This window comes from Homo sapiens, chromosome 14 (assembly GCF_000001405.40).
Source record: "Homo sapiens chromosome 14, GRCh38.p14 Primary Assembly".
Taxonomy (NCBI): Eukaryota; Metazoa; Chordata; class Mammalia; order Primates; family Hominidae; genus Homo; species Homo sapiens.
Window position 1 is genome coordinate 60,406,873 of NC_000014.9, and position 144,179 is coordinate 60,551,051.

The 144,179-nt window shown below is 37.5% G+C and overlaps 2 protein-coding genes and 2 pseudogenes across 16 annotated transcripts, besides 3 other annotated features; 2 read left to right on the forward strand and 2 right to left on the reverse strand.

Moving 5' to 3' along the window:
* Window positions 1-29,083: 29,083 nt before the first annotated feature.
* Window positions 29,084-108,672, reverse strand: C14orf39 (chromosome 14 open reading frame 39). Of its 15 annotated transcripts, none has more exons than XM_047431324.1 (19): window positions 108,523-108,672; window positions 92,424-92,558; window positions 78,158-78,214; window positions 78,009-78,065; window positions 76,819-76,945; window positions 71,428-71,517; window positions 64,680-64,867; window positions 64,545-64,587; window positions 62,661-62,781; window positions 61,573-61,664; window positions 60,045-60,172; window positions 59,107-59,183; window positions 54,636-54,721; window positions 54,482-54,540; window positions 51,806-51,867; window positions 50,045-50,223; window positions 48,129-48,273; window positions 35,202-35,259; window positions 29,084-30,175 (listed from the first exon to the last, which is right to left on the reverse strand). In XM_047431324.1, the coding sequence occupies exons 3-19, from the start codon at window positions 78,204-78,206 to the stop codon at window positions 29,973-29,975; spliced, it is 1,764 nt and encodes a 587-aa protein (XP_047287280.1). In that variant the 5' UTR covers window positions 78,207-78,214; window positions 92,424-92,558; window positions 108,523-108,672; the 3' UTR covers window positions 29,084-29,972. The 15 variants fall into 15 exon arrangements, 14 of the variants coding, with proteins under 14 accessions (XP_047287280.1, XP_016876736.1, XP_011534992.1 ...); XM_017021247.2 differs by lacking the exons at window positions 92,424-92,558; window positions 108,523-108,672 and adding exons at window positions 77,035-77,142; window positions 79,073-79,191 and having other exon boundaries at window positions 61,573-61,661; XM_011536690.4 differs by lacking the exons at window positions 92,424-92,558; window positions 108,523-108,672 and adding exons at window positions 77,035-77,142; window positions 79,073-79,191.
* Window positions 88,122-90,120, reverse strand: SALL4P7 (spalt like transcription factor 4 pseudogene 7; annotated as a pseudogene).
* SIX6 (SIX homeobox 6) lies at window positions 102,274-105,978 on the forward strand. The gene is made up of 2 exons (NM_007374.3): window positions 102,274-103,098; window positions 104,212-105,978. Exons 1-2 carry the CDS (start codon window positions 102,527-102,529, stop codon window positions 104,378-104,380), a joined length of 741 nt encoding a protein of 246 aa, NP_031400.2. The 5' UTR covers window positions 102,274-102,526; the 3' UTR covers window positions 104,381-105,978.
* Window positions 104,142-104,913: an enhancer, noted in NCBI's record as "H3K27ac-H3K4me1 hESC enhancer chr14:60977732-60978503 (GRCh37/hg19 assembly coordinates)". NCBI's record gives its function as "activates a minimal SCP1, AML or CMV promoter by ChIP-STARR-seq in naive H9 embryonic stem cells {active_cell/tissue: H9 hESC(naive)}" and the evidence as "EXISTENCE:reporter gene assay evidence [ECO:0000049][PMID:30033119]".
* Window positions 107,987-108,488: an enhancer, noted in NCBI's record as "H3K4me1 hESC enhancer chr14:60981577-60982078 (GRCh37/hg19 assembly coordinates)". NCBI's record gives its function as "activates a minimal SCP1, AML or CMV promoter by ChIP-STARR-seq in primed H9 embryonic stem cells {active_cell/tissue: H9 hESC(primed)}" and the evidence as "EXISTENCE:reporter gene assay evidence [ECO:0000049][PMID:30033119]".
* Window positions 108,210-108,379: a silencer, noted in NCBI's record as "silent region_5812". NCBI's record gives its function as "represses an Ori minimal core promoter by ATAC-STARR-seq in GM12878 lymphoblastoid cells {active_cell/tissue: GM12878}" and the evidence as "EXISTENCE:reporter gene assay evidence [ECO:0000049][PMID:35858748]".
* Window positions 137,522-137,884, forward strand: VN1R59P (vomeronasal 1 receptor 59 pseudogene; annotated as a pseudogene).

Genomic DNA, 144,179 nt, shown 5'->3' on the forward strand with positions numbered 1-144,179 from the left:
TGTTCATCAGGGATATTGCCCTGAAGTTTCATCTTTTTGTTACATCTCTGCCAGGTTTTGGTATCAGGATGATGCTGGCTTCATAAAATGAGTTAGGGAGGAGTCTGTCCTTTCAGTTGTTTGGAATAGTTTCAGAAGAAGCAGTACCTGCTCCTCTTTCTACCTCTGGTAGAATTCAGCTGTAAATCATCTGATCCTGGGCTTTTTTTAGTTAGTAGGCTATTAATTATTGCCTCAATTTCAAACCCTGTTATTGTTCTATTCAGGGATTCAACTTCTTCCTGATTCAGTCTTGGGAAGGTGTAGGTGTCCAGGAATTTATCCATTTCTTCTAGATTTTCTAGTTTATTTGCATAGAGGTATTTGTAGTATTCTCTGACGGTTATTTGTACTTCTGTGAGGTCAGTGGTGATATCCCCTTTATCATTTTTTATTGTGTCTATTTGATTATTTGCTCTTTTCTTCTTTATTAATCTAGCTAGAAATAAATCTATTTTATTGATTTTTTCAGAAAAACAGCTCCTGGATTTGTAAATTTTTTCAAGGGTTTTTCATGTCTCTATTTCCTTCAGTTCTGCTCTGATCTTGGTTATTTATTGTCTTCTGCTAGCTTTGGGGTTTCTTTGCCCTTGGTTCTCTAGTTCTTTTAGTTGTGATGTTAGTATGTCGATTTGAGATCTTTCTAGCTTTTTGATGTGGGCACTTAGTGCTGTAAACTTCTCTCTTAACACTGCATTAGCTGTGTCCCAGATTTTCCCTGTTAACCCTCCATTAGCTATGTTGTCTCTTTGTTCTCTTTAGTTTCAAATAACTTCTTGATTTCTGCCTTAATTTCATTATTTACCCAGGAGTCCTTCAGGAGCAGGTTGTTCAATTTCCATGCAGTTGTGTGCTTTTGAGTTAATTTCTTAATCTTCAGTTCTAGTTTAATTGTGCTGTGGTCTGAGAGACTGTTTGTTATGATTTCAGTTCTTTTGCTTTTGCTGTGGAGTGTTTTACTTCCAATTATGTGATCAATTTAGAGTTAAGTGCCATGTGGCACCAAGAAGAATGTATATTCTGTTGTTTTGGGGTGGAGAGTTCTGTAGATATCTATCAGGTCCACTTGATCCAGAGCTGAGTTCAAGTCCTGAATATCTTTCTTAATTTTCTATCTTGATGGTCTAATATTTACAGTGAGTTTTAAGTCTCCCACTATTATTGTGTGGGAGTCTAAGTATCTTTGTAGGTCTCTAAGAACTTGTTTTATGAATCTGGATGCTCCTGTATAGGGTGCATATATATTTAGGATAGTTAGCTCTTCTTGCTGAATTGGACCCTGTACCATTATGTAATACCCTTCTTTGTCCTATTAGATCTTCATTGGTTTAAAGTCTGTTTTGTCAGAAACTAGGATTGCAACCTCTGCTTTTTTCTGCTTTCTATTTGCTTGGTTAATTTTCCTCCATCCCTTTATTTTGAGCCTATGTGTGTCTGTGCACATGAGACGGGTCTTAACTTTTTATCCAGCTTGCCATTCTGTGTCTTTTAATTGGGGCATCTTGCCCATTTACATTTAAGGTTAATATTGTTATGTGTGAATTTGATCCTGTCATCATGACGCTAGCTGGTTATTTTGCAGACTTGTTTATCTAATTGCTTCATAGTGCCATTGGCCTGTGTACTTCAGTGTGTTTTAGTAGTGCCTGGTAATGATTTTTCCTTTATAGCAGCATGAAATGGACTAATATAGGAGGAGTCTGTCCTCCTTGATTTTTTGAAATAGTTTCAGTAAAATTGGTACCAACTCTTTGGTGTATGTCTGGTAGAATTTGTCTGTGAATCCATCTGGTCTGGGGCTTTTTCTTGTTGGGAGGTTTTTTATTACTGATTCAATTGCAGAACTTGATATTGGTCAGTTCATGGTATAAATTTCTTCCTGATTCAATCTTAGGAGGTTGTGTGTTTTCATAAATTTATCCATTTCCTCTAGATTTTCTAGTTTGCATGTGTAGAGGTATTCATAATAGTCTCTGAGGATCTTTTGTATTTCCGTAGGATCTGTCGCCTTTGTTGTTTCTGATTGTGCTTTATTTATATCTTCTCTCTTTTTTATTGTTAATCTAGCTAGCAGTCTATCAATCTTGTTTATTCTTTTAAAAAACAAACTTTTGCTTTTGTTGATTCTTTGTATGGATTTTTGGGTCTCAGTTTTATTCAATTCTACTCTGATTTTAGTTATTTCCTTTCTTCTTTTAACTGTCGAATTAGGTTGTTATTGTTTTTCTAGTTCCTCTAGGTGTCATGTTAGATAATTAATTTTAGATCTTTCTAACTTTTTGAGGCAGGCATTTAGTATTATAAATTGTCCTCTTAATACAGCTTTTGCTGCATCCCAGAAATTTTGGTATGTTGTGTCTCTATTTTCATTTATTTCAAAGAATTTTTAAGTTTCTGCCTTGATTTTGTTATTTATCCAAAATCACTCAGGATCAAGTTGTTTAATTTTCATGTAATTGTGTAGTTTTGAGAGATCTTCTTGGCATCAATTCTATTTTTATTCCACTGTGGTCTGAGAGTATGGTTGGTATAATTTCCAACATTTTGAATATATTGAGACTTGCTTTATGGCTGAACATGTGGTTAATCATAAAGTATGTTCCATGTGCAGAGGAGAAGAATGTATAGTCTGTGGTTGATGGACGGAGTATTCTGTAGATGTCTATTAGGCCGAATTGGTCAAGTGTCAAGTTTAAGTCCAGGATATCTTTGTTAGTTTTCTGCCTTGATGATCTGTCTAATGCTGTCAGGGGTGTTGAAGTCCCCCACCATTATTGTGTGGCTAAGTCTTTTCGTAAGTTTAAAAGTACATTGTTTTGTGAATCTGAGTGCTCAAATGTTGGATGCATATATATATTTAGGATAATTAAATATTCCTTTTGAATTGGACTCATTATCATTATGTAATACATGGTAGTTTTTGTCCATTTTTACGGTTGTTGGTTTAAAATCTGTTTTATCTGATAAAAGAATAGCAACCCCTGCTTTTTTTTTTTTTGTTTTCCATTTGCATGGTAGATCTTTCTCCAATCCTCTGCTTTGAGCCTATGAGTGTCATTGTGTGAGGTGGGTCTCTTGAAGACAGAAGACTAGATGGGTCATTTTAAAAAATCCAATTTACCACTCTGCTCTTTTTAAGTGGGAGTGTGTAGACCATTTATATTCAAGGTTAATATTGATAGGTGAGGTTTGATCTTATTGTGAAGTTTTTAGCTGTTTGCTTTAGAGTTTCAATTATTTGGTTGCTTTATAGGGTCTGTAGGCTATGTACTTAAGTGTATTTTTGTGGTAGCAAATATCATTCTTTTTTTTCCATGTTTAGAACTCCCTTAAAGATCTCTTGAAAGGCTGGTCTAGTAGTAATAAATTTTTAGTGCTTGCTTGTCTGGAAAAGATTCCATTTCTCCTTTGCTTATGAAGCTTAGTTTGGCAGGATGTGAAATTCTTGGTTGGAATTTCTTTTCTAAGAATGCAGAAAATAGGGCCCCAAGATCCCTGGCTTGTAAAGTTTCTGCTTAGAAGTGCACTGTGAACCTGATAAGATTCCCTTTGTATGTGATCTGCCCTTTTTCTCTAGTGGCCTTTAAGATTTTTTCTTTAGCATTGACCTTGGACAGTCTGGTGACTATATGCCTGGTGAGGATCATTTTGTATAATATCTCGCAAGTGTTCTCTGGATTTCTTGTATCTTGATATCTACCTCTCTAGCAAAATTGGGCAAGATTTCTTGGGTTGTTCTCTTAAATATATTTTCCAGATTATTTGCTTTTTCTCCTCTCTCAGAATGCCAATAATTCATATGTTTGGTTGCTTTAAATAATTCCATATTTCTCAAAGACTGCTCATTTACAAAAATTCTTTATTCTTTATTTTTGCCAAATGTAGTTCAAAAGATGGTCTTCAAGCTCTAAAATTGTTTCTTCTGCTTGGTCCAGTCTATTGATAAAGCTTTCAGTTGTATTTTGAAATTCCTCAAGTGAGTTTTTCAATTCCAGAAGCTCGATTGATGTCTTTTTAAGATATTAATCTCTTCCTTCATTCCCTGGATTACTTTATAAGTTTCTTTGTGTTGACGTTTTAAATTTTTTTAATTTTATTTCAATAGATTTGCGGAACAGGTGGTTTTTGTTACATGGATACGTTATTTAGTGATGATTTCTGAAATGTTGGTGCACCCATCACCTGAGCAGTGTACACTATACCCAATGTGTAGTCTTTTATCCATTACCCTCTGCCTAACCTTCCCCCCAAGTACCCAAAGTCCATTCTGTCATTCTTATGCCTTTGTGTCCTCATAGCTTAGCTCCCACTTATAAGTAAGAACATACAATATTTGGTTTTCCATTCCTGAATTACTTCACTTAAAATAATGGTCTCTAACTCCATCCAGGTTGCCACAAATGCCATTATTTCATTCCTTTTTATGGCTGAATAGTACTCCGTGGCATATACATACCACATTTTCTTTATCCACTTTTTGGTGAATGGACATTTAGGTTGGTACCATATTTTTGCAATTGAGAATTGTGCTGCTATAAACACGTGTGTGCAAGTGTCTTTTTTACATAACAATTTCTTTTCCTCTGGATAAATACTCAGTAGTGGGATTGCTGGATCAAATGGTAGTTCTGCTTTTAGTTCTTTAAGAAATCTCCATACTGTTTTCCATAGTGGTTGTACTAGTTTACATTCCCACCAGTAGTGTAAAAGTGTTCCCTTTTCACCACATCCATGCCAACATCTATTATTTTTTATTTTTTAAATTATGGCCATTCTTTCAGGAGTAAGATGATATTGCATCGTGGTTTTAATTTGCATTTTCCTGATAATTAGTGATGTTGAGCATATTTTCATGTTTTTTGGCCATTTTTATGTCTTCTTTTGAGAACTGTCAATTCATGTCCTTAGCTCACCATTTGACAAGATTATTTGTTTATTTCTTTCTAATTTGTTTGAGTTCCTTGTAGATTCTGGCAATTAGGACTTTGTTGGATGCATAGTTTGTGAAGATTTTCTCCCACTCTTTGGGTTGTCTGTTTACTCTGCTAATTATTTATTTTGCTGTGCAGAAGCTTTTTAGTTTAATTAAATCCCATCTGTTTATCTTTATTTTTGTTGCATTTGCACTGGGGTTCTTGATCATGAACTCTTTGCCTAATCCAATGTCTAGAAGAATTTTCCGATGCTATCTTCTAGAATTTTTATGGTTTCAAGTCTCAGATTTAAGTCTTTGATCCCTCTTGAGTTGATTTTTGTGTAAGGTGAGAGATGAGGATCCATTTCATTTTTCTACATGTGGGTTGCCAATTATCCCAGCACCATTTGTTGAATAAGGTGTCCTTTCTCCACTTTGTGTTTTTGTTTGCTTTCTCAAAGATCATTTGGCTGTAAGTATTTGGCTTTATTTCTGGGTTCTCTATTCTGTTCCATTGGTCTGTGTGCCTATTTTTTTACCAGTACCAAGCTGTTTTGGTAACTATAGCCTTGTTGTATAGTTTGAAGTCAGGTAATGCGATGCCCCTAGATTTGTTCTTGTTGCTTAGTCTTGCTTTGGCTATGCAGACTCCTTTATGGTTCTATATGAATTTTAGGATTGTTTTTTCTAGTTCTGTGAAGAATGATGATGGTATTTTGATGAGAATTGCATTTTAACCAATGGATAAAAAAATTACAAATGAAATTAGATATAGACACAAATTAGACAAATTATAATTAAAGACAAATGAAAATGAAAACACAATGTACCAAAACTTATGAGACACAAAGAAAAAAATGCAAGGGATTTATACCAATAAATGCTTGCATTAAAAAACAAGAAAGAGCTCAAGTCAACAACATAGCTTTCAACTTGAATAACTGGAAAAATAAGAAGAAAACAAACCCAAAACCAACAGAAGGAAGGAAATAATAAAAATTGGAGCACAGATCAATGAAATAAAGAAAAGAAAAATGATTGAGAAAAATCAAACTAAAAGTTGGTTCTTTAAAAAAATCAAGAAAGTTGACAAACCTTTAGTTAGACATACTGAGAAAAAAAGAAAGACTCAAATGACTTAAATAAATGAAAGTGGGGAAATTATTGATTCTATAGAAATAAAAAGGATTATAAGACAGTATTATTATGAACAATTATACACCAACAAATTGTTTGATGTAGATGAAAGGAAAATTTTCCTAAAAACAGAAAACCTACTAAGACTAAATCATGAAGAAATAAAAAATCTGAATAGACCTATAACTAGTAGGGCAATTGAATCAGTAATCAAAAAATCTCCCAACAATAACAGCCCTAGACCTGATGACTTCACTGGTTAATTCTACCAAATATTTAAGGAAGACCTAATGCCAACCCTTTTCAAACTTTCCCCCCAAAATTGAAGAGGATGGAACACTCCCTAACTCATTTTACTTTTTTGTTTTTTAGTTTTCATCAACTTTTATTTTCAGTTCTAGGGTACATGTTCAGGGTGTGTAGGTTTGTTACATAGGTAAATGTGTGCCCTGGTAGTTTGCTGTACAGATCAACCCATCACCTAAGTATTAAGCCCAGCATCCATTAGCTATTTTTCCTGATGCTCTCCCTTCCCCTGCCCCCATGACAGGCCCCAGTGTGTGTTGTTCACCCTGATGTGTCCATGTGTTCTCATAGTTCAGCTCCCACTTATAAGTGAGAACATGCAGTGCTTGGTTTTCTGTTCCTGCATTAGTTTGCTAAGGATAACAGCTTACAGCTCCATCCATGTCCCTGCAAAGGACATGATCTCGTTCCTTTTAATGGCATAGTATTCCATGGTGTACAGGTGCCACATTTTCTTTATCCAATCTATCATTGATAGCCATTGGGGTTGATTTCATGTCTTTGCTATTGTGAATAGTGCTGTGATGAACATACATGTGCATGTATCTTTATAATAGAATGATTTCTATTCCTTTGGGTATATATCCAGTAATGGCATTGCTGGGTCAAATTATATTTCCACTTCTAGATCTTTGAGGAATCACCACACTGTCTTACAATGATTTAACTAACTTACATTCCCCCAAACACTGTGAAAGCACTTACCTCATTTTATAAGGCCAGAATTACCCTGATACCAAAGCCAGACAAAGACAATACAAGAAAACTATAGACCAATATCCGTTATGAACATTGATGGAAATATCCTCAACAAAATAGAATTCAGCAGCATATTAAAAGGATTATACACTATGACCAAGTGGGATTTATTCCTGGAATGCTAGGATAGTTCAACATGTAAGAATCAGCCAGTTGTAACACACCACATTCACAGAAGGAAGCACAAAAACCACATGATCATCTCAAATAATGTAGAAAAAGCATTTGACAAGATTTTACATCTTTTTATGATTAAAAATAATACTCAACAAAGTAGGAATAAAATGAAAATACCTCAACATAATAAAAGGCATATATAAAAGGCCCACAAGGATCATTATGCACTTAGTGGTAAAATACTAAAAGCTTCTCCTCTACAATCAGAAATAAAGGCAAGGATACATGCTTTTCACCACTTCTATTCAACATAGTACTGAAAATTCTAGCCATAGCAATTAAACAAGGAAAAGAAACAAAAGGCATCCAAATTGAAAAGGAAAAAATAATATTACCTCTGTTCACAGATGATATGATCTTATATGTAGAAAACCCTGAAGATTCTACCAGAAATACTGTTAGGACCAATATATAATTTAGCAAAGGAGCAGGACACAAAGACAACATGCAAAAATCAGTTGCATTTCTTTTTTTTTTTTTTTGAGACAGAGTCTCGCTCTGTCGCCCAGGCTGGAGTGCAGTGGCACGATCTCGGCTCACTGCAAGCTCCACCTCCTGGGTTCATGCCATTCTCCTGCCTCAGCCTCCCAAGTAGCTGGGACTACAGGTGCCCGCCACCACGCCTGGCTAATTTTTTTTTTTTTATTTTTTAGTAGAGACAGGGTTTCACCTTGTTAGCCAGGATGGTCTCGATCTCCTGACCTCGTGATCTGCCCGCCTCGGCCTCCCAAAGTGCTGGGATTACAGGCGTGAGCCACCGCGCCCGGCCAATCAGTTGCATTTCTATACACTACAATGAACAATCCGAAAAGGAAATTAAGACAACAATTCCATTTGCAGCAAAAAGGATAAAACACTTAGAAATAAACCTAACCAAGGAGGTTACACTTAATACACTGAAAACTATAAAATATTGCTGAAAGGAATTGTAGAAGATATAATAAATTGGAAACATCCCATATTCTTGGAAGACTTACTATTAAGATGTCAGTACTATTCAAAATGATCTACAGATTCAATGCAATCCTTATTAAAATCCCAATTATTATTTTTTTGGGCAGAAATAGAGAAAGCTGTCTTAAAATTCATACAAAATCTCAAGGGACTCCCAAATAGCCAAAACAATCTTTAAAAAGGTGAACAAACCTGGAAAACTCACACTTCCTGATTTCAAAATTTAATACAAAGCTACAGTAATCAAGCTACAGTAGACAAGAGATAGAAACAGCCCAAACATCCATCAGTAATTAAATGGATCAGCAAAATGTGGTATATGCTACAATAGAATATTATTGATCTCTAAAAGTGAATGAATTTCTGACATATGCTACAATATAGATGAACCTTGAGAACATTATGAGTAAAATAAGCTAGTCACAAAAAGATAAATAATGTATCATTCCACTTATATGAGGTACTTAGCATGGTTAAAATCAGAAAGATAGAAAGTAGAATGGTGGTTGCCAGAGGCTGGGGAGAGCAAGGAATGGAGAGTTATTGTTTAATGGGCATAGAGTTTCAGTATTACAAGATGAAGAATTAAGAAGATGGATGATGGTGATGATTGCACATTATGAATATATTTAATACCATTAAACTATGCACTTAAATTGGCTAAGATGGTAAATTTTTCTATGTGTATTTTACCACAATTTTTAAAATGAAGGAAAAGATTAAAGTTAGTAACAAAAAAGCCATTTGAAAGTAAGTTGCAGACATGTATTTTCTAATAAAAACATTCTCTCTTATTTAAACACAATACCATTATCACATGTAAAAAATCTAACACTGATACAAGAATATTATCTAGTATATAGTTTATATTCCAAAAAATATATATATAAACAGTAATTTTTACACAGAAAAAAATTAGTTAACATTTTGGCATTTCATTTCAATCTTTTTATATATTTATATTTTGACACAGTTGAATGAATACACATTATATATAACAACGTACTACTAGCTTTTTAATTTTTTCAACTACCAATGTATATTACAAATTCTATGATGGCATTATTTTAAAATGCTTTATAAAAATAAAAAGTGATGTGTCTTGAAGCAGAACTGCCGAGCTGCAAACAACCTGGGTGTGAGTCACAGGATATTAGGATAAGCCTGTCCACCAGGGATATAAATTTGATTGCATGTGACTTGTGTCAACTTTGGAGAAAACAAGAGCAAACGTAAAGCAAGGCAATGGAAATTGTTTTTAAATGAGCCATTCAGCCTCTAAGGCAAGTTACAGGGCAGCAATTGAAATTCAAAGGGAAAGCATCAACATGTCAGGTTTACCATCTTTAAATTACACATCCCTTTTTCATTCATTCCTTCAAAATAGCAGAAAAACTTTATTTTATTTTATTTTATTTTTGAGACGGAGTCTCGCTCTGTCACCCAGACTGGAGTGCAGCGGCGCGATCTTGGCTTGCTGCAAGCTCCGCCTCCCGGGTTCACGCCATTCTCCTGCCTCAGCCTCCCCAGCAGCTGGGACTACAGGCGCAGGCCGCCACGCCCGGCTAATTTTTTGTATTTTTTGTAGAGACAGGGTTTCACTGTGTTAGCCAGGATGGTCTCGATCTCCTGACCTTGTGATCCGCCCGCCTCGGCCTCCCAAAGTGCTGGGATTACAGGCGTGAGCCACTGCGCCCGGCCAGAAAAACTTTACTTTTAAAATTTTAATATCATGTCAAAATTACTGGCACTATCTGGTCATTTAGCAGTTATGCAAGCTCTAATCAGTCACACATTCAGGCCCTTGAAATTCTAATACCTACACAGTTGGAATAAATAAAAAGTTAATCTTTATATTTTCCATCCACCAAAAATAATTTATAACCTTGAATCAGCAGGGTAGTAGAGAGATCACTGCTTTTTATAATATAAATCTACATATTCCAATCTGCTCTAGTCAGTAGCATTTACATCTTATTGTCTGACTATGCTTAAGTACCTTAAAGCTATGATGTTCAAGTAGAGGGTTATTTCATTCCGAGTTTAAATTTAATATAAATTACACTGTTAAAAATGTAACAGAACTATGAATAAAAGTAAAGTCAATTAAATAGTGAATTGCCTTAATACCTAATACTAAGGTACCTAATATCTTAATACTGAATAAAACGTAAACTATAACCAAGTCAAGTGATTTCTGCATAGTGACAGTATGGTTTCGAACTGTTAAGAAAGTAAAACCAATTTAAATAAGCTTTCTTCAGTCTAAGAGTTTCAAAATGCTGCCTAAATTTCAGTGTCAAAGATAAGTATTTCCAGCAAGATGGCAGCACAGGAGTTTCCAATGCTTATCCCCTTGCAGAATCATCAATTTGAACAACTATCTACATAAGAAAATAGATTCACAAGAGCTCAGGAATCTGGGTGAGAGATGACAGCACCTGGGTAAACCACAGAAATGAAAAAAAGATGCATTAAAGGAGGTAGGAAGGACAGTTTTACTTTGCCCATGCCACCTCTCTCCCAGCCCAAGTTTCACAGCACAGAGGGAGATCCTTCTGCGTGAGAGAAGAGTGTATGAGCACCCAACTTTACTGAAAACCCCAGCACCAAGCTCACTCCAGTGAACCCCAGTGCCAGGCTGGTCCCTGCAAACCTAGGTTCCTGGCCCACCCCATACTCTGACCAGCTTGTGCAGCTTCTGGTTTGAGAACCAACCTTGCAGATCCAGGCTCTAAGTCTGTCCCAGCACTCACAACCCCAGGTTCAAGGCAGGTCAGGCCTGCTTCGGCATGTCCATTATCAAAAAGACAAAAAATAATAAATATTGGCAAGCATGCAGAGAAAAAGGAATTTGTATACACTGTTGATGGCAATGTTACTTGGTACAGTGATTATAAAAAACAGTATGGAGGTTCCTTAAAAAGTTACAAGTAGAACTACCATATAAACTAACAAACCCACTTCTGGGTATATGTCCAAAAGAAACAAAATCAGTATGTCAAAGAGGTATCTGTTCTTTGCAGCATTATTCATGTTCATTGCAGCATTATTCACAATAGTCAAGATATGGAATCAACCTAGATGTCCATTAACAGATGAACAAATAAAGAAAATATGATACATACACACACACAATGGACATTATTCAGCACTTAAAAAGGAGAAAATTGGCCAGGCACAGTGGCTCACGCCTGTAATCCCAGTACTTTGGGAGAAGAAGGTGAGAGGACCACCTGAGGCTCAGAGTTTGAGACCAGCCTGGGCAACATAGCAAGACCCTGTCTGTACAAAGAAATAAAAATTAGGCAGGCATGATGGCACCCACCTGTAGTCCTAGCTACTTGGGAAGCTGAGGTGGGAGGATTGCTTGAGCCCAAGAGTTTGAGGTTACAGTGAGCTACAATTGTACCACTGCACTTCAGCCTAGGCAACAGAACAAGATCTTGTCTCTTTTTTTAAAAAAGGAGGAATTTCTGTCATTTGTGCATTTTTGACAACATAGATAAACCCAGTGGACATTATGTTAAGTGAAATAAGCTAGGCACAGAAAGACAAATACTGCATGATCTCACATATATGTGGAATCTAAAAAAGCCAAATTCATAGGACAGAGTAAATGATGATTGCCAGGGACTGGGGCATGGGGGAATGGGAGATGTTGGTCAAAGGGTAAAAAGTTTCAGTTAGGCAGGATTAATATATTCTGGAGACCTAATATACAGCATGGTGACTATAGTTAATAATATTGTATTGTATACTTGAAATATGCTAAAAGTGTAGACCTTAAAGATTTTCACCATTTAAAAAAGGCAAATATGTGAGGTGATGGAGATGTTAGCTTGATTGTGGTAATCATTTCACAATGCATATGTATATCAACACATCACATTGTGTATCAAAAATATATATAATTTTTGTAAATTTTGGCTCAATAAAGCTGAAAAAAATAAAAATTATTTTAAAAAATATATTTCTTGTTTTATAGAGCATCTTATTCAGCCCTGGTCCACATTTCTTTAAGTTTTATGTTTGTGTTTCCCTTAAAATTTGTATTTAGGCTGGGCATGGTGGCTCAGGCCTATAATCCCAGCACTTCGGGAGGCCGAGATGGGAGGATCACCTGAGGTCAGGAGTTCAAAACAAGCCTGGCCGACATAGTGAAAACCCATCTCTACTAAAAATACAAAAATTAGCTGGGTGTGATGGCAGGCGCCTGTAATCCCAGCCACTCAAGAGGCTGAAGCAGGAGAATTGCTGGAACCCGGGAGGTGGAGGTTGCAGTGAGCCAAGATTGTGCCACTGCACTCCAGCCAGGGAGACAAGAGCAAAACCCCTTCTCCAAAAAAGAAAAAAAAAATTGTATTTAACCTTGTTCAACAAATTAATATGTAGAATTATGAGATTAGTTCTTTTGGAAAGAAGGCAAATATTCCCTAACTCTTTCCCAAATATTTTATTCTCTAAGTCTAAAAGAAAATTATCTTGTTGAATAGATAATTCAAGTGTGCTGACTATATAAGAAAATAATGGTTAGAAAGTGGATGCCAGGAATGCAGCATATATAATTATCCCAGATTTTATGAAATTTCCAATAATTTTCAAAGGTTATCTCTAAAAAAATACAAAAACTGAGTAACAGCATAAAACAAAGAGAGCACAAGCATGGAGTATTGTCTTTCTCCTCAAACCCAAATCTAAAGACATCACAAAAGCTAGAAAAAGTTTGAAGTATCTGTCAAACTAATATAAATACTGTGAGAAACCATCACAGCTGAACAACTCTGTCAGGGTTCTCCAGAGAAATAGAACCAATTGGAAATAGATATAGATGATATAGATATATAAAGAGATTTATTATAAGGAAATGGCTCAGGAGACATAGTGGTACAGATTCTGTTTGAATCCAAAGGCCTAAGAACTAGGAGGGCCAATGGTGTAAGTTCCAGTTCAACTCCACGCCCGAAAGCAGAAGACCAGTGTCTCATCTTGAAGACAGTCAGGCAGAGAGAGGGAATTCGCCTTTATTCAGCCTTTTTGTTCTATCTAGGCCTTCAATGAATTGCATGAGTTCCAGTCACATTGGAGAGGGCAATCTGTTTTCCTCAGTCTCCCAATTCAAATGTTAATCTCATTCAGAAACACACACTTAGAATAATGAGTACCCCAAGGCCCAGTCAAGTTGACATAAAATTAACTATCACGGCACTGTTCTGGGGAGCCAGCATTGGGATAAGTTTTTAGGCGTGTCCTTTTATCTTACCCTGGCAGTGGCAGCAGCATGTGTTTGGTGTGAAATGGCAGGGAAATATTAGGATCTGGAGAGCAACTGAGAAGTACAAGAAGGTTAGCCAGCCCCTGAATATATCCTCTACCTTGACTCCCTTATATACCCACTTTTCAAAAACAACTGTTAAAAATGTGTATACCTGTTTAACTTAAAAAAATATGAACAAAGGGGCTTGAATAGATGTTTCTCAAAAGAAGATATACAAATAGCCAACAGGTATATGAAAAAATGCTCAACATCCCTATTCGTCAGGAAAATGCAAATTAAAAACAAAATGAGAGATCAGCTCATACCTGTTAGAATGGCTATTATGAAAAAAGACGAAAGATAAGTGTTTTGGGGGATATGACGAAAAGGGAACTGTAGGTGGGAATGTTAATTAGTATAGCCATTATGAAAAACAGTATGAAGATTTCTCAGAAAATTAAAAATAGAACTACCATATCACCCAGCAATCACACTACTGGGTATATATCCAAAACACAAGAAATGAGTATGTAGAAGAGATAATGGCCACTTCCACGTTCATTGTAGCATTATTCACAAAAGCCAAGATATGGAATCAACCTAACTGTCCTTTAGGAGATGAATAAAGAATATGTGATATATGTATTATATATAATTATATATATTTATATATACATTTAAATTTATATATACAATAAATATTATTCAGCCTTAGAAGAGAATTCTGTCATTTGCAACAACATGAATGAATCTGGAGGATATTCTCTTTTTTTATTATTATACTTTAAGTTTTAGGGTACATGTGCACAATGTGCAGGTTTGTTACATATGTATACATGTGCCATGTTGGTATGCTGCACCCATTAACTCGTCACTTAGCATTAGGTATATCTCCTAATGCTATCCCTCCCCTATCCACGCACCCCACAACAGGCTCCGGTGTGTGATATTCCCCATCCTGTGTCCATGTGTTCTCATTGTTCAATTCCCACCTATGAGTGAGAACATGCAGTGTTTGGTTTTTTGTCCTTGCAATAGTTTGCTGAGAATGATGGTTTCCAGCTTCATCCATGTCCCTACAAAGGACATGAACTCATCCTTTTTTATGGCTGCATAGTACTCCATGATGTATATGTGCCACATTTTCTTAATCCAGTCTATCATTGTTGGACATTTGGGTTGGTTCCAAGTCTTTGCTATTGTGAATAGTGCCGCAATAAACATATGTGTGCATGTGTCTTTATAGGAGCATGATTTATAATCCTTTGGGTATATACCCAGTAATGGGATTGCTGGGTCAAATGGTATTTCTAGTTCTAGATCCCTGAGGAATCATCACACTGACTTCCACAATGGTTGAACTAGTTTACAGTCCCACCAACAGTGTAAAAGTGTTCATATTTCTCCACATCCTCTCCAGCACCTGTTGTTTCCTGACATTTTAATGATCGCCATTCTAACTGGTGTGAGATGGTATCTCACTATGGTTTTGATTTGCATTTCTCTGATGGCCAGTGATGATGAGCATTTTTTCATGTGTTTTTTGGCTGCATAAATGTCTTCTTTTGGGAAGTGTCTGTTCATATCCTTCATCCACTTGTTGATGGGGTTTTTTGTTTTTTTCTTGTAAATTTGTTTGAGTTCATTGTAGATTCTGGATATTAGCCCTTTGTCAGAGGAGTAGATTGCAAAAATTTTCTCCCATTCTGTAGGTTGCCTGTTCACTCTGATGGTAGTTTCTTTTGCTGTGCACAAGCTCTTTACTTTAATTAGATCCCAATTGTCAATTTTTGCTTTTGTTGCCATGGCTTTTGGTGTTTTAGACATGAAGTCCTTGCCCATGCCTATGTCCTGAATGGTATTGCCTAGGTTTTCTTCTAGGGTTTTTATGGTTTTAGGTCTAACATTTAAATCTTTAATCCATCTTGAATTAATTTTAGTATAAAGTGTAAGGAAGGGATCCAGTTTCAGCTTTCTACCTATGGTTAGCCAGTTTTCCCAGTAGCATTTATTAAATAGGGAATCCTTTCCCCATTGCTTGTTTTTGTCAGGGTTGTCAAAGATCAGATAGTTGTAGATACGTGGCATTATTTCTGAGGGCTCTGTTCTGTTCCATTGGTCTATATCTCTGTTTTGGTACCAGTACCATGCTGTTTTGGTTACTGTAGCCTTGTAGTATAGTTTGAAGTCAGGTAGTGGGATGCCTCCAGCTTTGTTCTTTTGGCTTAGGATTGACTTGGCAATGTGGGCTCTTTTGTGGTTCCATATGAACTTTAAAGTAGTTTTTTCCAATTCTGTGACGAAAGTCTTTGGTAGCTTGATGGGGATGGCATTGAATCTATAAATTACCTTGGGCAGTATGGCCATTTTCACGATATTGATTCTTCCTACCCATGAGCATGGAATGTTCTTCCATTTGTTTGTATCCTCTCTTATTTCATTGAGCAGTGGTTTGTAGTTCTCATTGAAGAGGTCCTTCACATCCCTTCTAAGTTGGATTCCTAGGTATTTTATTCTCTTTGAAGCAATTGTGAATGGGAGATCATTCATGATTTGGCTCTCTGTCTGTTATTAGTGTATAAGAATGCTTGTGATTTTTGTACATTGATTTTGTATTCTGAGACTTTGCTGAAGTTGCTTATCAGCTTAAGGAGATTTTGGGCTGAGACAATGGGGTTTTCTGATATACAATCATGTCATCTGCAAACAGGGACAATTTGACTTCCTCTTTTCCTAATTGAATACCCTTTATTTCCTTCTCCTGCCTGATTGCCCTGGCCAGAACTTCCAACACTATGTTGAATAGGAGTGGTGAGAGAGGGCATCCCTGTCTTGTGCCAGTTTTCAAAGGGAATGCTTCCAGTTTTTGCCCATTCAGTATTATATTGGCTGTGGGTTTGTCATAAATAGCTCTTATTATTTTGAGATATGTCCCATCAATACTTAATTTATTGAGAGTTTTTAGCATGAAGGGCTGTTGAATTTTGTCAAAGGCCTTTTCTGCATCTATTGAGATAATCATGTGGTTTTTGTCGTTGGTTCTGTTGAGATGCTGGATTACATTTATTGATTTGCGTATATTGAACCAGCCTTGCATCCCACGGATGAAGTCCACTTGATCATGGTGGATAAGCTTTTTGATGTGCTGCTGGATTCGGTTTGCCAGTATTTTATTGAGGATTTTTGCATGGATGTTCATTAGGGATATTGGTCTAAAATTCTCTTTTTTTGTTGTGTCTCTGCCCGGCTTTGGTATCAGGATGATGCTGGCCTCATAAAATGAGTTAAGGAGGATTCCTTCTTTTTCTATTGATTGGAATAGTTTCAGAAGGAATGGTACCAGCTCCTCCTTGTACCTCTGGTAGAATTCGGCTGTGAATCCATCTGGTCCCAGACTTTTTTTTGGTTGGTAAGCTATTAATTATTGCCTCAATTTCAGAGCCTGTTATTGGTCCATTCAGAGATTCAACTTCTTCCTGGTTTAGTCTTGGGAGGGTGTATGTGTCCAGGAATTTATCCATTTCTTCCAGATTTTCTAGTTTATTTGTGTAGAGGTGTTTATAGTATGCTCCGATGGTAGTTTGTATTTCTGTGGGATTTGTGGTGATATCCCCTTTATCATTTTTTATTGCATCTATTTGATTCTTCTCTCTTTTCTTCTTTATTAGTCTTGCTAGTGGTCTATCAATTTTGTTTATCTTTTCGAAGAACCAGCTCCTGGATTCATTGATTTTTTGAAGGGTTTTTTTGTGTCTCTATTTCCTTCAGTTCTGCTCTGATCTTAGTTGTTTCTTGCCTTCTGCTAGCTTTTGAATGTGTTTGCTCTTGCTTCTCTAGTTCTTTTAATTCTGTTGTTAGGGTGTCAATTTTATATCTTTCCTGCTTTCTCTTGTGGGCACTTAGTGCTATAAATTTCCCTCTACACACTGCTTTGAATGTGTCCCAGAGATTCTGGTATGTTGTCTCTTTGTTCTCGTTGGTTTCAAAGAACATATTTATTTCTGCCTTCATTTCATTATGTACCCAGTAGTCATTCAGGAGCAGGCTGTTCAGTTTCCATGTAGTTGAGAGGTTTTGAGTGAGTTTCTTAATCCTGAGTTCTAGTTTGATTGCACTGTGGTCTGAGAGACAGTTTGTTATAATTTCTGTTCTTTTACATTTGCTGCGGAGTACTTTACTTCCAACTGTGTGGTCAATTTTGGAATAGGTGTGGTGTGGTGCTGAAAAGAATGAATATTCTGTTGATTTGGGGTGGAGAGATCTGTAGATGTCTATTAGGTCCGCTTGGTGCAGAGCTGAGTTCAATTCCTGGATATCCTTGTTAACTTTCTGTCTCATTGATCTGTCTAATGTTGACAGTGGGGTGTTAAAGTCTCCCATTATTATTGTGTGGGAGTCTAAGTCTGTTTCTAGGTCTCTAAGCACTTAGTTTATGAATCTGGGTGCTCCTGTATTGGGTGCATATATATGTAAGATAGTTAGCTCTTCTTGTTGAATTGATCCCTTTACCATTATGTAATGGCCTTCTTTGTCTCTTTTGATTTTTGTTGGTTTAAAGTCTGTTTTATCAGAGACTAGGATTGCAACCCCTGCCTTTTTTGTTTTCCGTTTGCTTGGTAGATCTTCCCCCCCTCCTTTATTTTGAGCCTATGTGTGCCTTTGCATGTGAGATGGGTTTCTTGAATACAGCACACTGATGGGTCTTGACTCTTCATCCAATTTGCCAGTCTGTGTCTTTTAATTGGAGCATTTAGCCCATTTACATTTAAGGTTAATATTCTTTTTTTTTTTTTTTTTTTTTTGAGACGGAGTCTCGCTCTGTCGCCCAGGCTGGAGTGCAGTGGCGGGATCTCGGCTCACTGCAAGCTCCGCCTCCCGGGTTCACGCCATTCTCCTGCCTCAGCCTCCCAAGTAGCTGGGACTACAGGCGCCCGCCACTACGCCCGGCTAATTTTTTGTATTTTTAGTAGAGACGGGGTTTCACCGTTTTAGCCGGGATGGTCTCGATCTCCTGACCTCGTGATCCGCCCGCCTCGGCCTCCCAAAGTGCTGGGATTACAGGCATGAGCCACTGCGCCCGGCCAGGTTAATATTCTTATGTGTGAATTTGATCCTGTCATCATGATGTTAGCTGGTTATTTTGCTCATTAGTTGATGCAGTTTCTTCCTAGCCTAGATGGCCTTTACAATGCGGCATGTTTTTGCAGTGGCTGGTACCGGTTGTTCCTTTCCATGTTTAGTGCTTTCTTCAGGAGCTCTTGTAGGGCAGGCCTGGTGGTGACAAAATCTCTCAGCATTTGCTTGTCTGTAAAGGATTTTATTTCTCCTTCACTTATGAAGCTTAGTTTGGCTGGATATGAAATTCTGGGTTGAAAATTCTTTTAAGAATGCTGAATATTGGCCCCCACTCTCTTCTGGCTTGTAGAGTTTCTGCCAAGAGATCAGCTGTTAGTCTGATGGGCTTCCCTTTGTGGGTAACCCGATCTTTCTCTCTGGCTGCCCTTAACATTTTTTCCTTCATTTCAACCTTGGTGAATCTGACAATTATGTATCTTGGAGTTGCTCTTCTCGAGGAGTATCTTTGTGGCGTTCTCTGTATTTCCTGAATTTGAATGTTGGCCTGCCTTGCTATATTGGGGAAGTTCTCCTGGATAATATCCTGCAGAGTGTTTTCCAACTTGGTTCCATTCTCCCTGTCACTTTCAGGTACACCAATCAGACACAGATTTGGTCTTTTCACATAGTCCCATATTTCTTGGAGGCTTTGTTCGTTTCTTTTTTTTTTTCTCTAAACTTTTCTTCTTGCTTCATTTCATTCATTTGATCTTCCATCACTGATACGCTTTCTTCCAGTTGATTGAATCAGCTACTGAGGCTTGTGCATTCATCATGTAGTTCTCGTGCTGTGGTTTTCAGCTCCATCAGGGACTTCTCTGCATTGGTTATTCTAGTTAGCCATTCGTCTCATCTTTTTTCAAGGTTTTTAACTTCTTTGCCATGGGTTCGAACTTTCTCCTTTGGCTCAGAGTAGTTTGATCGTCTGAAGCCTTCTTCTCTCAACTCGTCAAAGTCATTCTCCATCCAGCTTTGTTCCATTGCTGGTGAGGAGGTGCGTTCCTTTGGAGGAGGAGAGGTGCTCTGATTTTTAGAATTTTCAGTTTTTCTGCTCTGTTTTTTCCCCATCTTTGTGGTTTTACCTACCTTTGGTCTTTGATGATGGTGACATACAGATGGGGTTTTGGTGTGGATGTCCTTTCTGTTTGTTAGTTTTCCTTCTAACAGTCAGGACCTTCAGCTGCAGGTCTGTTGGAGTTTGCCGGAGGTCCACTCCAGATGCTGTTTGCCTGGGTATCAGCAGGGGAGGCTGCAGAACAGTGGATATTGGTGAACATCAAATGTTGCTGCCTGATCGTTCCTCTGGAAGTTTTGTCTCAGAGGAGTACCCGGCCATGTGAGGTGTCAGTCTGCCCCTACGGGGGGTGCCTCCCAGTTAGGCTACTCGGGGGTCAGGGACCCACTTGAGGAGGCAGTCTGTCCATTCTCGGATCTCCGGCTGCGTGCTGGGAGAACCACTACTCTCTTCTAAGCTGTCAGACAGGGACATTTAAGTCTGCACAGGTTTCTGCTGCCTTTTGTTTGGCTATGCCCTGCCCCTAGAGGTGGAGTCTACAGAGGCAGGCAGGCCTCCTTGAGCTGCGGTGGGTTCCACCCAGTTCGAGCTTCCAGGCCGCTTTGTTTACCTGCTCAAGCCTCAGCAATGGCGGGCACCCCTCCCCCAGCCTCACTGCTGCCTTGCAGTTTGATCTCAGACTGCTGTGCTAGCAATGTGCAAGGCTTCGTGGGCGTGGGACCCTCTGAGCCAGGCGCGGGATATAATCTCCTGGTGTGCCGTTTGCTAAGACCATCAGAAAAGCACAGTATTAGGGTGGGAGTGACCTGATTTTCCAGGTGCCATCCATCACCCCTTTCCTTGGCTAGGAAAGGGAATTCCCCAACCCCTTATGCTTCCTGGGTGAGGCGATGCCTCGCCCTGCTTTGGCTCAGGCTCGGTGCACTGCACCCACTGTCCTGCACCCACTGTCCAACAATCCCCAGTGAGACGCACCCAGTACCTCAGTTGGAAATGCAGAAATTGTTCATCTTCTGCTTTGCTCACACTGGGAGCTGTAGACTGGAGCTGTTCCTATTTGGTCATCTTGGCTCCACCCTCTCGAGGATATTCTGTTAAGTGAAATAATTCAGGCACAGAAAGACAAATACTGCACAATCTCACTTATACGTGGAATCTGAAAAAGTTTAACTCATAGAAGCAGACAGTAGATTGGAGGGGTGGGAGTTGGGGAGATATTGGTAAAAAAATACAAAATTTTAGTTAGACAGGAGAAATAAGTTCAAGAGATCTAGTGTATAACATGATGACTACAGTTAATAACAATGTATCTTATATTTGAAAACTGTGAAGAGTAGATTTTAAGCATTCTAACCACAAAAAAAGATAAGTGTGTGAGATAATGCATATGCTAAATAGCTTGTTTTAGTGGTTCCACAATATATACATATTTCAAATATCATGTTTTACACCATAAATATATATAACTTTTGTTAATTAATTAAAACTGGCTGAAAAATTTATACCTAGTCAAACTTTTTAAAATACTTTTATTGACATATAATATTTGTACATATTTATGGGGTACATGTGATATCTTGTTACATGCATACAATGTGTGCTGATCAAGTCCATGTATTTATGGTATTATCTTGAGTACTTATCATTTCTGTGTGTTAGGAACACATTTCAGGTCCTCTCTTCTAGCTTCTTTGAAATATATAATACGTTGTTGCTAACTATAGTCACCCTACTCTGCTATTGATAATTGGGGATTATTTCTTCTATCTAACTATATGTTTATATCCACTAAATTAACCTCCCTTTATCCTCGCCTCCTAAACTCCCTTTATCCCCACCTCCTACCTACACACTCTTCTCAGCCTCTGATATCTACCATTTTATTCTCCATCTCCATGAGATCAATTTTTCTCATATATGAGTGAGAACATGCAGTATCTGTCTTTCCAGGCCTGGCTTATTTCACTTAGCATAATAATCTAGTTCCATCCATGTTACTGCAAATCACAAGATTTCATTATTTTTTATAGCCAATTAGTATTCCATTATGTCTATATACCACATTTTATTTATCCACTTATGGACACTTAGCTTGATTCCATATATTTGCCATTGTAAATATATGAATACTGTGATATTCATATCACATTGTAAATATATAGAATGCTGTGATAAACATTCTAGTGCAGGTAGATATGCAAATTTTGATACACAAATTTCTTTTCCTTTGGATAAATACCCAATAGTGGGATTGCTGGATCATACGGTAGCTCTATTTTCAGTTTTTCGAGGAACTTCCATACTGTTTTCCGGAATGACTGTACTAATTTACATTCCCACCAACAGTGTATAAGAGTTAACTTTTCTCCACAACCTCACTGTAATTTTCTGTCTTTTTAGTAATAGCCATTCTAACTGGAGAAAGATGATACGTCATTGTGGTTTTGATTTGCATTTCCCTGATGATAATTTATGTTGAACATTTTTTTCATGTATCTGTTGGCCTTTTGTATGTCTTCTTCTGAGAAATGGAAATAGACATTTGTGTGTGTCCTTAGCTCACCTTTTAATGGGATTTTTTTCCTGTAGAGTTCCTTGTATATCCTGGATATTAGTCCCTTGTCAGATGAACAGTTTGCAAATATTTTCTCTCATTCAACAGGTTGCCTCTTCACTCTGTTTATTGTTTCCTTTACCATGCAGATGCTTTTTCAGCTTAATATAGTCTCATTTGTCTATTTACATTTCGGTTGCCTGTGCTTTTGAGGTTATAGCTACAAAATCTTTGTCTAGACCAACCTTCTGAAGTGTTTCCCCTGTTTTCTTTTAGTAGTTTTACAGTTTTAGGTGTTACATTAAGTCTTTAATCCATCTTGAGTTGATTTTTGCAAATGGTGACAAGTAGGGGCTCAGTTTCATTCTTTTGCATTTAGATATCCAATTTTCCCAGCATCGTTTATTGAAGAGGGTGTCCTTTCCCCAGTGTATGTTCTTGACACCTTTGTCCCAAATCAATTGGGTGTAAATATGTGGATTTATTTCTGGGTTCTTTATTCTGTTTCATTGGTCTATGTGTTTGTTTTTATACAAATACCATGTTGTTTTTATTACTGTAACCTTGTAGCTTATTTTGAATATATTCATGAAGGCATATTGGAAATGAAGGAATGAAACTGTCTCTATTTGTAAGCAACATGATTGCTTATATAGAAAATCCCAAAGATTCTACAAAAAAAGCTACTACACCTCCTGAGTTCAGCATGATCACAGTTGGTATATAAAAATCAACTGTATTTCTATATACTGGTTATGAATAATTGGCATTTAATATAAAAAATATTGCATGTTTCTATTTATATAACATTCTGGAAAAGACAAAGCTACAGGAATAGAAAACAAATCTTTGGTTTCCAGGCTTTGGAAGTAGGGGAAGGGATTGACTACAAAAGTCAATGCTAGGGAATTTGGGGTATGATGGAACTGTTCTATATGGTGCTATGATGGTAGATACATGGTTCTATTTGTCAAAACCCATAGACTTGCACATCACAAAGTGTCAATAAAAAGAATCAAACTGTAAAATATTTGAAGAGATTTATTCTGAGCTAAATATGAGTAATCAATGGCCCATAACATAGCCCTCAGGAGATCCTCAGAACATGTGCCCAAGGTGGTCAGGCCATAACTTGGTTTTATACATTTTAGGGAGACATAAGGCATCAATCAATACATGTAAGATGAACATTTCTTTGGTCCAGAAAGGCGAGACAACTGGAAGCAGAGGCTGGGGTTGCTTCCAGGTCGTAGGCAGATTCAAAGATTTTCTGATTGGCAATTGGATGAAAGAGTTATTATCAATAGGATGTTTGGTTATGATAAGGGTTATGGAGACCAAAATTTTATCATGCAGATAAAGACTCCAGATAGCAGGCTTCAGAGAATAGATTGTAAATGTTTCTTATCAGACTTAAAGAGCCTGTTCTACCAGTAATTCCAAAAGGGAGGAGAGTATAATGAGTCATGTCTGGCTCTCCCTTCCCATCATGGCCTAAATTAGTTTTTCAGGTTAATTTTGGAAAGTCCTTGATGATAGGAAGGATCCATTCAGATGGGTGGGGGGCTTTGAATTTTACTTTTGGTTTACAGAAGGAATTTTACTGTATACAATTTTTTTTAAACCAAGCAGTAATTCAGATAAACCCAAGATGGAATGTAGATGGCCACAAATGAATCCATGTTACAAATGAATGACACAATCAAATGTAAGGGGGTATAGAAGATAGGAGCTAACTTAAGTAACTTTGGAAAATATTGCTGTAACTGGATAAAGAAAACACACAAACACTATACCTTATGTAATAGACTGGAAATGGCCCCCCAGAAGATTTCCATGACCTAATCCCTGGAATCTGTGATTGTTACCTATATGGAAAAAAAAATGAGGCTTTGTGGATGTGACTAAGTCAAAGTCTTGAAATGGGGAGATTATCTGAATTATCCATCCAGATGGACCCTAAATGCAATCACATGTATGCTTATAAAAGGGAGGCAGTGGGAGAGATTTCACACACTAAGGGAAGGCCGTGTGAAGGCGGGTCAAAGAGAAATTTGAAGATGCTGGCTATGGTGGTTAATTTTATGTCAATTTGGATAGGATATGGTACCCAGTTGTTTGGTGAAACACCATTCTAGATGTTGATGCAAAAGTATTTTTTAGATATGATTAAGTCAGTAGACTTTGGGTAAAGCAGAACTCTCCATAATGTGGGTAGGCTGCATTCAATTAGTTGAAGGCCTTAGGAGCAAAGACTGAAGTTTCCTAAAGAGTGAATTTGACCTTGAGACTGCAACACAGAAACCCTGCCTGAGTTCCCGGCCTCCCTAGTCTGCTCTGTTGATATTGAACTCAACTGAAACATCAACTCTTACCTGAATTTCTAGCCTGCCAGCTTGTCCTACAGATTTCAGACTTGCCACCTCTACAATCTTAACAACCAATTCCTTAAAATAAATCTAGATGAATGGATGGATAGATTAGATATAGATAGACAGATAGATAGATAGATAGATAGATAGATAGATAGATAGATACTATAGATAGATACTATTGGTTCTATTTCTCTGTAGAATACTGACTGGCTTTGAAAATTGGAGTGATGTAGCTACAAGCCAAGAAATGCCAGCAGGCACCAAAAGCTTAAAGAAGAAAGGAATGGATCCTTCCCTAGAGCATCGAAAGTATGATCCTGCTCACACCTTGATTTTTGACCTGTAACACCAATTTTGGATGCCTGGCCTCTGGATCTATGAGAGAATGAATTCCTATTGCTTCAACCCAAAAAGGCTATAGTAATTTGCTACAGCAGTCACAGAAAACTAACATACTCTAGTTAATAAATTTGTTTATCACAGCGTCTGGGTTACCAATTTAGAAATAACTTTACATGTATACGAGGACTGAAAAAGAAAGCAAATAAATTGTAGTTAATGACAGCCAGGTTTCTCACTGTCAGAGAAAGCAGTTACAAATAAACAAAAGGGGAATACTAGATGAGCCTCTTGTTGCTGGAGTTACCAGTATAAACTCGTGTTTTGTTTTCAGTAGTTAGATACACCAACAAACATGTATATAGATATAGTATACATACATGTATTTCCTAGCTTTGTCTACTGACAGATCCTAGGCCTGTCCACTGAGAAGCAGTTATACTCCAGGAACCACTGTCTGCTTATACATATACCTCTTGTGACAATAAATCAAGAGTCTTAACTGATTTTGGAGTATTACTCTTATATTCTTAGAATACCTCTTCTAATCACAGAGAAAAAATTCATCTAACCATATTAAAATAGATTTTTTGGACTTAAACAAAATTAGATATGCAGTGTCTATTTTTCTTCTAAATTTAACAAAGAGCTCTGGGACTAGACCCCTTATTTCTGAAAACTCATTGAATAGAAGTGGGAACAAATTCCTATTTTAAAGATGATAGAAGATTTGATTTATCTCTAGGGTAATAATTATCTTTTAAAAGTTATCTTTATAAGGCTATTTGATTACACAAAGTTATTTTTGTGATTTGTATTCGAAACACTGCATATGCCTCCACTAGTTGGATGAGCTATGATATTCAAACACGAACAACTCCGGTTCCTTTCTCCTTTTACCTTATACTCAGATGATGTTCAATCAAATGTATTTCTTTTAAACAAGATATATTTTTCCAATTTTAGGTGTCAGCAGTATGAAACCACAAGACAATCAGTTGTTATCACCTGGAACATATCATTACACACTTGGACCACTGCAATTGACTCCTAATTGGTTTATCCAACTCTTAATTTCTCCTAACTCTGGCTGTATTGTCAGTTTAATTTTCCTAGTCATTTCTTTTCTCTTGAAACTCTGACATTAAAATACAAGTTCTGTAAAACCAAGTCAAAACACTTCACGATCCTCTATAAATCAGTCCTATCATATCTGTTAAACTCAATTTCCTGGTATTATTCTTCATTGCAGTTAGGTCTATTCTTTAACTTCCTCTACACTTATTAATAGTAAACATGTGACTGCATTTTTCTTTTGATCATATTAGTCCCCCTATCTAGAGAGCTCTGTCTCCTTTACCAATTCAGTTAAATTCTATTAAGTCAATAATTGTTTAATGCAATCCTACTAAAGACTAGCAACTAGTTAGGTAATTAAAACATGAAAGGCTAAAAAAGCATCAATCTTACACTTGAAAATTTTACAATCTACATACCTGTAAAGTCCTAATTCAATTTTACCTCTTCGGTGAATCCTTCCCAGGTTTTCTAGCTCATGATGACCTTTTTTCCCCTCATTCCGAAAACACTTGGTCTTTTCTATAACGAAAGTCACATTATAATAATATAGTTATTATATTACTATAGTTATAATACAGTTGTTATATTATTATAGTTATAATATAGTTGTTACTATAATATAGTTGTTATAGTTATAATATAGTTGTTATATTATTATAGTTATAATAGTTATATTATTATAGCTATATAATAATGTTATATCATTATAGCTATATAATAATGTTATATCATTATAGCTATATAATAATGTTATATCATTATAGCTATATAATAATGTTATATCATTATAGCTATATAATAATGTTATATCATTATAGCTATATAATAATGTTATATCATTATAGCTATATAATAATGTTATATCATTATAGCTATATAATAATGTTATATCATTATAGCTATATAATGTTATATCATTATAGCTATATAATAATGTTATATCATTATAGCTATATAATAATGTTATATCATTATAGCTATATAATGTTATATCATTATAGTTATATAATGTTATATCATTATAGTTATATAATAATGTTATATCATTATAGTTATATAATGTTATATTATTATAGTTATATAATGTTATATTATAGTTATATAATGTTATATTATTATAGTTATATGTTATATTATTATAGTTATATAATGCTATATTATTATAGTTATATGTTATATTATTATAGTTATATAATGTTATATTATTATAGTTATATTATAATGTTATATTATTATAGTTATATTATAATGTTATGTTATTATAGTTATATTATGTTATGTTATTATAGTTATATTATGTTATTATAGTTATATTATGTTATTATAGTTATATAATAATGTTATTATAGTTATATAATGTTATATTAGTTATATAATAATGTTATATTATTAGTTATATAATAATGTTATATTATTAGTTATATAATAATGTTATATTATTATAGTTATATTATAATGTTATATTATTATAGTTATATTATAATGTTATATTATTATAGTTATATTATAATGTTATATTATTATAGTTATATAATGTTATATTATTATAGTTATATAATGTTATATTATAGTTATATAATGTTATATTATAGTTATATAATAATGTTATATTATTATAGTTATATTATTAATATAATATATAATTATTATATTATTAATATAATATATAATATATAATTATATTATCATATTGTTATATTATATTATTATTATATTATTATAATTATATTATTATATATAATATATATTATTGTAATATATATTATATATAATACATTATAATATATTATTATAGTTATATTATAATATTATAGTTATAATATAATAGTTATATTAGTTATATTATTATAGTTATATTATTATAGTTATAATATATTATAGTTATATTATAATATAGTTATATTATAGTTATAATATTATAATATAGTTGTAATATTATATTATTAAAGTTATATTATATTATAGTTATGTTACATTATTATAGTTATATTATAGTTATAATAGTATAATATTATAGTTATATTATATTATTATAGTTATACTATAATATAGATAATATATTATAGCTATAATATATTATAGTTATAGATATTATATTATAGTTATAATATAGTTATTATATTATAGTTATAGTTATTATAATGTGCTTTTGTTATTTCCTAAGTTTTGTCTACCCAACCAAGTTATAAGTTCCTTGAGTATAAGACCACGTCTGTGTTCTAGCCTTTTATATGCTGTCAAAATGCCATGTGCAAGGTAGATACTTTTAAAATACTTATTTCATATCACTTATTGATACATGATAAATCTAACCATACTGGTCTGCTAGACATTACTCTAAAGTAAAAATAAATCATGGAATCACTGAATCATTCAAGGCTAAAACTAGTTTTGAATTTATCAATAAACAAACAAATTATAACTTTTTCTTCTGTCTCATATATAGCCAATGTCTTTATTATATAAAAACTACCAATCAATTCAGTCATAGAGTCAATAAGATAAATACCTGTTAAAAAACGAAAAAAAAAATCCAGCTTTTTAACTGAAATTTTCACCTTTTAAGCAGTTGTTGAATGTTTGATGGTTTTTTTTTTAACAGAGTCTAAAATTTTCTTAAACTCTATCATTAGTTAGATTGCCCTTCTTTTTAAGTCTTCGAGACAGCTTAATGTAATACAACTGTGATAATTTGTAGACACCCTGAAGAAGCAGTATAGACCCTTACCCAAAATTTGATTTGCATATTGAAACTGATGATGCCACACATCCCAATAGGGCATGAAAAGATTTTTCTAGTCATATATTAAGGCCTTCTGGGGAGAGCGGGGCAGGCCTCCTGAACTGAAAAATAGCTTGAGAAGTAGAGAAAGAAGACTGGCTTTGGGTTTTTATGGTAGTTAGGGGGTGGGCTGGGTGGGGGCTCCCATATGTGGTTTGAACTTCCTACTGGCACCAAAGGAGGGAGCAACCAGGCTTTCTGATCAGCTTGGCCAAATGTGGGCAGAATGAGAAAAGAAGGGGTTAGGTTTAAAAATCCATCAACAGTCACATCAAAATATGGAGTCAAACCCTTTATTACTTGGTAACTCAGTACAGCTAATTTACAAAGCACAAAATACAATGATATTGAGCAAAATGTTTACAGAAGTTCATCAAATCTTAAATATCTTCACTTAAGCTATATAATTAATTGACAAATACTGAACACAAAACATAAAGAAGAAATTTTTGTTATTGAAGGAGACAAAATTGTAAATGTTCTTCAAAAAATATTTAAGCAAAAAAGAATATTAACAGGATCACCACTGATACAACAATCCAATTTTCAGAAATTACTCTTGCCCTTTACATTTAATTTTTAGCCATTGAAAGCATTAGCATAACTCATAAAATTAGAATTGTACCATGTGTTATATTAGAAGAAAATAACACAGATTTTGTTATTAACATAAATTATTTGAAATTATTATTACAGTACCACTCTGTATACTACATAGTGAAGCAGAAGTGAAACCCAATAATTTTAATAGAAATTTTTAGTAGCTAAAGTACGCTTCAGCACTAACTCTGGAGTTACTACTGCAGTTCTTGTTCTTATCAAAGTACCAACAATACTTCCAGAAAAAAACCTTAGGTTCCAAGGAGAAGCAGGCTTAATATTTAAATAAAGAGTAATGAAAAAAGCATCAAATTCTATTAAGATTAATAAAAGTTCTACCTGACCACGGCTCGCAAAATCAAAACCAAAATAAATAATGATTAGTTAATAGCACACACAAAACCCAAAATATTCAGTATTTCAATATTTCAATAAATATAATCAAATAATGTAAACATTACTGCTTTAATCAATAAAAGAAAGCAGTCTTCATGTTTTAAGCAATAATGTAAATTTATGCCCTCATGAACACAGAACAGTAAAATAATTTAAGGAATTAATGACTAGCTCAAAAAAAAGTAAACTGTGTTGTATTTTGTGAGGAAGATGAAAAACCTTTTAAAGAAGAAGAAGGTATTGAATTTTGACCCTGTCCAAATGAAAATGGAAAACTAAAATCATCTTTTCCAGCTCCAAATGTATGAGTTGAAGTGTCTGATGGAAAAGAAAATGTAAAGCCATCTTCTCCTTCTGGCTTCTCAAGTAAGTTTCCTAAGGAAGATAAACATTACAATATCATGCTCTTCATATTATATAAAATTTTTATAACCTACTGAATTATAGCATACTGCATACAATAAATATGGTAACACTGAATCAGTGTTACACAGGAATACAGGTATTTAATTGTATTCCTCTTAAGTGCAAGGCATTGTCCTTGGTACTATGAAGGTTAAAACAGACTCAAACTTAAACCCTGTTTTCAAGTAATTTGAACTCTAGTATATAAAGAACTAGTATAAAAAGTAAAAAGTAGAATAAAACACCTCAAATGAAGAGACTGATACAGAGGCACAGAAACAGACATGCATAGGATGCATTAGAGTAACAGAAATCTATTCAGCTTAGCAGGAGCAGTGAGAAATAATAAAGATGTATTAAGTGGAAATTAATGAAGATGAGCTTGGAAAGATTGCTGAATATCCCACTATGGAATCTGGACTTTATTTAGTAGATAACAAGAATTCATTGAAGATTTTCAAGCAGAGATATGACATGATTTGAACTGCTTTGTAAGTATTACTCAGGAGAGAATAGGTATAAAGGCTGGAACAGGAGAGTCTAGAAGTGGGACTAACCAAAATAAAATAAAAGTCTATTGTCCAGTGAAGACATAATGAAATGTTGACCTTAGGTACAATCATAGTGATGGTAATGGAGGAAAAAATGCTGAATCTAAGAGATACTGTATAAGTTAAACTTATTCAACTATTATTTATTGAGTCACTACAATATACTGCTCATGGCATTGTTCAAGGAAACTGACAGAACATTAAAAAGAGTTCTAAAAGGAATTTTTAAAATAAGCTTTAAATGTAGCTCTGGTTGATGAAGCCCAGAATTGCCATTAAGGAAAAATACTGTTTTTCACTTATTATATTACTTATTAATAAAATTATAAATATACAAATATATTTTCAACATCCTAATTCTAATTTAAAATTAATTATCATTAAATAATTTTAAGTCTATAGTAATCAAATATGTACTTGAAACAAGTCTTTTTAAATATCTATTTTTATATAGAATTAATCAAATAGCATATTAAGCAAAATAATTTGCATCACTTTGAATGTTTCATAAATTTTTTAACTTTCATATATTTAATAACTTTATTTTTATTTTTAAACATCTCAATTATTTCACCCTAAATAGAACCAAGTCAACCAGCAGTAAGATGGGTGGATGGATGGATGGACAGACAGATGGATAGATGGACAGACTGACTACCAGATACTTGTGTTCTTCCCCTCTCCCTTTCTCACTTTATTTTTTTGACTATGTGTATTTCTCAGTACACAGCCATATGACTTAAAGAAAAATAGGTATAATGTAAACACGGATCCAAAAAGAGCTAAAATCTTGAATTTCCCTTTGAATAAATGAATTTGATTTTGTTTTTAATTTCACAAGAAGTTCATATGAAGTCTTCATAAAACTCATATGATCACTGTAAATAAAAGAACACATTACTGTGCAAGGCAGCATTATAGGTGCTATGGGGAATTCAAAGGTACATTTTAAAATCCTTGTCCTCAAAAAACCTGTGATCTAGAGGAGATTTTATATCTATTTATAAATAATGATGGTAGAATGGTAAAAAGTATAAAAAAGAAGAGATATTCAGAAAAGAGAGGGAGAGATCTTTTTGAAAAAGAAGATTGAGGGGATAAATAAAAGGTTTTATGGAAGAGAATTCTATCTCGAAAGATAGAAAGAGATAGAAGTTGGGGATTGCAAGAAGTAAAAAGCAGGTAAGAAAGTGTGGGCATACTTGAGACACACTGAGTTCCAGAGTCTGGCCAAAGCACAGGTTACCCTTATAAGATAAAAGCCTTAAAAGGTATGTTGGGGGATGAATAGAGACTGGTTAATGAGTATAAAAATACAGTTAGACAGAAGGAATAAGTTCTAGTACGGAATTTAAGAATAAGTTCTAGAGTAGTAGTATGGTTTACAAGAATTTATAGTGTATTTTGACATAGCTAGAAAAGAAGATTTGGAATATTCCCCACACAAAGAAATGATAAACGTCTGAGGTGATGGATATTCCAATTACCCTGATTTGATCATTACACATTGTATGCAGGTATCAAAATATCACATGGACCCCATAAATATGTACAACTATATACCAATAAAAAATGAAACAGGTAGTTGGAGCTAAATTAGAAAAGTAGAAGCATAATTTGATAGTCAGTGGGGGAGTCACTGAAGGTAACTGATTAGGGCAGTGACATGGCCAACATTATGGGCACTGAAGATTAATTAAGCTGTGATCTATAGGTAAGCTGAAAAATGGAAAACACCAATTAGGATGATATTGTAACAGTCCAGGTGAACAGTAAGACTGAAATATAATGGTTTCAATGAAAATAGAAAATAAAAATAAATATTTAAGAGAGAGAACTGATAAAACTTAATGACTAGTTGAATGTAGTCACAGTCACAGAGAGAAGTTAAAATTGTTACCATGCTCCAAACCTTAAAAGCCAGAATAATGGAGATACCATCAGGGACGTCAGAAGGAGAGCAAGTTTCATTTCAGCTACACTGAGTTTTTAATGTCAAAAGATGTCTAAAGAGATTTAAACTGTACAATCAGAAATAAGGTCCTAGAGTTTAGAAGTCAGTGCAGCAAGATATAAATTTGTTCATTATCTGTATGTATTATATTTGAAAACACTGAAGTGAATGAGTGTCAAATGAATGAGAATGTCAAAAAAGAGGATGTGGGCTGGGTACGGTGGCTCACGCCTGTGATCCCAGCACTTTGGGAGGCCGAGGCGGGTGGATCACCTGAGGTCAGGAATTTGAGACCAGCCTGGCCAACATAGTGAGACCCCGTCTCTACTAAAAATACAAAAAATTAGCTGGGCATGGTGCTGGGCGCCTGTAATCCCAGCTACTCGGGAGGCTGAGGCAGGAGAATTGCTTGAACCCAGGAGGCGGAGGTTGCCGTGAGCCGAGATAGTGCTATTGCACTCCAGCCTGGGCAACAAGAGCGAAACTCTGTCTCAAAAAAAAAGAGGATGTAAATAGATTTAAATTTTTAGATGGCAGACATTTAATAAATACAATTGGTAGATTCATTCTGATCTCATAGCATTAAATACCATTTATAAAAATTCCAAAATCTGTGTCTCCATCTCATTGAATTCGAAATTCATATGTACAATTTCCTACTTTACTTTCACTTACGTATCTAATAAATAGGCTTTTCAATTAAAACACTTCCTAAATGAAACCCCTGTCTCCTCAATCTCAAATTACGCTTAGAGCCTTCCATATTTCTATAAATGGCAACTCCATTCCAAGTTATTCATGTCAAAACCATGGCACAATCTTTGTTTCTCTCTCTCAATCCTTATATCCAGTCCATAAGCAAATTCTTCCAGCTCTATCTTCAGAAAACTTTGTAACCAAAATCTGACATGTTCTCACCACTTCTACTACTACTACTCATCAATTCTCACTTTGTATCATTTTATAGCTTCCTGACCTTTCCCTGCTTTTGCCCTTGTTTCCATACAGTCTGTTCTCCACATAGCAGCCAGAATAATTCTTTTAAAACCTGTCAGATCATTTCAGTCCTTTACTTAAAACCTTCCAGAGGTTTCCCATTTCACTCAGAAAAAAAACCCTAAGTCCTTAATGATCTACAGGTCCCACATGATTTGCTCTCCATCCACCTCTTGGATTTAATCTCCCACCAGTCTCTCCTTCCTTATTCCATAAATCATACCAATTTAACTAATTTTCAACGAACATACTGAGTATGTTCCCATTTCAAGACCTTTTTGCCCTTTGCTTGGAACACTTTTCCCAGTAGCTTGTATATGCACCTCCTTCTGCTCAATGTTGACTTTTAGTGATGCCTTTCCTGACTCCTTGCAATACGGCAATCACCTTCCCAATCCAAGTATTCCCTATTTCCCTTACTCTACATTACTTTGCTGCATAGTATTTATCACCAACAATAAGTAAAAAATTAACATCAAGCCTGGGAAGATTCGGGCCCACCTGGAAAATGACCTTGGAGCCTGACTTCCCACAGCACTGTTTTCACAGAATTAAGGTAAACACAGAATGTTTTATCTATCTAGTCTGCTGTGTGAGACTGCACCTGAATTAGAGGAGCTATGAGTTAGCATACAGGCCTTGGGCCTCATGACTAGAATAATATAAAAGACTGGTGTGAAATTGAAGTTACAGCTCTTGTGTTTCAAGGTGACCTACATGCAACATGCCTTTTGTCCATAGCAGCCTGACATGTTCCTTGGGTGGCAGTGGCAAAAGAAGGTGTATTACTTGGGTAGTTGGTGATCCTCTCAATGAAACAAGGATGCTGTACCTACCATTATCTCTTATCTTGTATCATTCTACAACATAAAGGTAATATTAGATTTAAAATCATAATATGTGAGTCTGACTATTCAAGCCCATAACAACTGTTGTTTAGTGTACTATCTGATAAATTATACATTGATTTATTTGACTATTTTCAGTTTATCCCACTGGAACATAAACCATATGAGAATTTTTCATTCTTGTCCACTGTCACCACAGCCCAAAAGCATACCTGATATAAAATATAATACACGTACATATTTATATTAATATGTTGAATGAATTAATCAATCAAAGGAAAAATGAAGAAAGAATATCCAATAAAAAGTATCAAAGAGAGAAAAGGAAATCCAAAAATTACAGAAAAAAGATGGAAATAACCAATTATATCAGATGTTGCAAAGAGTCTTAATATGATAATAAATACAAGATACCCATAATGTTTGATAATTGGGAGGTCAATAACCTTGGAGAAAGTAAGTTTTAATAGAGTAGTGAGAAAAGCTAATTGCTTGAAAAAGAAAGAAAAGAATATCAGTGAGTAGTGCAGAAGTAACAGTAATTTCTAAAGAATAAATTGAGCACCTAAGAAAATAAGTTAGAGAAACTAAATACTGTACTAATGAGTTAACATGTTTTTAAAGGTAGCAAACTTCAAACAACTTACCAATCTCTTGCTCTGATGACAGAGGATTTAGATTTCTTGCAGAATAATGTTCATTAAACTGGAAAATAATTTCCATTAAATATTACTTGTGAAATCAGTAGGACAGTATATATAGTACATATATTTGAATCTAAAGCTTAGTTCTTCTAACACACAGAATTAAAGTAGACATATGGTACCTTTATATAGCACACTCTTATACTTAAAAAGATCTATCTTCAAAACCTGTCATTTACTTATATTAAAATAAGGTCTATTGATTTGATTCAGGCAAAATACACTGTACTAAAGATAGCTCTTACTTTAGAATCTTAATATGATATTTTGCTTTATTCTGAAAGCTTTTAACAAATCAGGTTGTTGGTATTTTTTTTGCCTATAAAAGTAACAGGAAGTGGATAGCTTCATGTCAGTTGAGATCAAGTTTTGCTGCCAAAAGTCTATTTTATCAGTAAAACAGGCTTTTAAAAAAAATGAGATCATGACAGCATAGTTTTCTGTGCACCTTTTTCCTCTTCACATTGCATTGTGAGCATTTGTCCATGTCATTATTCTTCTAAAATCTGACTCTTTCCATGGCTCTATAATATTCCTCCACATAGACAAACCAGACAGTTTCAACCATCCTTTAATACTGGACATGTAAGTTGTCCCAACTTTGTTTTTTATATAGAAGTCACATGTGAATAAACACTGTTATGCACAGATTTATGTTTCTTTGACAATTAATAAGGAAAGCTGTTTTCTCATAGATTTTATAAGCCACTTGAATTTCTTTTTCAGTGAATTATCTCTTTGTCAAATGGACTTTGCTCATTTTTCTATTGAGAAAGTAATTTTTTCCTTATTGGTACATATAAGCACTTTATAGTCTAGAGACGTTAATTAACTATTTGCAATCTTATTGCAAATATTTTACATCTTCGTCATTTTGCCCTTAAGATTTTTTAACATATAGAAGTTTAGATTTTGGGGTCGCTTCCAAGATGGCCAAATAGGAAGAGCTCTGGTCTGCAGCTCCCAGCGAGATCTACACAGAAGACAGGTGATCTCTGCATTTCCAACTGAGGTACCTGGTTCATCTCAATGGGACTGGTTGGACAGTGGGTGCAGCCCACAGAGGGTGAGCTGCAGCAGGGCAGGGCGTCCCCTCACCCGTGAAGTGCATGGGGTTGGGGGATTTCCCTTTCCTAGCCAAGGGAAGCTGTGACAGACTGTACCTGGAAAAACAGTACACTCCCGCCCAAATACTGCACTTTGTCCAAGGTCTTAGCAACCAGCAGACCAGGAGATTCCCTCCCGTGCCTGGCTCGGTGAGTGCCATGCCCAAGGAGCCTTGCTCACTGCTAGCATAGCAGTCTGAGATTGACCTGTGAGGCTGCAGCCTGGCAGGGGGAGGGGTGTCTGCCATTGCTGAGGCTTGAGTAGGTAAACAAAGCAGCCAGGAAGCTTGAACTGGGGGAGCCCACCACAGCTCAGCAAGGCCTACTGCCTCTATAGACTCAAACTCTGTGAGCAGGGCACAGCTGAACAAAAGGCAATAGAAAACTTCTGCAGACCTAAATGTCCCTGTCTGACAGCTCTGAAGAGAGCAGTGGTTCTCCCAGTATGGCATTCAAGCTCAGAGAATGGACAGACTGCCTCCTCAAGTGGGTCCCTGACTCCCATGTAGCCTGACTGGGAGACATCTCCCAGTAGAGGCTGACAGACACCTCAAACAGGTAGGTGACCCTATGGGACAAAGATTCCAGAAGAAGGATCAGGCAGCAATATTTGCTGTTCTGCAATATTTACTGTTCTGCAGCCTCCACTGGTGATACACAGGCAAACAGGGTCTGGAGTGGATCTCCAGCAAACTACAACAGACCTGCAGCTGAGGGGCCTGACTGTTAGAAGGAAAACTAACAAACAGAAAGGAATAGCATCAACATCAACAAAAAGGACATCCACACCAAAACCCCATCTGTAGGTTACCAACATAAAAGACCAAAGGTAGATAAAACCACAAAGATGGGGAGAAACCAGAGCAGAAAAGCTGAAAATTCAAAAAACCAGAGTGCCTCTTCTCCTCAAAAGGATTGCTGCTCCTTGCCAGCAATGGAACAAAACTGGACAGAAAATGACTTTGACGAGTTGATGGATGCAGGCTTCAGAAGGTCGGTAATAACAAACTTCTACGAGCTAAAGGAGCATGTTCTAACCCATCACAAAGAAGCTAAAAACCTTGAAAAAAGGTTAGACGAATGGCTAACTAGAATAAACAGCGTAGAGAAGACTTTAAATGGCCTGATGGAGCTGAAAACCATGGCACAAGAACTTCAGGACACATACAAAAGCTTCAATAGCCGATTCGATTAAGTGGAAGAAAGGATATCAGTGATTGAAGATCAAATTAATGAAATAAAGCAAGAAGACAAGATTAGAGAAAAAAGAGTAAAAAGAAACAAACGAAGCCTCCAAGAAATATGGGAATATGTGAAAAGACCAAATATACGTTTGATTGGTGTACCTGAAAGTGACGGGGAGAATGGAACCAAGTTAGAAAACACTCTTCAGGATATTATCCAGGAGAACTTCCCTAATCTAGCAAGGCAGGCCAACATTCAAATTCAGGAAATGCAGATAACACCACAAAGATACTCCTCGAAAAGAGCAACCCCAAGACACATAATTGTCAGATTCACCAAGATTGAAATGAAGGAAACAATGTTAAGGGCAGCCAGAGAGAAAGGTCGGGTTACCCACAAAGGGAATCCCATCAGACCCACAATCCCATCAGACTAACAGCAGATCTCTCAGCAGAAACCCTACAAGCCAGAAGAGAGTGGGGGCCAATATTCAACATTCTTAAAGAAAAGAATTTTCAAGCCAGAATCTCATATCCAGCCAAACTAACCTTCATAAGTGAAGGAGAAATAAAATACTTTACAGACAAGCAAATGCTGAGAGATTTTTGTCACCACCAGGCCTGCCTTACAAGAGCTCCTGAAGGGAACACTAAACTTGGAAAGGAACAACCAGTACCAGCCACTGCAAAAACATGCCAAATTGTAAAGACCATTGATGCTATGAAGAAACTACATCAATTAACGGGCAAAATAACCAGCTAACATCATGACAGGATCAAATTCAAACATAACAATATTAACCTTAAATGCAAATGGGCTAAATGCCCCAATAAAAAGACACAGACTGGAAAATTGGATAAAGAGTCAAGACCCATCACTGTGCTGTATTCAGGAGACCCATCTTACATGCAGAGACACACATAGGCTCAAAACAAAGAGATGGAGGAAGATATACCAAGCAAACTGAAAGGAAAAAAACCAGGAGTTGCAATCCTAGTCTCTGATAAAACAGACTTTAAACCAACAAAGATCAAAAGAGATAATGAAGGCTATTACAAAATGATAAAGGGATCAATTCAACAAGAAGAGCTAACTATCCTAAATATATATGAACCCAATACAGGAGCACCCAGATTCATAAAGCAAGTCATTAGAGAGCTACAAAGAGACTTAGACTCCCACATAATAATGGGAGACGTTAACACAACACTGTCAATATTAGACAGATCAACAAGACAGAAAGTTAACAAGGATATCCAGGACTTGAACTCAGCTCTGCACCAAATGGGCCTAATAGACATCTACAGTACTCTCCAACCCAAATCAACAGAATATACATTCTTCTCAGCACCACATTGCACTTATTCTAAAATCGACCACATAATTGGAAGTAAAACACTCCTCAGCAAATGTAAAAGGACATAAATCACAACAAACTGTCTCTCAGACCACAGTGCAATCAAATTAGAACTCAGGATTAAGAAACTCACTCAAACCCCCACAACTACATGGAAACTGAACAACATGCTCCTGAATGACTACTGGATAAATAACAAAATGAAGGGAGAAATAAAGACGTTCTTTGAAACCAATGAGAACAAAGACAAAACGTACCAGAATCTCTGGGACACGTTTAAAGCAGTGTGTAGAGGGAAATTTATAGTACTAAAAACTCCCAAGAGAAAGCAGGAAAGATCTAAAATCGACACCCTAACATCAAAATTAAAAGAGCTAGAGGAGCAAGAGCAAAGAAATTCAAAAGCTAGCAGAAGGCAAGAAATAACTAAGATCAGAGCAGAACTGAAGAGCTAGAGACACAAAAAACCCTTCAACAAATCAATGAATCCAGCATTGGATTCAACAAAATTGATAGACTGCTAGCAAGACTAGTAAACAAGAAAAGAGAGAAGAATCAAATAGATGCAATAAAAAATGTTAAGGGGATATCACCACTGATCCCACAGAAATACAAAGTACCATCAGAGAATACTAAAAACACCTCTATGCAAATAAACTAGAAAATTTAGAAGAAATGCTTAAATTCCTGGACATATACACCCTCCAAAGACTAAACCAGGAAGAAGTTGAATCTCTGAATAGACGAATGACAGATTCTGAAATTGAGGCAATAATTAATAGCCTACCAACCAAAAAAAGTCCAGGACCAGACGGAATCACAACCAAATTCTACCACAGGTACAAAGAGGAGCTGACACCATTCCTTCTGAAACTATTCCAATCAATAGAATAAAAGGGAATCCCCCATAACTCATTTTATGAGGCCAGCATCATCTTGATACCAAAGCCTGGCAGAGACACAACAAAAAAAGAGAATTTTAGACCAATATCCCTGATGAACATCAATGTGAAAATCCTCAATAAAATACTGGCAAATCCAATACAGCAGCACATCAAAAAGTTTATCCACCACAATAAAGTTGGCTTCATCCCTAGGATGCAAGGCTGGCTCAACATATGCAAATCAATACACGTGATCCATCACATAAACAGAACCAATGACAAAAACCACACGATTATCTCAATAGATGCAGAAAAGGCCTTTGACAAAATTCAACACCCCTTCAAGCTAAAAACTCTCAATAAACTAGGTATTGATGGAACGTATCTCAAAATAATAAGAGCTATCTATGACAAACCCACAGCCAATATCATACTGAATGGGCAAAAACTGGAAGCATTCCCTTTGAAAACGGGCACAAGACAAGGATGCCCTCTCACACCACTCCTGTTCAATATAGTGTTGGAAGTTCTGGCCAGGGCAATCAGGCAAGAGAAAGAAATAAAGGGTATTCGAATAGGAAAAGAGGAAGTCAAATTATCTCTGTTTGCAGATGACATGATTGTATATTTAGAAAAGCCCATCATCTCAGCCCAAAATCTCCTTAAGCTGATAAGCAACTTCAGCAGTCTCAGGATACAAAATCAATGTGCAAAAATCACAAGCATTCCTATACACCAATAACAGACAGAGAGCCAAATCATGAGTGAACTCCCATTCACAAATGCTTCAAAGAGAATAAAATACCAGAAATACAACTTACAAGGCATGTGAAGGACCTCTTCAAGGAGAACTACAAACCACTGCTCAATGAAATAAAAGAGGACACAAACAAATGGAAGAACATTCCATGCTCATGGATAGAAAGACTCAATATCGTGAAAATGGCCATACTGCCCAAGATAATTTATAGATCCAATGCTATCCCCATCAAGCTACCAAAGACTTTCTTCATAGAATTGGAAAAAACTACTTTAAAGTTCATATGGAACCCAAAAAAAGCCCGCATAGCCAAGACAATCTTAAGCAAAAAGACCAAAGCTGGAGGCATCACACTACCTGACTTCAAACTATACTACAAGTCTATAGTAACCAAAACAGCTTGGTACTGGTACCAAAACAGACATATAGACCAATGAAACAGAACAGAGGCCTCAGAAATAACACCACACATGTACAACCATCTGATCTTTGACAAACCTGACAAAAACAGCAACGGGGAAAGGATTCCCTATTTAATAAATGGTGCTGGGAAAACTGGCTAGCCATATGTAGAAAGCTGAAACTGGATCCCTTCCTTACATCTTATACAAAAATTAACTCAAGATGGATTAAAGACTTAAATGTAAGACCTAAAACCATAAAAACCCTAGAAGAAAACCTAGGCAATACCATTCAGGACACAGGCATGGCCGAGGACTTCATGACCAAAACACCAAAAGCAATGGCAACAAAAGCCAAAATAGACAAATGGAATCTAATTAAAATAAAGAGCTTGTGCACAGCAAAAGAAACTATCATCAGAGTGAACAGGCAACCTACAGAATGGGAGAAAATTTTTGCAATCTACCCATCTGACAACGGGCTAATATCCAGAATCTACAAAGAACTTAAACAAATTTATAAGAAAAAAAATAAAAAAGTGGGCAAAGGATATGAAGACACTTCTCAAAAGCAGACATTTATGCAGCCAACAGACACATGAAAAAATGCTCATCATCACTGGTCATTAGAGAAATGCAAATCAAAACCACAATGAGATACTATCTCATGCTAGTTAGAATGGCAATTATTAAAAAGTCAGGAAACAACAGATGCTGGAGAGGATATGGAGAAATAGGAACACTTTTACAGTGTTCGTGGGAGTGTAAATTAGTTCTACCATTATGGAAGATAGTGTGGCAATTCCTCAAGGATCTAGAACTAGAAATACCGTTTGACCCAGCAATCCCATTACTGGGTATATACCCAAAGGATTATAAATCATGCTGCTATAAAGACACATGCACACGTATGTTTTTTGTGGCACTATTCACAATAGCAAAGACTTGGAACCAACCCAAATGTCCATCAACATCAATGATAGAATGGATTAAGAAAATGTGGCACATATACACCATGGAATACTATGCAGCCATAAAAAGGACGAGTTCATGTTCTTTGCAGGGACATGGATGCAGCTGGAAACCATCATTCTCAGCAAACTATCACAAGGACAGAAAACCAAACACCGCATGTTCTCACTCATAGGTGGAAACTGAACAATGAGAACACATGGACACGGGGTGGGGAACATTACATACTGGGGCCTGTCAGGGAGTAGGGGGCTGGGGGAGGGATAGCATTAGGAGAAATACCCAATGTAGATGACAAGTTGATTGGTGCAGCAAACCAACATGGCACATGTATACCTATGTAACAAACCTGCATGTTGTGCACATTACCCTAGAACTTAAAGCATAATTTAAAAAAAGAAGTTTAGATTTTGTATGTAATCAAACCCAATTATTTTCTTTTGCTTCTTCTTCCACCGTTTTCATGCTTAGAGAATCCTTCCTCCTAAGATTTGGTAAATATTCACCTATATTTCTTCAGAAATATATTGTTAACATTTTCTTATATAATTTAATGCATCTGTAACTTCTATTGACGTACAGTGTAAGATGAATGCGTAATTTACTCCTATTAATTTGTAGTCTATCATTATCACATTATAAAATCTTTGGTTTCAAGATTTTCTAGCCCATACCATTGATCAATCAGTCCTTAAAACCGTTATCATGCCCTTTATTACTCTAACCTTATAGGATGTTTGAATATTTAGAAAGTAAGTTTCCCTCACCAATCTGTTTCATAATATTTAGGATTTATAATTACATCCTCTCTTTCATTCCTAATATAAGGATTTTGTCAATTTTGTCAATTATTTTCAAATAATCAACTTTGACTTTGTTAATTTCCTCTATTGTTTGTTTTTCCATTTCACTGATTTCTCTTATTTTGTTTCTTCATTTTACTTCAGGTTTGCTTAGTTCTTCTTTCTCTAGATTCTCAAAATGAAATCTTAGGTCACTGATTTTAGGCCTTTCTTCTTTTTATTATGTAATTATTAGCTAAATTATTTAAAGCTATTTTTTGCTCTGGCTTTTGCAACATCCCATAATTTTTGATAGGCTGGATTTTCCTAATGCAGTTTAAAATCCTTCCTAAAAGGGAATCCACTGCCTTGAAGGGAAGGACCCAGTCCTGGCAGAATTAATCACCCACTGACTAAAGAGCCCTTGGGCCCTGAATAACCAGGAGTGATACTCAGGTAGTATGCTGTGGGCCTTGGGCTCTGAGAGGTGCTGGCTTCAGTTGTGACCCAGCACATTCCCAGCTATGGTGGCTATGGTAAAAGACCCCATCTGTTTAAGAAAAGCAGAGGAAAAAGTAAAGGGCATTTTATCTTGCACACTAGGTACCAGCTCAGCCACAGTGGAGTAGAACAAGCATGATCTTGGGGTCCCTGAGTTCAGGCCTAGGCTCTTGGACAGCATTTCTGGACCTTCCCTGGGCCAGAGGGGAGCCCACTACCCTGAAGGGTGAGATCCCATGCCTGGCATCATTCACTGAAGAGCCACTGGGCTTCGAGTGGATATCAGCAGTGTCCTGGCAGACCCCCACCATGAGCTGATGGTCGTGGGGGCCACAGGGAGAGGCTCCTCTGCCTGTGGAAAGGGAGGGAAGAGCAGGAAGGACTTTGTATTGTGGTTTGAGTGCCAGCTTAGCCACAGTAGAGTAGAACATTGGGCAAATTACTAAGGTTTTTGACTCCAATCCCAAAATCCTAGACAGCATCTCTAGACCTGCCTAGGGCCAGGGGAACTAGCCACCTGAAGGGATGGACACAAATCTGGCTGGCTTCACCACCTGCTGATCACAGAGCTTTAGGGCCTTCAGTGAACACAGCGGGTAGCCAGGTAGTGGTTACAGAAGGCCTTAGCCAAGACCCAATGCTATGCTGGCTTCAGGAATGGCCCAGTGCAGTCCTAGTCGAGATGGCCACACCTCCCCCCACTCCAGGCAGCTCAGCACAGAGAGAGAGGCTCCATTTGTTTGGGAGAAATCAAGGGAAAATAACAAGTCTCTGCCTGGTAATCTAGAGAATCCTTCCAGATCTTATCCAAGACCACCAAGGCTGTACCTCTCTGAGTCTGCAAACAGCACAGCGTTATTGGGCTTGGAGCCCAAGTCCCTTTGAATACTTGGAAAGCCTCCTCAAGAAAGACAGGCACTACAAGCCCAGACTGTGAAGACTACAGTAAATACCTAATTCTTCAATGCCTAGACACCAACAACAACTACAAGCATCAAGATCATCCAGGAAAACATGAACTCACCAAATGAACTAGAAAAATCACCAGGGACCAGTCCTGGTGATTTCTAACACCAGTCAGAAAGGCAATCATTAAAAAATCAGGAAACAACAGGTGCTGGAGAGGATGTGGAGAAATAGGAACACTTTTACATTGTTGGTGGGACTGTAAACTAGTTCAACCATTGTGGAAGTCAGTGTGGTGATTCCTCAAGGATCTAGAACTAGAAATACCATTTGACCCAGCAATCCCATTACTGGGTATATACCCAAAGGATTATAAATCATGCTACTATAAAGACACATGCACACGTATGTTTATTGCGGCACTATTCACAATAGCAAAGACTTGGAACCAACCCAAATTCCATCAATTATAGACTGAATTAAGAAAATGTGGCACATATACATCATGGAATACTATGCAGCCATAAAAAGGATGAGTTCATGTCCTTTATAGGGACATGGATGAAGCTGGAAACCATCATTCTGAGCAAACTATCACAAGGACAGAAAACTAAACACCGCATGTTCTCACTCATAGGTGGGAATTGAACAATGAGAACTCTTGGACACAGGATGGTGAACATCACACACCAGGGCCCGTCATGGGGTAGGGGGTGGGGGGAGGGATAGCATTAGGAGATATACCTAATGTAAATGACGAGTTAATGGGTGCAGCACACCAACATGGCAAATGTATACATACGTAACAAACCTGCACATTGTGCACATGTACCCTAGAACTTAAAGTATAATAAAAATAGAGAAATTTTAAAAATTAAAAATAAAATAAAATAATGGGTTAAAAGATAGAATCTCAGGCTGGGCATGGTGGCTCACGCCTGTAATCCCAGCACTTTGGGAGGCTGAGGCAGGCAGATAACGAGGTCAGGAGATCGAGACCATCCTGGCCAACATGGTGAAACCCCATCTCTACTAAAGTACAAAAAAAAAAAATTAGCCAGGCATGGTGGCACACGCCTATAGTCCCAGCTACTCGGGAGGATGAGGCAGGGGAATCACTTGAACCTGGGAGGTGGAGGTTGCAGTGAGCCGACATTGTGCCAACTGCAAAGACTCCATCTCAAAAAAAAAAAAAAAAAGATAGAATTTCAAGCCTCATGGTAACCACAATCGAAAAAGAGACAATGGATACACCAAAAATAAAAAGCAAGAAATTAAATCTCACCATCAGAGAAAATCATCTTCACTTAAAGGAAGACAGGAAGAAAGGAAAAAAGGAATGAGATCCTGTCATTTGCAACAACATGGATGGAACTAGAGGTCATTATGTTAAATGAAATAAGTCAGGCACAGAAAGACAAACAACATATTCTCACTTATTTGTGGGACCTAAAAATAAGAACAATTGAACTCATGGAGATAGAGAGTAGAAAGATGATTACCAGAGGCTGGGAAAGGTTGGGGGCGGGGGACTGGGGACAGGTGGGAATGGTTAATGGGTACAAAAACATAGCAAGAATTAATAAGATCTAGTATTTGATTGCACAATAGGGTGACTATAGTCAAAATAATTTAATTGTACACTTTAAAATAACTAAAAGTATAACTGGATTATTTGTAGGACAAAGAATAAATGTTTGAGGGGATGGATACTCTCCCTTTCTATGATATGATTATTTCACATTGCATGCCTGTATCAAAATATCTTAGGGAGCCCCATAAATATATACATCTACTATGCACCCATAAAAATTAAAAATAAATAAAATTTTTTTCTGATTTATCTCATGATTTCTTCTTTGATCTATGGCCTACATATTTAGGATTTTCTTAGATATCACATTGAGTTCTAATTTAATTCTGCTGTGGTCAGAGAACATACTCTGATTTCAATCCTTTTAAATTCATTAAGACTCATTTTATGGCCCAGAATATGGTGTATCTTGCTGAAGGTACCATCAGAACCTGAAAAGAATATATATGCTGCAGTTGCTGGATGTGATGTACTATAAAGGTCAATTAGATCAAGGTGATTGATGATGTTATTCAGATCTTATTAAAGATCTTTACTGATTGTGTTATCTAATTCTACCAGCTGCTAAAAGAGAAGTATTAAAACCTCCAATATGTTTGAATTTTTGTCTATTTCTCTCTTTAATTCTGTTACATTTTGTTTCATGTATTTTGAAGCTGTTATTAGGCTTTACACATTTGTGACTGTTATATCTTCCTTATGAATTGACTTTTTTATCTTTATGAAACGTCCCTCTCATTTCTAGTAATATTCTTTAAGACTACCAGAAATGATATTAATATAGCTACTGTGACCTTCTAATGCTTAGTTTTCATGATACATCATTTTCCATCCATTTACTGTCAACCCGTCTTTGCCTTTATATTTAAAGTGTGTTTCTTATAGATAGCTTATATTTGGGTCTTGCTTTTTTTTTTTCCATTCTTACAATCTTTGTCTTTTAATGAGTGTTAGCCCATTCACAAAATATAATTATTAAAAAGCACATTATTTGGTGTAAAGTTTATTTGTTTTATGATTTTTTTACTGTGTGTATTTTTTTATTGTTTCTTTTCTACCTTGTGGGGTTGAATTTTTTAGAATTTCGTTTTAATTTATCATCAATCTTATTTTTCAATATTTTCCTGATAGTTCTTGACCACTTTCCCCCAGGACAGTTATTAATTATTTTGCCAATCTCCTTCCCCAATCCCACCACCATAAAAACAAAACAAAAAATTAAATACAAACTTGCCAGGATTATAATTAGATTTGAATTGGACTATATTTATAAATTATATTGGGAAGAAATTTATCTTTACAATATTTTTTCCTATGCAAGTATTGCATGTGTTTATGTATTCATTAACTTTTTTCAGTAGTTTTGTAGTTTTCCTTATTCAAAGTGTACATGTTTCCTATTACATTTATATACATGCATTTTGCATTCATGTTATTATTGTAAATGAGAATTAAGTAACTATAGTCTACTTTCATGCCTAGCATACTCCTAGGAATTACTTGTTTTTAAAATAAGCATTTAAATAAAAAATGAGACAAAAGTTGAAGATGTAAAATACTATAACATGTATAGTACTATATCATCCATCAATAAATTTGTAATTTCAACAATTTAATGTCAGATATATGCAAATAAAATATTCTAATCCACATAAAATTGGCTAAATGTAATTAACTTAAATGAGCAATAACAATATTACTCATATCACATTAAAACTTATGTAGGATTATTAAGTGGTTGGTACTTTTCTAAGTGCTTTATGTGTATAAACTCTAATACTCACAAACCCTATGATAATAGTTATTATTTCATTTTACAGATAAGGAAACCAAGCCACTTACCCAAAATCCCACATCTGGTACACACCTAAGTAGTCTGGCTTCAGAGTCTAGTTTTAACCACTACACTGTAATGTTTCTACTTTTTGAATAAAGCATGTCTCAATTTTCAGCTTTAATTTCTAAATATAGAAATAAGCACTTTATCATGATTCATATCACTGAACAGTAGAAACCAATATTAGGTCTTTTAAAATTAACCAGTGATAATGCTACTATGTATACACATGTAGTTGAAAAGACCCATTTATAATATGGAACATTTTTTATGTTGAGAATTCTAGTTTGTCTGAAAGTTAGACACATTAACTATAAAGTCAAATTCATTTTTTAAACTGCCTTTAGCTGATTTAAATTATCCCTATCCTGAGATCCGTTTTTAATGAACAGATGTCAATATGAGGCATTCAAAGTTGAAAACAAAAAGGTAATAGGGAACTTTGTCATACCATCAATACTCAGAATTTTTTTAAATGCTTCTGTTGATAATCTGCCCCAAGACAGTTTTGTATTAAAGAACTAAAATTACTCAAAGTTTCACAGCAGAATTTTTAGAAATAAAACTTTTGGCTTCTCATATTACCTGATCTGATGAGATTTCTGTATCAAATACAGAAGAATCAAATAAATTCAATCCAGGTGATCTAGAAGTATAACTCATAAGAAAAGAAAGTCCAGGGGATTCCTTTTCTGTTTGAACTTCAGGTACTGCATTTCTATTTCTGTTACTGAGAAATAAGAAATTATCAAAATGTTAAAAATCTATTATTAAACACTGAATACTGGTAAGCATCATAAGCAACAGCATAGAGGTGAGAATTAGCATAGTAGGGAAATGTAGGAAGTAGTTATTGAAGTGACAATCCTATCGAGAAAGGATTGTATGAGGTGGAGACTAATGTTAAATAAAGTTAAATAAGGCATAACTTACTTATTCTTCACAAGAACCCTATGAAATAGGTACTATTACTATCATTTCCATTTTACAGTAGGGAATTTTGAAGCATAGAAAGGTTAAATGATTTGCTTAAAAGAATAATAAGTGCCAAAGGTGGCAGGTGAATGCAGCAATCACGATTCAAAGTCCAAGCTCTTAACCTTGACACTATACTGTCTTCAAGATTTTGAATGCCAGTTACAAGATTTTAGTGTTGATGAGAAGCCAGCCATTACAGTGATGTATAAGGAAGTTAAATTATAATATGATTTGGGAAAAATAATTAGACAAGACAGTTTATACCAGTGGTTAAAAGCATGGATTCTAGAGCCAGAACGGCCTGGGCTTAAATTTCTATTCTAATGTTGATTAGTTGTATCACCTGTGATTCTGTTTCCTCTTCTGTAAAATAAGGATAATAATGTACCTACACCTAATAAGGCTGTTGTGAATATTAAATGAGCAGTATTTATAAAATGTCTAGAGCAGTGCCTTGCACAGTTTGTTGTTTGTTAAATTTAATAGAAATCTGATGATACTGCCATAACTATCTCTATTACCATAAATGAGTCACTTAACTTTACAGATGATAGTTTTCTCATCCATGGGGAGAGGTCTTAGCGTATGAGCTCACATTATTTTACAGTTCTCAGGTTTGATGATGAGTTCCATTTCGAATGTGCTGTGCTTGAGTCAACAGCATGACATTCAAATCCATAACTCTTATTAGCAATTTAAAATACGGAAGTAGAGTACAGGTCTGATGCAAAACAACCCTGATGCAGTGAATTCTGCTTGACATATGTTTTAGAGAAACCTCAGGGTTGTTAAGGAAGATAATGGACTAAACATAAAGGTTAAGTGCAGCACTATTTTCTTGGCTGCAAACTACAAATACGTGGTTTCCAAAATTTAATAATCATGTTAGAGATATTTATGCCTAAAGAGCTTGCTTAATAAAAATGGCAAGTCTTGCTTCAGACACTACAACATATGAAGAAATGACTGATGGAATATTAATTGATGATAAGTCTACAATCTACCATATGTGACAACAGCTTTTTAGCTTGACTTTTTTTTTTTTTTTAATAGAGTCTCACTATGTTGCTCAGGCTGGATTCAAATTCCTGGGCTCAAGGGATCCTCCTCCCTTAGCCTCCCAAATAGCTGGGACTACAGGCACATGCCACTATGCTAGGCTTAGCTTGACATTTTAAATTTTCTTTATCCTTTGGAAAAATCTCAAATCTACACACTATTGCTTTATAAGTACGTGGGATTTATGCCATCTTCAGCTAAATGTTGCAGGAAAAATGGGGAAGAGGGTCTATGAAACAGGAACAGCAGAGTATTAATAATTGTTAAAACAGGTATTAATAATTGTTAAAACAGGGTGATGGGTAAATGGAGGTGTGTTATATTAGTCTTTCTCTTCTTTGCATGTCTGAAATACTACATAATAAAAACTTGTTAAAGGTACTAAGCATTTTACTATTCCTATCAGTTATTTATGTAATTCAACATACAAATAATTTAACAATAGTTATTAATTAAAATCCTACATTTCGAACGGGGGGGTTTTAGGGAATTTTATTTTCTCCAATGACTCAGGTGCTTTCACAGCTTTGGGAGTTCCTAAAAATATAGGAATTTCAGACGTTCGTGGAAAATTCTCAGCTCTCTCTTCTACTTCATCACTATCATTTTCTACTGACTTCCCAAAATGTTCAGTATATATAGCCTGCAAATTCAAAGTAACAGAAAACTATAAAACAAATGCTGCTGCATTAATGACATACATAAAAATGCATGAGGTGGAAAATACCTTATTAATCCATGATGTTAACATTGCACAGACAAAATAACTGAAATAAGAATAACTGGTGAAAGTAATACTAAAACATATATCAAAATATAGAAAAATAAATATTTATCCAATTTTTTCTTTTCTTTCCAGTTCCATCTTCCACTTCTACCTGAAAAAGTAAATGACAGCCAGAACATATTGGAATTGATGAAAAAAAAGACTAGGAATGATTTTTCTTTTAAAATTTCCACAATATGCTCTTTGGGTGAACAATTACATAGGCTATCTCCTTGAAAGTGAAAAATGATGTACTTTTAAGCAATCTTGCTCTCATTGATTAATTACATTTTCACACTTTTTTTGACCCTATAAATCTGTTATGCTACTTTCTCTACAATAATTGAGAATCTGAATACTAATTTTCCTTTATGTCATTTTGTAGAATAGTGATATGATTTCTCAAATATGCTTGTTATGCCAAATCCCATTACAGAAATAATTTGGGTCTCTTCATCAAAAAAATTAAAATGTGCTTATTACGTGTGTTTTTTACAGCAAAATACTACTTGCTGTTTCTCTTATTTTAACCTTTAATAGTTAGACTGAACTTGATATACATTGTTTACATCTATCATCAGTAAAGTGTTCCACTATTTAAATAATGCTTTCAAGATACTTTTATGGCAACCACTGCTCTTGAATTGTCGTGGCGAATCATTCAATCTTACCAAACAAAATTATTTTCATCAATCATTATTTAGTTATAGTCAATATATATTGTCACTTACTGATGATAACTTTTTGTATATGTTTTTTTAATTTTTAAAAAAATTTATTGATGCATAACTGTACATAGTTTTGGGATACATGTGATAATTTAACACATTCATGTAATTTGTAAATATCAAATCAGTGTACTTGGGATATCCATCACCTTAAATATTTGTCTTTTCTTCATGCTAGAAACTTTGAATTATTCTCTTCTAGCTATTTTGACAGGTACAATAGATGGCTGTAAGCCGTAGTCACCATACTGATCTAACACAAGGCCTTATTTCTTCTCTCAAACTATATAGTTGTATCCATTAATCAGCTTCTCTACGTTCCTTCTTCCCCACTACCCTTCCTGGACTCTGGTAACCACCAATCTATCCTGTATCATCTTGAAACCCGCTTTTTTAGCTCCCACATATGAGTGAGAAGATGTGATATTTGTCTTTCTGTACTTGGTTTATTTTGCTTAACATAATGACCACCAGTTCCAACGATGTTGCTGCAAATAACTAAATTTCACTCTTTTTTATGGCCGAATAATATATTTTTGTATATTTTCATATAAAATTTTTGTGGCTTCATCTTTTAATCTGAAAAATAGAATCTGTAACTCTCTAGAAACCTGATCACCAAGCTAACAACATCTCACATAAATCACTGTACTAAATCTGAAATTTAAATAGACATAATATTTTAAATTGGAATTTTTGCTTAGAAATTAGAGATCAAACATTTGACTTACTTGTGAAGTACATTTTGATTCTCTTACTTGTCTTACTGTCCCTTTATCTCCATACTCAGCATCTGTTGTCATATGAGAACAAACTATTTTTCTTTTTGTAATTTTATTGTAAAATAAAACATAGTCTCGCCATTTGAAATTGCTAATATTTAGCTGTTTTAACCTACAAAAATGGCAACTTCATATGGTTCAACATAATACATACAGATAAGAGAATAAAACATAATATGAACAGTTTAACAAACAAAATTATAAAGAGAATACCCATGTTTCTTTACCCAGGGAAAGAAATACAACATCATGAGCACTCTAAAAGGTTTCATATTCACCATGTCTTGCTCCTCAGAGGTAATCACTATTCTGACTTTTGTGACAATCATTTCCTTAGTTTGCTTTATATTGTTTTATCATCTAAATAATATAGCCTATTTTTCCTGTTTTAAATGTTATATAATAAAATAACATATGTATGCTCTTATGTTTTGGTTTTTGTTTTGCATATGCTTGTGAGATGCATCCATATTATTGCACAAAGACACAGTTCTCTTATTTTTACTGATGTAAAGTATTCCATTGCACAAACACAATACATCTATCCATTCTACTGTAAATGGATATTTGAAGTGTTTCTGCTTTCATGTACAACCAAAGATATTATGAACATTCTTTTACATATATCCTTGCATGTATGTACTTCTATTTCTCTAGGTATATACCTAGGATCGGAACTATGAGGTATGGGGTATGTATATCTCTCATTTTACTAGATGCCAAATTTTTCCCAACGGTTGTACCAATTTTTCGTGGTAATTTGTCATTCTGAATTACTCCAGGAAATCATTCATTATCACCAGACAAAATGATTAGCTCCAATTATAATTTAGGTATGGTCTCAATATGTAATTTATTAATGGAGTTCCCACCAATAGTTTATGGAGAATTCCTATTGTCCTACATTCTCCTACTTAGTATTGTCAGACTTTTTTAATTTTGCTAATCTGGTGGATGTGTAATGATACCTCACTGTAGTTTTATTTTGAGTTACCTGATTTTCATATGTTTATCTGCCACAAAAGATTCTCTTTTCTAAAGTGTATGCTTTTATACTTTGCACATATTTTTAATTGGGTTGTCTGCTTTTTTGTTCTTCATTTGTAGAAGTTCTTTACACATTTTGGAAACTACTCTATTGAAAGTTTTACGTACTTCAAATATATTATTTGCCCTTGTACTCTTTTTATGGTATCTTTTGATAAACAGAAATTCTTAATTTTAATATTGCCAAATTTCTCCATCTTTCTTTCATGATTGGACTTTTTAATGCTTGAGAAATCCTTTCCTATCTTGAAGTCATGAAGATGTTTTTCTATTTGATCTTCTGAGAGCTTTATAGTTTTTGTCTCTTACATTTAAGTCATAGGTATTATTTTTACCACATATTAATTCTTCAAAAGCTGGGTTTGAAAATTATTGAAAAAAATTTTAAGTTCCAAAATAATTGTATTCATTCTTGGGTATGAAGCCTCACTATACATGCTCAACAGCACGTAGGGCTATGTGAGATATATTCATTTCCCCATGTTCCTAGAGATTAGCTATTCCTCCTTGTCTAACACTCTGTCAGTTTGGCATATATAGATTATAAACAAGTAAAACAGATCACCTGCACATGTAATATATAATTTTTTTCTCCCAGAAGGAATATCTGTGTGGAATAAGCATATTGTGTTGGATGAATCCTATACTGAGTGAGAGAAAAAGACTCATAGTATATTAACATTCTAAATATATATCTATTTCATGCTGTCAGAATAAGGCATTTTTAAAACTTCAAAACAAAAGTCAGTTATCAGACAAAAAGAGATGTAGACTTTTATATACTTTAATAGAGCAATTGTTATGCATTATTAGTTTACCAAAAATATATATCCATCTGTGTGGTATACATTATATATACATTCACTCACATGTGATTATGTTAATATACATATACATACATGTATACACATGTGTGTGTATATACATAGAGAGAATGAGTTCATATTTTCAAGGGTGTGCCAAAGTTAGAAAAGCTAGATGACTTGGGGATGATAAATTCATATATATATCCTGTGATCCTTCGGTAACTTTATTCAAAGAAAATAGTCCAAGGTATTAAAAGATTAATGTAAAAGAATATAGAGGCATTATTTATAATAGTAAAAGAACTGAAAAAAAACCAAAATATTCCACATGAAAGAATGACTAAGTAAATTATGGCATATCCACACAATGGAACATTATACAGTCATTACAAATAAAACCTATTTACTGACATAGAGAAATAACCTCAACAGTATATCAAGTGGGAAAAAAGAATAAAAAATTATGTATATGATTCAAACTTGGAGGGAAAAAGAATAAAAATGCATAGAAAAAAATGGTATGCACCAGTATTTATGATGTTCAGTTATGTCTGAGTAGTGATATTTTTGTTTTCTTTATATCTTTGTTTTCCAAATATTCTACAATAAAATGTATTTGTTCTATATTTAGGGAAGATGTATTTTAAAGCCAGGCGTGCATGGTCAGTTAACCAGAGATGCAAATAATCGAAACAATTTATTTGACTAATGTAAAAACCTGATATAATTTGTTACCCCGACTTCTTAGAAGAAAAATATAAACGGCAAATACCTTTATCCCCTTTTTCCGACCACTGATTGGAATTTGATTGTTTCTGTGGGGTTAACAATCTAAAATGGAATAAATATAATTTTTGTATTTTTTCTGAGTTGATATCTATAAATTATTTCAGAGATTAAAGCATTTTCTTATTTTAAAAAGTTACCTGACTTGCATAAACTTTTGTGAACTTGTGATAGTCGTAATATGTGAACATTTTGAATGGTTATCCACAGCAGAGTCATTAAATATCTGAAAGAAAGAAATTAAGCATCTGACTTGGCTACACAAAGCAATAAAAATTTTTTGCTTGTCGTTAGCAACTCAGAACTCTCATTTCATTAGTATTTCATCCTTTCCATCATTACCATCATTATCAACATCAACAACTACACACATTAACTGAAACCACTACATACAAAACATTAAGTTGAATATTGAGAAACAAAAAAGTTTAAGAAATTAATGTTTTTGACAAGTATAGTAATGATTTGTAGTAGTATTTCTGTATTTAAGATAAACCTTTTAAAATTTATACCACCCATATTCATGACTCATCAACTAAATGTTACCATTTTCTCAACTGATTATCTGATTTCTGTGTCCCTCCATTCTCTATAACCTCTCAAATTTAACACAGGAAAGCAAAACAACAGATTAAAAGATTAAAAAGCTGAAACTTTCCTTTTTATATACACATAAAAGAGCTATTATTCCATTTTAACTTTAAATTGTTTAATATTAACATCTAGCTGGGAGTGGTGACTTATGCCTGTAATCCCAATACTTTCAGGGACTGAGGCCGGAGGATCACTTGAGCACCAGGAGTTCAAGACCAGCCTGTACAACATAGTGAGACCCCATCTCTACAAAAAATTAAAAAATTAGCTGAGTTTGGTAGCCTGATGTCCTAGCTACTGAGGGGAGAGGGGAAGGGAGGGTGGGGTTGAGGTGGGATGATCCATTGAGCCCAGGATTTCAAGGCTACAGTGAGCCATGATCGCGCCACTACACTCCAACCTGGAGGTGACACGGCAAGACTTTGTCTCAAAAACAAATTGTTTAATATCAATATCTAAACCATTATTTTATTAACGTTTCTTTCAAGCCTTTTGTTCTCCTTGAATCACTCATTTTAAAAAGTCCCTGCTTTTTGTTATTTGACTCAAAATCAAAATATAGTTTTAACAGAAAAGTTTATCTCATTTATTTTTGTTATAACAGACATTGATCTTAATTCTGTCATCTTACTGTGCTCTTCAACTATAAGAAAAAGTGTCAACCTCCTTTAAAGAACAAGTGATGCTACTGTTTTGATGTATGCTTTAAACCAAGCTTGTTCAACCCACGGCCTGCAGGCTGCATGCAGTCCAAAACGGCTCTGACTGCGGCCCAACACAAATTTGTAAACTTTCTTAAAACATGAGATTTTTTTCAAGGTCTTATTTTATTTATTTATTTATTAGCTCATCAGCTATCGTTAGTGTTAGTGTATTTTATGTGTGGCCCAATACAATTCTTCTTTTTCCAGTGTGGCCCAGGTAAGCCAAAAGATTGGACACACCTGCAAGGAGAATACATGTCTCTATATGTCTCCTGGTACAAATACCTGTATAAATATTTCAAATATTTCTTTCGAGTAGATGTCAAGCAGTAGAATTGCTAAGTATATACATTTTTATTTGTAATAAATTTATACTGTGAATCAGTCCTCCAAAGTGCTTGTACCAAATTACACTTCCACTATTCTTGACCTCACTAAATGTTACCAAGCAAATATTTTAAGTCTGCTAACCTGATAGGTAAAACCAGGCACTTCAGTGGTTTAATTTGCATTTCCCCATACTCCTGGGGTCTGGCATCTTGTTATGTTTAGTGATCCTTTGGCTTTCCTTTTCTATAAACTGCCTTCTTATTTTTTGTCCATTTTTATTATCTCTTTATTAATTTGTAAGAGTTACTATGTACTTCTTTATATAGTATACATTGTGGATACCAATCTTTTGCTCATTCTGTTATTGTCTTTTAACTTTGTTAGTGTCTCTTATCATATATGTTTTTTATTTTTATGTAGTCCATTGATCACTTTGTCTTTTTCCTTCACCACACTGTTATAATTACTATGTTTTGATAATATTTACAAATGTTTCGGGTGATGGAAATATTCTGGAATTAGAGTGATAATGGTTACACAACCTTATGATATACTAAAAACCACTAAATCTACACTTTTAAGTGGTAACTTTCATGGTATATGAATTATACCTCAATGAAAGAAGAAAAATAATGAACATTTTGACATATGGACATACAGATCCCCCTCTTTATCTTGCTAGTTTTTTGGGAGAGGGCTATCTTTGTGTTTGACTTGTATTTTTTAAATCATGGTAAGTGAAAATAGCACTTTTTAGAATTTGTTGAGATATACTTTTTATTCTAGTAATGGGTCATTTTTGGTGAATATTGCAAATAAAAACTTAACTGTATTCTGTGTATGTTGGGCACAAAGTTTGCTAATTGTGCTATTCAGATTCCCTAAATCCTTATTTATTTTTCCCCTATTTGATTTACCTCTGTGGCAGAAACTGCCATTTGCCTATCCTATCCAAAATCTAATTTCTCCTTGTGTTCTACTTTAAAAAACAAAGAAACAAACAAAAAACCCTGTTTCTCAACCTCTCCTGCAGATAGAGGTACCCAAATGACCAAGTTCTGGCCAATGAAATGATATCATAAATTGTTTACGGAGCTTCTAGGAAAAATCCTTAAAAATGGGGCTGACTCAGCTAGCCCTTCTCCCCTTTTTCTTTCCTGCCTGGAAGGCAAATTTACATGGTTACCTTCTGACCATGAAGTGACCTAGAGGTAAAAGCATAGCATGAAAAATAGCAGGAAAAGAAAACATAGATGAAGCTTGAGAAATAATGGCATTGTTGAGATGATGCTATCAGTCCTGAATCTGAATGACCTACTTTAGAATTTTATGGCAAGTAAGAGAAAAACAAACGTTTATCTTGTTTAAGATGCTATTATTTCACTGGTTTGGTTTTGTATTATTTCACATGTAGCCAAACTCAACTCCTAAACTCACAATCAGTACTCTTTTTGGAGAGAGCTATATTCAGCTTCTTGTTTTAACTGTGTATTCAACCATTTCTTTGAAAGTCTGTCAAACTCTGCTTTACATATTTTGAAACTTGAAATAATTTAGTGTATTGTGGTTTTTATAATTTCTTGGTAAATTGTTCTTTTTAAAAATATGAAATATATTTACCCCATTAATGCTTTTCACCCTGAACTCTATTTCGTACAACATTGTTACATCTGCCTTGTTTTCGTTTGCATTTGCCTGATATATTTTCTTCTTTTTTTCAGCCTCAATGTCAAGTTGTTTCCGCTCTTCTGCTTTAATAGCATATACCTGTATTTGTTTATATATCCCATAGAAGTAGTTCTGTCTTTTAATGGGAGTTTAAACCAGTCACATTTTTGTGGTTACTAATTTGTTCAGAACTATTTCTGGCACCTTATTCGTTTTCTATTTACAATGCTTTCTAACTGTTTTATTTTTACCCCCATTACTGTCTTTGTTGGTCTAATTAATTTTGCCTTATCTTTTTTCTTCTACTGTTTTAAAACTAACACATTCCATTTCTCTTCTGGTGGTTACCCTTAAATGTTTAATATGTATGCATAAATTTACATTTTTCCAACAATGTATAGAGTTCATCAGCGTTCATATCTTCTCCCTACCTCTATCCTTAAATAAAAAATAGAACTCTGGTAAACTTTTATTTTTCTCATTTATCTTTCCACCCTTATCACATATTGACATCATCTGGAATTTCAGTACCAGATTTAAAAATTTTTATAAGTTATACATATTTACACTTGAGTTTCACTAATTACTTTGGTCACCACTACCAGTGGAAGAACAATTATATTTTTCATTGAGGCTTTCCCTCTGGACTATTTTCAGGAAGAATGGGGAAAGATAAAAAAGTGTGCCACCAGCAGTTAGCTCTCTGGGTGGTATGCTCCTTGTTCTTCATGGGCATCAAGAACCACCCAGGGGACCTGCCTATCTCTCTCACCTAAACTTCCATATTCACTGCTTCCACCTGGAGACAGTCATTCCATTGCTGATGCCTGGCCAAAGATACAGTGGATATAAGATGAACAGGGGGTTAAGTAAACTAACTACCACTGAGGTAACGCAACCAATTACCTTACTCATCATCCGTATACCTTTATCTTGTAGAACGGTATTCTCCTATGCATGTCCTGGGCAATAATTTCCCTCTTCAATCCAATCCTGCTATTTTCCTTCAGGGATTTCTCACAGTTTTGGATCTACTATGTACAGAGCTTGGTATTTGAAAATATCTTTTTCTATTATTTTTAGGGATAAGGGGACAGGTTACAGTATATAATCAGAATGCCATATTGAAACACCTTTAAATTTTTTAGACCTTGAGTTTGCACTAATGGCTGATTTAATAAATTTATAACACACACACACACACACACACACACACACACACACACACACGTCTGTGTCTTAAGGGCAGTACATTCATTATTACATTTAATGCAAGCAGGTATTTAATTTATACTACTAAAAGTGAGACACCTACCTGTGTATCATTTTCTTTTTGTCTAAAGTCAATATTGGCAAGCTTTGACTGCTTCGCAGAACTTTCTTCTTTTATATCTAGATTATTAAATAGTACTACTTTAAATCAATGCTGGAAACAGAATCAAGTATCTTCCCCAATGTTTAACCTAAACTTGTAATTTAGAAAATCAAGTCTACATGAATTTTTAATTTAAATTAAAATACGGAATTATGAAATTATTTTAAAACTCTTAATTCCTTACTATATAATAGCTTTACAATAACTATGAAGATGAAATGACAAAAGGCCAACTGACAAAACTGTACCTTTATAATGGGTTACCAAAGAAGACAGAGTGGTTGAGAAGACAAAGAAACCAGCCAATGTAGTTAATCTAATATAATGTATTAGGTTGGTGCAAAAGTAATCATGATTTTTGCCATTACTTTTAATGCCAAAACCATTATGTAATGGTAAATGCCATTAAATTTTAATTAAACGCAATGGCAAAAACCATGATTACTTTTGCACCAACCTAATAGTTAATTTAATCTGCAGAGCCACTGAATGAAACTTGATTCAAATATCTCAGTGACTAAGTTATAGATACTATTAGCATAAGTCTTTTACCTGCCTAAGTCACACATATTGATAATCAACTCCTCAAATGAAAAATATGTAATTTTTCCTCCTCCTCTAACAGCTGTGCAACCAGGCCAGAACACTTTTTTTGAAATTTATTGTGTGAATAATTCCTTTCTCAAAGAGAAAAAAGTTACGTATAGAAGACATATTTTGTTTGCTCTCAGAAAGATTCAAAGCAGTACTCTCTTGAGTTTATAGGTCTCCAGTATTGTTTTTACTTACACCAAATGATAAATAAAATTGCTTCCTTCTATTTCTTCTGTGTGTTTGCAAAAAAAATGATGTTTTTGAATAACAAACAGATATTATACCTGCAACTCTTGGTTCTGAAGAATGCATCTTTATTGGTCTTACTAATTTCTGAGATTCATAAGGAAGAAATAATTGACTGCTTTGAGTTTTATTCAATGTAAGTACATGCTCATCTTTTCCAAAAATTCTAAAGAGAAAGGTGAATTACATTAAATATTAGATAAGTTAAAATTAACATATTTTAAAGCTAGGAGGCATATTTAGATACTATATAATAAAACCCCTCGTTTTGCAGATAATAAAACTGAGTTCCAAAGAATTTAATAGACTTGCCCAAAATGACTGAATTACTTAGTAGTGGTGTCAGAGCAAAAACACACTTCCCCTGATTAAGTTCAATGCTCTTCTCAATATAGTCCACTCTTATTTTTAAAATATAATCATTGCAAAAGACTTCCTACACATGTCAAAAACATTTTAAGCCAAAACTTGTAACTACAAATAGCATGCTTCAGATTTCATGGTACTTTAAACTTTAAAAAGACATATTCAGAAATAAATCAACCAACATGAATACAGAAATTGTTAAAACAGTATTATAATCATAAATGGGTCTTTTAAGTTTTTTACTGAAAGAATAGTTTTCACTAAATTTTATCTAAATTGAAGAAATAGAATAAACAGTGTCAGAATATATATTGAGTTAAAAATGACTAAATATTTATATGTTTCTGTCAATACATGGAATTTTTCTTAAAGGCGGTCAATAAAGTAAAATTCTGTCTATTTACCTATTTTTTCAATTAACTTCATTATAAAATTAAAGACACACTTGCACTGAATGTGGTACATGGGAGTGGAGGAATCAAGAAAATAACACATCCAAAAAAAGTAGGATCAGGGAAATTAACCCGACAGAAGAATGTGTTGAAAAATCAGATTAAGGGCCATGGAACTTGAGGAAAGGAGTTTCAGAAGAATGAAAAAGGATATAAGTAGGGGGAAAAAGTAAAAGCTGGTCAGAAATAGCAATAGTAATACATCTATTTTTCTGTCATATGATAACAGGCAAAGTCCATCTATTTTTTTTTTTGGCCTCTATCACTGATCTCTATTTTATCGCCATTAAAACAAAAGACAAGGAAATATGATGCCACACATTTAGTAGCATGCTTTGACTCATCTTCACTCTATAGCAAAGGAAGAACTGGTCAAGGTGGACAGGGTGATAAAAAAGTAAATACCTTGCTATTCCCACCATTGTTTCTGTTTTACTCCTATTGCTGGCCCATCATGGAAAACACTGGATGAATTATACAACTGACAGGTTCTAGAACAGCAGATGTGCTGCTGCTACTCTATTTCTCTTTACACATTATCCTCAGCCTTACTAAATAACAAGCAGATTTTAGTATTAGCTCATAATATTTAATAATATTTTTCATAAGAAATTAATAGAAAATAGCCTGCACAACAAAATTTACAGATACTGTGTAAATATTAGTGGTTTGGGATGGAATATAGAATCAAACTTTTAGATGCAAAATATCTGTTCACATAAAATTTAATTTTAAAGGTTACCTATACCTTTCTTTCAGTTCTTTTCTGTTTTCTGTATTTTTGTTCTTTTCTTCCAGAGTTTCTGAAAGAGCCTTAGTTTCATTATGCCTAGATATCTGCTAAAAAGACAATTGGGAACACAAAACAAAATAATTACTTGCAAAGCAGTAAAAAAAGATATGCTTTATCTTATGTTTTTTCTATATAATCATAAGATTCATATTTTTGATAGCATTTACTATCTTCTATTTACAGTTATTAAAACAAAAACAAAATTAACAATAAATCACACCCGTTTAACTTTTCCTTACAATTCCATTGGCAAATGTAGATTTTAACAAACTCCCATCTTTTTAAAAACAGATAATTATAAGCAAAGTAGACATTGATTCCTTACATTAAGGACAGTTACCATATATTTTAAAGGAAATGGCATCTACTTTCTTCTGTTTACTAAAATGATATTACTGTTATTTGGTACCTCATACTTAATGAAAGATAAGTATACAGTATTTAACATAATTTTCAAAAATTTAGAAAATCAGGTATCATAGTCAAATTTTTCTCAGAATTTGGAAGCGACTTTGATGGGTTATCATAGCTATGTAAATAAAAGCCACAATTTCATGGATGACATCCAAATGTTTCCAAGAAAAGTTTAAAGGCTAAACTAGTTCTAGCCTAGCTCGCTAAAGATTATAGTCATATATTTTTCAAGTTTAAATTCTTTATTTACTACCTTTTTAAAAAACACTGGCGTAGATCTTTTAATGCCTTTAAAATCCTGTTACTATGTTGCATCTTATTCCTTCCTCATGTTCTCTCCTCAGACCTCAAAGAAAGCTAAACTATTCCCCAAAATATATTCAGTACCTAAATATATATATTAAATTATATACAAATTAATATAAAATATATTAATAAAATTAATAAAAAATATAAATTAATATATTCAGTACCTAAAATACCTTTTGGCTCCAAAGGTAATCTAAATTATCTTAAACCTTTCTCCACATTAGGCTCTCTTAAAAATAGCTCTTCTAAAACTGTCAACTAACATACCATTATACTTATACATTAATACACATATTAGAAATATATAACAAAATATATACCTGGTTTAAATAATTAATTTCTATTTCCATTTCATCTACTTCTTTCTTCAATTCGGATGAACTTTTGGTAAGATTGCTGGCATGTTTAAGAATATCTTGTGTTTCACATCTCAAATTAACACTTTTTATGTTAAGGAACTATGTCATATAAGTAAATTTTATATTTATAATATATGTGCCATATCAGAAATGATTAATATTATGTGACATCATTTATATGTATGTTTCATATAAACAGTAAGCAATATTAAAAACAGTATCTGAAAACAGGAGAATAATATAAACATTTGGCAGACTAACAGATAATTTATTGTTTATGTTATATACTGAGCTTAAAAAAACATTTCATACAAAATATTTGTTAGGATTATTTCAGTTAAGTATTTTCACAGGGTAGTTTTTTTTTTTTTTTTTTTGCTTTTTAAATCAAAGTTCATTGTGTCACTTGGCATAACTAATAAAACATAATTCAGGCCCAAATTTAACTTCTTATGCTTCCATTATTTATTTGTTCAAAGACAATATTTAAAGTATACCCATTTCAAGCCAACAACAGTATGCTGGAGAAAAACAAAATCGACCAAATTTCCCTTTTCTTGCTCTGTAAGGCTCATCAGTGTACCCTACAGAACTCAAAAGACAGGCAGATCTTCGACTTGGACTTTCTACTTGAACTGGATTTGTGCCCAATTTCAAGTAAAAAATCCTCAGCTATTAATACATTCCACGTGGTTATTAGCTAATACAATGTCCTAAATTATAATCCATTTAGGAGAATTTGAAAATGATAGAATAGTGACAGTTAACAAGAATTCCAGAGAAGATTAATCAGGGCTTTCCTATTCTGCCTTAAAATATGCATGATTTATATGCTAGAATATAAAATTTCAAGTGAATCATGATTTATAAGTCTATTATTATCAAGTTTCCATTAAAATGTTAGGTACAGATAATTAAATCCTAATCTTCAAATCTTCCTACCTCCATTCACCTCTTCCTGTTTGTCATGCAACCTTATATGTCATCCCATTCCACATCCAACTCCCTAAACCCTTGCTATACCAGCGTCTACTAACTTTGGCCCCTTCCCACTGAGAAGTTAAAGCGCAAATGGGCAGCAAATGAACAACAAAAAACAGAAGAGACTAAAACCAAAACATGGAAAAAGCTAGCAGCAGAAGAGTTAAAAGGATGGTTTAGAATGAAGCAGACAGAAAGCAAGGTAGGATGTGGGGATAAAGAAGACTTAGTACAAACAGTGGAGTTATAATCTGATAGGAAAGCATATGAAGGATTGTGGAGGTTGAAAGAGGATTAAAGTTTCAAGTTCATCATCAGGGAAGATCTCTCTGACAAACAGGTGAGACTTAGACCAATTAAGAATTACTTAGGCATCTATTACAGTGGTACTGTATTAGAATTATTTATTTACATGTCAGTCTTCCCTACTAAACCCAGAGCTCCTTGGAAGAGAGCTCTGTATCGTCTTCAGTATTGCCTGGCATAAGGTAGGTTTCCAGTGATGAATGAATAAATGTAACTCACCTCCTTTGCACCTTCCATTCTAACAAGTAATAAGCAATTTAACTGGAATTTTCTTTGGTAAGACAGACCAATATAACATTTTCATTGGTTTGGTTCCTAAGACACGCCACTTAAACCCAAATACATATGCCATTTTATTCTCACCAAAGTTGCTTGCTTCTGATCACATGAATATACATGAAAATGAATCCAAGATGACCTTTAAAATTACTTTTTAAATATTTTAATTAAACACAAAACAAATCCATGTTATTCTCACAAAGGAAACACAGTAACAATTAAAATACAAAATAATGCTTATCTAATAAAAATTATAAGTACAAATACTATTGTGGATACATGTTTAAAGTCCATTTAGTAAGTGATGGAAAGGGAGCAGGCACTGAAAAATAAAGTCACAGCATAAGCTGATTATTATATTCTTTTCATTACAAAGATATCATAATTAAAACAATATAACAAAAATATTAATACCTCGAAATTTCATAAAAATTGTTTCATTCATTTTTAATTGTTCAGTACATGCCAACACTCTGCTTTGAATTTCTTCATGTTCTCTTTTCTTCTCATAATATTCACGTGAAAAGGGTGTTTCTGAGTATTTTAGTTGGTACTGCTTCAAAACTTCTTTATACTGACATATATAATCATGATACATTTCTCTGTTAAAATTAAAAGAAATGATGTTTATATAACAACAACAGATCTAAAAACTTTGTGAATACACTGTTAAAGTCTACTAAACATAAAAGGCAAATCAAATGTCTTCTTATTCTTGCTTCCCTCAATATTGTCTGCCCTTTAGACTTTCCTTAACTCCACCACACTTCTCAACTTGACTCTTTTTCTTCATTACCTGAGTGATTCACTTCTTAATTCTATTCATTTTAACTCCTACTCCCACTATTTTAATGACGCTATTCTTCCCAAGGTCACCAATGATCAAATTTGTCCAACTGAATGATCTCTTTTTAGCACTCATCCTAATTGACACTGCAGAACCTGGTTCTTCTGATCACTTACTCCTTGTGGAACCTCTATCTTCCCTGGCTTCTGAGTCTCTACTCTCCCAAGCTCAGCTACTTCTAAAACCATATCTTTTTAATCTTCAATTTTCATTAGCTAAAATTATCACATGAAGTCATGTTCTATGTATTAGAACTCTTGTGTTCACCATCAAATGTACCCCGTAACTATTTTATGAAGAAAATTTTATCACAGTTTAGAAGAACTCTACTCCAGCTCCAATAGTAGTGGATGGTCATCTATTTAGGCACAAATCTTGAGTGAGACAGTTAATTCTTGAAAAAGGACATTAACCTTTTTTTCTTTTTTATTATACTTTTAAGTTTTAGGGTATATGTGCACAACGTGCAGGTTTGTTACATATGTATACATGTGCCATGTTGGTGTGCTGCACCCATTAACTCGTCATTTAGCATTAGATATATCTCCTAATGCTATCTCTCCCTCCTACCCCCTCCCCACAACAGGCCCCGGGGTGTGATGTTCCCCTTCCTGTGTCCATGTGTTCTCATTGTTCAATTCCCACCTACGAGTGAGAATATGCAGTGTTTGCTTTTTTGTCCTTGCAATAATAGTTTGCTGAGAATGATGGTTTCCAGCTTCATCCTTGTCCCTACAAAGGACATGAACTCATCATTTTTTATGGCTGCATAGTATTCCATGATGTATATGTGCCACATTTTCTTAATCCAGTCTACCATTGTTGGACATTTGGCTTGGTTCCAAGTCTTTGCTATTGTGAATAGTGCCGCAATAAACATACGTGTGCATGTGTCTTTATAGCAGCATGATTTATAATCCTTTGGGTATATACCCAGTAATGGGATGGCTGGGTCAAACGGTAATTCTAGTTCTAGATCCCTGAGGAATTGCCACACTGACTTCCACAATGGTTGAACTAGTTTACAGTCCCACCAACAGTGTAAAAGTGTTCCTATTTCCCCACATCCTCTCCAGCACCTGTTGTTTCCTGACTTTTTAATGATCGCCATTCTAACTGGTGTGAGATGGTATCTCATTGTAATTTTGATTTTCATTTCTCCGATGGCCAGTGATGATGAGCATTTTTTCATGTGTCTTTTGGCTGCATAAATGTCTTCTTTTGAGAAGTGTCTGTTCATATCCTTCACCCACTTTTTGATGGCGTTCTTTGTTTTTTCTTATAAATTTGTTTAAGTTCATTATAGATTCTGGATATCAGCCCTTTCTCAGATGAGTAGATTGCAAAAATTTTCTCCCATTCTGTAGGTTGCCTGTTCACTCTGATGGTAGTTTCTTTTGCTGTGCAGAAGCTCTTTACTTTAATTAGATCCCAATTGTCAATTTTGGCTTTTGTTGCCATTGCTTTTGGTGTTTTAGACATGAAGTCCTTGCCCAGCCTATGACCTGAATGGTATTGCCTAGGTTTTCTCCTAGGGTTTCATGGTTTTAGGTCTAACATGTAAGTCTTTAATCCATCTTGAATTAATTTTTGTATAAGGCGTAAGGAAGGGATCCAGTTTCAGCTTTCTACATATGGCTAGCCAGTTTTCCCAGCACCATTTATTAAATAGGGAATCCTTTCCCCATTTCTTGTTTTTGTCAGGGTTGTCAAAGATCAGATAGTTGTAGATATGCGGCATTATTTCTCAGGGCTCTGTTCTGTTCCATTGGTCTGTATCTCTCTTTTGGTACCAGTACCATGTTGTTTTGGTTGCTGTAGCCTTGTAGTATAGTTTGAAGTCAGGTAGTGTGATGCCTCCAGCTTTGTTCTTTTGGCTTAGGATTGACTAGGCAATGCAGGCTCTTTTGTGGTTCCATATGAACTTTAAAAGTAGTTTTTTCCAACTCTGTGATGAAAGTCATTGGTAGCTTGATGGGGATGGCATTGAATCTATAAATTACCTTGGGCAGTATGGCCATTTTCACGATATTGATTCTTCCTACCCATGAGCATGGAATGTTCTTCCATTTGTTTGTGTCCTCTTTTATTTCATTGAGCAGTGGTTTGTAGTTCTCCTTGAAGAAGTCCTTCATATCCCTTCTAAGTTGGATTCCTAGGTATTTTATTCTCTTTGAAGCAATTGTGAATGGGAGTTCACTCGTGATTTGGCTGTTTGTCTGTTATTGGTGTATAAGAATGCTTGTGATTTTTGCACATTGATTTTGTATCCTGAGACTTTGCTGAAGTTGTCTACCAGCTTAAGGAGAGTTTGGGCTGAGACAATGGTGTTTTCTAGATATACAATCATGTCATCTGCAAACAGGGACAATTTGACTTCCTCTTTTCCTAATTGAATACCATTTATTTCTTTCTCCTGCCTGATTGCCCTGGCCAGAACTTCCAACACTATGTTGAATAGGAGTGGTGAGAGAGGGTATCCCTGTCTTGTGCCAGTTTTCAAAGGGAATGCTTCCAGTTTTTGCCCATTCAGTATTATATTGGCTGTGGGTTTGTCATAAATAGCTCTTATTATTTTGAGATACGTCCCATCGATACCTAATTTATTGATAGTTTTTAGCATGAAGCGTTGTTGAATTTTATCAAAGGCCTTTTCTGCACCTATTGAGATAATCATGTGGTTTTTGTTGTTGGTTCTGTTTAGATGCTGGATTACATTTATTGATTTGCATATGTTGAACCAGCCTTGCATCCCAGGGATGAAGCCCACTTGATCATGGTGGATAAGCTTTTTGATGTGCTGCTGGATTCGGTTTGCCAGTATTTTATTGAGGATTTTTGCAGGGATGTTCATCAGGGATTTTGGTCTAAAATTCTCTTTTTTTGTTGTGTCTTCACCAGGCTTTGGTATCAGGATGATGCTGGCCTCATAAAATGAGTTAGGGAGGATTCCCTCTTTTTCTATTGATTGGAAGAGTTTCAGAAGGAATGGTACCAGCTCCTCCTTGTACCTCTGGTAGAATTCAGCTGTGAATCCATCTGGTCCTGGACTTTTTTGGTTGGTAAACTATTAATTATTTCCTCAATTTCAGAGCCTGTTATTGGTCTATTCAGAGATTCAACTTCTTCCTGGTTTAGTCTTGGGAGAGTGTATGTGTCGAGGAATTTATCCATTTCTTCTAGATTTTCTAGTTTATTTGCATAGAGGTGTTTATAGTATGCTCTGATGGTAGTTTGTATTTCTGTGGGATCGGTGGTGATATCCCCTTTATCATCTTTTATTGCATCTATTTGATTCTTCTGTCTTTTCTTCATTAGTCTTGCTGGCGGTCTATCAATTTTATCTTTTCAAAAAACCGGCTCCTACACAAAAAACCGTTCAAATAACCTTTTTTTCTTATTTGACCTGTGCTCGATTCTACAAGAATCAAAATTATGATGGTCTATGGGCCAAATCTAATCTGCCACCTATTTTTGTACAGCCCATGAACTATGAATGATTTTTACATGTTTAAATTATTGAAAAAATCAAAAGAATATTCCATAACACATTAAAATTATATGAAATTTAAACTTCAGTATCCATAAATAAAGTTTTATTAGAGCATAGCTCATTTATTTACATATTATCTGAAATTCTCTCGTGCCATAATAGGAGAGTGGAGTAGTCATGGCAGATGTTGGCCCACAAAGGTTAAAATATTAATACTTACTATCTGGTCCTTTACCAAAAAAGCTTGCCAACTCTAATCGAAAACATTGAAAATGTTAAATCCAGTTCTTTATAGAAAATATATTCTTAAATCTTCTTTTTCCCCAATTCTTATCAAATACTTAGTTTCAAAAAAATTCGTAGAAAAATTTTTGAAAATATATAGTCCTTACATTCCTCAAGATTTTCTCATTTCTTGGATCAAGGTATACTCTATGGGGGAGTTTCTTAAAAGATACCCTGAGGATTATCTCACCTTAGCAGATTAGAAAAGAGCAAGTTTCAAAAACTGCACACATGAGAAGAAAAGTAAGGATAACAGCCCTGTGCTAGTCAGCGGGTCTGAATCTTAAGAAAGTTTTAATTTCTGAATATTACTAAACTGTCCCCTTTAGCAAGGAAAAGCAGTTGAGCCCCAAACAAGCTCCTATTCCTCTAAACGCATATTTGCTAATTAAGACCCACTTACTATTTAATCGCTTGGGAAAAATGGTCCAGGGAAGAAATACCTATAAGAAAATTAAGCCTGGGTCACCAGTTCCAGGTGAGATGACTATGCCACATCCACCCTATTCATACTGTATATTCATGCTCACTCTTCTAACATACTCCATATAGAAACTCTGGCAGAGCCTAGCATAGCTAAGTCATAGTTAAACAAGAGCCATTATTATCTCATCTAAGCCAGCAATACTGTTTTTCATGAATGACTTGAACAGGGATGGGAGATTAGGAGAAACAAGTAATTGGTGCCTCTACTTCCTCCATTATCCATGAAACCAACAAATGAGTTATTTTCCATTTATAAATGCCTGGTATTGAAGCATCAATTCAATTAAGCTATGTAGCTGGTTTAAGAAAGAAACAGACAACTGTTTTCACTTTAATACCTTCAGTTAGCTCACAGAAGTCCTCTATAACAAACACTGTTAGAGAAGTACATATTTTAACTGGTTTGCTTTAGCCTCTCACAGAATCATTTTTAAGAATTAATGTTTTATAGTCATGACTTACATTGACAGATGCTATAAGAAGCAGTTATATATACTGTGTTTGGGGCTGGGGGAGGTCACTGAAGCACACTGCACAATTTCCCCTTTAGAGGACCCAGAGGAGAAATTTCTCTCAAACCTCAGGAAAAGCCTCTACTTATCCTAAGCAATTGACCTGTTTTTTTAAATGAATATTATGAATCCCACACTGATTATATTTCCACAATGCCTTGACTACTAGGAATTTGAAAGCTTAATTCGTGCCTATATCTAACAAATGTGCGGGATACATAGTATGAATTTCTAACTTCATCAAAGGCTTCAACTTCCTATATTTTCCTTACTTCCCTGCAGCCTTGATTTTTAATCTAGTTTCTTTAAACACTATCCTTTCAAGATGATTATTTAGTCAAATCATCTAAAATTCTTTTTTAAATGAAGCAGGATGTATAAATGACAAGACAAGTCTCCTTCACTGATCCCACCCTCTGCCTACCCTCTAGATGATGGCGTACTCCAGCTTTCTCCTCTTTTTGCTCCATACATTTCCATGGGCAATCTCATGTATTTCCATGATTTCAAAATGAAGTCTATATCTATAACTTTAGTCCCTACCTTTTCTTAAGACTTGTCTTTGAATATATAGAGTATTGCATTCTAGATTTTGCACGTTTTAGTTACAATATAAAAATAGATACTGTTCTCATCCAATTATATTAAAAATAAAAACATTTCAATGTCTTATATTAGGTGAAATTTTTATGCTATATAATGTGTTCAAAGTCTCTTGTCTTGTTTCATTACATTCACTAATTATATTTAATCCCCAAGACAATGTGATTATACATATAATAAAATAAATTCATACAATTATTGGTGTTTCTCTATTAGAATATAACCACTCCATTAAATCAGCTGTCTAAAAAACAGAAGTTTGATATAAAATACCATTCAGAAATCAATATCCCAAATTTGTTATAAGCTAATTCTACAGGTAACTATTCCCCGAGATGTTTGCCTAAACAGTTCACTCATAAAGACCATTAATTGATGGACTCTGCTATAATAATTGCCACTGAGAAACAGTTTATATCTAAGGCCATATCTAAATATATCTAGGATTAGAGAGAGCTTTACAACAAGTAGGTAGATGTTCCACTGCACCCAAGGAGTCCAAAACACTACATTTACTTAAAAACAAAAACTCCTGGCTGGGCATGGTGGGTCATGCCTGTAATCCCAGCACTTTGGAAGGCCGAGGCGGGCAGATCACGAGGTCAGGAGATCGAGACCATCCTGGCTAACATGGTGAAACCCCGTCTCTACTAAAAATACACAAAATTAGCCGGGTGCGGTGGCGGGCGCCTGTAGTCCCAGCTACTTGGGAGGCTGAGGCAAAAGAATGGCGTGAACCCGGGAGGCAGAGCTTGCAGTGAGCCAAGATCATGCCACTGCACTCCAGCCTGGGGGACAGAGCGAGACTCCATCTCAAAAAAAAAAAAAGAAACTCCTTGAGTACAAAATGTCTACATTTTTCAACTGACATTCTTACACACCATGTCCTAATAATACAAACTTATAGAATTGATAAACTTCATATAAGTACTATACTTGTCTTTTTCAACAGTTCCTTGATAAACAGTAAATTGGTCCTGCATATAATCTTCATGTTTACGAAAAACATCACATGTTGGCTTCCAGCTATAGAAAAAAATATATTTGTAATTAGCAACTCAGAATGATAAACAAATTGATAGAGATAATAAAAAAAAGAACATAATTATTTAAAGAGAAACGAATCTTTCTCTTCCTGGAGAAAACAAGCTTACATCAAGAAAAGTATTTCCATCTCATATCACTCCCACTACCTCCATTCAAGGACTATTATGCTCGAATATCAATATTCATGAATTTTTATATTAAACTTGTTTTTGAACCATTACTAGGGAAGGAGCAAATGTGACATGGCTGGATTGTGTATTGCTATTGCATTTCTATTATACACTCTGTAACACTCCAATATCAGCCTTTCTTTCTCATTACATTTCTAAGATTTTGGTCAAAAAAATTCTTTTGGAGTAAGCATTCAAAGAACTAGAATAAGGGCTAAAGAGAGGTTTTTTTGCTCCTTTAACACTTAGAAAACAGGTGTCACATCATCCTGAATTACAAAAAAAAGAGAAACCAGAGCAAATGAATTACAAAATCAGACAATAGGAATATAACAAATATTCATCTTATACATTTTTTATTATGTAACTTGAAAGAATATTACCAATACAAAAAAATATAAAATTAATATATACCATGGCGGCTTCCAGTGTAAGTATTTTTCAAATATTGCCTTTTTTCTAACTTTTTTTTCAGATTCAAAAAGTATACATGCCCAATTTGGAAGCACAGAAAAGTATGTGTAAGAAAATAACTATTAATCATATTCTCAATATTGAATAATGACTATTATTGTTTTAATAAATTGTTTCCAGATGTTACTATAATTATACATTTTAACATCATTGAGAGCTTATCCTCCTTTATCACTTAGTAACAGAACTTGTACTTAAATATATCTGAATTTCTGATCATTTCCTTAGAAAATATTCTCCAAAATGAAATTAGAAGATCAAAAATTATACATACATATATTCTCAATATTTTTAAATGTCATAAATACTCATGGTCATAAAGATAGCAACAGTAGACACTGGAAACTAGTAGAGGGGGAAGAGGTGAAAAACTATTGAGTACTATGCTCTCGCTACCTGGGTGATGGGATCAGTTGTACCCCAAACCTCTGCATTACACAATATAACTATCTCATAAACTTGCACAAGTGCCCCTGAATCTAAAATAAAAATTGGAATTATTTTAAAATTCCATAAAACATACATGTTCATTGAGAAGGCATTCACTATAAGCCTTTTGATGTACATCCTTCTAGACTTTTTGTAATTATATATAAATATACAATTACTAAATTAGCTTAATATTATGAATATTGTTTTTTAATCTGCTTTGACCAATTTGTAACTTTAAAAAGCAAGTTGCAGACCTTGCTTTTTAAAAACCTTCCTTTACTGTTAACATCTTCCCATATCCATAAATATACACCTATATCACAATTTCACTGGCTGCCTAATGTTCATTCATATGGATATACCAAAACTCATTTAACCAGTTCCCTAATGCTGAACATTAGAGTTGCTCCCAATATTTCCTATCATTATAAAAAGGCTGAAATGGAACTCAACTTAATAGAAAAAATAAATAACCTGACATTTTCAATGGGCAAAGGATCTGAATAGACATTTCTCAAAGAAGAGATACAAATGGCCAACAGATATATGAAAAAATGCTCAATGCCTCTAATCATCAGGGGAATTCAAATTAAAACCAAAATAAGATATTACCTCACTCCTGTTAGAATGGCTGTTATCAAAAAGATGAATAAGGCTGGGTGCGGTGGCCCACACCTGTAATCCCATTACTTTGGAAGGGTAAGGCAGGCATATCACCTGAGGTCAGGAGTTCAAGACCAGCCTGGCCAATATGGTGAAACCCTGTCTCTATTAAAAATACAAAAATTAGCTGGGCATGGTGGTGCATGCCTGTAATCCCAGCTACTCGGAAGGCTGAGACAGGAGAATCACTTGAACCCAGGAGGTGGAGGGAGGAGGTCGCAGTGAGTGAGATCGCGCCATTGCACTCCAGCCTGGGTGACAAGAGTGAAACTCCATCTCAAAAAATAAAAAAGGTGAATAACAACAAGTGTTGGGGAGGATGTGGAGAAAAGGAAACTCTTGGACACTGTTGGTGGAAGTGTAAACTAGTACAGCTACTTCAGAAAATAGTATGGCAGGTCCTCAAAAAACTAAAAATAGAATTACCATATGATCCAGCCATCCCACTTTTGAGTATTCGTCCAAAGGAAACGAAATCAGTACATCGAAGAGATATCTGCCCTCCCATGTTCATTTTAGCATTATTCATAATATCAAGGTATGGAAGCAACCTAAGTGTTCCACAAGAGATGATGGATAATGAAAGTGTGGCATAGATACACTATGAAATACTATACAGCCTGAAAAAAAGTAGGAAATTCTGTCATTCAAGACAACATAAATGGAACTAAAGGATGTTATGCTAAGTGAAATAAGCCAGGCAGGTAATGGCAAATACTGTATGATCTCAGTTATATGTAGTATCTAAAAAAGTCAATCTCATATAAACAGAGAGTAGAAAGGTGGTTACCAGAGGTGGGGTTGAGGTAAAGAAAAAATGGGGAAAGGGAAGATGTTGATCAAAGAACACAAAGTTTAAGTTGGAGTGGAGGAAAAAAAATTAGTGATCTACTGCACCGTATAGTGACTACAGTTAAATAATATATATTTCGAATATGCTAGAAAAATGAGCTTTTTAATATTCTCATCACAAAAAAATAAGTTGGTAAGGTGATGAATATCTTAATTAGCTTCTTTCAACAATGTACACATAGATCAAAATATCACATTTTGATCTAAACATACATAATTATTTTTCAATTAAAAATAAATTGTAAAAATGTTCTGTGTATGGAAAAAAAAGACTGACATAAACATTTGGTTGTACATTACATCTTTGAGAGGATCTCTATTTCCTTATGAAAAATTCTCAGAAATGGAATCACTTAATCAAAATTTATGCTTGGGCCAGGCGCAGTGGCTCACATGTATAATCCCAGCACTTTGGGAGGCCGAAGTGGGAGGATCACTTGAGTCCAGGAGTTCGAGACCAGCCTGAGCAACATAGTGAGACTCCATCTCTATTTTTTTTTAAATCATGCTTATTTTTAAAGCTTTTAAAATATATACTGGCATGTCATCTAAAAGATTTATACTACTGTACACTCCTACAGTGTATGCGAGTTGATATTCTTATTTCTTGCCAGTGCTAGGTGTTATTTTTTTAAATCTCAGCAAAACTCAGAGGCAAAAATAATAGCATTTAATTATTGCTTTAATTTAGATATTTCTGACTATTAGCAAGATTGAGCATTTCTGCACATGTATTAGACTTGTGTATTTTTTTCATTTTGGTATTTACCCGTTTACCTTCTTTGCTCATTTTTCTAATAGGACTTTTGCTTTTTCTTATTAATTTCTACAAGTACTTTATGTTTTTAAACAATCCTTATTTGACACTTTTCCTAGCTTATCCTTTTGTCTTTTATATCATTATAGGGTATTTTTCTTTTTAATTTGTGTGCAGTCATATTTATCCATCATTTCCTATGTGGTTTCTGATTTTGGTGACATATTTAGAAAGACCTTCCTCTCTCAAAGATTATATAGCACTTACATTTTTCTAGTACTTTCATAGATTCTTATTTCACATTTAAATCTCATAACCAGTATGCTGAAACCATAAACTAGAGGTATTCATGAATTTAGACATATTAAAATCAACAGATCCTACTGACTCTCCTCAGACCTAGCAGAAATTAAGCTTTTACAAAGTACAGTGTATCTAGGACACGGTAGGTTCTACGGGGAAACTATTAGTACTTTTCCACAACCCAATGCAGCTAATTGAGGAAAACCACTGGTAAAATCTACTACAATAAAACCCAAGTCAAAATAAAAGAAAATGGTCAACAACATGTAAGTTTTGGCTGATCAGATTACCAAAATATTTAAACACTGACAATTCCAGTGTTGGCAAGAGTATGAGGAAATAGGAACTCTCCTACACTGTTTTTTAATAATTCATTTTCTATTTATAAAAGTAATAGTCTTTATAATAAGTCAATCAATGTGTTACTGCATAAAATTTTGTTCCCATACATTGTTGGTGGGAGCACAAATTGGTATAAACTTTTTGGAGAGCAGTTTGGTATTATCGACCCAATGTTTAAATGTGCATACTCTTTAGCAATTTCACTTCTAGGAGCCCATTCTATAGCAATAGATCTCTATATGTGGAAGTATATCTGTACATGACTGGAAATAACCTAAATTTCCATTAATAGGGGAATGGCTAAATAACAGGCTACATCAATACCAGAAATACCACGGAGCTGTTAAAAAGAATGAAATATATATAAAATTACATGCACAGTACCATTTACATTAGGTATTGTTAAATGTTAAAAAGCAAGTTGCAGAATGAAGTGAGTCCATTTTTGTAAAAAGGAAATACAGCTATATAGACAGGTGTGTGTGTGTGTGTGTGTGTGTGTGTGTGGTGTGCATAATAATGATGTTGACTCTTCAAGATCTAAAAGGATGTGAGTCATTACCTATGCAGAGGATGACAGGGTAGGGGACGGGAACTGCAAGCAGGGAAAAACTATTTGCACCATATATGTGTATATTGCTTGAACATTTGTATTTGGTATATGTTACTTTTATAATTTCTTAAAACCAGTGGGAAAAAACTAATGGGGGAAAAACAAAAAAGGCTTATTAAAATTTTGAATAACAAAATATTTCAAAACAAATATGATCCTAAAATACAGTACTTACTACAATGTCCATATAAAACTAAGTACAGAAAATTTATATTTGTAATAAGTCTTTGTTGTTTTTATGTATTTGTTTCAAAATGTCTAGAGTTAACTAGTAGAATCCAGAACCTGAAGCCATGTTGAAAGAATTCTTAACGTATTAAATATTTTTATTTTGAAAAACTTCAGGCCGTATTCCCTCACACAAAAATAAGATCTTGAAAATTCAAAAATGGAAATTGTTTCAAATATATTTAATAGGAATTTTATATACTGAGCTTATTCAAAAGTTTATAGTTAGATTAAGTGGATCTGAATTAGTGAGCTCTTATAGCTGTTTAGTTCTATTTCTCTTCTGATCCTCCTATAATCCCTTTACATAGTGGCATAACAAGGCACATTAAGACTTGATTCATTAGCTAATACAGAATACTACTTTGAAGGAAGTATCTTCAACTGTAAACTCAAAAACCCTAAATAAAAGAATGCAATGAAAATTGATTCTTTCAAATACTCACTTTCTACAGTTGTCTTTAATCTCCTCACTATGTTTACAGTAATGATCAATTTCCTCATCTGTTGCATTTATAGTTTCGTGTATCCTACAAATAGTTACTTTGTTTTCCTTAATATCTTCACAGCATTCTACAAAGAGAAAATGTTTATTTTCTTAATGTAGAAATAATAAGTTCAAAATAAACAAATAGAGAAAAAAAATGGGTATGGCAGCTTACCTAAAAGGAAGAGAGCCAGAGAATGGAGAGGAAACGAGGCTTGAGATGGGTGGGACCGTATACTAAAATGCAGAGAACCAGGGCCAGGCCTGATCCTAGAGCCAGAAGCTAAGAAGATTTTCAGTTTGGGAATGATGAAAAAATAAATGTCCCTTGTACCTCATCTTTAACATAAAAGGGCTAGATTCAGTGATATCTAAGGTCAATCGTATCTTAAGATGCTATGAATTCTTGCAAACATTTATTCGTTAATGACACTAATAGAAGCCTTCTGTTTTTGACAAATGTGAAATTTCTATTCATCAATTCTATGTCAATTATTAAACGCACTTTCAACTCACTTATTTCTGTTACTAGTGATTAAATAGAAGATAAAATGGACATAATTTCTTAAAAAGATTAAAATAAATTCTTAATATTCTGTATTCTTTTTTGATTGCAGAAAATATAACCAAACTCTACCTTTTCAGAACGATGAAGAAATTTAGAACTCTATTTTTTATAGTTGTTTTGTTGGATCTTAAAATACTATACAGTATTTGTGTGATTTGCCTTGCTATTTCTCTGATAACATTATTTTTCAGAATTATTATTCCTGAAAATGTGGCATCTATCGATTTTGATCCCTGATTTCTGGTGGTTTCTATAAAGATAAAAAAAATTTCACTCAACTATTTGAAATAACTTGTTATTAGAGAAAAATAACATCTTTTCCACTGCACCTAAGGGGTCATTTCTACTTAAGACAAAATTCTTCATAAAATAATTAAATGCTGAATATAGAAGTTTATTATCAAACAACTATAGTTAAGTCACATCTATTTCGTCTAGGGTAAATAGTTTATTTGTCGCTAGAGAGAACTGACACAAAAGTTATAACGCCAACAATAAGTTGCCCTAAACAGAGCAATTGTATGTTATATGCCATAAGGAATTAAAAGACTAAAATATCTTGATCATGCAAAGCTACTTACTATTAATTCTTTGAATCATCTCTTCTTTAGTACTTATGTCTTGCTCATACTGGAAGACTAAAATAAATAATTATCTTGTGACTTCAATTCATTGTTAAAATATCAAATGATCATACAAAAAGCTACCTATTTTTTCACTTTATACCTACCAAATTCTAGCAAAAGTCTGTCCAAACTGACAAACAGGCTGTCATTCATCTTGGATACTATGTTAAATGAAAAAAAAAATTATAAGATTTTCTGAAGTCGTATGCAAAACAGGATATATTTCGTAACGACCTTTTCAATATAGCATTCTTCACAGGAACATGTGGGCAGAGCCAGAACTGGAAGACGAGAGGCCCCCTTGAGCCCATGGCGACATTCCCAGCCCCTTCCCGGGCCAAGCCCAACGAGCGCTTCAGAAATCGTTGTTGAGTCGGGGCACGACTTGAAGTTTTGGGGATGGGGTGGGAAGCACCCGCATAACCGCTTATGCGTGGGATTGCAACAAGCATCCGGATCTTCCAGGGTTCACGGACACCCAGATTTCTCCACAGGATATGCCCTTTAAAGTAAACGCTCTGAATATGTCCCTTGGTGGCGTGTGTACAACCACGTGTAGCAAAATTCTAACGAAAGCCCTTCCCCAACACCCGGGTAAACCTAGAGAAACAGTGCGATTTCGCATTTACGAATTTACCACGAAGAATAAAAAAATTGGAGGTTTTCACAGAACAGCCAATTCGCATTACGGCATACGCCTGAGGCGGGGTTCCTGTCTACCGTGCCCCTCAGAGCCCAGGAACCACAGCCCGTGCGCCTCCCGCAGTGGGAGTTCGCCGGCCGACTCCCACCCTCACAGCCTCCTGTCCTGGCTTCCCCTCGCCCGAGGCTGCAACACCGCATCCCCCCCATCCCCCGCCGCGCCCTCAGCCTCGGGCCGCACCAACCCAGGGGATAAGGCGACTCCGGTCGCTCTGAGGGGCAGGGCCAGCCAGCCCCCTCCCACCCACGCACACGCTCCCCCTCAGAGCCGCCGGCCCAGAGAAAAACCGCCACATGCAGCTCCCTTCCACACGCACCTAAACAGCTCCTCTGGACCCGAACGCCCACACCCTCCCTCCCTGGGGTCCCAAACTCCACTCAGGACGCCACAGCGGATCCTAACTACAAACGGTCCCCGGAGCCCTGGGCTGGACTCGCTCAGCCCCGCCCCCACGCCCCTGGTACCAGCCCTGAGAGACCCCGCGGAGCACGCCGCGGGAGCCGCAGATCGCGCTGAAGAGCAGCGAGATCGCGCTCTGGACGAGACCTGCGCGGCTGCAACCGCTCCTTCTTCGCGGGTGGAAGCGCGGAATAAGCCCCGTAAAACCACAGAAGTGGGTGCTGGAGTTAGAGGACCCTCAAAGAAGTAGAGACCTGTCAGAGACTCTCCTGTTTTCTTGAAGACAAGTGTTTTTTAAAGCCTATTTATTCCTCTTGTAACAAGTTTTTAAAAATATTTTGGAGTACAACAATAAAATTGATATTAACTTTTAACAAGAGTAAAAAATACTCAATTCAATAATCAAAATTCAATTCTGAATTCAGCATTTTTCAAAACATCTTAAAAAGCAAGCACAACTCAAATACATATTAGTTGAATGGACATTTTGAGACTGACTCATTTGCTCAGTTTCAAATAAAGTACATTTTCTGCCCAAAATGCTGTCTTTAGGTAATTTATGCTCTTAGGCTTTGTCTGCCTATCCAAAGTGAAATAAAGAGTGTAAACAAAATCATTAAGCAGTTCAGTCCTCCAAAGTGCCTCAATCCTTTGTATATTTCTCGTAGAAATGTTTTTAACCGTAAATGATCACAATAATTGTCTCAAGTCACCAAAACCTAAGCTGTTTCACGGAATATTTAAGTGAAAAAGAAGGTTTCAGAAGTTTTTCTTCCTTAAGTGCCTCAGATCAGATATGCATAACCAATTTTATTATAGTGTGCTGTCATATTGCTCACTAGTTGGTATTAATATTCAACAAAACTAACATGTTTTGATAATGTAACAATTTAGCAGATTTATTCTTTTGTGTGTGTGTGAAAAATCTTTTACTTAGTTTTTCCAGCTTTATTGAGGCATAATTGACAAATAAAAATTGTATTTACCACGTACATGATATTTGGACGTATACATACATTGTGAAATGATCACCACGATCAAGTTAATTTGTATAACACATCCATCACCTCATATAATCATTTTTGGGTGTGTGTGGTGAGAACCTTTAAGATCTACTCTCTTAGCAAGTTTCAAGGACACAATACAGTATTATTAACTATAGTCACCATGCTGTACATTAGATCTCCAGAACTTATTCAATCTGCCTAACTGAAACTTCGTACCCTTTGACCAACATATTTCCTCATTCCCACCTCCTCCCTCCCCCAGCCACTGGCAACCACCATTCTACTCTCTGCTTCTATGGGCTCAGCTTTTTCAGATTCCACCTACAAGTGAAGTCATATAGTATTTGTCTTTCTGTGCCTGACTTACTTCAATTAGCATAATGTCCCACAGGCTCATCCATCATCCATGTGGTCACAAATGACAAGATTCCTTCTCTGTTAAAGCTGAATAAAAGTCCGTGTGTGTGTGTGTGTGTGTGTTTATCCATTCATTGACAAATGAATGGATAGGTTGAGTATATATCTTGGCTATTGTGAATAATGTTGCAGTGAACATGAGAGCACAGACATCTGTTCCACAAAGTGATTTTATATTCTTTGGATATGTATTCAAAAGTGGGATTGCTGGGTCTTATGATAGTTCTATTTTTAAATTTTGAGAAGTCTCTTCACTGTTTCCCTAATGGCGGTACCCATTTGCATTCCCGCAAAGAGTGTACAACTTTTCCTTTTTTCCATATCCTTGTCAACACTTGTTGCCTTTTTTATCATAGTCATTCTAACAGGTGTGACGTATCCTATTGTGGTTTTGATTTGCATTTCGCTATGATTATTGACGTTCAGCATTTCTTTATATATCTGTTGGCGATTTGCACATCTTCTTTTGAGCAATGTCTATTCAGGTCCTTTGCCCATTTTTAATCAGATTGTTTGTTTTCTTGCTTAGTTGAGTTCCTTATTTAGATATTAACCCAAATTTACTCTTATTACATTTGTTTATATTTATTAACTACTTCTTTTTAGGAAAACATAGGAAAGCAAATATAAAGTGTAAATCTATTTTGTCTTACTGGCACTACATTGCTATGACTGTCAAGAAAATTTAGTAGGTAAAAAGTTAGTCTACTTCAATTTAACACTAGATTTTCTTATGAAAATTTGTAGAAATCTAGAAACACCACCTTACTGAGATCTGAAAATCAATTTATTTGCATTTAAATTCACATCTATACATATCCTAATTACCCTCATAAAAATATACCTAAGTTCTACCAACACCACTACCATCTATCTTATTCCATTCCAAAATTTTCTTCTGGAAAAGCAATGAAGATGCTCCATCTACTGGAGAGTTTTAAATAAATTTTATTTCCCTCTCTCCCTATTCCCTCTCACTCCAGTGAATTACAGTGCTCCATTTGAAAAATTATAGAACTTTGACTCAGATAAACATTTATCTTAACAAATCATTTTCTGGGAAAGTACTCCCACAAGATAAAATTTTCCTTATCTATTATTGACACCTTTGCCTCTTGATCCATAATCAACAATCTGAAGAAATCCATTACTTAAACCTGCTGCTCATTCTAATTGCACGGTATTCCTTTTCTTCCTTTTATTGCTTAATTTATCTAATAGGAAGCTTGTGTTTCCTACCTACAATTCCTCTCCACTCATTTCCTAATTGACCTTTTCAATTTAACTACTATCTCCATCACATTTAACTACTTTCTCAGGTAATCAAGACAACATTTTAATTCCAAATCTTATGGTCTTTTCTCAGTCTTATCCTCCTCCCTTCCTTTTTTTCTTACTCTCTTCCATACTTGGTTCCATTTAAACTCTCTGCAATCCTGACTTCCAAGACACTACTCTCTTCTGGTTCTCCCACCTCTCCTATCTGCCCCTCAGATTTCATCTTCTATTTCTTTCCCCCTCACCATCACCATGGACTCTAACCAAGATTTTTTTCCTTAACTCTACCCTTTTCTTTTTTGGGGGTCATGCATCCATAGTAACTTCAATTATCACACCTGTGCTTATGAGTCCCAAATCTTTACTTCCAGTCCTATCCTATTATCAGGGAGTTATCCAAATATTTATCTTTATATGCTTTCCATCAATCTTGATTTAACCTGATCTAAATCCAAAGTCATCTCCCATAAATAATTATTCACAAAGTCTTGCTGATTTTTTCTTTGATATTTTCTTTGTATGCATCCAGTCAACTCTATAAACAATCTTTGCAGTCAGGCAGATATGGATTTAACTTCTGGATCTGTCATTTGTTAAGTCAAAACTTTGGGCAAGTTTCTAATCCAAGCTTTCGTTTCCTCACATATAAAGTGGAAATTGTAATAACTCCAACATCATGGAATAGTTATGAAGATTAAATAAAATAATTTCTATAAAGCCCCTAATATAATGCCCAGCACATAGTATATAGAAAATATAGAAGACATTGGAATGAAACTTCTTCAAATTCCAGCTATCAAACATATGATCCTACTTAAATCTTCATTAATCTATCCTCCTTCTGTTCTGTTACAATAGTGGAACTCTCTCTCCTCTTACCTAAAGCCAATTCCTCCACCTGTATTTGAGTACCATCTCCTCTTACCTCCTCAGAAGCGTTAAAATATCAAATATGCCTTTTCTCTTATGTGTATTCAATCTCTTCCATTTAATTGGATCCCTCTCATCAGCTTTAAACATGGTCAAGTCTATACCAGAAAATGAAAGAGAGAGAATCTTCCCTAGACATTAAAGGTTTTATGAGTCAACATCATATTTCTCTCACAGCCAACCTGATTTCTAAACAGTTGTCTAAACTCACAGTCTCCCTCCTCTTTTCTTACTCCAATCTGCCTTCCAATGCCATTATGCCATAAAATTTGTTCTAAGATGACAATGACCTCATGACACTGAATCCAATGAACATGTTTCAGTCATTAACTGACCTGACCTCTGCATTATCACTTTTCCTTCTTAAAACACCGCAGTAGCTGCATGATTTTTCTCCCATCTCTCATAATTTTCTCTATCTTCTCTTTCAGCCTCCTCTCCTTCCACTCAGCCATTAAATGTTGTAAATCTCAGATTCAGTCCTAGGCCTTTTTTCATCTGTACTCCATGTGCATGGTTTCTAATGCAACCACTATACAGGTGACTCACAATGTGTATCTCTAGCCTAGACCTCTAGTATCAATCCAAGTCAGTAATTGCAAACAACAGAAATTAATTCTGGCTGATTTAAGCAAAGGTGAAATTTGTTTGAAGAATACTGGGACCAGGCATGGTGGCTCACACCTGTAATCCCAGGACTTTGGGAGGTCAGGGCACAAGGATTGCTTGAGCCCAGGAGTTCAAGACCAGCCTGGGAAACACAGAGAAAACCCATCTCTATAAATAAATAAATGAATAAATAAATAAATAAATAAATAAATAAATAAATAGGTGCACACCTGTAGTCCTAACTACTTGGGAGGCTGGGGCGGGAAGATCACTTGAGCCCAGGAATTCAAGGCTGTGGCGAGCTATGATCGCACCACTGCACTCCAGCTTAGGCAACAGAATAAGATCCTGCCTCTAAAAAATAATAATAAAGTAAAAAATTTTAAAAATGTTACTGTGTAACACAAAACTCCCCAGAATAGCTAGAGAACCAGACTCATGTGCTATACAGCAAGAAGCAAAAACCAAACTCATACCACAGATTTGGTAGTCGAGACACCATCACTACAACCAAGCACTGAGGACTGCAGCTCACATCACTATCATGAGCACTACCACAACTGCCCTACAAACTCTATCTTACTTTAACTGTCACCTATTAACAGATAGGATTCTTTCTAGGGCACACTTGCTGGTGTCACTCATTCCAATTCAAAATCTTGGGTAGATATATTTCATTAAAGAAGCCTATGACACATAAATCTCTTCTTCCTCCCAGACTGTTAGGGTAAAATACTTTCCAAACATAAGAATTGGATTTAAATGCTGGGCAGTCAAAAGGAAAAGCAACTGTTCATGACACCTATCCTGAGTTCCAGACCCACGTATCTAATTGCTGACGTGATAAGCTATCTTAGTCCATCCTGCACTATAACAAAACACCACTACCTAGATAATTCATAAATAATAGAAATTTATTTCTCACAGTTTTTGAGGTCAGTAAGTCCAACACTGAGGCACTGGCAGATTCAGTGTCTGGTAAGGGCACACTCTTTGCTTCCAAAATGGTGTCTTGTTGCTGTCCTCCGGAGAGGACAAATGCTATGTCCCAACATGGTGAAGAGGACAAAGTCTTTCCCTCAAGCCCTTTTATAGGCACTAATACTAAGCCCTCATCACGCCTCTTAATACTATTACATTAGGGATTAAGTTTCAACATGAATTGTGGAGGGACACAAACATTCAAACCACAGCACAAGCTCAAACACAGCTCATGTATTTCCCCCACTAATGCTGACCTCCTTCATCCTTTTCATTAATGAGACCAGAATCTATTTGTGCATACCAGAAACCTAGACCGTGACAACCTTCCTCTCCTATCATCCCCCACATCAAATCCATCATAAATCCTACCAATTTTTCCTCTTAAATATCTTCCATCCATTTTTCTCTATTTCAGCTGCCGCCATCTAAATTCATTCTCTCACCTGGATTATTGTACTAACTTCCAAACTGGTTTTGCCACATATCTACTCTAGCCCTCTTGCCCATTCTCTCTCCATCCTGTGACAGAGCAATTCTTAAATGTAAATATTCTCTCTCTCTTTTTCTCTCTCTCTCTCTCTCTCACACACACACACATCCCTATGTTAAAGCATGTTAATGACTTCCTATCATTCTAAGAATAAGGACAAAATACATTTTATTGGAAAAAATTCAAAATTTATTTTTCAACAGACAGCATCACCAGGTACAACTACAGGTGCTTCCCTATTGATCATGTATTTACAAGCCATTACTAGCTCAACAGTGAGAAAGCCACTTGGGTGTTTTCTGCAACAATACCCACTTCACAGTGTGAACGGGTACTATTATTGTGTTCTCTTAAAATTTCAGAAGGAAAGGCACAACTTGGCAAAACTTTAAAAAAAATTTTTTTATCCTAAAGTCAGGCGCAATAACTAAGAGACAAAACTTGGAGTAACATTCTGGCCTTCAGTAAAGACCTTCCACAGGAAGAGAAAAGACTTCTCCACCCTAAAGTTATGGCCTTTTTCTCTCCTTCCTTGTTAAACCATTAGAGCATTGTTTCATCATTTGCTCAATATTAACACATGTACAAAAGTGAATTTTTTAAAAAGAAATAAAAATATCTTGAATGTCCAGCTGTTCCCACCAATATATCAATCCTTAAGTTTAAGACAGGGCCTGGGAATCCTTCAGTAGTTATAAAGTAAGAAAATAGAGACTATGGCTACAAAAATAAAAAATAAATGAAGTACGGGCCCGGCGCAATGGCTCATTCCTGTAATCCCCACACTTTGGGAGGCCAACACAAGTGGATTGCTTGAGTTCGAGACCAGCCTGGGCAACATGGCGAAACCTTATCTCTACCAAAAAAAAAAAATAATAATAAAATAAAAAATTAGCTGTGTGTGCTGGTATGTGCCTGTAGTCCCAGCTACTCAAGAGGCTGACGCAGGAGGATGGCTTGAACCTGGGAGGCGGAAGTTGCAGTAAACCAAGATTGTGCCACTGCACTCCAGCCTGGGTGACAGAGCAAGACCCTGTCTCAAAAATAAAAATAAAAAATAAATGAAGTAGATAAATTAAAGCTTTCACAGCCAGGACTTGCCTGTTCTAACTTTGCAGCCTCCAAGAAATACTTAGGAAAAAAATCTTCATAATTACATGGCATCAGTCTCACTAACGAAATTTTTTTTAAATTAGTACGTGAACCTGTGATAGAAAACATGCCTTTCCATGAGTTTTATCTCTAGAAAAAAAACTCAGATTTTCAATAGAGTAGGCACTGGCAAACTGAATTATGTCACCTAATATTCCCCACTCAGGTGCCCACTTCTTCTAGCATTCAGGAAGATGAAGGCAACTGGGAAGTGTGGGAAAGGCATTGGCATACTTGGGGCTTCGAATGAACTGTACTTAAATAAGCAGCAACACACACATTGACTCCCTAAGGACTAAAATAAGCCCATATGAGGGTATTCTACTTAAGTTTCTAGGGTTGAAGAAACTTTGTAATTCTACAACCTTAGTATTTTGGAGTTTTTTTTAAGGTACACTCAAAACAAAACAAAATGAAAGATAGGTACATGGTTAGCTGGCATATAAAACAGGTCCCTAAATATATGACAGATCTTGTCCGTTTACCCAAATATAGTTACCTTTTAAGTATACAGTACCCTTTCCCCCAGTTAGGCTAAGCAGTTATGTTTTCCACTTGGTTCAATAAGCTCCAACTGTTCTACCTTGAAATAGGTGACAGACTTTGGAAACAGTCACTCTAGGGGTACAAAGTTTCTATGTGTACTTTGTCAAAAGAGGCAAAGCTACTTTCAAGGCCCACTTCTTCCAAAATTTAAAAAAAAAATCTAGTCTGTATTTGTGTTGGTATAAATTTTTATTTCATGTTTTGTTTTTATTTTTTGCAAAGCAGCATAGCAACAATGGTGATTGTAGGACTGCCTGAGGTTTCAGACACAACTGTAAACATCATTTACATATCAGTAAGAAAAAGGAAAACAGGAAAAGGAGACGAGTTTCTTAAGAAAATGAAAAAAAAGAAAGAAAGCACAGATTCTAGAGATTTCACTGGCTGCATTCGTCCCTCTACACAGGTTCCCATTTGGCTTAGTTGACCACAGTCTTGTTTTCTTCCAAGAAGTGAGGGAAACTGGTGTTTAGGAACACTGTTAGTAGCTCCTGGTTTTTCCAGATTAGCACTGATACCTGATTGGGAGCTATCCATCTTGGAGACAGTACATCATTCACAATGAAAAGAGGGACACTGGAAGGGTGTCAACACTGGCGCTCTAGACCACGGAGATTTCATTGTTCTTCATGGCAAGGCCACCATTGAGCATGCTGATGTACTGGTTCCACACGACAGGGTCCACATTCATCAAAGGGGCCAGAATTTCCTTGGGAAACATTTCTGAGACTCTTTCCATTCATATCTAACATCCATGGTGAACAAAAACAAGAACATCCATGGTGTTCTTGATAGGCAGCTTCTTTCCATGGCATGTCTAGTTATTGTTTACCTTGCGCATCATATAGTGGACCTTCAAGTTGCATTTGGTGGCAAAAGCTTGCCCATATATGTTGCACACAAAAGGTTTCTCTCCAGTGTGAGCTCATTAATTAATCTGAAGGCACTAGCAGACAAGAAATTCTTCCCACATCATGTGCAGCTGTGTTGCCTGGCCTGTCTGCATGATTGGGCTGCTAAAAAGGTGTCAGCCCAAGAACATGGCCAAGGGTCTGATAAATATGTTAGAAACTTCAACTCTGACATAGGTTGGCTGTGCTTGTATAAATATTAACGGGAGACTGCTCCGACCTTCCATCTTGGTGCAGCTATTGTCAGAGCTCTCAGCTTTGCCCTAGCATTGGGAGACTCTGATGTGATAGCTTCTGCTTGGTTATTGGCTGGGTAGAGTGCCTGGAAGGCCATGGTTTCCACGGCATCTGGACTTTGGCTCTCCACTGGACCATTTTTTCAGTTGCTCTACCACTGCAGGCTAAAATGGGCAGAACCCACATCTAGGGAAGCCATCATGTAGTTAGAGTAAGTCATGCCAAGTGGATTCTAGGGGGAGGTGCAAGGACCTTCAAGGAGCTACTGGGAGCATCTTGGCAGCTGACCTTGTCTACATCAGTGCTTTCTACAACATCATCATGACAGATGGCACTTACATTGCCATTCTCACTGGCCATCATTGGCTCAAGACCAGTAAAATCACCAAGATTCTCCAGCATGTTAATATGTTGGTACAACATGGCCACACTGGTAAATTTCTTTTGACTGATGAGACACAACTTTATTGATGTGTTGGACTGGTGAACCCCAAGGTGTGTCTTCAAGTTGCCTTTGGTAGAAAAAGCTTGGCCATAGATCTTACATTGGAACAGTCTCTCCCGAGTGTGGGCACGGTAATGCATTTTGAGGGATTTATAGCAGCTCAAGATTCAGTGGCAAATGCGACATTCATTGGGGTTGGTGGTGGACTTGTCAATGTTCTCCACCAGTTGCTGCAATTTCTGGGTCTCTGACCCTGGCTCATGGATTCCACTCCGTTGGAGGCCACCAATCCTTGGGGAATTATAGTTTGGTCCCACCCCAGGTTGTGTGAGTCTACCCTTACATTCTGAAGAAGATCTGAGCGGCAGGTCATCAAGCAACAGGTCACTGATGAGGTCCTTGAGCTCAGTACCCGAAGGGAGATTTTGAGGTACACCTATGGAGAGCATCCCTGTTACAAAGACAAGTTGGCTGCCTAAAGAGAGACTCAATTCATCTATGGGGACAGGTACAGAGAGTACATGGGAATGCCATTGCCTGCTCCCATTTTGTCCTGGAACTTGGCAAACAGCTGAAGGTTTGCCTTTACCTGAAAATATCTATGAAAGCACACCTTGGATTACCCTTGGTGGTGAAGCCATGACCACAGACAGAAAACATGAAGGGTTTCTCTCCAAAGTGGGAGCGGAGTTGTATCTACAAGGAGCTATCAGTCCCCAAAAGCTTGCTACGATACTTAAATTTGTGCTTGTAGACGATGGTTTTGTCTTTGGCTTTGACATCCACCTTGAGGTGTTCCATGGCTTCCTTTTCCCTTTCTTGGAAAGGTCTAGCACTACAGTATAGAATATAGAAAGAACTCTGGAAGAGCACAGAGTCCAGGGTGTGAGGTAGCAAAGTACTCAGGGGGCAAGACATGACATTTGGGAGCACATATGTCCCACTTTAGGACGAAGGGTATCAGTCCCAGGGACAAAGAGCTAGTTGTGAAAGGGATTTTGGCATGAGGTAGCTTGGCTTGTTTCAAGGCATCCAGAGACAGACCTTGGCTTCCAGTGTTCTGACTGAGCAAAGCCACAGCTGCAGAAACCTGCTGGAACATGTGGCTGTCCAAGTTCTATAGAGTATCACACTCCTCCCCTGATGTGAGTACAGGAGATTCACATGTTCATCTGAATTCAGATCTGCTGGGTGAGCTGGATCTGCTGTAGCTGCTGCAGAAACAGGATCTGCTCAAGGACCCACTGGATACTGTTGGTGCCAGCCACAGAAGCTGATTCATCATACCTTGTTGCCCCATAGTGCCTGAAGAGTCACATTTGTGTTGGCCACTTTCCCTTTGGGTAAATAGCTTATGTTCTGGGGTGTGGGTGGCAGGGCAGTGTCTGTCTCTAAGTACATGACAGACTCTGCATCCAGCTTCTCCTTTATGTCCCCTTAGCTGCCACCATTCTCCATGTGACCATTCTTACTGCTTGGACTGGGTGGCTGGTGGCTCAGTACAGCTCCAAAGAAGTCTTCTCAAGGCACTGGCCTCTTGCTGTCATACATGATGAAGATAGGTGGATTTTTTGTACAATTTTTCTTATGTTTCAAGAACTGAGAGAGGCTAAAGAACTTTGCACAGCATCTCTCAGTTGTTAGCCTCTTCCCAGTGAAGCTGCTTTACCGTTGCTTCATTCTCATTCAATTTATCACCATTTCCTAGGTGGGTCATTGGAGAACCTGGCTCCCCTGCCACTGGTGCCACTAGGTTGCATCTGCAAACTCCGAGTCAGCTCTGCAACTACTGCTCACCCTGGCCCTTCTCCAAGGTGATGTGCTGTGGTTTCACCTGCTTGTTCAACAACATGGTGCAAGCACTGGGTGCTGGGGGGAGCTGCAGTTATTTGGCCTCCAGCACAAGTTATTGGAGCTGGGAAAGTTAGCTTCCTTCAGCTGGAAAGCACATGTCCAAGTCAAGGACAAAATTCTTATCATGGCCTACAGGGACCTTTACGGTCCTGTCCCTACCTATCTCTCCATCTTCATATTATACTAACTCTACCTTCCTCTGCAATCCATCTTTATGAACTTCTGTCAGTTCTTAACATGCTCTTTCCATCAGGGGGATATTGTACTTGCTGGCTCCTCTGCCTGGAATGCTCTATCCTTCTTTATTTAATAACCTCCTTCTCATTCTTCAACTTTAAACTCAAGTATCACAGACTCAGCAATGTCTGTTATAAACTCTCATAGTTCATGCACTTATCCTTCATAGCAATTAACACAGTTTTAATTCTCTATTATTTGTGTAATTATCGTATAAATATCTATCTCATCCACTATACTGTAGTCTCCATGAGTACAGGCCCAATGCACACACACACACACTCCTTGGCATTCGAAACAAATAGGTTACAGCAACAGTTTGTCATAATGACTATAATCCCAATTCAATTCATAAGCACTTCTGACAGAATAAAGTCTAAGAAGTGTCCTTATAAGGAAAACAGTCACAGATGAGGAAGAATCTGCTACCTCTAGACTTTCAGTTCTGCAAGTCAAAAAATTCTCTTTGAGTGGGACACAGTGGCTCACACCTGTAATCCTAGTACTTTGGGAGGCCGAGGTGGGCCAATCACTGGAGGTCAGGAGTTCGAAACTAGCCTAGCCCACATGGTGAAACCCCATCTCTACTAAAACTATTTTTTTAAAAATTAGTTGGGCATGGTGGCGGGCGACTGTAATCCCAGCTACTTGGGAGGCTGAGGCAGGAGAATCGATTGAACCTAAGAGGCAGAGGATGCAGTGAGGCAAGTTCGCACCACTGCACTCCAGCCTGGGCAACAAAAGTGAAACTCCATCTCAAAAAAAAGAAAAAAGAAAAAAAGAGAAAGAAAGAAAGAAAAAAGAAAAAAATTCCCTTTGTACTTATGGTAGTCTAAGTTGGGTTTCTATTGCCTGCAGCTACAGTGTCCTGGTAAATACAGAAAAGTAGAGATAATGAAATTTTGTGTCACTGTATATGCCACTTGAAAACTTACTTGCACCACATTTCTAAGTATCAAAGTCAATTAAATTTTCTTTGTTTAGTTTCCATGAATTTATTGTAATGAAGCATGTTTTAGTATTTTTCATATTTCATTTATAATTTCTTATACAGATTTTGTTTTCCCTGGAGTTTCTAATTGCACTTCTATATTTCTATACACAAAATAATGCACATATTCTTTACTATATCATTAAAACTCTTGGGCTCCCTTACTAATGTTGAATGAGCTAACATAATTTCCAAACTCTAATTAAGCACAGACATTTCTCATTGAGAGGTCTATACCTTTCCAGGCTAATCACTCAATTTCATTAAAGACTGTTTCTCAGGCTTCAGCCTGGGTGCACTCATAGGATTAGGGAGATATAGGAAAGGCCAGTTATCACCACCCTGCTCCAGACAATTTTCCAAACTCTAACCTCATTTTCTGCTCCTCTTCCCCTCCAATTATCTATATCTACAACTCAGGGAATTCAGTGGAAAAACTTTTTCATTTATTTTAAACAATGCTAAATGTTAATTATTGTACTACTCTGTAATACAATGATGTCTTTGTAATCTATGGACTTCTATAGGACTTAAGGCCCTTACAATAATAACCTCAATCCTTGGTGCATTTTCAAATCTCATGTCTGCTTTTCCTACATGAGGAAACGATAAACTTTTACTGAAGGACATTTTAAAAAACATTAGAATAAATGACAGTCATTTCATGTATTTGAACTGGAACATTCAACATTGCAAAGATGTAATTTATCACAAATTAGTCTATTTATGTAATACAATTCTGTGAAAACCCCCACTGGACTCTGAGATAGTGAAAAAACATTGACAAACTGATCTTAAGGTTCATCTGGAAGAAAATATCCACAGAACAGCCAAAGAATTTTCTTAAAAATATTACTGAAGGGCCGGGCACGGTGGCTCACACCTGCAGTCCTAGCACTTCGGGAGGCCAAGGTAGGCGGATCACCTGAGATCAGTTTAACACCAGCCTGGCCAACATGGCAAAACCCCATCTCTACTAAAAATACAAAAAATAGCTGGGCATGGTGGTGGGCGCCTGTTATCCCAGCTACTCAGGAGGCTGAGGCAGGAGAATCGCTTGAACCCAAGAGGCGGAGGTTGCAGAGAGCCGAGATCACACCATTCCACTCCAGCCTGGCCGACAAGAGCAAAACTCCGTCTCAAAAAAAAAAAAATAATACTGAAGAATAACTCGCCTTACCAGATATTAAAATGTACTTCAACTGCAGTTGTGAAACAATAGGAATAAATACACATATCGATGAAACAGAATAGAAGATCCAGAATAATTTCTATGTATATAAATTTAGTATGTGATACAGGTGGCGTTTCAAATCTGTGGAAAAAGAATAGATCAATCAATAAATAATTGTGGTAGAATTAGAAAATGATTTGAAGAAGAAAACAACGCTGTTAGATTTCAAATTTACATAAGACCACAAAATAAATCCAGAAGTATTAAGCAGTTTTAAAATGTTTTTAATCTAAGAATAGTAGGAGAAGGAAATACAGATTATTTTTATAACTGGCAAGGTTGGCAATACTAAGTATGGCCCCTAAGGCAGAACTGGATTTGATAGATTCAACTATGTAAAAACTATAGGTGATTGCCTGTAGGGCAATCAACTTGATAAAGTTAAAAGGCAAGTGAAAAACTGTGAAGAAATATTGGCAATACACGACAAGAAAAAATATATATCCTTAATATTTGAAGTGACCTTACATATGATTTTGAAAGAACAAACATCCCAATGGAAAATTCTCCAAAGAATAAATACAAATTACCCATAAATATATTAACATGTATAACCTCATTAATAATCAAAGAAATGCCCATTTTAAAAAATGAGAAATTATTTTTCATCTATCAAGTTGGGAAAGATTTATAAGAAGATTAATGACCAGAGTGTGAGGAGGGACTAGCACTCCTTTTTTATTTTTTATTTTTTTGAGATTGAGTTTCGCTCTTGTTGCCCAGGCTGCAGTGCAATGGCGCGATCTTGGCTCACTACAACCTCTGCCTCCTGGGTTCAAGTGATTCTCCTGCCTCAGCCACCCAGATAGCTGGGATTACAAGCATGCGCCACCACACCTGGATAATTTTGTATTTTTAGTAGAGATGGGGTTTTACCATGTCGGTCAGGCTGGTCTCGAACTCCCGACCTCAGGTGATCCACCCACCTCAGCCTCCCAAAGTGCTGGGATTACAGGTGTCAGCCACCACGCCTGGCTGGGAATGACACTCTTATACAGAGTGGGTAGAAGTAAAAATTGGTAAAAGTCTTTTTGGATGGAAATTTGGAAGTATGTATCAATTGTTTAATGTGTATACCTTTTGACCCATCCATTTCACATCCAATAATTTGAAGGAAAAAACTGGACAATACATAAACATGTTCCTTGCTTCATTGTTATAATGGTGAAAAAATGGAATTTAAACATCAATAGGGACTGGTTAAATAAGTTGTGGTATTTATGCTGTAGAACACAATGTAACCTTCAAAATGATAACATATTTATGGTCAAGAAAAATGTTCACGAAATGTTATCAGGAAAAGGCTATAAAACAGTATGGATAATATAAATACTTTCATCAAAGGGGAAAAAATGTGTGTCTCTGTGCATAGAGAAAAACGTCCATAAGGATATGCACCTAGCACTAATAGTAGTTATCTCTAATAATAGTACTACGAGAAACTCATTTTTGACTCTATATAACCATAGTGCTTGGATTTTTATGTCAATGACCATGTATTGCTTTTATAAGAAGGAAAACGAACAAAAAAAAAGACATTTCCAGTAGGAAAAAAACCTAGCACTCCAGATGAGGACAATACATGAGAAAAGAGCACAAATAGCAACAAATGAACTAGAGCAGAGGAAAGAATAGAGAGGAATGTGTGTGTACATGTAGGTATGTGTGTGTGTGTGTAAGTGTGAGTGTGTGTAATAAGAATAGACTGTCTAGGGCCAGGTGAAGGAGGGTCACTTGAGGCCAGGAGTCTGAGACCACCCTAGGCAATATAGAGAGACCCTGTCTCTACACACACAAAAAATTATTAATTAGCCAGATGTGATGCCATGTATCTGTAGTCCTAGATACTAAGAAGGCTGAGGTGTGAGGATGGCTTGAGCCAGGAGTTCGAGGTTGCAGTAAGCTATGATTGTGCCACTGCACTCCATCCTGGGCAACAGAGCAAGACCCTGTCTCCAAAAAAAAAAAAAAAAAAAGCAATCACATGCATCCTTCTAAAATACAGGCAGAAAGAGTTTTCACATCCACACATCCACACATAGGAGAGAAAGTAAGGCAAAGAAGGAGGCAGAGATTGGAGAGATGCAGCCACAAAACAAGAAATGCCAGCAGCCACCAGAAGCTGGAAGGGGCATGAAGAGGCTCCTCTAGAGCCTCTGGAGAGGATATCGCCCTGTCAACACCTCGATTCAAACTTGTTGCCTCCAGAACTGTGAGAGAATAAATTTCTGTTGTTTTAAGCCACTCAGTTTGTGGCAATTTCTTATGGCAGCCACAGGAAACAAATACAGAGGGCATTTGGGGAATTTCATGTAAGCTATCTATTGACTTCTTTAGACTAATTTATTGCAACAACAGTGGTCCACAGAATAGGAAGGCCTACTTCAAAATAACCTATTGCTTGGAAAGTTTCGAGAAACCTAAGGCAGGCATCAAAAGATTATGAGACCCAGGACAAGATGGAAAGTGAGACATCATTAAGACAATATGGCCTAATTGATATATTAAGTGGATAGTTGCCCACAAGAGGGGAACTAACACTTGTTGAGAATTTACTATGTGTCAGGCACTGTGCAAGGAACAGTCATTCATAATCTCATTTAATCCCTACATCTATCCCATAGGATAAGAATTATGCTATCAGATAAGGAAACGGGGGCCCAAAATCATGTGGTTATTGCAATGATTTAAACCTAAAATATTGGAAGTCCTTGCTCTACTGCTTTATCTGCTTCTATAAAGTTTAGTTTGAGAAACATCATTGCCCTAAAATACCATTATAGTGACACTATTTCCCTTTTCTATGAAAACCACTCCCCATCCTCCCATCTACCTTCAGAAATTGAGTATTGTATCTTTATCTATCTCACAGTTTTAACAAGGCTTAGTCTAGTGAGGAGGTCCTCAGCAATGGGGAATAGGAAGGAGTAATGGAGTCAGAAGAAACACAAAGGAGAAAAGGGAACATAAATATGAATTATTACAACACAGAGAAATACAATCATTGGGAAATAAGAAATCTTTCAGAGACCACAAAAAGGATAAAAAGGTAAAGAAACAGAAAGGAGATGAGAGGGATAGAAAGAAAACAACTAAATGAAAGATAAAAACTAAATACTAAAATTCAAAAAAATCAGTTCAGCCCCCAATTTTAATAGCTGTAAAGACATATTATCTTACATTAATTTCACCAAAACCAAGGCATAACAGAGAAAGTAATAACAGATAAAACACTAAAACAGAAAAAAAGATTAAAATTTCATAGTTTGAAAGATCTGAGAACAAAAATCTGCTGTTAAAGGAAATATGCACTCATTTCTCTGTCCCTTAATTTTTTTCTAAATCTACTCCCACTGTCTGCCTGTATAATTCCCTGCCAGAGCTTTGCAGCTGGTCCCCACTGGGGCTTAAGCAGCCTCCTCTCTGTGTTTCCATTTAAAAATCTTTATTTCAATAGGTGGGCCTAGAGCATCTGCACTTCCAAAATTACCACACAACTGATCCAAAATGATTGAAACAAAATTGGTTTCAAAAATTGCCCTTAGGCTGAAAAGAAGATGAAGGCTAACATTTCAGACCTAAAGAAACATTTATGACAATTCTGTGGTCTGTAATAGACTTCTGTAGTTGTAATAGAAATGTTGACAGCTTGTTAATTATAGAAATGCTTGTGAGCATCACTGTTATTCTTTTGGAAGACCTGACAAAAGAGTTCAGAGGGTTTTGTTTACTTAAACCAAGCTTTACGACACCTCAAGTCCAATCTCTTTTCCTTAGAGGCTGCATTCAGTTCCATTTTTCCTGCCAATACACAGTGTGCTGACTCAGAGAAGGGTCTTCAGTAACACCAGACTCCACCAGTTTCCACCCCCGCTCAAAAAACAACAAAAATCCCAGAGACACATTTTTGATTCAAGGGTTTTTAGGGCTTGCAAGGGTTATACCACCTGACAAGACCCAGAAGTGTAAGTCTCTCTGAGGTCCTTGAACTAGAGTGCACCAAACTCTGAAAGTCACAACAGCATGAAATAGTACTGGACCTTACACACGGCAGGCATTAACCACTATTTGTGTGTGATACAGAACTGCCCTCAAACTCAATTGGAATTAAATTATTTTCCTTGAGTAAAAAAAGTAAGGTATATAATGGATACAAGTTTGAGTCTATGTTTTAAACCTATCTCTGCCATTAACTAACTGTGCAATATGGGTAATCATTTAACCTCTGTGGTCCTCATAGTTTATTCATTTATAAAATAGAGAGACACTGAACAATAACTTTCAACCATTGTTCTCTGTCCCACTAATTATTCAAAGAACATAGATCCTAACAAGATAGAAGCAACCCCACCATTCCCACAGATATTTACAAGCTTTATAAGTATTTGGTTATCCTAAGTATCATTTACAGTAAATTTTAAGAAAAAACAAAATTACAGTAAGCTCTTAGGAACAGATTTTATTAACATGGCCTAGACCCAAGATGAAATTGAAAGTGCTCTGAGTCCTTTGTAAATGCTTCAACTCCACAATAAACCAAATTTTAGCAGGTTTTGTATGTCTGTGCCTTGTTGATCATTTGGGGCAAGATCCTTTGGGTCAAGGTTTCTTAACAGCAGTGTTATTGACTTTGTTATTGTGGGGTCTGGGGGACCACTGTTCTGTTCATCATAAGATGTTTAGCAGCATCTCTGGCCTGCACCCACTAGATGCCAACTGAGACTACCGAAACTGTCTCCAGATATTGACAAATGTCCCCTGGAAGTGGGGAAACAGCGGGAGGGAAACAAAATTCCCCTCAGTTGAGAATTGCTGCTTTGAAGGGTAAGATGTCATGTGACTGTATTTTTTATAATGCAATATTTAATAAGCACTTTTTGCTAACTAGCTGGATCAACTCAAAGAATTTAAGGTATTTGTTGAAGGCTGATGCCTCTATTTGACTTTATAGTACTTAGAAGGAAATTATGATTTACTACACATGTAATACAAACAGTTGATACAATGTATGACACATACAGTTTAATGTGAATAATATTTGGTGCATCCGAGAGGACATTAAACAAACTTACATTCTTTCACATCATTGAATTTTAAGTTTCTATGTGTATTTTAGAAGGATATTTCGATCTTAGATTTGAAAATTGTCAAAAATAACCTGCTGCTGTGAAAAAAGTATGTCCCAATAGAGAACCATGAATTAATCATTCTTTCAGTCATTCAATAAATGTTTCATTACTAATAATGAAAAGTGTTTTTAAGTGACAAGCTGGCTACATTTTTTAGCACTAATCCTTCAGACAAGAACCCACTGATATGTAGCTCTAAGCAAGTAATGCAGTGATGTGGTTAGTGCTGTAAACATTTAGGCTTGTCCTAAAGAAGTAGACAAGAGAAAAATGAATTTAAGACCACAGTTTATATTACAAAGTGTATAATTTGTCATCTACTCTTTGGCTTAGATACAAATTTTTATCCAAGTGCCTAGGATCAACCACTAGCTAGAAGTCAAAACACAGTTGAACAGGTAGCCTAACATTTTTTAAGAAAACATTAGGCTAATTAATCATCACTGTGAAGTAGCACATTGTCCCAAATTTAAACTTATACAAATTTCCTCCACTTAACAATATAAACAATTCTGCATCACTTTAAAATGTCATTTAAAAATAGCTGATGAAGAATAATAACAAAATATACTAATCTCTTAAAATTAGGTCAATATTTTAATTGTAATACTTTTTTGCCAATTAATTTAACAACACTAGGAAATCTACAAACATTGCTCAAATGGTGTTTGTTCTCAGAAATATACAATTAAAGAGCCTTCTCTGTTCTTTGTTACAAGGTGCACAATGGCAGGGGAGGAATGCATGAAATAGTGCAATCTACCTTGGCAGTTTATTAGTATAGTTAGTAGTACTTTAAAAGTAGGATATTGAATTCATTCCAAAATCTGAAGGTCTGTACTACCAAACACATAAACAAACACACATCTATATTTATGCATATGATATACCTGAAAATCAGAATGCCAAATAAATAAATGTTTGAAAGTGTAAATTTTTAATAGTGTAATTTCAAACTCGGAAAAATGCCTTTTAAAACTTTCTAGATTATTTTATACTTTTTTAGAAGTAGAGTTATAAAACTAAAAGCCAGTTGTCACCACCAACACTCGGCTTTGAGACACAGGAAAGGGAAACCAAGATCTCTTCCAAAGTCCAAATCACACAAAAGACTGGGGACCTCATTGTCTTCCAGTCTGTGACTCTCAGATGCAGCACAAATGTCTTTATCAAGGAATTCAGATGGATTCAATTACCGCATTCTTAAAATAGCTGATTATGTGAAATTGTGTGAGAAAAAAACAAAAACACAACATTTTAAAAAAGACATTTGACTTAGGAAAAGTCAAAGAAAAGATAAGATTGGAACCCAGAGGTAGGAAAGTATTGACTTCTAAGCACTGCTCTCCTCTGGCAAATGTGAGCAGGGTGTGACCAGGATTCCACCTGTCCTCTACTCTAGAGAGGAAAATCAGTAGGGGCAGAGCGAGGAGTGAGATCCCCATATGTGCAGAAGTCCCACACTGAACTCCAGATATTTCCGGCATGAGCCTCAGAATTCCCTGGGGGCACTTTGCCTAAATCCAGCACGAAACAGTTAGCTACAAAACCAGCCCTTGGACATCATCTTCTACATGATTTTTTTCTCCATATTTGCCCCACAAAATGCAACTCTAGAGAAAGCTGAGTAGACGTCTATGGATTCCCGGCAAGACCCGAGCCTTTGTCCAAGACCTCATGTCCCAATCTACTAGCTGCAAACCACCAGTAGCAAGCTGCAAAACCACCCAGACAGGCCCAAGGCCAAGGGCTGCCACTGTACTTTCTCGATTTCCCGGTCAAATGCAAAAGAAAAATGAAATGTGGGATAAGAAGTGAGGGGTTGCCTGGAGGGTTGGCACAAAACCTCAAAACTGGTAAAAGAAAAAAATATATACCCTTCTGTAAAATTAAGAAAAGCCAGCCCGAAGTCACAGCTTTCGTCTGGCAAACTTGGGAGAAGTACACCTTAAAGGTGGGGTGAGGGTCACCGCCTTCCCCAAAAGAGGGTTATTCCTAAGGAATCCCGTGGAGCTTCCCTCTTTCCCAGGGGGCTCGGCTCACATACTTCTTCCTGTTCGTCCCTTCCCCTTGTGAAGCTGGTGAACAAATAAGTGATTCCAAGGTGCCCTGGCGCAGTCTATTTCCTTTGGGTTAATAAAATTAAATCAAGTCCCTTGCGATGGCGAAGATGGATCTCCTGATAGTAGTCCCCAACCTCCAGGCACTTCTCAGTCCCTTCCTGCCAAGCCACCAGACAGTGCTCCTACTCTGCCACACGCAGCCCGCACCCTTCTGGCGGCTCCCGCGAGGCCAACTCAGACTCTCAGTTCCAGTTGCCCGCGAGCCTCAGACACGCAGAAGCTAAAGCGCCCTCATCTAATTATTTGCAGAACTATTATCCAAGAAATGGGCCATGGGATAAATATTCCCATTTCCTGGATGGGGCCCCTAGACTGTCCACTTGCTCACAAAGATTAAGGGTAAGAAACCAGCTCTCCCCGAATGTGCCGCTTCCAAACTGTCCAGTAAAAGGGCGAGAGGGAGACGTGTGGTCTCCTGGGGCATGGACAACCTCTCCCACCTCAGCAGCTAGGCGCTGGGATCGGGGTCGGCTCTCGGCTCGGCTCGCGGGCTGTAAGGTCTCCGCGGACCCCACCGCCTCTTCTGCGCGCTAAGGGTGAGCGCCAAGCAATTTCGCGAGCAATAGCCGGCAAAGTAACCACCCCGAGAGGGAAAATAAACCTCTGCAAACTGGAGCAAGGGGGTGCTTTCCTCCCCTGGCCAGAAGCTCCGGGATCGCAGCCCTCCCGGGTCCGGCTTCATCCCTGCCCGGCCACCGAGGCCCTCTTTTTCTGCACCGCGGATTCTCCTCCGCCTGCGTGTTCGGGGCCCTTGTATCCGATGTTTCTTTCTAAAAGTTGTCCTTCCGGCTGATTCGGAAGTCGCTCCAAGGGAAAGAAGGTTTATGCTTTGTCATTATCTTCATCGCCCTCTTTATTTTGCCCCTGCCTTGTCGTATTTCAAGAAAATGAACTCTTAGAAAAGAAAGCCTCTCCGTTGAGGCGGTTGGCAATCTCACAGAAATGATGTAAATGGTTTCAGGGCTTTTTTCTTCCCCTCTGCTATTTTTTTCGAGTGAACTGTGAAGATCTGTGAAAATAATATCAGGGTTTTCCGTCAGAACGAGCTTTGCCCTGCACTCAGGCGTGGCGTGATCTGACCCGACACCTCCAACCATCTGTGCTATCTATCTGCCTTCTGATTTACCAGATCTGTACAAGCCGCATACAAATTGTACTTGATACTAAAGAAAAGACAGTCGGGTCCAGTCCAGTTCGGCTGTGAACGTTCTCACCTGATTTCTGTCTAGGGATGGACCTCCCCAAAACGGTTTTCCTGGCGTTTTTGTTATACAGCCCCCTACCAGTTATTTTCTTCAAACTAAACAAACCCCTACCACAGGCCCAGATGAGATCATGGTTTCTTTGACCCAGGCCTCAGAAAATGGTATGATGTGGACTGCCAATTGGGAATCAATAAAAGTTGCCAATTCACTCCACTAGCCCAAAGTCAGAGCCACCAAGCCACTCCTTCCTCACTACAGGAGGGGTCAATAATCAGCGGCTTAGGAAGTGCTTTCTGGGCCCCCGCATTGTCGTGGATGCCCTTCTGTATTGTATTTTTACTGAATTGTTTTTGAGCTAAAATGCCAAGGTTAGAGTTGTTATCCCCAGCTCAAGAGGTATAAGTTCTAACACAAGGTAGGGGCAAAATAAGCCTACAAGGAAAGGAGTTAAGTCGATATTTTAAAAAAGATCTAGGAAATAAGCTTTTAAGTTGCTGTCCTGACCTACCAATGACTTCTCGGCTCTAGATGTGGCTATGCTGCACTTTGTTCAAGTCCATTAAACTGGGGGAGGGGGAGAAAGTATATTTCTCCCCCTTTATTTGGAGGTCCCTACAGCCCACCCTTCTTTTCTTAAAGTGTCTGACTTCGTGGTCTGCATCTGCGTTATCAGACGTGAACATGTCCTTGTTGGCATTTAAAATTATTTTAGTGGGCTTTGAAGGGAGTAAGGCTAGAGTTCAAACTGACCTCTTCTACAGATCCCTGGTCCTGTTCCTGCTGCTCCAGATTTGCTTCCCACTCAGCTGCTTTGGCAACTGGAAAGGGGAAGAGGGAGGCATGCAGAGATGGGTACTTGGGAAAAATGAGAAGATCGCTTCCCCCCACCGGCTTCCTGCTCCCACCGCAAGGTTTGCTGTTTCGTTACAACTAAACTTGCGAATTCTCGGAGCATTTCAGTTTGGCCCAGTCCTCTTTGTCCTCTGGAGACCTCTCGACCGAGACAACGCATCGCCCCAAAGTGAATTCCTGAATTCCTGTGGCATCACTGCCTATTTGGTGGGAAAAAGGGAGGGAGGGGTAGAGCGGGGTGGGGGAGGGAGGAGTAGTGAACGCTGCCGCACTCGCCTCTCTTTTTCTCCCAGACACTCGCATGTCTTTTCAACCTCCAGGTTCTGCAAAATACTGAAGAAAAGTCCAGGAGCTAACGGCGGGCGCTGTCGAGCACGGGGAGGTGCTGAAATAGTCCTGGCGTGCTGATTCAAGCTTTGATTGGCAGAGCCACCCGGTGACTGACAGGGGGTCTCCATGGCGCCCGCGCCGCCAATCCGCCCACCCCAATAGCGGAGCCAGCTCGCCTGCCGGCGTGCCTGAGCCGAGCCGAGCCCGAACCCCAAGCCGCGGAGCCAGCACCTCCTCCAGTCGGGGTCGTCCGCTCCCGGCCGTTGAGCCACCGCCGCCACCCGGTAGTGTGTCCCGCTGCCCCAATCCGCCTCATCAACAAGCGCCTGGCACACTCAGCCAGGCCCGCGGGCATCTGCTGCGTGTCCCGCTCCGGGCTCAGTGCCCTCGCCGCCGCCGGCACTGCCTCGATGTTCCAGCTGCCCATCTTGAATTTCAGCCCCCAGCAAGTGGCCGGGGTATGTGAGACCCTGGAAGAGAGCGGCGATGTGGAGCGCCTGGGTCGCTTCCTCTGGTCGCTGCCCGTGGCCCCTGCGGCCTGCGAGGCCCTCAACAAGAATGAGTCGGTGCTACGCGCACGAGCCATCGTGGCCTTTCACGGTGGCAACTACCGCGAGCTCTATCATATCCTGGAAAACCACAAGTTCACCAAGGAGTCGCACGCCAAGCTGCAGGCGCTGTGGCTTGAAGCACACTACCAGGAGGCTGAGAAGCTGCGTGGAAGACCCCTGGGACCTGTGGACAAGTACCGAGTAAGGAAGAAGTTCCCGCTGCCGCGCACCATTTGGGACGGCGAACAGAAGACACACTGCTTCAAGGAGCGCACGCGGCACCTGCTACGCGAGTGGTACCTGCAGGATCCATACCCTAACCCCAGCAAAAAACGTGAGCTCGCCCAGGCAACCGGACTGACCCCTACGCAGGTGGGCAACTGGTTCAAAAACCGCCGACAAAGGGACCGAGCGGCTGCAGCCAAGAACAGGTCGGTACCTAGAGGCCTCCGCGCTTTGAGCGCACCGGGGAGGAGGCGGGTGGAGGCACCTCTGGCGCCCTTACCCAGTCCCTGGCGACTCCAATTCAGCAGGAGTTGGGAGCGCGGTCTGTCTTGGGTTAAGAGCCCTGCGTTCTGGGCTCCTGGCCGGGAGTTCCCTTGCCGGCTCTGCTTCCCCACCCGCTGGCTCCCCACGCCTGCGGGCAGCTGCAGCAGCTGGTCCCGGTCACCAAACCAAGGCTTCACTGGGACGGAGAGGGGAAGAGAAATAAAAAATTAAAATCCTACAAACAGTTAGGGACCCCAAGACCCAAAGCTAATTCTTGTCAGCCTGGGCACAGGCTCCTACTATTAATCGAAGCCTGGCTTATTAGCAATGTGTCGGTTTCATGTTAATTATCATTTTCAAAGCCCAGGTATATCCCTCCCTAATGCTTTGAAAACAGTTTTCAATGGACTTTTGAGAAATGGGAAGTCGAGTTTTCCTCTTCCCATGCGCTGCCTGCCACTCTTGTCTCAAAACAGCAAACTAGTCCGTGGGCCGAGGCTTTTCGTTTCCCGGAGTGTGGATCTCGATTAGCCAAACATTTTGCGGAAGAGCCCGGCCTCATCCCCCAGGCCCAAATGCTCCTTACAATCCTTTTTGCCTTTAGGTCGGGCCGACCCGATCCAACGCGATCGCGGGAGCACTTGCTCAGGCGTAAGCCCCAGGCAGACGCACCGTTAGAAATGGTATCCCATGTCCCTGGGACCGATCTGTCCTTGTCACCCACACTTCGTTTATTTCCTGACAGTCCTGTAAATCTCCCAAAAGTGCACAACAAACAGGGAGGACACTGCAAGCCCAGTATATAAAAGACCTGGGAGCTGCGGCGCTGAGAAAGGGCGCGAATCATGGTGGGGCACAACAGTAGGGACCCGCGGAGGGGCGGCCGCGGACTCCTGCCCGACCTCTGTCGCCTTGCCGAGTAATCCTCGCCTTAACTGCTGGGGTCTTCGGAAGAACCTCTAGCCGCCGGGCTGGAGGGACGCAGGAGGTGGTGGGGGCGGGCGACGGGCGGCTGTGTTACGAGCTGTGACCCGTGTTCCCTTTCTTCCCCGTAGACTCCAGCAGCAGGTCCTGTCACAGGGTTCCGGGCGGGCACTACGGGCGGAGGGCGACGGCACGCCAGAGGTGCTGGGCGTCGCCACCAGCCCGGCCGCCAGTCTATCCAGCAAGGCGGCCACTTCAGCCATCTCCATCACGTCCAGCGACAGCGAGTGCGACATCTGAGTTGCCCATCCAGGATGCTCAGAAGCAGATTCCAGTGTAAAAACGAGAAAAACAAAATGAAAGAGGGGAAGAAGATGAGAGACCTGCAAATCCAGCGCCACAGAAGCCAGGTGACCAGGGACCCGCGGGCTCGGGTTGCCGTTTCCCGCCCCACCCCGCGGCCGGCCTGGCTTCACTGGCGCCCTTTGGCCGCGACCACGGGAACCAGCGGTGAGGCCTGACCCAGCACCACGTTCTTCTTGCTTTGCTTTTTCCTAAGGATTTTGCTGCAAAGTCTCCTTCGGAACCCGAACTGCAAGCTGAGCGCCTGCCCAGATTCTCCCATGGGTATTTCACGTCGAAAGGACGCTGTTACATATGTATAACTTTCGCTTTAAAGTTTTTTTTTAACAAAACATATATATGCTGTTTATTTACTTATTTAAGAGACCGCCATGGTAGGTTTCTCTGTAGCTTGGGGAACTTGCTGTTTCTAAACATGCAGGCTGGTGGTGATGGGTTCTGTGTGGAGAAGCCAAACAATAAAACAACCTAGTGGGCAACCTTCTTAATTAAGGGAGCTGCTCTCAGATTCCTTTTCTTCTTATTATTATTAATATCATTCCCTTCACCAGGCATGCAGGGACCCTTGAGCAAATGGTCTCCGGAAGGTCTTACCTATATATCTTTTGCCTTCTTTGGTGCTTCCTGGTATATGTTTTAAACAACCTATGGTAGGTCTATAACCACCTCCCACGTCAAATTACACGTATGTGCATATATGTATGTACCTATACAAACATATGTATGTACCTATACAAACATATGTATGTATGCATACACGTGATATATTTAAGGCTAGAAATTGGCAACATGTGAGCGTCCTCTCTAAGGCAAGTCCCCGCATCCCCAGCACAGGTAATTATGGCTTGTCCACTTGACACTCGTTTACATGAAGTGTCAACAGCTTTCAGGAGCAATTTAGGAAGCCAAACTATGGGACTCAATAAGTGAGTCCTATTTTCTAAAAATGCAAAACTATCCTGACTCAGGCTCTGCAGCAAGAAAGGCTTTCTGTCTCCTTCAAGGCCCCCTCCAATACAAAAGCAGCAGGCACCCATGATCATGCTAGAGTGAGCATATACTGCATTTAGGATTGAGCTATTATTAAAATAAGACAAAAGATGATAGAAGAGGTTGTAAATAATTAGACTAACATCTTCTTGCTGCAGAATTTGGTTTTAATCAAATGAATGGTTTTTAACAAGAGGGATACTGAGATGGGGGAAAGGATGTAATCATGTCACATACTGAGGGTAAAACAAGGCTGTAGAAATAACTGGCATTTTAAAAACCTAATCTCCGAATTAAGCATAGAACAAGTCATCAAGGGCCTCATTGTCCTGGTAATGGCCTCGATTAAAACATAAAATATTTTTAGCATTTAATTTTTCCTCGTGCACATGCATGTATGCACCTATACATGAACAAATGCATGCATATACAACGCAAAAACATCTACCATCTTTGCACTAAGAAAATAAATGCTAGCCAGAGTCTCTAATTTTGTTCCTAGTGAAACAGATTGCATATTATAAAATTTGACATTGATCTTTAAATCACTTGAGCTGACTTCCCTCTTTACTGTCCCCATCCCCCAATTACAGCCTTTTCCATTTGCCTTTCTGTCCTTAGAAGATGTTCTTTGGATCAGAAGCCTGCTAACTTCTTTAGGCAGAAGTGCCAAAGTGCAAACCAAACAAAAATAAGTGAAGTCATGGAAGACAAAAAGCAGCCAAACGGCAAGATAGACAATGGAAGCCCAGGACAGAGTAAGGGTTGATTTTTGGTTTCTAAATCGCTTGAATAGATTTGGCTCATTTGGGCTTTATAAATGTTGTCCTTGTGTATGGTGGCCCTTATCCAGAGAATTCTTGAAAATCAAAACTCTCTTGCACAAGAGCTTTACATGGAAGGAGTGGGTAAGTTTTCGTGATAAAACTGGTGTTCTTTCCAAAAGCAAGCAAAAGCCCTCCTGTGGGTCCTGAAAGGCTCCCATTGTAGAGCTTCCTCAGTACTTAATTTTGTTTCCTAGAGCCCCAGGTAGTTCCTAGAATGCTAACGAGGGGCTGGCGAGGACTAGAGTGAGGCCAGGAGGGGACTCACGGTCAAGGTTATGCAAGTGCAGCAAGTGCAAGGCACATGAGATTGAGTGCCTCCTTAAATTTTGCACTCTAAGTGCCTCCTTTGCCTCATCCTAGTCCTTAATCTGACAAGGAGTAGCCACGGATATCCACTCTTGTTCCCCAGCCCCACCCCACCCTTAGCTATGGGGCTGTCCAGAACCAGTGTTTGGAGAAGTTTGTTGGCAAATTTTCTCTTAAGTTTATGCTTCCAAGTCCTAGAGGGATGGGAAATAACTAATTAGTGGAATAATGTAAAAGAATTTGAGATTCTAAAAATCCCACTCCACCCACCCCTTCAAATGATACCTAAAAGCAGAAGAAAATGTCCATTCCGCAGTGTCAAGAAAATAGGGTAACTAAGAAACTAAGCTTTCTCTTTACAAAATAATTTTTAAGTGACAGTTTATTGCTTGGACAAAAAGAGAAGACCAAACAGTGATGGAGCATTTTTAATTCCTGCTTTGACAAAAGCCTTTAAACTACAGCTACCATTTACTTAAATTAACAAGCTGCCTACATTTTAAAGTAGCTATTCTGTTTCAACAATCTGGATATTTATTTATTTAATTTCACTTTAGAATCTTAAGGGGGTGACACATTACTTGTAAGATTTTTTTAAATGTTTATCTGTAATGTGATGGCACCTAATTGCCTCTGTGAATAACCAATTCTTTGGTGACCACATATTGGAAATTAGTCCAGATCTTCACAGAGATTTATTTTATTTTAATCTTTCCAATCTTCCCAAGGACATTTAAAGGGTTTCTTTTTAAGACTTTTTCCATATCAGCTTCATTCTGGTCTTCAGGGTTTTGGGGGGAAAAAAAGTCCAGGTAATGGCAAGGCTGAAGGTTTCTGAATTTGGCAAAATCTCTATATAATGGGTTTCCTTCCTTTCTTTTCCTGCAATTCTTCTGTCACAATTTCCCAAAAAGCAGCTACTCCAGCAGAGTGGAAAGAGCATTTTTATATTAAATATTTCAACGGACCTGACCAATGTGAAGATTTTACCCCAAGCCCCAGGTCAGGCTCTTTTCCGGCTTATAAACATTTCAACCACACTCCAGTTTCACCAAAAAAAACGACGGCCCCTGCTCCCCAAATGCCGCAGTTCCTCTCGCCTCCACTTTAATGACCCACTCCACTTCCACCCGTCACTCCCTCCTTTCCCTTCGCCAGTTTGTTTATAAAAAATCTGGGAGGGAGGGGAGAAGACGATGGGGGTGGGGAGGGCTTGCTCTTTGTTTACATTAAACAAATGACAGGCAAAGAGCTCAAGCAAAGTCTTCCTTGACCTCGTTCCCTCTCCCTAATTTTAACAAAAAGGAAAAAAATATTGTATCCAAAGAGAATGTGAATGGGGCGGGAGGAGAGGAGAAGCAGCTTTTCGCTCTATTCAACGGGGACGCGAGAGCGCGGACGATTTCCGCTCCTTTTGTGAGGCGGAGCCCGGGGGCGGCCGTGAATGGGGGGTCTGTGGAGCGGCCGGCGGGGCTGTCAGGCGGCTCTGCGTAATCAGGGCTAATGACGGCGGCCGGGCGCTCGGCGGGACAATGCGCGGGGCCGCGGGGTTTTGTCGGCCTGAATGGCTAATAGGTTTGCCTGTGAGCTGCGAGGGGGCGGTGTCGGGGAGGAGGCGGCGGCGAGGGGAGAAGGGGTCATTGTCCGCGCGCTGGCCCGGGCGCCGAGGCGTGTCCCTGCCTGCGCCGCGCGGCTACCCCCGTGCCCGGCGCCGCCGACGGGAAGGCAGCGGCGGGGAGGCCCCCTGGAGGCCTGCTGGGAAATGGCGGCTGGAGCGGCGGGCGCGTGGGTCCCCTCGGGGAGGCGCCCCAAGCCACGGTCCGCTCCCAAAGAGAAGCCCAGACTGGGCCCACAGTACCCGGGAAGGTGAGTCCTTACTCGGGGGCCCAGATCTCCCCACGGAGGCCACAGATCTGGGTCCCCGAGGAAGGAGAGCCCCCCTTTTCGCGCACCCACCTTTTCCATCCAGCGCCCCGCGAACTCGCGGACGTGTAGGCCTCGAGCCACTCCTACTGTTGGGCTGCGTGACTCAGCGGCTCGAGGAGAGAAACCTCTCAAAACCGGGGGACCGAGACGGGGTTCAATTTAAACCTAGGTGGGAGAATGAGCCCACAAGCGCGCGCCCCTGCAGCTGCGGAGGCGCGCGCCCGCCCACCCTCGGGCGCCTGAAGTCGCAGCGGTTGCAGAGCCTCGAGCCCGTGGATGCGGCGCGCGCCGCGGTCTGGGCCTGCGCGAGAGGCTGCCGCCCGCGTCGGGCCTGGGCCTACGCGTGTCTGGCCTGGGCCTGCCGGTGCAACAGCAGTTGTCGCCACCGGTCCTAGGCCGCGCCGAGCGAGTCGCCGAGAGGGGCGGGAAGAGGGGAGAGGTCCGAGACCAGGGAGCGGGACCTAAAGGGGGCTTTCCGCGCCCGACAGGTCCGCCGGGGTTAGCCTTCGAGGCGGGGAGAGGGAGCGGGGTCCTTCAAGGACCGCATGTTCGCGATAGCACATTTGAGCCCTGGCAGGCCACCTGGGCCGCCTTCTTTCGGAAACCTTGCGGGGTTTCCAAGCAAGGTTTACAATGGGAAACTTTATTTCCCATTGTAAGCTCTTACAAATCTCCTCTGGCTAGATCCTTCCTTGCAGCTCTCTTTGCTAGGATTTATATTCCCAAACTTCTTCAGACGTGCCCTACCGCGAGGGAACGAACTGGTTTTCTTCCCGTTTTCACCTCCTTGTCTGGAGACAAAGGGGTGTGAGGGCGATCCCAGAGCTGAACAAGCAGTTTCACGCCTCCCTGCCCGCTCATGCTGTTTCCGCTTGCCCTGTGGTTTGCTCTGCCTGGAACGCCGCCCCCTACCTCAACTGCTACCCTGTCATTCCACAAAGCCTACCCCACCTCCACTAAGTTTTCCGTGAGCCAGTGAGCTCCACACAGATAATGTGCCACCACCTTTTTTAATGCTCCCACCGCACCTTATCTAAACGTCTGTTTTAGCGCTCTAACACTTTTGCTCATTTATTTGTCTGTCTGACTTCCCCCTTCAGCCTTTGCTAGAATGTAAGCTCTTTATTTAAAGGCAAGGACCAACTCTTACCCATCTTTGTATTCCCAGCACCTAGCCCAAGTAGTAGGTGCTCAATAAATGTTTTAAAGCTGAATGAATTCATGCATCTTCCTTGAAATCTGTCTGCTCTTACGTTAGTGGGGGACCTCTGCTAGCTCGGGAATCATTTGAAGAGAAGAGATGACTTATATTGGCTGGACCCAAAGTTCACTGTAATCCTCCCAGCTCAGTAAGTTACTGGCTGTTACCTACTTGTCGGGTTCTCTGGGATGATTCCATAGAGTGCTGTCTCCCTCTAGGCATGCGGTTTTTTTAGAGTGCTATGACTTTGGGTTCATACCATGAAAATTATCTTCTCACACAACACATTTTCCCAAAAAGGTAAGAGTAATCCTCTTGGATTTTGAAAATTCTAGGTATTATACTCTCTGAACCCTACAACATAAGAATTTCTATTCTGCTTCAAAGATAACTGCTATGGTTTAATGTTCATATCCCTCCAAAATTCATGTTGAAACTTAATCCCCAATGCAGTAGTATTAAGAAGTGGGACCTTTAGGAGGTGATTCACTGCCCCATGAATGGAATTAGTGCTTTTATAAAAGGGCTTGAGGAAGTCTATTATTTCCTTTTTGCCCTTCTGTCCTTCTGCCACGTGAAGGTGCAGGAAAAAGACACCATCTTAGAAGCAGAGAGAACCAGCCTTTACCAGACACAGAACCTAACCAGGCTTTGATCTTGCACTTCCCGGCCTCCAGAACTGTGAGAAATGTATAAATTACCCAGTCCAAAGTATTTCCTTTATAGCAGCAGGAATGGACTAAGACAATAACCCTTTCCTTTCTCCTCCCTCCCACCTTTTCTCTCCTCTGGCTTCCCCACCTCACTCCAGTCCTGACCTACACATGATAAAGTAAACCACAAAAACAAAAAAATCACAAACCCAGACAAGGTCTCCAATTCTAAGATAATAGATTGGCATCCCACCACCATGCTTAGGCTCACCTAGGGGGGATAAACAGTTTTCATTAAAATATTTTTTTTTTTTGAGACGGAGTCTCGCTCTGTCGCCCAGGCTGGAGTGCAGTGGCGGGATCTGGACTCACTGCAAGCTCTGCCTCCCAGGTTCACGCCATTCTCCTGCCTCAGCCTCCCGAGTAGCTGGGACTACAGGCGCCCGCCACCCCGCCCGACTAATTTTGTGTATTTTTAGTAGAGACGGGGTTTCACCGTATTAGCCAGGATAGTCTGGATCTCCTGACATCGTGATCAGCCCGCATCGGCCTCCCAAAGTGCTGGGATTACAGGCGTGAGCCACCCGCACCCGGCCATTAAAATCTTAAATCGCAAGGGCTGTGTGAAAATACTGGATAGCAAACTCATCTCTATTTTAAAATTTAATGGGCAGAAGCAAGTGAACTGTGTATAATTTCGAATTCTGATAAAATACGTATAAGGCTTCCTCTTGGAAATTCATTCTAGCCTGGCACTGCCAATCTGCAACCTGAGAATACTGAGTTACTGTTTGTTTTTCTCACTGAAGAGATTAGTCTTAAATTTTCTAGCACGAAATCGAACACTTGAGAGGGCACATTAATTTGGCACATGAAGAGTCTGGTGGGCAAAAAATTATTATGCATTTCGAACATTTTCAGATATTTAAGATTCCTATAAAAGATTTGCCCATTTAAATTAATCACCACTTAAAGCATTTTCCATGGCATTGGGTATACTCCTGACTTTCTATAAATTCCTGGTAAATTACGTATTTGAACTGAAGACCTACGCATGTATATCTTATCTAAAGAAATTATTTTTGCAGATACTTGTAACTGTATGAACTGGATTTGTCCATTTAAAATAGAAAGCAAGTGGGAAAAAGAAAACTATACTGGAAACAGTCTGTGGACAATGGGCTGGCACCTGAGAAGGTGGGATCAGACAAACCTGGCTTGAAATACCTAATCGCTGTGAATTTCAGAAGTCACTCAACTCTCTGAGCCTTAGTTTTTACTTCTGCAAAATGGGTTGATAATATCCAGGAATATTGTGAGTGTTATTTGGTTAATGCATGTAAAGCACCTAGCACAGACCCTCACATATAATAGGGGTTCAGTGAATGGAACTTCCCTTTCCCCATTTTGCCTGGTTAAATGCTAAGGCAAAGAAATAAGCTTAAAAGTTGTTTTTAATAGATGTAATGTACATATTTGTAATATTGAATTTAAATGCTAAATGCTTTCCTTAGTACTAGAAGCAGCTTCCACTCACCACCCCCAGTAGGTAGGACCCAATATGTTGGTTTTCCAGCAATGGCAATGGAGGAGCTTGTGCTCACATACCATCATCCTTTCCTTGCTTCTTTACTCTGCTTAAGGCTGCTTGTCAACTATGTGAAGCTCTCCAAAGGGATCCTGGCCCATCATGCAAGTCAGGATAACCCCACATATAAAGTATGATCACTGAAAATGTAACATAACCTTTTGGGGAAAATGCAAGGTTCATTTCTTTGAGGAGAAAGTAGTGATCTCACTTCAATTACACTCGCATGGCTCTTTTTATAGCTAATAATAAAATATTTCACTTGCACTATTTCACTTCCTCACAAGAACCCTGTGAGGTAAATCAGCAGATAGTGGGATTCCCATCTTCCGGATGAGGGAACTGGGGCTCATTACTTGCTCAAAGTCACAGGACCAGGAAAGAATCCAGATTTTGTAGGGTTTGAAGCTTACACTATTTGGAGGGGTGGGGCACTCTTTAAGATTAAAGATATAAAATTATGAGTACAAAATTGGGTACAAAAAATAACATCAATTACAATTTTTTTAACCTGGCAAATACAACAAACCACAAAATCCAGGCAAGTAATAAAATCATTTCATTAACTGTCTTACATACCTCTAGAATTGTTTTTTCCCTACTGTTTTTCTGTATGTTCTTTGATTGCTCCTTTGTGTGACAATAATTTTATTATACAACCTCAAATAGAAAGATAATTCAGTCTTTACTGTGGGTTGGTTTAAATATTTTTATTATTGATAACTTAGAAAAGTTTCTCGCAGTTTCATAGCTCATTATTGGTAATGCCATATATTATTTTTAGGATTGGCATCAACTATGGGAAAGCCTCAGTGAAATTTCTTCCATATATAGGCAGTTAAATTTCAGGACACTACACGTTTCCTTGAGCAATAACCCATTAAATAATCTTTACATTGACAACATTCATTAACTAGTTTGTGATCAGGGTCTTACACTTACAAAGAAGTAACAGCAAATCATAAAAATATAACACTGAACTCAAATAAACTGTATACCCAACTCAAGTTCCCTTTAACTACCAGATCCCAAAAATGACTATGGTTACTCCATTGAAACCCAGCATGAAGGGAAATGGACAGAGGGAAAATAGGAATGGAAAGAAACAATGATCTATTGTTGTTAAATTGCCTTATTTTATAAATTTTCAAAAAATGCAATGATTATGTGAACATATTGCTAGAACCACTTCCAGGACCTTGGAAGAGACCTGTGCAAGTGAGGAATCTTGAAGCCTAAGTGTCATTTGCTCCAAGGTAATGCTGCCTGTGCACAGGCCCAGTGAGTGATGAGAACAGGTTTTCTGACTCCAAGTCCATTACACTTTTCTATTACCTGAGACATAATTTATTTTCTCAGAAAGTTTTGATAAGTTTCTACTGAAACGCTGTTTTAAAAAAAGATAACTCATAGACGGAGGGAGAGAGAGTTTAAGATTGCAACTGGAGAGCTGGCCCTGAGTAGAACTGTGAGGTACGCAGTTTACCCCTTTGAACCTGGTTACCTTTCCGTTTCCTTTTGGAGGTCCTTCACCTTGCCTACTTACAGGTGCCCCATCCCAAACTGTCAGAAGCCCTTCGATGTTCTTCACCCTCCATTTATCAAAATCTATTCTCGGTTGTCACAAAAATCAGATAAACCAATTCACATCAACATAGAAGTAGAGCTGCTAAAAGCTTGATGAATTACCTACAGATGGGGGCCTGGGAGAGTACTTACTATCTGTTAGGAGATAATCCTTTAATTAAGTAACCTCAAATCACTAATGGTAGCAATTCAAACACCACTAGCAGGCTAGTAGAAAATTATTTTTGGTTGGAAAAGAGCCAAGTACCCTTCAAATCATTCCATTGAAGTAGATGACTGCTTCGGGAGTCAGATATCACCAATATTAAAAGTAAAATAAAGTAAAAACCTTTTCAGGCCCCTCAAGCTTTCCCCTCAAGAAGCAATTCCTTCTCTTCACCACCCAACTTCATGAGAGAGTAGCCTACATTCTTTGCCCCAGTTTCTTCTCTAGGTATTTACTCCTTAAACTTGTGCAACCTGTCTTTTACTCACATCATTACATTAAGACAGTTGCCTCAAAGGTCACTTTACTTGGTCCTCAAACTACTCAACCTGTTGATCTTCAACTCTGTGAAGCATCCTGTCCTTCTAAACAGGGCCAGGATTAAATTGAGGCAAGCAAGGTGACTAAGGTACAAAATTTAAGGAGGCACTCACTCTCAAGGTTCTGCAAGTTCAGGGTTGGCATCTAAGAATTAGTACCCCCTTAAATTTTGCACCATAGATGGCTTGCTTGCCTCACCCTTGTCCCTGCCTTCTTCTGAACTTCTTACCATATTCAGAGCATGGAATGCATTTTGCTACCTTCATGACTTTCCTCATGATGCAGGTGTAAATCGACCTCCACACTTGGTGCCTGCATGCATCCCTTCCTGCCTTTTTCTGTAGCAGCACACTTGGAGAACTGCTCTTTCCCAATTCAGTGTGTTTTGGTTGAGGCTGTCAAACAGTACCTCCCACTCCCTCAACCCACAGCAAGGTATAACCACCAAGTTGGGCCAGTCCTTTCCAGAAATTTATGAATTAGAGGAGCAGTTTTCTCTGTACTCTTGGATTGAGAGCAGTAAGAATATGTTACAGCCATATCACCTATTACAGGAAGGAGGCTCAAGGAAAAAGAAACAGAATAGAGGAAGGAGAGACACAAAAGGCTAAGACTGGTAAAATATTTGTATGCTATTGACACCGAAGTTGGGTTCAGTTTTGTCTTGTGTTTTGGATGCAGGAGCTAACATACGTCCTCCTCCCTTTGCACTATTTTTTTTAAACTACTTTGAGTTTCTATTACTTGCAAACAAGGGTGCTAAGTTATAAAATAGAATGTTCTTTCTTTTCCCTTACCCCATCTACACAGGTACATAAACCCAACTATCAGGGCTCAGCTCTAAGGTCATTTTCATCCCAGAACCATGTTTGATCCATATCATTTAACTAATCTCTCCCTTCTCTGAACTGCTGTGATATTTTATGCATCTCTCATATTAGTTAGATTCATATTTTCTATCTTCCACTATACTATATTTTCTTCAAGGATAAGGTCTGTCATCTTTGTAATCTTCCAAGAACTGAGTACAGTATTTTTGCCACCACAGAAAATCAGTAGATCTTTGCTGAATAATTGAATTAAATGAATGAATGAACATAACTAAAGAATAGCCAGAATCCTTATGTTTTATTACAGGAAAGTTTAGTCTGAATGAGTTGAAGTTATTCACAAAAAAAAAAAAAGGATTTTCTTTTCCAAAGAAAAATAAAAGAAGGTATGGCCAACTGATTGCTAGACAAAGATAGTGAGTATAAAATTAAGACCTTACATTTATATTTATTCATATCTGAATAAATAAACTCTGGAAAGACACATATGAAGCTATAAACAGTGGTTTCAAGTTTGGGGGACCAACCGAGCAGGTGGGAGATAGGGGTGGCAGGGAGACTTTTCAGTGTATACCTTTGTATAGTTTACATTTTTAAAATCATGTGAATTGATGCCTATATTAAGTTTACTACTTAAGATGTTATAAGTCAAATGCTGAGCTGCTTCCTTTAGCTAATGGGAATGCTATTTTAGCTAATAGGCATTATAAAATGATAAATAAAGCAGGTTTTGTGGTAGAGAGTATTTGCCTACAAAATGAAAGGAAAAGTCTGGATGCCTAATGTAATATGCAGGCAGTGATAGCACCATGGTCAGGTTTTGAAAGTGCTGTGGCTCAAATAACTTAGAGATAAAGATGATGTGCCCTGAAAAATTCTGTTAGAGGTCTCAACAAAGGGCACAGTGATGATAATCATGACGATAAGGACACTAATATTGAAGCTAAACATGAAGAGTTCAAATAAAATTGCTTCCTATTAAAAACAGTATAATAAAGAATCCAAAATTTTTCATAGTCTTCATCTATTAACTAGTGTTTCTCTTTGCAGTGGAGGGGAAGGTATGTCCTTTTGTCAGAACTTTTTGAAATATACACTTTCAGATGGGTGAGTTTTGTTGTATATAAATTATACCAAAATAGAGCTGATTTTTAAAACATGTCAACTATTAGATTGAAGAGGACCTTAGATATTTTATCTAGTCATCCCCAATCTTTTCATCCAAGTATTCCTTTTATTTTGTTTCCAATTATAGACCACATATCTTTAAATATCTTGTCACCTAAATGAAATAATAAAAACCACTGTGATGAATAGTACCTATAAGCAATAAAATTAAGTGGGTTTACAGACAAGAAAATCTTAACCTCATTTTGCTAGTTTAAAAGTTGAGAGTCAGGTCTTTTCACATAATCTACTTAGATTCTAATTTATAATTAGCTAAAATAGCATTCCTATTAGCTAAAGGAAGCAGCTTGGTATTTGATTTATAACATCTTAAGTAGTAAACTTTTTTATTGTACTTCAAGTTCTAAGGTACATGTGCACAACATGCAGTTTTGTTACACAGGTATACATGTGCCATGTTGGTTTGCTGCACCCATCAACTCGTCATTTACATTAGGTATTTCTCCTAATGCTATCCCTCCCCGAGTCCCACACCCCCAAGTAGGCCCTGGTGTGTGATGTTCCCGCCCTGTGTCCATGTGTTCTCATTGTTCAACTCCCACCTATGAGTGGGAACATGTGATGTTTGGTTTTCTGTCCTTGTGATAGTTTGCTTAGAATGATGGTTTCCAGCTTCATCCAGGTCCCTGCAAAGGACATTAACTAATCCTCTTTATGGCTGCATAGTATTCCATGGTGTATGTGTGCCACATTTCCTTAATCCAGTCTATCATTGATAGACATTTGGGTTGGTCCCAAGTCTTTGCTATTGTGAATACTGCCACAATAAACATATGTGTGCATGTGTCTTTATAGTAGCATGATTTATAATCCTTTGGGTATATACCCAATAATGGGATTGGTGGGTCAAATGGTATTTCTAGTTCTAGATCCTTGAGGAATTGCCACACTGTCTTCCACAATGGTTGAACTAATTTACACCCTCACCAACAGTGTAAAAGCATTCCTATTTCTTCTCCACATCCTCTCTAGCATCTATTGTTTCCTGACTTTTTAATGATCACCATTCTAACTGGTGTGAGATGGTATCTCATCACGGATTTGATTTGCATTTCTCTGATGACCAGTGATGATGAGCATTTTTTTCACCGATCTGTTGGCTGCATAAATGTCTTCTTTTGAGAAGTGTCTATTCATTACCTTTGCCCACTTTTTGATGGGGTTGTTTTTTTCTTGTAAATTTGTTTAAGTTCTTTGTAGATTCTGGATATTAGCCCTTTGTCAGATGGGTAGATTGCAAAGATTTCCTCCCATTCTGTAGGTTGCCTGTTCACTCTGATGATCATTTCTTTTGCTGTGCAGAAGCCCTTTAGTTTAATTAGATCCCATTTGTCAATTTTGGCTTTTGTTGCCATTGCTTTTGGTGTTTTAGTCATGAAGTCTTTGCCCATGCCTATGTCCTAAATGGTATTGCCTAGGTTTTCTTCTATGGTTTTTATGGAGTTAGGTCTTACATTTAAGTCTTTAATCCATCTTGAGTTAATATTTGTATAAGGTGTACAGAAGAGATCCAGGTTCAGCTTTCTATATATGGCTAGCCAGTTTTCCCAGCACCATTTATTAAATAGGGAATCCTTTCCCCATTGCTTGTGTTTGTCAGGTTTGTCAAAGATCAGATGGTTGTAGATATGCGGCATTATTTCTGAGGCCTCTGTTCTGTTCCATTGGTCTATATCTCTGTTTTGGTACCAGTACCATGCTGTTTTGGTTACTGTAGCCTTGTAGTATAGTTTGAAGTCAGGTAGTGTGATGCCTCCAGCTTTGTTCTTTTGGCTTAGGATTGACTTGGCAATGTGGGCTCTTTTTTGGTTCCATATGAACTTTAAAGTAGTTTTTTCCAATCCTGTGAAGAAAGTCATTGGTAGCTTGATGGGGATAGCATTGACTCTGTGAATTACTTTGGGCAGTATGGCCATTTTCATGATATTGATTCTTCCTATCCATGAGCATGGAATGTTCTTCCATTTGTTTGTGTCCTCCTTTATTTCATTGAGCAGTGGTTTGTAGTTCTCCTTGAAGAGGTCCTTCACATCCTTTGTAAGTTGGATCCCTAGGTGTTTTATTTTCTTTGTAGTAATTGTGAATGGGAGTTCACTCATGATTTGGCTCTCTGTTTGTCTATTATTGGTGTATAGGATGCTTGTGATTTTTGCCATTGATTTTGTATCCTGAGACTTTGCTGAAGTTACTTATCAACCTAAGGAGATTTTGGGCTGAGACAATGGGGTTTTCTAAATATACAGTCATGCCATCTGCAAACAGAGACAATTTGACTTCCTGTTTTCCTAATTGAATACCCTTTATTTCTTTCTCTTGCCTGATTTCTCTAGGCAGAACTTCCAACACTATGTTGAATAGGAGTTGTGAGAGAGGGCATCCTTGTCTTGTGCTGATTTTCAAAGGGAATGCTTCCAGTTTTTGCCCATTCAGTATGATATTGGCTGTAGGTTTGTCAAAAATAGCTCTTATTATTTTGAGATCTGTTCCATCAATACCTGGTATATTGAGAGTTTTTAGTATGAAAGGCTGTCGAATTTTGTCGAAGGCTTTTTCTGCGTCTATGGAGATAATCATGTGGTTTTTGTCATTGGTTCTCTTTATGTGATGGATTACGTTTATTGATTTGTGTATGTTGAACCAACCTTGCATTCCAGGGATGAAGCCGACTTGATTGTGGTGGATAAGCTTTTTGATATGCTGCTGGATTTGGTTTGCCAGTGTTTTATTGAAGATTTTTGCGTTGATATTCATCAGGAATATTGGCCTAAAATTCTCTTTTTTTGTTGTGTCTCTGCCAAGCTTTGGTATCAGGATGAGGCTAGCCTCGTAAAATGAGTTAGGGAGGATTCCCTCCTTTTCTTTTGATTGAAATAGTTTCAGAAGGAATGGTATCAGCTCCTTTTTGTACCTCTGGTAGAATTCGGCTGTGAATCTGTCTGGTCCTGGATGTTTTTTGGTTGGTAGGGCATTAATTATTGCCTCCATTTCAGAACCTGTTATTGGTCTATTCAGAGATTCAACTTCTTCCTGGTTTAGTCTTAGGAGGGTGTATGTGTCCAAGAATTTATCCATTTCTTCTAGATTTTCTAGTTTATTTGCGTAGAGGTGTTTATAGTATTCTCTGATGGTAGTTTGTATTTCTGTGGGATTGGTGGTGATATCCTCTTTATCATTTTTTGTTGTGTCTATTTGATTCTTCTCTCTTTTCTTCTTTATTAGTCTTGCTAGGGGTCTATCTATTTTGTTGATCTTTTCAAAAAACCAGCTCCTGGATTCACTGATTTGTTGAAGGGTTTTTTGTGTTTCTAGCCCTTCAGTTCTGCTCTGATCTTAGTTATTTCTTGCTTTCTGCTAGCTTTTAAGTTTGTTTGCTCTTGCTTCTCTAGTTCTTTTAATTGTGATGTTAGGGTGTCGATTTTAGATCTTTCCTGCTTTCTCTTCTGGGCATTTAGTGCTATAAATTTCCCTCTACACATTGCTTTAAATGTGTCCCAGAGATTCTGGTATGTTGTGTCTTTGTTCTCATTGGTTTCAAATAACGTCTTTATTTCTGCCTTCATTTTGTTATGTACCCAGTAGTCATTCAGGAGCAGGTTATTCAGTTTCCGTGTAGTTGTGGGGGTTTGAGTGAGTTTCTTAATCCTGAGCTCTAATTTGATTGGACTGTGGCCTGAGAGACAGTTTGTTCTGATTTCTGTTCCTTTACATTTGCTGAGGAGTGTTTTACTACCAATTGTGTGGTCAATTTTAGAATAAGTGCGATGTGGTGATGAGAAGAATGTATATTCTCTTGATTTGGGGTGTAGACTTCTGTAGATGTCTATTAGGTCTGCTTGGTCTAGAGCTGAGTTTGAGTCCTAGATAACCTTGTTAACCTTCTGTCTCGTTTATCTGTCTAATAATGATGGTGGGGTGTTAAAGTCTCCCATTATTATTGTGTGGGAGTCTAAGTCTCTTTGTAAGTCTCTAAGGACCTGCTTCATGAATCTGGGTGCTCCTGTATTGGATGCATATATATTTAAGATAGTTAGCTCTTCTTGTTGAATTGATGCCTTTACCATTATGTAATGGCCTTCTTTGTCTCTTTTGATTTTTGTTGGTTTAAAGTCTGTTTTATCAGAGACTAGGATTGCAACCCTTGCTTTTTTTTTTCTTTCCATTTGCTTGGTAGATCTTCCTCCATCCCTTTATTTTGAGCCTATGTGCATCTTTGCACATGAGATGGGTCTCTGAATACAACACACCAATAGGTCTTAATTCTTTATCCAGTTTGCCAGTCTGTGTCTTTTAATTGGGGCATTTAGCCCATTTGTATTTAAGGTTAATATTGTTATGTTTGAATTTGATCGTGTCATTATGATGTTAGCTGGTTATTTTGCCCGTTAATTGATGCAGTTTCTTCATAGCGTTGATGGTCTTTACAATTCAGCATGTTTTTGCGGTGGCTGGTACCAGTTGTTCCTTTTCATGTTTAGTGCTTCCTTCAGGAGCTCTTGTAAGACAGGCCTGATGGTGACAAAATCTCTCAGCATTTGCTTGTCTGCAAAGGATTTTATTTCTCCTTCACTTATGAAGCTTAGTTTGGCTGGATATGAGATTCTGGGTTCAAAATTCTTTTCTTTAAGAATGTTGAATATTGGCCCCCACTCTCTTCTGGCTTGCAGGGTTTCTGCTGAGAGATCTGCTGTTAGTCTGATAGGCTTCCCTTTGTGGGTAACCCAAGCTTTCTCTCTGGCTGCCTGTAATATTTTTTCCTTCATTTCAACCTTGGTGAATCTGACAATTATGTGCCTTGAGGTTGCTCTTTTCGAGGAGTATCTTTGTGGTGTTCTCTGTATTTCCTGAATTTGAATGTTGGCCTGCCTTGCTAGGCTAGGGAAGTTCTCCTGGATAATATCCTGAAGGGTGTTTTCCAACTTGGTTCCATTCTCCCCATCACTTTCAGGTATACCAATCAAACGTAGATTTGGTCTTTTCACATAGTCCCATATTTCCTGGACACTTTATTCATTTCTTTTTACTCTTTTTTCTCTAACTTTGTCTTCTTGCTTTATTTCATTAATTTGATCTTCGATCACTGATATCCTTTCTTCCACTTGATTGAATCGGCTATTGAAGCTTGTGCATGCGTCACGAAGTTCTTTTGCCATGGTTTTCAGCTCCATCAGGTCATTTAAGGTCTTCTCTACACTGTTTATTCTAGTTAGCCATTCATCTATCCTTTTTTCAAGGTTTTTAGCTTCCTTGTGATGGGTTAGAACATGCTCCTTTAGCTAAGAGAAGTTTGTTATTAGCAACCTCCTGAAACCTACTTCTGTCAACTCGTCAAACTCATTCTCTGTCCAGTTTTGTTTCCTTGCTGGTGAGGAGCTGCAATCCTTTGGAGGAGAAGAGACACACTGTTTTTTGGAATTTTCAGCTTTTCTGCTCTGGTTTCTCCTCATCTTTGTGGTGTTATCTACCTTTGGTCATTGATGTAGGTGAACTGCAGATGGGGTTTTGGTGTGGACGTCCTTTTTGTTGATGTTGATGCCATTCCTTTCTGTTTGTTCGTTTTTCTTCTAACAGTCAGGCCCCTCAGCTGCAGATCTGTTGGAGGTTTCTGGAGGTCCACTCCAGACCCTGTTTGCCTGGGTATCACCAGCGGAGGCTGCAGAACAACAAATATTGCTGCCTGATCCTTCCTCTGGAAGCTTTGTCCCAGAGGGGCACCCACCTGTTTGCGGTGTCTGTCGGCCCCTACTGAGAGGTGTTTCCCAGTCAGGCTACATGGGGGTCAGGGACCCGCTTAAGGAGGCAGTGTGTCCGTTCTTAGAGCTCGAACGCCGTGCTGAAAGAACCACTGCTCTCTTCAGCACTGTCAGACAGGGATGTTTAAGTCTGCAGAAGCTGTCTGGTGCAGTCCGCAGAAGCTGTCTGCTGCCTTTTGTTCTACTATGCCCTGCCCCCAGAGGTGGAATCTATTGAGGCAGTAGGCCTTGCTGAGCTGTGGTGGGCTCTGCCAAGTTCATGCTTCCCAGACTCTGTTTACGCTGTGAGCTACTCAAGCCTCAGCAAGGTGGACACCCCTCCCCCCACCAATCTGCAGCATCACAGATTGAGCTCAGACTGCTGTGCTAGCAGTGAGCATGGCTCCGTGGGCATGGGATCTGCTGAGCCAGGCACGGGAGAGTATCTCCTGGTCTGCTGGTTGCTAAGACCATGGGAATAGCACAGTATTTGGTCAGGAGTGTACCATTTCTCCAGGTACTGTGTGTCATGGCTTCCCTTGGCTAGGAAAGGGAAATCCCCTGACCCCTTGCACTTCCCGAGTAAGGTGACGCCCCGCCCTGCTTCAGCTCGCCCTCTGTGGTCTGCATCCACTGTCCAACCAGTCCCAATGAGATGAACCAGGTACCTCAGTTGGAAATGCAGGAATCGCCTGTCTTCTGCATCAATCTCGCTGGGAGCTGTAGACCAGAGCTGTTCCTATTCGGCCATCTTGGAAGCATGATTTTAAGTTGTAAACTTATAATAACTTGCCTAAATCAGAAATCTCATTCCTCTAGTAAAGAAATACTTTCACCAACAATACCCTAGTTGTATCACCAACACTAGACAGGTACTCAAACTGGTCAGAAACTCATTGACTCATTCAATTATCCTATAATCATCCATCCATTCATTCACCATCTACTGGGCACATATTTTGTGCAAGGTGTTTTCAGCTTTCTATCCACACTAAAAAGTGTCTTAATCTTTTAACAGTTTACTTTTCAGTAAATGAATGTGCAACAGGTAAACATTAGAAAGGAACAATTAGCCATGTTAAACAAGTACAGATATCCAAACCCTGATGAATTACATTCTGAGACACAGAAGGAACTTTCCGAGATTGTTTCTGAGTCACTACCAGAAATGTCAGAGAATTTATAGACAATGGGAGGGGTGCCAGAATTCTGGAATAGGAAAATGATCTCTTTTGCTCAAAAAGAAGAAAAAGAGTAGACTTTAGAAACCATAGATTTAGCCATAATTCTCTAACTGCTGGGAAGACGACAGTGCAGTGCCACAAGTCACCATCCTAAATTAACATTTTTATTCTTGACTTAAAGGTTTTTTAAAATCATGTTTTTAAATGAACTGAATTATAACTGAAAAGAAAAATTAATATGATAGATGATCAGAACAAAATTAAACATGATCTTACTAGACTGGAATGTTAAACCAAAACAAGCAAGATAATTTTTAATAAGTCTATTGCAAATTTCCAGGCTTTAACAACCTGTAACTACAAAATAAGGTCACAGGTCACACTTCTCCTACCTATGAAAATTACAGTGAATCTTGTTAGATTGATCGAAGGAAACTACCTGACAGTTCCCTTCCCCAGATTGTGTTTCAGATATGCTTATGTTTTTCTGCTATGAGAACCTTGTTATGATACCACACTCCTACTGTGGCATGAGCCTGCTACATTGCCAAGTACAGCTGTCCCCACTTATAATTCTCCCACTGCAACTCCTCTCTAGCCTCAAAAATGGAGACACTGCTCTTCCCTTTGCATTTCCATCCATGTGAGACAGACCCTCCACTAAAACCCCTGAAGCACAGCTAATGTGAAGCCAAAACTTATGAATAAAATTTTACTCAAGGTTAAAGGATAACAGACAAGAAGTATAAAACAAGTAATACAGTTGCTAGTAGAAGCAACTATTTTCAGAGTTCACAAACAAGACCCTTGCTTTGGAGGATCCTTAGCCTGGATCTATCTCCTGGGATCAATCACTGTTCTGTCAGATGCTCTGACATCTCTACCCACAAGAGTTCAAGCCAAATTCTCCCCAAGGCTCAGAGAGAGAAACAAGTTTACCCCACCCTATCTGGATCTAATCAGCACTGTTAAAGTTAACAAGAAAGTATTCCTCCATAGTAATCAATTATGCCACCTAGTAAGATATGGGCTGGGCAGAGACTGAGCTTGGAGTTTTTAGGGTCAGTAAGTAGAGTAAAAGAGTAGGCTCCAATATTGGAATCCAAATGTCCCAGGCTAGATATGATAGTAGCAAAAAGGCACCAGCAGACACCAAGAGCCAAAGGGGAAAAATCTGTAGTTCAAAGGGAACTTCACAATGAAGGTACAAGGAAAGGATTATCAGCTATTGCTCAGGAAAGTTAGTGAGTGGAGATTGACCTTCCAAAGCCAAAGTCAGAGAAAGAAACAGTAGTATAGGAGGACATCACACTGAAAAGGCTGCCCGCCAGGCAGAGTTCAGTGCAGGACTTCAAGGCAAAGCCAAGGCTGAGACAAGATGAGCTGAATAAACTTGTGGTACCAGAAAACAAGGACATTCTCAAGAAAAGGATGGAGACAAATCAAAAGGATACAGGAGCCAACCCAAAGGAGTCCCACATGGCTCCTTTATTGGGACAATTTAGCAACTAAATTACATGATGCTAATATTGGATTGTAACTCATGAAGTAAAAGAAATATCTATGAGTCCACATTAACATAAATAAATAATTGAATAAATAAATGGTAAAGAAAGGGCAGTATTTCCTTATAGAAAAATTCTAATTAATAATATAAAATGTAAAGAGATATCTAATGTTAAATGACGAGTTAATGGGTGCAGCACACCAACATGGCCCATGTATACATATGTAACAAACCTGCACGTTGTGCACATGTACCCTAAAACTTAAAATATAATTTAAAAAATGTAAAGAGAATACAGAGGAAATAAGAATAAAGTCATCATTAGGCAAATACTGCAATAGTAATTGTTGCAGAAAAGATCCTACGGATGCAACAAATAATGGGCGAAAGTCTGAGGAAAACCAGGATATTAGCATACTCTCCAAGTACCCCAAAAGAGTTATCAGTTACAAAGGGGAAAAGAGAAGCTTTACAGTGTAGAAACCCAGCACGACCAACTTAACCAAGTGATCAAATTAACATCATGAGTAATAAGACATGTTGACATCATATATCTCTCTTATGATGTTCTTAGGATATGAGATGACTTCCATGGTATTCTTGACAAAAATGCATAACCCATCATGAGGAAATGCTAGTCAAACCCAAATTGAGGAACATTCTGCAAACTGATCAGTATTCTTCAGAAATGTCAAGGTTATGAAAGACAAGGAAAGACCAAAAAACATCTTTGGAGGATACTAAAGAAACACAACAACTAAATACAATGTGGGGTCTTGAAAAAGAAAAAAAGACATTGGGATAAACTAGTAAAATGTCAGTAAAGTTTATAATTTAGATACTAATAATGTACCAATGTTAATTTCCTGGTTTTCATAATGTACAATGGTTGTATAGTTAACATTAGGAGAAGCTGGGCAAAACATGTATATATGTATCTTTGTATGATTTTTGCAAATTTACAAATTTAAATTATGATAAAATACAAAGTAAAAAATATTATCACCTATTCTGAAATCAAATAACACATTCTTGACAGGAAGGCACCATAATATTTGTGCTTCCAGGTGGGAGCGATAGAGCTTCCATCAAATAAACATGTGCTTATTCATTTGTTAAACTGCAAAAACCAAGAAAGGTAATTTTACATAATTTTAATTCACCTAAATGGAAAACATTAAATTTATTTCCCCTGTCCCTCCTCCACCCTTCCCTCAGAAAAGACTGAGGAGGACAACAAAGAACATCCTGTCTTAGGCACCTTAGCTGAGTCACCATGAATCACTGGGCATATTGTTTCTTAATTTGTATCTACTTCTTAATGTGGCGTTCTTGATCAATATTTTTTAGAATCCTTTTAAATATACTGTTACTTAATCTTGAATCCCAGCTACAAAATATAACATGTTGTTGGCTCCGAATTACTTCTCAAACTTGTATGACCGCTATTGCCTTCTGCATAGATTCTTTGGCTCCCTTCCTTTCACAACAGGGATTTAGCAGTTATCCCAAGGAAATCAAAGACCCATGACTATTTTATATCTCAAGTAAAATATGGCAATTCAGACTATTCCTGATTCTTTTTCTTCATTTGCTCTGTAGAGTCAGAATTTGAGTGAGGCCCTAGGGATCCTCCCCATCTCAGAGCAAGTTCAAAAGTCTTCCAAAAGGAACTTACTTCTACGCTCAGTACTGACTGAAGAGAAGGCATGAATAAGGTGCAGAGTGAAAACAAGGGCAGATATTTTGAAGGTGGAATTAAAGAGATAGATATCCCTCTGGTGTTTAAAGTCCTCATGCTTTCCTATATGTTGTTAGAGAATTTCCTTGCTTTATAAATTTTTGGTATAGAAAATACTGAATTTTGATAACAAATCTATTACATTTCTGGTTATGTGCATTATACTCTGAGTAAATAAGAAATCAGATTTTTTCTTTTGAACCCAAATTTTATTATTTTAAGAGATATATTCAAAGAAGTAAAAACTAGCAGGACCTTTGGGCAATTATATGAACTTTGGTTACAAATCTGTTTATTTACCTACTGTTACTACCACTCTGGTAGAGAGAACACATTTCTTTCTCAACTGGTGAATTAATCAACAGTGACCAACTCAACTCAGTAATTGTAAAATCTCAGTAAAAACCTGCCCAAAAAAATCATGGAACTTTCTCCACCTGTTGATAACTTGCCTAATTTCCTATCCATACGTCCCTCCTTTATACTTGGAGCCTCTTGATCCAGATCCACATCCTCACTCCCTCCACTCTCTCAAGCTCTGAGATTTATACTCCCTCCATCATGGATCTGAACAGCTCTAGTTCAGCACTAGGGGAATGGACATCAAGCCAGCCTTAATATTAGGCCTGTTTGTTGTCTCCTACTCCATCTTGGGCACGTAAAGTTTGACTACTGCGCTTCTAAACCTAAGCCCTTGCCTTGTAGCCTAGTTCTAGCATGTACCTTAAATACTGACCTTCATAAACTGCTCAGTCTCCCAGGTTCCATACCTTTACCTTGCTCATGCCAGTTTCCACACTCATTCTCCATTCCCACTGACATCATTTGATTACTGACACAAAATCCCACTTGTGGAGCTAGAGCCACCTACTTTCTCTGGTGCTCTGCCCACCTGGACTTCTTTCCACTGCTCACAACAAGATGTACTCTTCAGCCTCAGCTCTGTTCTGTGGGTTCTCCAACCCATCACAGACCAGAGTCCCAGTTCTAGCCCTCCTTTTCTCACACTATATTCCGTCTTAAGGAGAATAACATATTCCAGTTATGCCTTACTTTAGTATTTCTCAAAACTATGTAACAGTAAGTGGGCTAATCATTGCTATTTTTCTAGTCAATAATACTTAACAGATCACAAAACATTATGGCCCAAAAGAACATCAAAATTTGTATAATAATGCCCCAGATGAAGAATAATTCAAATAATTGAATCTAAAAACCTTCAAAACTCAACCTCACATAGATAGCTGTCTTCAGTTTTCTGCTGGTGAGATGCTATAAAATTATTCCAAATGTACAAGTGTCTTCTAGAATATTGCTACTCAAGAGTGGTGCCTGGAGCTTGCTAAGAGTATAGACTCTTAGGCCCTGACTCCAGACCTACTGAATTGGAAACTGTAACAAAATTTTCAAATTTGAAAAGCATTTTTCTAGAACTCCTTGAACTCTTAACTACTTAGGTTTTCTCCAATAACTTTGGAAAACATGTAACTCTTTTCATCTTTATACTATTAATATTTCTATTTGAGGTGCCACCTCTCTACCATTCTATGTGGATCTGATTGAGCTGCTGAGTGTCCTCTCTCTCCTCCCAACTCCCACTAAGGGATAAGCCTGTGAGCTACACTGAGCTGATTACAAGATGACAGCCTGATATGGTTTGGCTGTGTCTCCACTCAAACTTCATCTTGAATTGCAGCTCCCACAATCCTTATGTGTCATGGGAGGGACCCGGTAGAAGCTAATTGAATAATGGGGCGGTCACCTCCATGCCGTTCTCATGATAGTGAGTGAGTTCTTACAAGATGTGATGGTTTTATAAGGAGCTTTTCTCCCACTTCACTCTGTACTTCTTGCTGCAACCATGTGAAGAAGGATGTGTTTGCTTCCCCTTCTGCCATGATTGTAAGTTTCCTGAGGCCTCTCCAGCCATGCTGAACTGTGAGTCCATTAAACCTCTTTCCTTTATAAATTACCCAGTCTCGGGTATGTCTTCATTAGCAGCATGAGAACAGACTAATACAGAGCCCCCTGGAAACAGTGTCTGGTTTGAGGAGCAAGTATGGCAAATAATCCAAGCCAGAACAATTAATAATTTATGACATTTTCCAAATTGGAGGCTAAGAGATAGCTTTCTCTTTCCTTTTGGAGCTGAAGTTTTAGGCTAATGATGCCTGTGTTACCAGAGGCCACATTTCTGCCATGGGAAGAAACGCCTCATGCAATACAAAAGAATGAAACTAAGCCGAAAGGAGCAGAGATGAGAGCCAGATAAGGAAAGAGAACCATAAAAGCGTTGTTTGAGACCCTGGATCCAGGCATGCCCAAGGCCATAAGTTCCTCAGATTTGCCAGTTACCTGAACAAATAAAAGTCTCTCTTTTTCACTTCAGCTAGTTTGAATTGGTTTTTTATCCTTGCAGCTAGGCTTCTTGACTAATACACAGTTCATACATTTGAAGATGGCTATACTTCCAGTTTTTTTTTTTTTTTTAATAATCAGCTTATTTTTTAAAATCCCTTTTCCCATAGATTTTCTAAACTGACAACCATTTGGGGGATATGGAGTGCTACTATGAAATCTCCAAACCCCTACCTGTTTTTCCTAATAGTCTATTTATTCCACCACCCCTTGGAACCCCCCTCCCCACCGAAGCTCCTAGGAATCCTGTTCAGAGCGTCTTTGTTATCAAAGCTGATGTATGTGGGGTTTTTTGCCTCCCTGATTGGTGATGTTTCTGAATATTTTTCAAGTCTTATATATGAACACTCACACTGTTGAGAGGACAATAGATTGGCATATTTATAAGTGGATCCTGAGAACACTTAATGGAGGCTCCATGCATTAATCCTACAAGGAGAGCCACTGTAAGCTAATAATGATGAAGGATCTAAATGGTTACAATGCTTTGCTTTTGAAAACATTGAGTGCATCGTGGCCATTTTAAAAGATTGCTTCAGTTCCGATTATTTGGTAAAGCTAAAGCAAAGGAGTAAAAACATTTGCTTTAGAAAGCCAATTCTAACTAACTATGGGGCAAATGCAAACCATCGCATTTATCCACTTATCCTTGGAATCTAGAGAAAACAAATGTGCATATAGTGATACAGACAGGAGTAACCTAAAATCATTTTTTTAATCTTGAAGGGACATGGCCATTATAACATGCCAAAGGTCTTTTTTACTTTGTTTAAAAATAACCACTTATCTATAACACTGGAGTTAGACTAATGTTAGAGAAAAACCCCTTCAGAAACGTTTCCAAACCATACCTGTATAGTAAGGTCAGGAGAGGGCAGACCATTCAACTATGTTCAACATAATGGATTTATGTAAACCAGTGAGCATCACTGTATTTCAGTCATAAAACTCCATTATTTATGTTTCATGATTGTGTCTTACTGTTTTAAAACAAACAAACAAACAATGCTAGCGTAGGTCAGACCAATGATCCATCTACTTCAGTAGCTCTTTTTTTTTCCTAACTATAACTTACTTAATTGGAGAAAAGGCCAGGCAATATTCCTCCCCTACATGTTCCCACTTTCTGGGGAAAAAATAACTTGATAATAAAATGGCAACCACACATAAAATCACAAGAAAAATAACAGCAATTCTAGTATTTTCATTAATACACCAGTAGGAACAATTTAAAACTACAGCCAACTGAAGATAGCACTAGTGATATACCATGATAATATAATATCCTACTGAAAAATTGGGAGGAATTCCAACTATATGTACATATGCAACGTAAGAGCTTTGTAGCATCTTGTGCAGGCTTGTTAGCAAGCTATATTCTCGTATATATATGTGCTGTCCAGTATAGTAGCCAGTAGCCACATGTGGCTATTGAGCACTTGAAATGTAATATAAATTTTGCTTGAGATGTGCAGTAAGTTTAAAGTGCACACTAGCTTTTGTAGACTTAGTATTAAAGAAAGAATTAAGCTGGGCATGGCGGCTCATGCCTGTAATCCCAGCACTTTGGGAGGCTGAGGTGGGTGGATCACCTGAGGTCAGGTGAAGCCCCGACTCTACTAAAAATACAAAAATTAGTCAGGCGTGGTGGCGGGCACCTGTAATCCCAGCTACTAGAGAGGCTGAGGCAGGAAAATTGCTTGAACCTGGGAGGCGGAGATCACAGTGAGCCAAGATCATGCCACTGCATTCCAGCCTGGGTGACAGAGCAAGACTCTGTCTCAAATAATAATAATAATAATATTTATATTGAACACACTTTGAAATAATAATACTTTTAAAATATTGAGTTAAGTGAAATATATTTTTTAAATTAATTTTTACCTGTTTCCCGTAACATTTTTAATGTGGCTGATAGAAAATTTTAAATTACATATGAGGTTTGTATTATATTTCTATTAAACAGCACTATTATATTATATTCACTATTATATTATGTTCACTATTATATTATGGTTAGGAGCATCGTCTAGAGTCAGGCTGTCTGAGTTTGAAACCCAGTTTCATCATATGTAAAGTGGAGTTAATAATAACATAATTATATATAATTGTGAAGATTACAGGGGTATTTATATATAAAGTACATAGAACAGTGCCTAACACATACTGAGCAGTCAATATATGTTCACTATATATATCTCCCTGGTAATATACTGATTCCCATTTATGGACTCCAAATTTTAGTATTTCACTAAATTTTAGTGATTCATTTAGTAAGTGTATTAGTCAACTCTGGTTGCCATAACAAAATAACATAGACTGATGGCTTAAACAACAAAAAGTGGTTTCCTTACCAGTCTGGAGGCTGAAAATGCAAGATCAGTGGGCCAACAGTGTTGGTTTCTGGTTAGGCATCTCTCCTTGGCTGGCAGATGGAAACTTCTTGCCTTGTCCTCACATGGCCTTTTCTCTTTTTTAATTATACTTTAAGTTCTAGGGTACATGTGCACAACATGCAGGTTTGTTACATATGTATACATGTGCCATGTTGGTGTGTTGCACCCATTAGCTCGTCATTTACATTAGGTATATCTCCTAATGCTATCCTTCCCCTCTCCCTCCACCCCACGACAGGCCCCGGTGTGTGATGTTCCCCTTCCTGTGTCCAAGTGTTCTCATTGTTCAATTCCCACCTATGAGTGAGAACATGCGGTGTTTGGTTTTTTGTCCTTGCAATAGTTTGCTGAGAATAATGGTTTCCAGCTTCATCCATGTCCGTAGAAAGGACGTGAACTCATCCTTTTTTATGGCTGCATAGTATTCCATGGTGTATATGTGCCACATTTTCTTTATCCAGTCTATCATTGATGGACATTTGGGTTGGTTCCAAGTCTTTGCTATTGTGAATAGTGCCACAGTAAACATATGTGTGCATGTGTCTTTATAGCAGCGTCACATGGCCTTTTCTTTGTGCAGAGCACAGAGAGAAAGAGCTCTGGTGTCTCTTCCTCTTCTTCTTTTAAGGTGTTATGGACTGAATGTCTGTGTTCTTCCAAAATTCATATGTTGAAGCCTTAACCCCAGTGTAATGATATTTGGAGGTGGGGCCTTAGGGAGTAATTAGATATGGATGAGGTCAAGATGGTGGGGCCCCCATCATGGGATTAATGTCCTTACAGGAAGAGGAAGAGAGACAAAAGCTCTCTTACTTGCGTGCTCTCTCTCTCTCTTTCTGCCATGTGAGAACACAATGAGAAGGCAACCAGCCAGGAAGAGGGCCCTCACCAGGAACTGAATCTGCTGGCACTTTGATCTCGGACTCCCAGCCTCCAGAAATAAATGCCTGTTATTCCAGCCACCCAGTCTATGGTACCTTGTTACAGCAGCTCAAGCAAACTAACACATGAGAACATCAGCCTTTTGAATCAGGGCCCTGACTTCATGACCTCATTTAATCTTAATTACCTTCTTAAGGACCTTATTTCCAAATAAAGTCACACTAGGGGTTAGGGTTTCAACATAGGTACTTGGGGTCAGGGGGTGACACAATTCAGCCCATATAGTCCCGTAGATATATATAAAACTGAAAGCCAATGGACTCAAAATTTTGGATCCATTCACAACCCGCCAAGAGGACCAGGTGGCTATAGATGACTGAGAAATATTCATCTTAATAAACAGTCTGTCCATGGCATAAAAGGTATTTGACAAATAGGCAGGATAGTTCCCCATGACATCAATCTCAAAACCTTTCTGTGTATTTCCAAACCAGTCCAAGTTTAATAACTTAGTATAAATTGAGTAGCCTTGATTTTTAAAAATTTTTATTTTTTTTTAACTTTTATTTTAGGTTCAGGGGTCCATGTGCAGGTTTGTTATATAGGTAAACTTGTCGCAAGGGTTTGTGGTACAGATTATTTCATCACCCAGGTACTAAGTCTAGCACCCAATAGTTACTTTTTCTGATCCTCTCACTCCTCCAGCCCTTTATTCTCAAGTAGGCCCAAGTGTCTGTTGTTCCCCTATTTGTATACATGAGTTCTCATCATTTAGCTGCCACTTATAAGTGAGAACATGTGGTACTGGGTTTTCTGTTCCTGCATTAGTTTGTTATGGATAATGGCCTCCAGCTCCATCCATGTTCCCTCAAAAGACATGATTTTGATCTTTTTCATGACTTCATAGTATTCCATGGTGTATATGTACCACATTTTCATTATCCAATTTGTCACTGATGGGCATTTAGGTTGATTCTATGTCTTGGTTATTGTGAATAGTGCTGCAGTGAAAATTCACATGTATGTATCTTTGTGGTAGAATGATTTATATCCCTTTGGGTATGCACCCAGTAATGGGATTGCTGGGTTGAATGGTAGTTCTATTTTTAGCTCTTTAAGGAATCACCACACTGCTTTCCACAGTGGTTGAACTAATTTACACTTTCACCAACAATGTATAAGCATTCACTTTTCTCTGCAACCTCTCCAGCATTTGTTATTTTTTGACTTTGTAATAACAGCCATTCTGACTGTGTGTGTGAGATGGTATCTCATTGAGGCTTTGATTTGCATTTCTCTAATTATCAGTTGTGTTGAGCTTCTTTCATATGCTTGTTGGCTGCATGTATGTCTTCTTTTGAAAAGTGTTCATGTTTCTTTCATATGTTTGTTGGCTGCATGTATGTCTTCTTTTGAAAAGTGTTCATGTCCTTTGCCCACTTTTTAATGGGGTTGGTTTTTTTCTTGTAAATGTGTTTAAGTTCCTTATAGATGCTGGATGTTAAACTTTTGTCAGATGCACAGTTTACAAATATTTTATCCCATTCTGTAGGTTGTCTGTTTACTCTATTGATGGTGTCTTTGGCTGTGCAGAAGCTCTTAAGTTTAATTAGGTCCCATTTATCAATTTTTGCTTGTTGCAATTTGCTTTTGGCAGGTTTGTCATGAAATCTTTGCCCATTCCTATGTCCAGAATGGTATCGCCTAGATTGTCTTCCTTTGGGTTTTATATTTAGGTCTTTAATCCATCTTTGATTTTTGTATATGGTGTAAGACAGGAGCCCTGTTTCAATCTTCAACATGTGGCTAGCCAGTTATCCCAGCACCATTTATTGAATAGAGAGTCCTTTCTCCACTGCTTTTTTTTGTCAGCTTTGTCAAAGATCAGATGATTATAGGTGTGCAGTCTTATTTCTGGGCTCTCTATTCTGTTCTATTGGTCTATGAGTCTGTTTTTATACCAGTGCCATGCTGTTTTGGTTACTATAGCCCTGTAGTATAGTTTGAAGTCAGGTAACATGATGCCTACAGCTTTGTTCTTTTTGCTTACAATTGCCTTGGCTATTCAGGCTCTTTTTTGGTTCTATATGAATTTTAAAATAGTTTTTTCTAGTTCTGTGAAGAATGTCATTGGTAGGACAATGATGGGAATAGCATTGAATCTGTAAATTGCTTTGGGCAATATAGCCATTTTAATGATATTGATTCTTTCTATCCATGAGCATGGAATATTTTTTCATTTGTTTGTGTCATCTCTGATTTCTTTGAGCAGTGTTTTATAATTCTCATTGTAGAGATCATTCACCTCTCTGATTAGCTGTATTCCTAGATATTATTCTTTTTGTAATAGGCTTGAATTAATTATAATTCTTAGCCTATATCACCTCTTGGAGTATTAAGTTTAACAGCTGCCTATTAAAGTAAGTTGTTTCTTCTTATTTATTTTAAAATTGATTTGTCAAATACTGAAGTGTGCGCCCAAATTTTTGTATTTTGGAATTAGATATAAATGGTCTTTTTTTTTTTTAACAAATGGTCCTTTTAAAATTTGATTATATTTTTTTCAGATTTTGCACTTCTATATCCATGATCTGTGGTGTCAATCTATCCTCACTCAGCAATTCTTTTATTTTCTTAATCATCTTACAGCTTTACAGCCTTTTCTAGATCTTTACTTGAGATTAAGCAGTCAAGATTCTAACAGATAGGAATTTGAACAAAGGTAGGATAACATTCTCTATTTTTTCCAGTTTTTAGTATGAGGATGTTACTATTTTTCACTTCTGTATTCATGGTTTTATCTCTTTCTGCTTTTATCTAGTTTTTTGGCTGAGGTAACATATTAGGTAAAAATCTTCTGGAAACAATCCAGATGGGCTCCTAAATCCTGTCCCTCTGTTGGAAATCACAGCTTGGAACTCATTAGCCATAACTATGATTCCCAAATTGCAAATCTTATACTTGATCCATCTGCCCACAGCCTCATTATATCTTCCTACAGCTTATCAACATCAGTGTGGTGTTGCACTATCCAGTAAGCCTAGATGCCATGTATGAATGGTACATTTTTTCTATGTACTTCCTTTACTGCATAATTTTGAAATGTCAGATTCTAGCACAGATTGTTTCCACTTCTCTATCCAAAGAAATGACAAGAAATTGAATTGGATAAATATTCACTATATACCAATAAATGCAAGCTATTAAATGGGGATAAAAATTAATGTAGTCTCTATTTTCCCCTCAAGTCAAGAGAGGAGACAGCCATGTAAACAATTAACCTTAACAAGTGAAATAAAATAGTACCAATTCGATTTAAGTTTGGGACATGGCTTCTAACTGGGTTGAGTGCATAAGCCTCAAATGTAAGAGACAGTTGAGCTGAGCCTGGAAGAGTGAGCAGGCTTTTGATAGATACAGTTGCCTGAAGACAAAGTCCACACACAGAGTTGGGGAGAACATACAGTCTCAGAGAAATGGAGCTAAAGCCCTGATCACACCATGCCTGGAAACCACCCTATCTATGTATTGCCTATTAAGTGAGATTATACATTTCCTTACCATTTAGACCACTTTGACTTGATTTTTATATTACTTGCACTCAAATTGATATAATGTCTCTAACACTCAGCCTCTATTTGTAACTGTCAGCTAGGCATCTCCAAATGGATGTCTCAATAACACTTTGTGTTAGTATGAGTTGTCTGAAAAGTAGACGGGATTAAACATACAAGAGATGAATTAGAGCTATCACTGGTGAGGGAAAATGAGGTGGAAGCCCATGAGGCAGGGATAGCTGTCAAACTGGTGGATATGTGAATTTGATAGAATCCACATAAGAAGGCCCATCAGGGTGGCTCACGCCTGTAATCCCAGCACATTGGGAGGCTGAGGCGGGCAGATCACTCGAAGTCAGGAGTTTGAGACCAGCCCGGCTAACATGGTGAAACCCCGTCTCTACTAAAAATACAAAACTTAGCCGGGCTTGGTGGCGTGCGCCTGTAGTCCCAGATACTCAAGAGGCTGAGGTGGGAGAATTGCTTGAACCCGGGAGGCAGAGGCTGCAGTGAGCCAAGATCGCGCCACTGCACTCCAGCCTGGGCTACAGAGTGAGACTCTGTCTCAAAAAAAAAAAAAAAAGAAAAGAAAGAAAAGAAAAATTCACATCAGAGAAGGAAGGATAGAGGGGTTGGGTGAAAGAGCCTTAGATTGCTATGCCGTTCTAAGAAGGTTCAGCTAAGTTGATGGAGAGTCTTCAAGCCAATGTTGCTGATTAAAGGAAGAAATTTGGAAATGTATCTGTACAGCTTGATCAGTACACCTGCCACACCCAGTCATTGGCTAGGAGCAGCCCATGGAAGGTGTGGCATGGGCCTGATTGACATACTGGATGTCAGAGAGCAACAGCACCTAGGGTTTTTGGTCAATCTAGCTACCGTAGTCAGCGAATTTTGAGAGCTGCATCTTCCTGACCTCCACACACCTCAACCTCAAAACAACCAAAGTGAATTCATTTTTCCTTGCTCCCAACGTTCCCTCTCTGCCTATTTTCCCTACCTTCCTAGTCATCCAAAACAGAAATTACATAGTCATCCTTGATCTCTTCCTCTTCTTTTCCCATCATACCCAACAATACTCCTATTTGAATGAATGTTCCTCCATCATGCCTCTTGCACCCACCCCTGCTTCGAGCCCACTGTCACCTGCCTCAGTCAGGCTTTCATCTCTTGCCTGTGCTGTTGCACTAGCCTAAGAAGAACTCACTTCTGACCCCCAATCCAGTATTCTTTTCATTACATCAAACTACCTTCAACACGTCTATAGTTGGAGAGACCATCTAATTCATTCCTCTTCAGCCTTTTTTCCACCCTAGCACACCTGAGAGATTCGGATATGCCAGTCTCCTCCCCAAATGACAATTGCTGACAATTTTCAAAAACCCTTGTAGAGAGTTAAAGGAACCATTCTTTGATCAGGGTACACCATAATAATTGTTCTATGCAAGGTCATTTCTGGTTTTAATTCTCTAGACCTTTTTATCCCCCATTTCCTTCTCCAATAGGTAATCAGTCTAATGTGTTGGATGTGTATCCTTTTATTCACATGTGAAGTTTTTTTTTCAAGAGTTGAAAAGAGGTCAGTTATTAAACATGAAGCATTAAAAAACTTAATTATATAAGTGATGAATGAAGGATAATAAATATATGCAAACTTATAAAATCAATTGCTAAAGCAAAATGTATTTTAAAAGTATTTCTTAGTGAAAACAAGTTTTTAAATCGGGAAGAGAGGATTTTAGCTGCCATAATAAAAGTAGCACAAACCTCATGTTTGCTTGCAGATTCTCTGGTTCTGAAAGTCCACATCAATCTCTGGAAAGTGGCTGAAAGGCCTCCAAGGATTTGATAATCTCATATCATCTCTTTATCCTGTAGTTGGAATCCTGAGGACTTTCTCACTCCTTTATCTTTATTTTATTTTTTAGAGACAGGGTCTTGCTGTGTTGCCCAGGCTGGCCTTGAACTCCTGGGTTCAAGCAATCCTCCCATCTCAGCCTCCCAAGTTGCTAGGATTACTGGCATGCATCACCACACCCAGCTATCTTTATATCTTTGTATTCTTCAGTGGATGCAAATTCAGGTCCACAGATTCGATTCTCAACCACCTGACTTTAGCGAACTCCTTGGCCCTCCTCTCTAAAGATGTCTCCCAGGCACTGGCAGTTTTCCCCTCAAAGGTTTTAAATACAAAATTATCTACCTTTATAGAGTGGGCAGAGGACTGTCTTTTGGCACCACCTCCCTCTTTAGTGTCTTCCAGGTTATCACTATCGACCCTAGGACCTCCAGGTGGAAAGAGCTTTAATAAAAGCTCCCAAGTACAATGACTTCTCCATTTCCCTACCATGTGCTGGATCTACATATGCATTTTTTGTCTGGGGTTTTTTTCTATTGAAAAAAATTAATAGTTTTATTTCTTAGAGCCATTTTAGGTTTATAGAAAAAATGGGACAGAAATTACAAAGAGTTGCCATATTCTCTTCCCCTGCACGCCTACACGTTCCCCACTTTCAGTTCCCCTATTAGTAAGATCTTGTACACAGGTAGTACATTTGTCACAGTTGTTGAATCTATATTGATATATTATTATTAACTAAAGTCCATATATTATATTTGGGTTTACTCTTTGTGTTGTACATTCTATGAGTTTTGACAAATGTATTATGACAAATATTACATGACATGTTACATGACATGACATATTATGACATATTATATGACATATATAATGTATATATTTAATGACATTATGATAGATATATAACATATATCTATCATTCAGAATAGATTTACTACCCTAAACATCCCCTGTGCTCCATCTATTCATCCCTGTCTTCCCACCTTCAAATCCCTGGCAACCACTGCTCTTTTTACTGTCTCCATAGTTTTGCCTTTTTCAGAATGTCATAGTTGGTATCATACAGTTTCTTTCACTTAGCAATAAATACTTAAGGCTCCTCTATGTCTTTTCATAGTTTGAGAGCTCATTTCTTCTTATCATTCAATAATATTCCATTGTGTTTATGCACCACTGTTTGTTTATCCATTCACCTATGAAGGACATCTTGGATGCTTCCAAGTTTTGGCAATTATGAATAAAGCTACTATAAACATCCATGTACAGATTTTTGTATGGATATACACTTTTAAATTATTTGGATAAATATCTAGGAGCAGAATTGCTGGACTGTATGGCAAGATTATGTTTGGCTTTGTTAGGAAACTGCCTTCCAAAGGGGCTATACCATTTTCTATTACTACCAACAATGAATATTGCTCCACATTCTCATCACCATTTGATGTTGTCAGTGTTTTGCACTGAAGCCATTCTAATAGGTTTGTAGTGGTATTTCATTTTAATTTGCAATTCCCTAATGCAATTTAATGTTGACATTTTTCATATGTGTATTTGCCATCTGTATATCTTTGGTGAAGTGCCTGTTCAGATCTTTTGACAACTTTTTAATGGGAATTTTTAAATTGTTGACTTATAAGAGTTCTTTGCATATATTTTTATTTCAATTTTAGTTAACAAATAATAATTGTATATATTAATGGGATACATAGTGATATGATACCTAAAATGTCTGCTGATCAGATTGGAATAATTAGTATATCCATCACCTCAAACATCATTTCTTTGTGTTAGGAACATTTGATATCCTCCTTCTAGCTATTTGAAAATATAAAATATATTAACTCTATTCATCCTATAGTGGTATAGAACACTAGAACTTATTCCTTCTATCCAGCTGTAATTTTGTATCATTTAACAAATCTCTTCCAATCCCTTTCTTTCCCCTCCCCTTTCCATGCTCTAGTGTTCTCTGTTCTACTTTTTACTTGAACGAGATCAAGATTTTTTAGTTTTCACATATGCATGAGAACATGCAGTGTTTAATGTTTGGATCCTGGCTTACTTCATTTGACATAATGGTCCTCCAGTTCTATCAGTGTCGCCACACATTACAAGATTTTATTTTTATGACTTCAATATAATGATTTCTTTCCTTTGGACAAATTCTCAGTAGTAGGGTTACTGGATCATATGGTAGTTCTATTTGTAGATTTTCCTTGTTTTTTGGCTTGTTAAGTGAAGTGTTGTGAGTGGAGAAAGAACAAAGAAATCTGTAACTGGTTGTGATCAATTAGTTGTATCTATTTGTAGTGTTTTAGAGTCCTCCATACTATCCTCCATAGTGGCTGTACTAGCTTGCATGTCCACACACAGTGTATAAGAATTCCCTTTTCTCCTCATTCTCACCAGCATTTGTTATTTTTTGTCTTTTTTATAATAGCCATCCTTACTGGGGTGAGATGATACCTCATTGTGATTTTGGTTTGCATTTCCCTGATGATTAGTGATGTTGAGCATTTTTTCATATATTTGTTGGCCATTTGTTGTCTCCTAATAAATGTCTGTTCACATCATTTGCCCATTTTTTAATTGGATTGTTTGATGTTTTTGCTGTTGAGATGTTTCAGCTCCTTTTATATTCTAGATATTAATCCTCTGCCAGATGAGTAGTTCACAAATATTTTCTCCCCTTCAACAGGTTGCCTCTTCATTCTGCTGATTGTTTCTTTTGCTATGCAGAACATTTTAGTTTGACATAATCCCACTGGTTTATTTTTGCTTTTGTTCCTTGTACTTTTGAGGTCTTATTCATAAAGTCTTTTCCCAGGCCAATGTCCTAAAGCATTTCCCTTGTGTTCTTCTAGTAGTTTTGTCATTTGAGGTCTTACATTTAGGTCTGTGATTCATTTTGATTTTCATATAGAGTAAGAGGTGGGGGTCTATTTCATTCTTCTACATATGGATATCCAGTTTTCCCAGCACTATTTATTGAAGAGACTGTCCTTTCCCCCAGTGTTCTTCCCACATTTGTCACAAATCAGTTGACTATAGATAGATCAATTAATTTCTGGGTTCTGGGTTCTGTTTAGTTGGTCAATATGTCTGTTTTTATGCCACACCATGCTGTTTTGATTACTACAGCTTTATAGCATATTTTGAGGTCTGTTAGTGTGACACCACCAACTTTGTTCTTTTAGGACAGGATTGCTTTGGCTATTTGGAGTCTTTTGTGGCTCCATACAAATTTTAGGATTTTTTTCTTATTTCTGTGAAAAATGTCATTGATATTTTGCTAGAAACTGCATTGAATCACTTGATTTCTTTGGGGAATAAGGTCATTTTAATAATATTAATTCTTCTAATCCATGAGTGTGGACGTCTTTCCATTTGTTTATATCTTCTTCAATTTCTTCCATCAGTGTTTTGTAGTTTTCCTTGTAGAGGTCTTTTACCTTTTTTGGTTAAATTTACTCCTAAATATTTTATTATTTTCTGTAGCTATTGCAAATGGGATTGCCTTCTTGATTTCCTTTTCAACTAGTTTGTTGTTCTGTGTAGAAATGCTACTGAATTTTGTATCCTGGCACTTTACTAAATTCATTCATCAGTTCTAGGAATTTTTTGATATAGTCTTTAGGTTTTTGTATATATAAGATCATGTCATCTGCAAAAAGGGACAATTTGACATCCTCCTTTTCATTGTGGATGCCCTTTATTTCTTTTTCTTGCCTAATTGCTCTGGCTAGGACTTCTAGTGTTATGTTGAATGAGTGTAGTTAGAGTGGGCATCCTTGTCCTGTTCCAGTTGTTAGGAGAAAAGCTACCATCTTTTCTGTATTCAGTAAGATGTTAGCTATGGGTTTTTCATATATAGCATTGATTATGTTGAGGTACTTTCATCCTGTACCTAATTTATTAAGAGATTTTAGGAATGCTAAATTTTATCAAAAGCTTTTTCTGCATCCATTTAGATGGTTTTTGTCATTCTGTTGATGTGATGTACGACATTTATTGATTTGCAGATGTTGAACCATCCTTGCACTCCTGGGTTGTATCCCACTTCATCATGATGTACTATCTTTTTGATGTGTAGTTGGATTCAGTTTGCTAGTATTTTTTAAAAGATTTTTGCAGCTATGTTCCTCAGGTATATTGGCCTATAGTTTTCTTTGTGTGTGTGTATGTGTGTGTGTGTGTGTGTGTGTGTCCTTTTCTGGTTGTCAGTCTCATGGAATGAGGCAGAAAGAATTCCTTCTTTCCAGTTTTGGAAATAGTTTGAGAATAATTGGTATTAATTCTTATTTACAGGTTTGGTAAAATTCAGTGGAGAAGCCATCTGGTTCTCAACTTTTTTTTTGGAAAGACTTTTTATTACTGATTCAATCTCATTACTTGTCATTGGTCAGTTCAGGTTTTCTATTTCTTCTTGGTTCAAATTAAATGTGTCCAGGAATTTATCCATTTTCCCTAGGTTTTCAAATTTATTGACATATAGTTATTTATAGTATTCTCTAATGAGCCTTTGTATTTCTTTTGTATCTGTATGATGTATCCTGTTTTGTTTTTGGCATTATTTATTTAGGTCTTCTCTCTTTTCTTCATAGCCTAGTTAATGACTTAGTGGTTTAGTTTCTTTCCAAAGAACCAACTTTTTGTTTCATTGATCTTTTGTATTTTTTAGTCTCTCTCTTATTATTTCTATTCTGATCTTTATTATTTATTTTCTTCTATTAATTTGGGGTTTGTTTTGTTCTTGCTTTTCTACTTCTTTGTGGTGCGTTATTAGGTTGTTTATTTGGAATCTTTCTAGTTTTTTGATGTAGACATTTATTGCTATAAACTTGCCTCTTAAAACTGCTTTTTCTGTGCCCCATAGGTTTTGCTATTTTGTGCTTCTATTTTTATCTGTTTCAAGAAACTTTTAAATTTCATTTTTGAGGCCTGATACAGTGGCTCATGCCTGTAATCCAGCACTTTGGGAGATGGAAGCAGGCAAATTGCTTGAGCCCGGGAGTCTGAGACCAGCCTGGGCAACATGGCAAAACCCTGTCTCTACAAAATTACAAAAATTAGCCAGGCATGATGGTGCACACCTGTAGTTCCAGCTACTTGGGAAGTTGTGAGAGGACAGATTGAGCCCAGGAGATGGAGGCTACAGTGAGCCATGGTCACACCACTGTACTCTAGCCTGGGTGATAGAGTGAAACCCTGTCTCATAAATAAATAAATTCATTTTATTCTTTATTTCTTCTCTCACCCATTTGTCATTCAGGAGCAAATTGTTTAATTTCCTTGTATTTGTAGTTTCAAATGTTTCTCTTGTTATTGATACCTAGTTTTATTCCATTGAGATCATGTAAGATATTTGATATAATTTTGATGTCTTAAATTATGGGGGAGCTCTCACCTGTTATCCTAACACTTTGGGAGGCCAAGGTGGGAGGATTGCTTAAGGCTAGGGGTTTGAGACCAGCTTCAACAATAAAGCAAGAATGACAACAATGCCTATAATACAAACATTTCTTTACTTAATGGTGTTGCATAAATTCTGTAGTCTTCCTTCATTCTTTTTTGTTGTTGTTGTTATTTTTGTCTGCGTGTTATTTCAAAAGACCTGTCTTCAAGTCAGAATTTCTTTTTTCTGTTGGGTCTAGTCTATTGAAACTCTTGATTGTATTTTTAAATTTTATTCACTGAATTCTTCCACTGTAAGACTTGTTTTTCCTTAATGATATTTATCTCTTTTTAAATTCTTCCTTCAAATCATGAATTGTTTTCCTGGTTTTATTAAATTTCCTATCTATATTCTCTTATATTTCACTGAGTTTCTTTAACATTATTATTCTGAATTCTTTTTCTGGCATTTCATATATTTTCTTATGATTGGGGTCTCTCACTGGACAATTATTATTTTCATTTGGAGGTGACATATTTCCTTGCTTTTTTGTGGTTGATGTCCCTATGTTGATCTCTCTGCATCTGGTGGAAAATTTGCTCCTTCCCATTTTATGGAGTGAGTTTGCAGGGAAATATTTTTTGTATAATTGGGTCTTGGGATGTCAGTTTGATGGGGTGTTTCAGCCTTGGTTCTAGCTGAATACAGTAGTGTATTCTTAGTGTAATTTCTTCAGTTGTAATCCACACTAGTGGCATTTGCGACGTCTCAGTGGCCTAGGCTGAGATAGTTTGTGGCAACACTGGTGCAGATTTTCCAGGGGTAGGCTCATTGGGCTGTTTCTTAGGTCAGGGGCACATGCATGTGCACACAATAGGTTGGCCAAACTGGGGCCTGGCTCACTGGGATTGGGGCCACAGGGCTGTTACTCTGGCAGAGCACATGGGCATGTAGTTGCTTGGCTGGCCTGGAGGCATGTCCACAAGGGGCAGCCCACAGGGCTGTTTCTCAGGCCCAGGACATGGTCACAGGGCTTCTCAGCTGGCATGGGTGTGTGCCTGCTGGGGGTGGGCCACAGGGCTGCTTCTCTAGCTTGGGACATGGAGGTACAGCTGCTTGGTTGACCTGGGGGCATATTTGCCAGGGGTGTCCCATGGGGCATCCCATGGGGCTGTTTCTCAGGCTGGGATGTGGATACAAAGCTGCTCAGCGTGCCTGGATTCATGTCTGTTGGGGGTAGGACATGGGGCTATTTCTCAGGGCCAGAACACAGGCACACAGCTGCTTGGCCAGCCTGGAAGTTTGCCTTCCAGGGACAGCATGCATAGTTGTTTCTCGGGCTCTGATTGTAGGAGCTGGGCCACTGGTCAAGTCAGGTTCTTGTGTGTAGGGGGTGGGGCCCCTCAGGACTGTTTCTCAGGCCCTGGGCAGAGCCGTGTAGTCA

Bases quoted from the DNA above. Each gene is read 5' to 3' on its own strand.
- SIX6 (NM_007374.3), top strand. From the start codon at position 102,527: ATGTTCCAGCTGCCCATCTTGAATTTCAGCCCCCAGCAAGTGGCCGGG. The intron at 103,099-104,211 runs GTCGGTACCTAG...TCTTCCCCGTAG, and splicing joins GCGGCTGCAGCCAAGAACAG to ACTCCAGCAGCAGGTCCTGT.
- C14orf39 (XM_011536690.4), bottom strand. From the start codon at position 78,206: ATGAATGACAGCCTGTTTGTCAGTTTGGACAGACTTTTGCTAGAATTT. The intron at 78,066-78,157 runs GTAGGTATAAAG...TATTTATTTTAG, and splicing joins CAGACTTTTGCTAGAATTTG to TCTTCCAGTATGAGCAAGAC. The intron at 51,868-54,481 runs GTATTTGCCGTT...ATATGACAACAG, and splicing joins GTCGGAAAAAGGGGATAAAG to ATGCTGAGTATGGAGATAAA.